The sequence below is a fragment of the Chelon labrosus genome, assembly GCF_963514085.1.
Source record: "Chelon labrosus genome assembly, chromosome: 14".
Classification (NCBI taxonomy): Eukaryota; Metazoa; Chordata; class Actinopteri; order Mugiliformes; family Mugilidae; genus Chelon; species Chelon labrosus.
In genome coordinates, this window is record NC_140347.1 from 9,955,561 (window position 1) to 10,072,044 (window position 116,484).

The 116,484-nt window shown below is 44.2% G+C and overlaps 1 protein-coding gene across 1 annotated transcript; it reads right to left on the reverse strand.

The window, feature by feature from the left end:
• Window positions 1-2,913: 2,913 nt before the first annotated feature.
• Window positions 2,914-92,417, reverse strand: bach2b (BTB and CNC homology 1, basic leucine zipper transcription factor 2b). Its single transcript, XM_084560386.1, has 5 exons — window positions 92,058-92,417; window positions 32,579-32,833; window positions 20,352-21,860; window positions 9,576-9,782; window positions 2,914-8,173 (listed from the first exon to the last, which is right to left on the reverse strand). Exons 2-5 carry the CDS (start codon window positions 32,819-32,821, stop codon window positions 7,664-7,666), a joined length of 2,469 nt encoding a protein of 822 aa, XP_084416512.1. The 5' UTR covers window positions 32,822-32,833; window positions 92,058-92,417; the 3' UTR covers window positions 2,914-7,663.
• Between the last annotated feature and the right edge of the window lie 24,067 nt (window positions 92,418-116,484).

Consider the following 116,484-nt stretch of genomic DNA (forward strand, 5'->3'; position numbering starts at 1 on the left):
TTGACTCTGTTTTGACCTGAGAACGTTGCCTTGATCTTCTCTGATTGGCTGGGTGAAAACCACATGCTCCTAAACCTCACTGAGAGGCACGGGGGCGCAATTTAAATATGTGCGGAAGTTACCAAATATGGTTCCTCGCCCCGTAAAGGGTTAAGAAAATCTAGATGTGTGCAACGAGCCAATTGACCAGTGGATCTCCGGATGCTAATGGGCCCAAATTGTTGAAAGCATGTGGAACATCCAGAACATGAGACGCTACCCTGTAATCCAGCGTCCATGCTTTTATATACAGTCTATGGTTTATCATTATGAATGAGCTGGAGGGGGAAAGGGCTCTTGAAATTCAACCTTTTATTTTGACTGAGAGTAGTCTAATGTTGTTTCTTAAGATATCTGACAAATGGAAGCAGTGATGTTTGTCTTGTTGTCGTTTTTTTTTTCTATTAAAGACTTTCCCTCGTCAGCAGGACTGAGCTGTCATGTCTGAGTGGTACAGGATGACTTTACAAATCACAACAGCATCTCTGTAGTGTTTTGACCAGCCCAGTGACCATTTATGTCATTACACGGCTGTCACGTTTCTCCTTTGGCTTGAATTTTTAAAATACAATAACAGAGCACAACAGAAAACAACTAAATTAGTGGGCAACATTCACCAAAAATCTCAACAGATTGCTCCTCCACTCCTCCCCTCTCTTCTCTGCTTGTGTCTCTGCTGCCCGACCTCAAGCAGCATAGGTCGCCCAAGTTCTTTCTCGCCACCGGCTCTGGGTTCGGTAAAATGTCTTGAGACTATTCGGACTGTTATGAATGGACGAACTGAATTAAAATTGAGGGCGGCACATTGGCGTTGTGGTTAGCACTGATGCCTCACGGCAAGAAGGTTCTGGGTTCTAATCCATGGGCCGACTGGGGCGTGGGTTCTCTCCAGGTACTCCAACCTCCTCCCACCGTCCAAAGACATGCTGGTTAGGTTCATTGGTGATTCTAAGTTGGCCGTAGGTGTGAGTGTGAATGGTTGTCTGTCTCTCTGTGTTATCCCTGTGATAGACTGAGGACCTGTCCAGGGTGTATATACTGTACATCCAGCCCAGTCAGTTCATCTATGGACCTTGTTTTGCACCTGTTCTTTGAGCCTCGTACTCCTGTCTTTTGACTCCTCGGCTGTTTTTATACCCCAGTCACGTCCCGCATTCTGCCTAAGTTTCAGTATGACCACCTTATTTGTTCTATCTCGCATAAGCTTTGTTTTTTTTTCAAACTAAGTCGCAGGAGAGATCCAGCGGGAAGCGACTGGGAAAGCAGACAGAGGTGAAAGTAACGAGGACGGAGCAGACTATTGTACAGACGGAAAGCAAACAAAGGCAAGACAAAGGGACAGACACAGTCGGTTAGGTGAAGAAAAAATCATACAATACATAGTTTAAACAGTTAAAAATGGTCAACATGGCCGTCATATGTTAGGCAGCTAAGAGTAAAAGAATACAGAATCTTTAGTTACGTCGCTGCAAAAACATCCACAATACACAGACCGTGATATGCATGTTTCTTTATTTCATAAAGAGAAATGGTGTCTAGACAAAAAAGTCATTTATATAACACTAGCAATTGAAATGAATGAAAATGGAGTTTGCACAATACTGTATTTACAATGGTTATTAAGTAATTTACTCAATTAGGGTCATGTCGCATTTAAAAATTAGGTAAGAACTCTTAGTAGAGAGTAAGCAAATAACAGCTATTTCAAACTGACAATATTAACACAAAACAGTCATCTAGAAAAATGAGAGAGAGAGAAAAAAAAACAACAACTTGACCTACAAGCTTAGGAGCTATTACATTAAAAATTATGCACCAAACTCTACTAATACAATTATCCATATAATCTGTGTAAAAAGCATGTAGAAAAAACACCTGATGCAGTTTGCTGATACAGTCATTGACCAGTTATGAGAGGTATGAAGGATTTCACAGGTAGATAAGTGTGAGAAAGTCCGCACTGGTGACTCAGGGATGGGGGCTCAGGCCCCTGCATACACTCACTTCACTTGAATGTGAACTATGGCCTCTGCAAGTTCTAAGGCAAATATCGGAGGTGCACTTGTATCCATGTAATGCTGACCCATCCCAAAAGTGGATTAAAGACAAGGTGAGGAAACTCATTCTTTGTCTCTTACACAACACCAAGAACCAGTCCAATTGAACCGAGCAATCTTTACATTGCAAAAATTGATCAAACATGACACGACACCTACTTGTAAACATATTCCGTTTTTATATTTTACTCAGTGATCGCAAGTCTGTGCATTCAACCAGGATATCAGATTTTTTTTTTCTTTTCTTCTTCAATAAAGTTGAGCAATCTGTGAGAAAAAGGCATGTTTTTGTTCATATTCTTTCGTAGAACAACCTTTGGAGTTGAAAAGCCAGTGTTTGTTTCAGATAAGCAGCGACAAAAAGTGTTTAACCGAACAAGCCAAATACACACCGAAAAAAAAAAAAAAATGTAAGAGCATTCAGTTACAGAGCTACAACAACAGCAAAGTTGTTCACATAAATCAAACCTCTGTAATGGCCATAAACAAAGAAGTGCACCAAGTAAAACGGAGGATTCATCACGAGATCAAAATATCCAAATTGGGCGTTTTCTAAGGTTAAAATAATTTTGAAGCTGCATTAATCGATACAATCAGTTGGATAACTGTGACGAAGACGCGATGAGTTGCTCGCAGTGAATCAGCAACGTTTGTTCGGCATAGCTTTTCAGCCTCTTTTAGCTCATTGTTTTGGTTTTACAACCTGGAAACGTACTTGCTTCCAGTAGCATCTGTTTTTAACGCTCCCCCTCCCCCGCACCTGTTTTTAACACTCCCCCTCCCCCGCATTCCCCTCCTCCGAGAAAGTACTGATAAACTCATTTATGCTACGTGCCCAGGCAGAAATGCTACATCAGCCACTAGATGGTGTAGTAGCATTTAGCAGCTAAAGAGCCTTGCATTATTAGCAGTTAGAGTTGGTGGAGACCAAAAACGAGGCTAAAAGAGAGTGAACACTGAACCTGTGTTCATCAGGTGGACACTAACACAACTTTGTTTGTTTTTTTTTCTGCCGGCAACACATTTGCCTTTCAGAAATATGAGATGATAATATGCCAACATTATTTGGACAGCTTGACCTTCTTCACCCTGGTGGCCAGCGAGAATCGACGAATGCTGCTTTAAATGATATAACAACTGCTTCTCAAGAAAGCACTGTTTAACTTTTGAACGGAGAATCAGAAAAAAATAAATAACTGAATGAAATAAAACATAGTCTGCTCTAGAGTGATATAAAGACCAAATTTAAATGTTTGGCACCCTGAGACACTAAAGGGATGGTTCAACCAAATGACAATAAAATCCGTTTTCTCACTATCACCGGTATTTGGCCAAGCAGATAGCTTTGGTTTTGACATGTTAGTGTTTCAGATTTTTTGCCACCACCCTAATACGGGGTTATATATATATCTTTTTGTAATAATATAAAAATCAAAATAAAATAAAGGGAAATATTCTTAAGTGATTATCCACAGAAATGGAGCGCTGTTTCAGAAAAAAAAATACTGAATGTTCTTTTTTTTTCATTTATGGGAGCGTCTCAAATTAACTTTCTTCATTAATTAGGTGTGATGGCATATATTTCAAGAGACACATGTCCTAAAACCTGCCCAGAATGAAACCAAAACTATCTGCATAGGCCAATACTGCAAGAAATCAGAGACTGTTTGTGAACTAGCTCCGTTAAAATAACCGTGGAGATGACAGTTTCCGTATTATGGTGTCATTAAGATGCTTAACTCATCTCACCATTGGCGCTGAGGATGCCTGTTGTTGTAATTTGACAACGGGGTCAAAGGAGCATTGCAACAAGACTCAAAGGGCATAGAGGTTTGGACTACAAACTTTCTGGACCTTCCTTTTTTGCTCAATGGGAATGTAGGAGGTACTTGAGATGAATTAGCAACGTACAGTAGGTAATACAGGAATTCCTAAATTCTTAAATCAGTTTAGTATTATTTGAGAACCTCAGGAGACACCCGGGGCCTTTTGTTAAGAAAAAAAGTTTGGATATAAAAGAAACTTAATGAGTTCATTCTTTCTGAACCAGAAAGAGTCTGTGCTCTCCAACGCAACATCAGGCGTCTTCAGTTTCGGGAAAAGCAAGTGAAAACGATTAGAAAAAGAGTTGCATAATGTTTGCAGAAAAGAAGCATGTTTTTGCGTGAATCGATCCACTCTGGTTTTCTGGCTTGAACCTGGTAGAATGTCAACATGGGTAAATACTGTTCTGCTTCAGTAAATATGTGTACATGAACGAAAAGAGCACAAATGGGGGGAAACCAAAAAAAACAACAAAAAAAAACAGGGCTCAACAAACACAAGAAACCACATCAGTCAACAAAGAATCACTACTGCTCCGCAATCAGGCTGTGCCAACATGTATGTACTGTGTATGTGCGTGTTATATGAATATACATGTATGTGTGTGTGTGTGTGCGCTTGTATGGGTCTCTGTACTCTACAAAATAGGGACCAGTCTTTTAATAATTTAAAGACGGGATCATGAAATACACAAGAGTTTCTTTGTCCACAGAAACAGTCTCACGCGTGAGACCACATTTTAAAACTACATCTAAAATTTACATCAGTAAAAGTCATGGGGGAAAAAAATAAAATTTAAAAAATTTAAAAAATGTCATCCGAACTTTAAAGCCCCAACCCTAGATTAATCTGTCCATAAAATGATCTCACTGATTGTTCAATGAATTAAATTTAATATATATATATTTTTTTCTCATATTGTCTTTGATATTCAATTCACGGTTTAGGGTAATAAATTAGCTAAACATACCCATCCTTCTCCCTGAAGATCAAGTTGATATACTCAAGTTGCTTAATTTTGAATTTGCAACTGTTTAAAACTGAACAACCAGCAAATATTCACAGTCACATTCACATGTGAGGAGCCGCTACCACGAGACTGCGGCCAGTTTTGCACTTAGCTTAGCAAATCAAGGGTTAACCTTAACCCTAATCCTACGGCCAATTTAGAATCACCAATGAACCTAACCAGCATGTCTTAGAACCCGGAACCTTCTTCCTCTCAGGAAGCTGATCGGTCTAATTGTACATACAGCTGGTAGAGGAGGCTAGCTAAGTGCTGCGCAGCTAAAGTGGCTACGGCTCCGGTGACGTAAAAGTAGCACGTCAGAGGGTATTCGAGATAAAGTAGAAACAAACAGAATATGATTCTGTGCTTGTTTAAACTTGAGGTAAGCAGTAGGTACGCCAGCAAAAAACAATATTCTGCTGTAGATACTTGTTTGTTTTCGAGAAGGACAGTAAATCTCACATGACGCAGCGTTAGCTTTAGCTCTATCGCGCTAACAGGGAGCGCCGTTTGGGATTGGGGCTTTAAAGAGCAGGGCACAACTTTACATTCCAGCTGAATTCAACCTTTCGTGCTAGAGCGCGGCCAGCTAGCACTTTTAAAAGCCTGCCCCTAGCTGAGGGTTGACTTTGTTTCAGCTTCTTAAAAAAAAACAAAAAAACGCATTTTGTGAAAGCAGACTCCTCCAGAGAGAAATTACAAGGCAAAACAAAAGCTAGACCAACTAACTAGGCTTATAGATATAGGCAGCATGCACATCACAAAGTAGGATGCTCAAACAAATGCAGGGCAAACATGGTACTATCTTATATGATTGTTACTCAATCATCTGGACGACACATACACTGCTTTCACATCAAATGAATTCTGAATTAGCTTATTCAATTCCTAAAGAAATACAAGGCGCGAACACTCATATATTAAAACATTAGCTTCCTTTTCCGTTCCGTTAAGGTTTCAGACTCTTCACAGACATTTATTTTTTTCTTGGATTACATATTCATATAATCTTTCCAACAAAATGTTTCCCGCTTAAGTGCCAATTTAAGTGCTCCACTCTCAGACTTTTAATGGGTCCGTAACGAAAAGTCAAAAACCCTCAAAGTGCTAAAATGCTCTGAGCGCCTGGGGCCGGAAACAAAGTGCCTGAATTGAGTTTCCTTTCTTTTCTTAAATTTTGTCAATTTTGTTTTATTCAGGATCAATTTGGAGAAAAAAATAAAAAAAGGGACAAATCTCTTTTCACCGCCTACGAACATCAAATGACGACGACACGAAGAAACCCAAAGCGTGTCCGCGAGTGTACGCGATTAGCATCGCTAAATAGAGAAATAATTTTAAATAAGAAGTAAACGAGGAAGAAATGTTGTTGTTTTTTTTCAAATTTAAAGAGGAGTCGAAGGTGTGTAGAGGGAGCTGGCCTGAGCCGCGCATTTAAAATCATCTAACTTTAATACATGCAAGGGGCTCAACGTTTTACAATGTGTGTGTCTGTATGTACTGTGTGTGTGTGTTTACGTGTGTGTCGAGCTGATTTCCTGAGTTTTAAGAACACCCACCATGATGGGAAGCATTCGTTAGGCAGGACAGGAAACAGCAAAGCAAAGATTTTTCCCTTAGCAAAAAGGTGCTTGATATAACCCCGGTGAAAAAGAAACATCTATGCCTCTACCTGTACAAAACCACTGTTACAGTCATCATGCTCCATACTAGGCTATATACACTTATGCCGAACAAGTACTTGAAAGTCACCGTTACAACATCCAAATACAATGGTATTGCTGATGTGTGAGAAAAAAAAAAAATAAAAAAAAAATAGCCTTTTAACTGCCCCGCGAAAAAGCCTTTTTTTTTTTTTTTTTTTTTTTCTTTTCGATTCAGTGTGGTGGAAGGCATAAGAGGAATGTTTTCGGTTACAGCCTGTACAAAATTCTCCTGTACAAGAAATACAAACGCGAGACGGCTTGAAGACATTTTTTTTTTCTTCTTTTTTTTTTTGCATATGAACATTTTACAGTCTCACTGCATCGTAACTTCCTTGTGTGACAGAAGCTGCTTTGTCATTTTGTCGTGAATTAGGTTTGAACATTCAGAAGATTTATTTATTTATTTATTCATGTTTTTTTTTTTTTTTTTTTTACTTCACTTCCTGAGTTTGAATTGCCGTGACGAAAAGGGCCACTGAGATATAACGAGAAAGGAGACGCACGGAGAGAGAAAAAACAAAAAAAAGAAAAGACGGAAAGCTGAGAGCGAGACAGAAAGAGGTAGAAGAGATTGATAGAGACAGAGTGGGAAAAGAGAAGAGGAAGTAGAAAGAGAAAGGCAAAGATACGGAGATACTGTTGGTATGCAGAAGGACAAAATGAGCTGCTGTTTAGGTCCGATGAGGTTTTACTTTGACTGATGTGAGACGCACGAAGAACAGAGTCTCCACTGTAGAGGTTGCTGCCGGGGGAAGTATAGCACCATTGTAAGGGTTTGGTGAGAAGTTCCCACTCTGTCATGGTAAGAGGAGAATACCTGGAGAACAGTATTGCTGCTGTTAAGACAACTTTAGTGTCAACTGTTCAAAAACAAGACAGCACAAAAAGACATAAATACAAACAAAAGCTTGTTTTTTCAGTGAACACTGGCAGAGGCTGACCATCTCAACAACCCCGAGAAAGGGTTTGTCAGAAGAGTAAAATTAAATAATAAAAAACATCCAAAACAATGACACAGAGATTAACCACTACTTAGTACAGTCCTTCCTTGGCTGCTCGTCAGTTGTACACTTGTCAGTCATTTCCTGGCAAAAATCCACCGTCACTGTCTGGCTGGAGTTCTCCATAGACAGCTCCGACTGTGCGTACGAGCTGGCGTCCCCGTCCTTGTCCGCCCCGTTTCTGACGGCCGAGTCGGGCTCGCTCTCCGACGGGCCGGGCGAGCCGTGGAAGCTGGGCTCCGGCGTGGGGGAGCTGGAGTGGGTGGTGAGGTCGATGCTGGTGGCGGCGGCGGTGGTGGCGGCGGAGGAGGCGCCGTGGGCTGGCTTGCCGCCGGGATTGTGGGCAGCGTTGTTGCTGGCAGTTGAGTTGGCCGGCCGCAGCACGGGGCAGTAGTGGTGTAAAGACTGGACCTGCTCGGGGCTGAGCTGGACGTCCCTGCACACCTCCTGCGACAGGCAGGAGAAGTTCTCCCACAGCTCGCCCATGCACGCCTTCAGCTGGTTTCTCTCCGTCAGCAGCTTCTCCTTCTCGCACACCTGCACAAACACACACATTTCAAAAAGTGCCGCTTGAATGGGCGCTACAGAAAAAGGCTTCCATTCAAATTAACCCAGCTTTTACACTTGCTTGACTCCCCTGCTCAAACCTACAACTGCAACCATAAAAGCAGGCCACTAGATGGCGCCTGAAGGCAACAAGTTAAACTTCAACAAATCCTCTAAACTAAACAAAAAAGTTGTTTAAAGGGGAACTACTGTTTTTTACAACCTGGACCCTATTCCTGGCATAAAATATGATCGCTTACTCACCCATATAACTTTTGTGTAATTTGTACTCTTTCGGGAGATATTTAGATCCATATAGTGGGAGTGAGTGGGGCACCGAAATGCAGCCTCTAAATAATGTATATCCAATAAAGGTTCAAAAAAGGCAACTGGACTTGTAGAGTTTTTATTTTTTTTTTGAGAAGACGTTTCACCACTCATCCGAGTAGTCTTCTCAAAAAAAACTCTACAAGTCCAGTTGCCTTTTTTGAACCTAATTTGCTACTGCTAGTTTTTTCGAACATGGCTGAATATTTTGGTGGTCTGAGGTTGTGGCCGAACCATAGCAGTAGAAAATTACAGGTAAACAAGCCGACCATCGCGGGTGTGCGCGGCGCTCAGAGATGACATCATCCAGGTCAGAAGATATCATCCGGGGTCTGTAGGTCAATCTACAGACCCCGGATGATGATAACAGGTAACTCCAGACTCGACGAGGAATAGCACTAGCGTATCATAACAAAATATTGGTGAAATGAACGAGTTTCGCGACAGATAATGCGTTATTTAGAGGCTGCGTTTCGGTGCCCCAGTCACTCCCACTATATCGATATACGCAGATCTAAATATCGAGTGAAGGACTACAAATTACACGACCCAGGTTATTTGGGTGAGTAAACAATCGTATTTTAAGCCAGAAATAAGGTCCAGGTTGTAAAAAACGGTAGTTCCACTTTAATTACTTTATTTTATTTTTTCCACCCAGAAATCTTTTTGGTCTGCTTATCACGAAGGACAGGAGCAAGGATTGAGGGTAGGTTAGATGTCATGCAACCTTATCCTCCCATTTGTGTGTTTGTACAGCACCATGTGGTCAAGTCGGTTCTTTTGGTGACATGTTAAATGTAGGGGGAAACAATCATCATATGTTCAGACAAAAATCTCTTTCTGGTTTTTAATTTTTACAGTTTTGAGTTGGTGGAATGGAAAATGACTGGTAACATGGCTGAATAACCACCTTCTGTTATCACAAATTGTCCTTCTTAAAATACTGCATGTTAGACAGAGATCAGCTATCATGTCGTGGTGTTCCGTAAGCCACAACACTGCCATGGATGAGCCCAGGTGTCTCGCAAACGGCTGGACGGCACGAACCTAAGAGCAGTCCACTCACCAGTTTCCTGATCTCGCACTCCAGGTTCAGGATGCAGTCGAGTTTCCTCTTTCGGCAGCGCTGCGCTGCGATGCGGTTCTTACTCCGCCTCCTCACGTCGTGGATGAACTCGAGCTGCTCCGAAGTCAGCTTGTGCATTTTCACCAACATCTGGAAGTCGTTCCGTGGAAGATTCGTGATTTGATCTACGGGGAAAGGAAGCTTCACCTGGAAAACCAACATAAACAGAGCACATTATACATCCACATTCAAAATGCAAATCTGAATAGATTAAATACTTGAATTGACCTGTTTAATTAGCTAATTGTAAAAAAAAAAAGAGAATTAAGTGTAATTAATAATAAATGTAGAAAAATACAGATCAGATTAAAAAGATTGTATTATTACATACAAATAATGATATTTTTACTATTTAATTTTCACTCAAAGTCTCCCCTCTCAGCCTTTTGCAGTTTAATTCAATCACATCTAGTCTGTTTATTAATATTAGCCCAAAATATAGCCTAGACCTAGAGTACACAGCTGTTATGTTTTATAAAAACACAAGACATCATCAGAGGTTAGTAGGTCAATCTACAGACCCCGGATGATGATAACAGATAACTCCGGACTCAACGGGGAATAGCACTAGCGTATCATAACAAAATATTGGCAAAATGAACGAGTTTGGTGGCGGATAATGCGTAATTTAGAGGCTGTGTCTCGGTGACCCAGTCACTCCCATTATACAGATATACGTAGATCTAATTACCTCCTGAACGAGTGCAAATGACACAAAAGTTATATGGGTGAGTAAACAATCGGATGTTATGCTAGAAATAAGGTCCAGGCTGTAAAAAACAGTAGTTCCCCTTTAATGTGAAGTCATTCTTTAATCAGTCAGAGTAGAGTTGTTGTTTTTCATTCATTCTTTCATGAGTGGATTAATATAAATCATGACCATTTCGAGACAAAAAATTTGAGCTTTTGCATCATTTATAATTTCATCATCATTTAACACAAGAGATTAATGAAGGATTACTGCCAAATTTACCAGGATACATGCAGGAGATTGTATTGCCCTCATTAGGCCTGCTTGCTGTAAGACCACATTTGACCACTAGATGGCGGAAGAAGACTGCTTTTCAGACCTTAGAGTGCAAGACTTTGTGAGCTCTCCACTCTCTCCACCTCATATTTAACATGTAGCACATTCTGAAGCAGAGGGGGTAAAAGGTGATCCATGAAAAAAAAAAAAAACTCCCCCCCCATCTGTCCCTTAGCACCTGGAAGTGTGCCAGTATGACAGATTGAGGGGGCAGCGACTTGTCAACACGATCCAAATCAGTGTCAGGTGATTTCTAGGGGCATGAATATTTCCACCGGCAACTAGCAGCGGCAGTCCTCTCATGCTGCAGAACAAAAGAATAAGCAGCAGTGATTTGGTGCAAGTGCAAGCCAAATTCAGAGTGAGAGGTATCACCCCCTCCCACCACCACCCCCACCCCACCCAATGTGACAAACATATCAAGGTAGTGCGTGTTTATTCTCTTTCTCTCAGTCTTGAGAGCAACAATAAGTCAGCCTGTCTCCCTTAGGGGATGGCAACCTTCATGATAAGCACATCATAGGCAGATCCACCCCAGCGGTATCTGCCTGCACCAGGGAGCTGTAGCTTTAGGCGGCGAGGGAAGCAGCGGAGGCATAACAAAGAGCCAGAGGAAGACAGCCGGAGAGCTTGGCAGAGATGAGAGGAGCTGCATCTCTCTCTTTCTCCTCTCTCCTTTCCTTTTTCCCCTTCCCACCCCGTGGCTGCCTAAGCGGGAGCGCAAGGAAGAACAAAGTCAAACAAAGGAGAAAGGGGAGCAGAGAGCGATGTGGCTGTACCTGGCTGCTCGAGCTCGGGCCCGATGCTCCCCGGAGACCCCTCGGCTGCTCAGATAACTGCAAGGGTGAGGCTGCAGCAGAGGCAGCTCGGCTCCGTTTCTCCGCCAGACGCTACTCGCGGCGTCACCTAGTGTAAACGCCGCACTCGAGGGGACGCAAGGTGCCTACTCATGACGGAATCGAAATTACTTCTCGCTGAAGAAAATCTAGATGTCAATCTATCCCTGAGAGGGAAAAAAAAAAGGCTTGAGTTTCCTCATTAGAAGTGCAGCTCTCTGAGCCGCCAGGAGCCCTATTTCTCATCTCAGCTCGACATCTGCATGCAGACACATGAATAAATAATGGCCCGAGCTTTCAAGGCCACAATCTCGCTTTCGCTACTTTGCCAGGGCATGACAACTCCAGCCTCCGAGAGAGAGAGAGAGAGAGGGCGCGGGGAGAGATATAAAACATCAGTAGAAGCTGCCAGCTTCACTTAAAGCAAAGGAAGGTGATGACTCTGTTTGCGTACCTCAATGCACAGCGGTTACTGAAGTGCGGGCCTTCCAATTACAGGATCTCTGGCCAAACCAGGCTAGTGAAGACAAGGGGAAGGAGACGCTGCGACCTTGTGATGGTTTCTACCCCCCCCCACTCATCCACCAGTCACTGGTACACAGGGGACGGCTAAATTTAACCGCTCCGCCACAAGAACCAGTTCAGCGGCACAGCTGGGATGACTGAGTACGCTTCAACTGTGGCCATAAATTCACACCCAACTGTTCTGGATTTACATTTCTCTCCCGGCTCCCTCCATCCCTCCTCGCCACCCTCAGTCACTCTCGTTCTCTGGGTCATTATGCTGCAAATGGGGTACAGAGCGAAAAGTAGGGCTCATCTGTTATCAGCACCAATGCTGCGCTGGGCCACAGCCTTGACACTGTTAAAAAAATAATGGATCTTCAAGTCTCATATCCAGGCTCAATATATATATATACATATATATATATATATATATATATATATTTTTTTTTTATTATGTAGGACAAGTGATAAACTCAGTCAATGCGGTGTTCAATGCTTGTGTCTTTTTTAGAAAATGTGCCAAAAACCCTGTTTGACTGCTTGTGTACTTGTTCCCCACATTTACATTTCTACCACCTACCCTGACAAGGGTACAAAATATAAAAAAAACAGTAATATTTTTTTTTTTAAATAATATTTTCTTTTTAAAGGGCCTGAATACAAAAAAAGAAAAGACAACAAAAAAAACTGAAGTCAACAAAAATTAAATCATGCATGTTTCTGTTTCTGACCCACAGCCCAATGTATATACACAGTATGTGCCTAATATAGAGAAGCTAGCTTGTTATTCAAAGTGCTCCTTTAAAGCAAAACCTTACTATATTGCTCAGTTCCTTTAGGGTAATCGCTCATTTGCTTTCTTCCTTAGAGTGACACACAAAGATCAGTATCAGTCTCATGTCAGCACCTTCAATACGGAAATAATAATAACGTGAATTGTGCAATAATTCATACAATAATTCTCATAACGCGCAATAATCTCATCTAATAGCTTCATATGTGCAAATGTGCAATAATTTCTCACAAACGAGTGCAATAATTTCATGTGACGTGCAATAACAGTGACTTCTTGTTATGTGTGAACGGGGTTGTTATGTCATGTTAGTGTTTATAGTTTTGTACATATTTTTTTTTCATTCTAGTTTTTTTACATCTCCTTTACTTTTTTATTGCAATACTTCTACGGCACCTAAGGTCACCTTCATTTCATTGTACCTGTACAATGACAATAAAGACTTTCTATTCTATTCTATTCAACTTTATTGTCATTACTCATATACAGGTACAGAGCAACAAAATGCAGTTTAGTATCTAACCAGAAGTGCAATAGGCAGTGAGTGCACGTGGCATAAATACTGTACAGCAGGAAACAGTTTAGTGTAAGGGCTAGAGGCTAACAAAGTTATGTTGACACTGAGAAAACCACATGGTTAAACTGGATGTATCTACTTTGTTTAACCCGTAGCCAAACAGTAAATGTAAAAATGTGAGAGAACGTTCTGTGCTGGAAACATAGCTGGAGGCGCTTTAACCACAATTTACACAATTGGTGTTTGTGTACGCATTAAACAGGTAAAACAAGATGTGCTAATCGTCATGATATAGTCATGATTTTTAGGACCAGGCCTTTCTGCTAGCTATCTCCAGTCTTTATGCTAAACTATATGTTAAAGGAGAATTACTGTAACGTTGGTGTCATTTGGAGATATTTAGATCCGCGTATATCCATATAGTAGGAGTGACTGGGGCACCGAAACGCAGCTTCTAAGTAAAGCATTATCTGCCGCGAAACTTGTTCATTTCACCAATATTTTGTTATGATACGCTAGTGCTATTCCCCGTTGAGTCCGTATACTCTGGCTCAAAACGGTAAGGACGTCCATCATAAACAAAGTCGTCGCCCAAATAAACAAGTCGTCATTGGTTAGTAGGTCAATCGACAGAACCCGGATAATGATAACAGCTAACTCCAGACTCAACGGGGAATAGCACTAGCATACCATAACAAAATATTGGTGAAATGAACGAGTTTCGCGGCAGATAATGCGTTATTTAGTGGCTGTGTTTCGGTGCCCCATTCACTCCCACTATATAGATATACGTGGATCAAAATATCGTCCGAACGACTCCAAATGACAGCAAAGTCATATGGGTGAGTAAACAATCGTATTTTATGCCATAAATAAGGTCCAGGTTGTAAAAAACAGTAGTTCCCTTTTAACCATGAGGCATAGTCTTGTCTTGCAGTGTTGTGTCACGTAATTAGCTGCTGCATGCCAATCTGACGCTAGTTCTTATCCAGTGATGAGCAGTATTTGTTTCTGCATGCGGGTTTTATGATGATCACAGTAACTAAGCCTGTCTCGTGCGCCTGTAAATGGGACTCTAAAGCAGCATTACACGTGAATGCACGTCCCGAGCGGTTTAGTAGTAACTGCACTGTCCCATGTGTTGCAAAGGTAATTAGCAAAATCTCATTTTGCTGCTCTCCTGCTGAGTGACTGTGAACGACATAACCCTGTACCAGGTTTATAAAACGCTTTATCTGAGTTATAAACATTGAGCATCACGTAGATGCTCTTGATTTTCATTCACTGGCAGTGGCGCTGTGGTTTGTTCACATTAAACACAAGAACAAACGAGCGGTCGGCTAGGAAATACGTGGCGAACTTCGTTATCATTCAACACTAAAAAAAAACCAAACAAACCTCGCAGTTCTGGGCACGCTGTCCGAAAGCCAAAGGTATTTCTGGGAATGTGAGTGCAAAAACCCCACATCACTGGCTACCCAGCTTCAGTGACATGGCCAAAATCAACATACCAAGAATTTTGCAGAGCACCACTGTAAGGTAGCTGGAAGCCAAACGTCTATACCGCGTAGCGGAAGGCCCCCGCAGAAAAAAAGTAAGTCATTCCTGTGCCCCAGCTGGCCCTGCAGGCCCGTGTACTGTACTGTGCAACTCAGACTGATCACAGTTTTTGCAGACAAAAAACTTGTCCTGCTCCGCTGAGCGCTCTGGAGCAACGCAGTGCATACTCCAGAGGCCTTTTAGGAATAACGAAGAATCACTGAATCTTATTATATTTTGTGCAAACTAGATAAATATAGTTGAGTTAAATTCTTTGGTAAACAGCAGTCTTCTTGCTCAGTTTGAAGTGTCCCTCTGTGTGCATGGTAACCTACATAATAACACTCCCTGCGTTAGCATAAGTAAATTTTTTAAACCTTGTTAAATATAGATTCATGGAGGTGGGAAATGAACGGGCAAACATCCCCCTAATGTTCAACTAACTGGGGTTATTCTCCTTCAGTGTGCAAACAAGTCCATCGCCATTGAAATCCATTTCTGTTCACAGTTCTAGTTTGTTTCTAACACCTCCAAAGAAACAATGACAAATGTTGTGATATTGTGCTTAAGTAAGTTAACAATAGTGCCTGGGCGCTGGAGGAATTCAAGACGTCCTTACACTGCTATCACAACCTAAACAGCCACACGTAGCTGACATCATGAATGGCACATCGGATCCAGACCACAGCCACATCATATCTAGACTAGAGTAAAGGCTCTCTAGCAGCCTGCAAGGGTAGTGGAAGTGATATTAACTTCCTGTCACACATTCTATTTTGTGTGCTGCTCGATTTAAAAAAGAAAACAGAACATGTGCCGGTGCATCGGGGGCCCAGCTTCCTCATTCCTCCCACACGCTCAGCGATCAATATTTTCACCGCTGCGGCCAGACTGCACAATAGAATGAGCTCAAACGACGCCCACGCCGCAAACCGGGAGCTAGAGCTCGAGACGGAACAGAAGAGACGGGCTGAGGCGCTGGTGTGGGGAACCAGATGCGCGATTCATCCCCGGCTCGAGTCCTCCTTCGCCGGCATCAACATGCAGGTGGGTTTTGTGACAGCCTGCGCAAAATAAGCCGTGGCCTGAGCAGTTCAGCGCTCTGATCTTCTCACCGGCTTGAGACCTGTCTTCTGGCTCAGCAGGGAATCCATTTCAAACAGAATCAAAGCCGCTAAAGCCAACCTGTTTCTAAAAGGCATACAGTTAATGGTAATATCTATTGAAGTAGTGGTCAAAGAGTGGACTGAATGTGTTTTATTGCTATTGGATTTACTTTTAATTAGGTAATTGCAGGAAACAGTGGACGCGATCGGCGCCACTGCATGCGCATGAACAACTCTCGAGATGTTCTGATCCCGGTTTAGTTCACATAATTGCTCCCTAGTGGACATTTTAGGTAGAGCTTATTTTTAGTTTTCCATCCTCCATCTTGTTCTCAGCTAAACAAAAAGCAACCTGCAGCAAAAGCAGGTCTGTCCTTTTACTGAGCTCTGGAATGGACATTTCTGTGCATTTTCTGTGCATCACATTGTTGTGTAAATGGGCTCATCTAACTCCAGACTCAACGGAGAATAGCACTAGCATGCCATAACAAAATATTAGTGAAATGAACGAGTTTCGCGTCAGATAATGTGTTATTTAGAGGCTGCGTTTCGGTGCCCCATTCACTCCCACTATATGGATATACGCTGATCTAATTATCTCCTGAACCAATACAAATTACACCAAAGTTATATGGGTGAGTAAACGATCGTATTTTATGCCAGAAATAAGGTCCAGGTTGTAAAAAACAGTAGTTCCCCTTTAATAATTACTGGATAAATAGAGGTTTGTAGGTCTGATGAATACTGGCACATTAGTAGGAGTGACATGTCAAAACGCAGCAATCTACCAGTCACAATAACCCAAATAAATAACTGATAACAACCAGTCCACATCTGCTTTCTGTGTTGTGAACAAAAAACACTGAGAATTATGTCCATGTGTAATGACAATCTACTAATTTCCATATTTTGGTCACATTCTATATATAGTTAGGAGAAAAAAACATACACAGTAATTTCACCACTTGCAAATATCCCGCTGTGAGACCGTGAAGAAGAAGAAGCCCAATGATAAACCGGATCAGGCTCGTGCTAACAGTAAAACGCGAAGGAGCTCAGAACTCAAACCTCAAGTGTGTCATGCAACCTGATTTCAAATAGCGCAACACGCACTGCAGGGCATTATTTAGAGCGCTGTGCCAAATTGAGGGGGGGGGGGGCACTGAATGCACCTCCTCCTGCATATGACAGGAAGGTGGATGCAAACAAATTGGAGACTGATTTGACTATATATATATATAACTTGGGTCGTGTTAACTGAATATTTTCCGTCAATGACTGTTTTTTTAAAACTGTGACAGAAAAATCTGAAGGCCATCTGTCATTTTGATAGATTGCAATTCACACCCCTGACCACTTGGTGGCGAGTGACGTTATTAATTGGCTCTTGTCTCTAATGCAGTTTGCATTCCAAACATCGTGCAACTTTTATCAGTGCACGATTTCCTGGTGCACCAATTACACTGATGCACACGTCAGAGCTTGGCTAACCATAGACATATATACAACATATATGTATATATGTCTATGTCTATGCGGCTAACGGCTACCAAAATGGAGGAATCGGATGAAAGCATGTTGCTAGGACTGATGGAAGGCAAATTTCATTTTAAAAAACTACCTGATGGAAGCCTTGATAAAAGCTGAGTTTTGTGCAAATTGTGAAAGAATAAAAGTTTGCATACCACCGAAGCACTTCAACCCTACGGTGCCATCTAAGAGCTGTTAGCGCTAGCAGTCTCGGCCCGAATACGGACAAGACGTGTCGGCAGCCCAAACTTTTTTTTTTTTCTTTACCATTTAAAGTCAGTACTGTTCTGAAAAAGTACTTTATTTTATTATACAACACTATTATGCTAGCTAACATTAGCCTCATGACTGAAATGCATACCGTTAAAGACAACACAGTTGCTTGTGAGTACCGGTACGGTCATCCTAAACTTTTTTATTTTATTTTTTTGTTGGAATATTATCTAAAAGTTTCCCTTTCTGCATAGGACTTTAACTGTGTTCATAAACATACTGCTGTAACATCAGCAGCCATTTACTTTAGCCGCAGCGTGACAGCACATGAATCAACTGAGACACACATGGGTCAACCTTCTAATTTGTACAAGAACAATGCGTTCACTTCTTTCCGCGTAAATGCCGATGGTTCTCTACTCAGAAGTGGCTCATATGAGAGCGACAGCCTGTGACCACAGGGCAGGAGCTGCCCAGAGACCTCAAATGATTCTTGGCCACCTTAAACGGCTACGCTTCAGTCAGACTGGCCTGCGCTTTAACAACTTCCTTCCTCATCGGGATTCATCGTGTCCAGTCCGCCGTCCAGGGCTGCGGCTATTTTTACCCAACCTGCCTCTTCCCTTCAGCTGTTTGCTGTGCAAACACAGCGAGGACAGCTTTATCGCCGTGTTTGTTTGGATGACCGAAATACATAGAAGGCCTGGTAAGAAAAAAAAAGCGCGTCTCAGAAAGCATGAGGGAGCATTTCTTCGCCACATGAAAGCCAAAGCGGAGTAACCCTAAACTGCGCTTAACTCTCTGCGATTTCCACTTTAAGCAACAATACGCACAACGTGCAGATCTGGGAAACATTCATTCATGAAAAGTCTTATCAGTATCCTATGACAATGAAGCCTGCAAATAACCCTGTGTGAGAGTCGAAGAGATTCGACGGAAGATATACTATCAGTAGCTGATGCATGCATTTATAAACAGAGTCATACCCACACAAAGAAATGACAAAGGGAATTGACTTGTGTCATGTCTTGTTTGTCATTTTTAGGGCGATAGCTCAGCGCTGTAAACCGGTCCCGGATAATTTACAGTGGCGCATTCAGCAAGCCCTTCGCGGGCACATAAATCTGACGGCGAGGGGTGTTGCGCGGCTGTGAAGGTAATAATTACACATTACTACTGAGCCTCTTTGTGATTTTTCTGTGGAAAGAATTCGGTTCCGTCGCCTCAGACAATCCTGTCATGTAGCTCCAACTCTTGCAACACACTGGGCTTGCTCTGTGAATCCGATCGCCATGGCAACACACCACTTTCTCTTTTTTTTTTTTTGCACTCAGAGCAGCCCTCCCCTCGCTCATCAAAAACGATTCTCTCTACACCTCAAGCGAGCATCACTGAATGCAATAACACAACACCGAGCCTCCTCGAGCCAAAGGGCTTTAAGTTCAAGCCGACGTATGATGTCACAGTTTGGAGAAGCATGCAAACCGCCACACTCATTGTGGAATAATTGCTAGGCAAAGCATGGAAGCGCAAATTACAGAAAGAAAAAAAAGAAATAAGAGTGCTCGTTTTAGCATTTACACCAGAGACATTCTGGGGATGCAAGTTCTGCACCTAAAGGCAAGAGCACGCCTCGGCGAAAGGCCGCGGACGTTGATGGACATTTTTACTACGGTCGTTAACCTGAACAAACGGCGCCGAAGGCAAGCGAAGCCGTTCTCCGCGAACCGATTTCATCGTCTTTCCCCTCACGTGGGAATATCAGCTCATTTTGAGATTATTACACCTGAGCTCCGCTACCATCTGAGAACCGAGAAGGTCCCTCACTGATCTTTACCCGGTAAACAACAACAGTCGTCTAGTCTGCAGCTTGGAGGACGTCTGCCCATGTGGATTAGTGGAGGATGATTAGAGGATTGCTATTTATCCTCGTCAGCACTGTCGAGCTGCGGTATGGTCTCATCACGGGACCAAACCGGAACTGCTCGTCCACTCAAGTGGAACTCACTGCATCCACTGCTCATTAAAACTGTACGTCCATAGCACGCCGCTACTACTCTAAGGTCTTGATTGTGATACCTTTGTGACATGCCGCATACACGGGGCCAGGGCGGCTACGCTGGGAATTAGCATTTGCATATTTATGGACACGGATGTATGTCAGTGTTTCTGCTGGGATTAAATAAATGAAGGCTAGTTGGCACTGGCAGGGGGACAAGGGGAATAACTTCAAAGGACCGTTCTACCCTCAGAGAATCCTGACTCTTCAATCGACCACGGTGCCTATCTCTCTCGCGCAAGCCATTCTCAACAAAGATGACCAACCGCAGCCGTGATAAACACATCCCAATCACCACGGCTTCCTTCCTTCATTTGGGCCGTTCTAGCGCATTTGGGCTCTCGTCTTCAGACTCATTACACAGATCTCCAGCAGTGCATAAAACAGATTAATGATATCAAAGCACATCTGTGCCCTTTGGCGGTGCTGTAAATCTTGTACTGAACACTCCTGCTTCAATTACATGATGATTTAATGACTGCTAATGCAGACCTGGAGAGCGGGCCACTGCGATATAATTAGCCATGGTGGAATTGCGTGTGATGGCGACATAGTGCGTTACGAGCGAAGGACAGTGTTTTACACTCACCTCTGGCCCTCGGTCCTGCACATTGCAAGACTCGCTGTCTCCCTCTGAGAAAGAGCCCGACTCGTCACTGGAGTTGGTGCCGTAGGACTGCTCACATTTGATCTTGGGCCGCACCTGGTTAAAAAGGGCGTCCCCTCCCACACTTTGCTCCTGCTGGTCCACATTGAGGCAGCGCGCCACGTTGGAGCATGGTGACGAGGAGAACTCAAACTGGGGCAAGCTGCACGGGGAGCCTCCGCTGCCGTCCTCCGCGTAGGAGTACGAGGAGCAGGAGCTGGAAGTCCTGGTGCGTGTCTCACAAGGCGGTGAGCGTGGGCATACTTTGATTGGCACTGGGCAGCTGGTGTTGGGCCGTGGGCGGCACAGGACTGAGGACTCGGAGGAAGTGGCGCTGGGAGAATAGGTCTGGGAGGTGGGGAGGGACTGGCTAGCTCCAGCCCAAAGGCTCTTTGTCATGTGATCGGAAAGCTCCATCTCCAAAGAGTTCCCACCGGGGTAGGAATGCGCTGGCGTTCCCAGACGGTCGCAGGCCCCTGAAGAAAATATGACACTACGCCGGTCTATCTCAGCTTCCTGTTTGCAGACTCCATCACAGGAAGCAGATTTGAGGGACAACCCTGCAGGGAAAGCGTCCACCTCCTTTGGGGATGTAACAGACGGGCCCAGCTCCCCAGTGAAAGGGCTGAAGTCTTTTTTATGATCTCCCTGAGAGTTTCCTTTGTCCTGGGGGCAGACAAGTCTGTTTGCGATTAGCTGCTGTGATGTGTTGGGCAGACTGGGGAGGTCCCCTTTCTTGAAGAAGGCTCGGAGACAGGAAGGGGACTTGGTTCTCTTGGTTCTCTCCACAGATATGGGGTTATCCATTTCCATGGCTGTCACACTGTCCTTATCCTTGACATCCTGCTCATCCCCTGACAGGCACAATGAAATGGCCTCTTCGTCTGCCTGCGGTTCAACTTTGATCTGTGCCAAAGGCAGCCTGCCCTGACCTGGCACTGCCCCACTACTGACGCTCTCCTTTAATGTGCTTGGAAAACCTGAGGTACTGGTATTTGAGGAGGTGTCATTATTGTGCTTGTTGCAAGCCCACTGGTATTTCCTGTACTTGGGGCATCGTGGCAGGTCTGACGCTCCGTGCCGGTCAAAGTCGAGCCGGCCATCCGCGAAGTTGCTGGGCATCGCCATTGCTAGCCGATCGTCGTCAGGGCACCGAAAGGAGTTGAAGGCATCTGCACAATGCCGTGCCCTCGGGGAGGAAGGCCTCTCTACCTCTGACTGCATGCTCTCATCCTCTGAGTTGTTTGCCTCTGTCACCACCTTGTGGCAGAGCAGCCCGTTGTCCTCCTCACTGCGCAGCTGAGCTTCCAGGAAGCGAAAGCACGAGTCCTCAAGGTTGTGCATGCGCAGGAATTCGGCACAGCGGATGACCTCCTGGATGTTTTCTCTGCTGAGTAACAGCTTAGCAGTGTAGGCAAACTGCAACAATGGGGCGAATCCCCTGGCAGTGACCTGCAGAAAAACAGGGAAATTGCCAGCATTACCATCAGCACAGGCATTGTTCAGAGCACTTGGAGTGTGGCAAGACAAGTCAACAGTTCCAACGACCATAAATAAACACTGTAAAGTACCGGTTAATCTTTTTATCAGGTCAGTCCTGACCATTTTATACGGCAGTACATAAGAACTAGTGCTCTGGGGATGCAGTCTGCCCTGACTCGTGTTCATAACAGCAACCTGCGAGGCATCCCGGCAGTGCACCACTGTCTGCTCTGTGGTCATATAAGTGGTATACCCTGTCTTGTCACTGCTCTGTGTTGCAAAACCCCCTATTTACTTGAGGTAAAATGTTTAACTGCAGGCGTAAACAATGTTTATTACATTTTATGCCCAGGGCTTGCTTCTTGTGAGTTGAAAAGTCTTCAAAATCTGAGAAATGGTGAATTGAATCTGGAACTGTTTGCTTAAAGAACAGGTAAACAAGATTAGGAACTGGACCGCACATATAATTCCAGCTTTTGGCACTTGATGGTCAACTGCAAGCTGCTTCTGTGAACAAAATATTCATGTTTGAGACCCAGATCCTGAAAAACTTCTGTCGAGCTTCTGTCAAAAAAAAAAAACAGTGCTTACCCACAAACATGTATTGGCTCTGATTGGGGCATAGCTATGCACCCTCACTTTCTGTGTCAGTGCTCTGCAACCTCGGGTCAAGTGCTTGTAAGCCTAATGGTTTGTAAGACTGCGGCTTATCCCCGTTGTGGCCATGTGGCGCGGGATGATAGAGGGAAGCCTTCCATTTAGACTTAATGCCAGATAATTAGGTAAACTCCTGAGCCTGCAGAAGTCGAGGCTGCCCTCTGCTGCTGTTGTCGCCGAGCACACTGACACAAAGAAAAGAATCTGAGGAGCTGACTTTAATAGTTCGGGGATCAGCATGACGTTCGCGCCAGTCTGCGTTCGTCACCTTGCTCGGGCTCTAGCGACCAGCCCCTGCAGCTTTATCCTCGTTGTCTCTGGTGACAAACATATTACCGCGTTAAGCACCTGGGGAACGCGATCAAACTGCACACAGAGCGCGCTCACGGATGCAATTACAATGGATTCACTTTGGAAGTGGCATTGTTTGTCTACAAAGCACCTTTTCAGAGGCTGAATGATGTAAAGCCTTCCTTACAAGACTTAACAGAGGCTCGCAGATGTAGGGGAAGAGCTGCGAGATGAGGTTTTAATGAGCCCACTGTTTACAGATTGCGCCGCCGCCACCGCCTTTGTACAGGGAAACGAGATAAATTACCCTAAATATAAACCGTTTGAGCGCCGCAGCAAACGTCCAAAGGTCCGGCAGTATCCGACAGACGCACAGTGAAGCGGGGATTTTCCCTCCTGAGGTGATCAGGCTTCCAAAACCACAGCATTTGCTCTGTGGATTTTTTCCGCCTGGACAAACAACTAAGCAGTTAGCATGTGGAAACGCAAATATGTCGGTGAAAAAGAAAAATAGCTTGAGGTCATCTGAGTGAGTCTAAGAATGTATTAAAGCAGCAGACCATGTGGATTTTCTGGGACATGAATCCACGGACATTAGTTTGCTTCTACACAACAGACCAAATATTGGATAGAATTTGGATACTATCAACTGCTGACTCTAACCATACTGTTCTTGTTTACTGATGCAAAGATAACCTCTAAATAGTCAGCATTCTGATCTCTCCTTTCCCCACAATTCTGTTATTTTTTATATTCTTTCAGTTAAATTAGGCGTTTAGGCATGCTTTGTGTGAATATTACTTCCAGACACTGTCAAAGACATTCGGACCTAGGGTTAGGGTTAGGGTTACATGCTAAACTCCAGCTCTACCTACAAGCATTTTCTTTCCGATGGATCCAACTGCTGCATTCATCATTTAATTAATAGGTCTAAAAGTAATCAATGAAGGCTTTTATGACTTAGGGTTTAGGGTTAGGGTTAGATGTTCTTCTCTTGCTCTACCTACAAGCATTTTCTTTCTGTTTAGTCCCACTGCTGAAGTCATTGTTTAATTTATAGGGCTAAAAGTAACCGATCAAGCCTTTTATGACTTAGGTTTAGGGTTAGGGTTAGATGTTCTTCTCTAGCTCTGCCTACAAGCATTTTCTTTCTGTTTAGTCCCACTGCAGCAGTCATTATTTAATTTATAGGTCTTTTTATAGGTCTAAAAGTAATCGATCAAGCCTTTTATGACTTAGGCTTAGGTTTAGGTTTAGGGTTAGATGTTCTTCTCTAGCTCTACCTACAAGGCTACAAGCATTTTCTTTCTGTTTATTCCCAATGCTGAAATCATTACTTTATAGGTCTAAAAGTGATCGATCAAGCCTTTTATGACCTAGGTTTAGGTTTAGGGTTAGATGTTCTTGTCTAGCTTTACCTACAAGCATTTTCTTTCCGTTTAGTCCCACTGCAGCAGTCATTATTTAATTTATAATGCTAAAAGTAATCGATCAAGCCTTTTATGACTTAGGGTCAGGGTTAGGTTTAGGTTTAGGGTTAGATGTTGTACTCCAGCTCTACCTACAACCATTTTCTTTCCGTTAAGTCCAACTGCTGCATTCATTATTTAATTTATAGGTCTTTTTATCGGTCTAAAAGTAATCGATCAAGCCTTTTATGACTTAGGGTTAGGGTTAGACTCTAAACTCCAGCTCTACCTCGAAGCATTTTCTTTCCGTTGACTCCCACTGCTGCATTCATCACTTAATTTATAAGTCTAGAAGTAATCGATCAAGCCTTTTATGACTTGCTTGCATGCTAGACGATACCGAAAATGTTACTACAACCCCCAAGTTCCCTGGAAAAAAAAAAGGAGGAGACCGATATTAGGTCAAGTTAATTGAAGACTGCATGCTAACGGTTCGTATTTGCTAACTGTGGCTACATTATAGGAGAGATTTCCATCAGAAAGTCCTTTGCACGTTTTTCCCCTAACGCCAATCTGCAAATCTGCAACTTATAAATTCCTCCAACCGCCCTGCTTTCTCCTCAATTCAAAGCCACGTCAAAGCTGTGAATAAATGTGTGTTTCTTGCATCATACCGTAGTTGTTTATTTATGAAGTGAGGCGCTTTTTCTCAAAAGCTACAGGCATCAAATCCTTTAATATTTATTTTAGATGGCCCGTGACATGCTTGGCACCTGCAACTCAGTACTCACAGCCCTATCGCCTACATTTCCCACGCTGAGGTTACCGAATGCTGTAAATGGCAAAGTAGAGTTCCGTGAGGCTGATTTTTTTGTCTTAATAAATCTTAATTCTGACGTTAATTTCAATCATACGTGTGCTGAGTTTCTCTGTTTATGTACTGACGATGTGCGCCGTCTCATCTCCGTCCTCCGGTGTGAAGCACCTTGCAGCATGCTCTGACTAACAGACCAGCAGCATCGCACACATCAGTCATTGTTAGGAGGAAGCTGCTGACTCCATATCTGTGAGGGGGGATGGTGTGTGTGTGTGTGTGTGCCTGTGCTATAGAGTGAGCATGTCTGAGTGTGACAGATTGGGGAGGGGGGGCATAGGCTTTGACTAGACTATCTGCTTTAGTGATGAGCGCAGCACATCCACTACACTACTGATGCAGCACTGATCGCACAAATACGGACGTGTGCACACAAACGTCTGTACCGCAGACTGGACTGCAGACTGATCTTTAATCCTCCCAGTCGCAACGCTGAGTTAAAGATGGCAGCATTCATGTTTCTGCACGGAAGGTGTGACGCTGTGATTTGCTATGACAAACCCATAAAGTTGGGGGATTTCTAAGAAGCAAAAGAAAAGGTACAGCAGAAGGCGGGATATCCTGACTTCTGTAGTGTCTCTTTAATATTGCATTCTTCTACAAAAGATCTAAAAGCCGTGCAAGCACAAAACATGCAAGAGCTTTCTTTTAGGTGTTTGTGCATAACCTGAACATGTGGCTTCATCGTATCATATTCCGGCAATAGTTAAAAGGAGGGGGGTCTTAGCTGTCTCATAAACACACACCTAGAAAACACGCTTTTTTTTAAATTGTTGTTGTTATAAGCAGATTTAGGATTTAAAGATGAGGTACAAACTGCGTGATGTCTCATTTCCTTCTATCTGCTCCTTGTTTTAGCAGTTGTCGGCGATCCAGTGCATTGCTACATGCACTCTCAACACACCGACTGTTACGGTGCGGCGGTGGCGGCTTAAATGTGGCCGGGCGGCCCCGGACTCGTCGCTTCCAGAGCTGCTGATAAACAGCAAAGCCGCTGCAGGAAAAAGTGCTGAGCGTACCAGGGATCTATTTTCAGCTAGTATCAGCAGCTGCTGCCTGCGGGAGCGCATCTTTATGTGTGCCCTGCACCATATGTGATTACTCCACTGTTACAACCAGCGCAGCAGCCCTAATGAAGGAAAGCCTAAAGGGAGCGGCACAGGATGAACGGAGGGAGGGAGGGACGGGGGGGTAAATAATGGAGGAGGATGGACGGAGCACGGAGGAGAATGAGAGGAAGGGTGATGGCCGCGGGAAGCTAAATGTTAAAGGAAGAAGAGGAGGCCAGGGAGGATACACAGGCTGCTTCCTGGTCATTAAGCTAACTGCCACGGCGTTTGAAACATCTCGGCTGTTAGCAACACTTATTGTGTGAGTTAAGACAAAGAGACAAATTCATCAGCGTGACAGATTGGGGCCATATTAGGCTAACAGTCCTGCTCAGTGTCTGCAGCGGACGGCCAGCACCATGACTGGGAAGATACAGAAGGCAGCGACACGTGGACAATACGCATGACACTTGAATGAAGCCTGCCAAATATTCTTTCATAAACAAGCTGAGCAATGCCACACCGCTCTCCCTCTGCCCCCACTAAGTGCTATTCTCTTACACTGGCCTTTCGTCTTCACAGAGGAGACGGCTAATTTATGCAAATGTACTCCAGTGAATTCCTGCATGTAATGCATGCTAATAACGCCGTGGCACGGCATGACAACGAAGTGTTTCCTTCTCCAGGAAAAAAAAAAAAAATAGAAAAACTCCATCTCCACTGGAGACAGCAGCTGATGCTTTAACATCAGATCTGCTGAGTAACCTGACATTAACCTCCATGTGCATGGACAAACAATAAGGAGCATGAGTCACAGCTCTGATAGAAATGAAACAGCCACTGTACCGAGCGCTTGTCAGGATGCCGTTGTGGTTTAAGCTGTTTTTCTGCAGGAGATGACAGGAAATGTGCAGCAGGGACAGAGGCCACAGTGGGGTAAGGCTCGAGGAAGAAAGGAAAGTGTTTTACAGCTGAAGAAGTAATAGCAATAGAGCAGCTTACTAAGCCATCACACAGAGTGATATTATACGTATCTGAGCGCAGCCTGCATTAGAGACGTATTACACTAAGGATGGCACGCGCTACAAATCTTTTCGACATCATTTTAGACATTTTACATTTCCGTTTACAATGTTTGTCACAGTTTTTCATCAATTTAGGATATCTTTCCGCTCATTTCTGTGGGAAGGGGAACTACTGTTTTTTACAACCTGGACCTTATTTCTGGCATAAAATACGATTGTTTACTCACCCATATAACTTTTGTGTAATTTGCACTCGTTTAGGAGATAATTAGATCAACATATATCCATATAGTGGGAGTGACTGGGGCACCGAGACGCAGCCTCTAAATAAAGCATTATCTGCAGTGAAACTCGTTCCTTTCACCAATATTTTGTTATGATACGCTAGTGCTATTCCCCGTTGAGTCTGGAGTTACCTGTTATCATGTCTTCTGACCTGGACGATGTCATCTCTGAGCAGCGCGCGAACCCGCGGCAGTCGGCTCGTTTACCTGTAATTTGCTACTGCTATGGTTCGTCCACAACCTCAGAATCGGAAAAATATTCAGCCATGTTGCAAAAAACTAGCAGTAGCAAATTACAGGTTAACAAGCCGACCATCGCGGGTGCGCACGGCACTCAGAGATGACATCATCCAGGTCAGAAGACATCATCCGGGGTCTGTAGGTCAATCCGGACTCAACGGGGAATAGCACGAGTGTATCATAACAAAATATTGGTGAAATGAACGAGTTTTGCAGCAGATAATGCGTTATTTAGAGGCTGCGTCTCGGTGCCCCATTCACTCCCACTATACGGATATACGTTGATCTAATTATTTCCTAAATCAGTGCAAATTACACAAAAGTTATATGGGTGAGTAAACAACCGTATTTTATGCAATAAGGTCCAGGTTGTAAAAAACAGTAGTTCCCCTTTAAGAAGTGTTTAATTGTTTGTTACCAAACTGCTGTGTGTAGCTCTAGCACATATAAAATCAGACAAACTGTTGAATTTAATAGGTTTATCCCAGCTGTCATCGGAACAGCGATTCACACTCACACCTACGGCCAATTTAGAATCACCAGTGAACCTAACCAGCATGTCTTTGGATGGTGGGAGGAAGCTAGAGAACCTGGAGAGAACCCACGCAGACACAGGGAGAACATGCAAACTCCACACACAAAGGTCCCATTCAAACCCAGAACCTTCTTACTGTGATAAAGGATAAAACAAAGATGACAAAGCCTTTTGACAGACATAGCGTCTCCAAAAAGTTTCAAATTTGCGCCAGCTTTAGCGCAAAGTGACAAGAAACAGTCAGCGCAGGGTCACAGATTTTGCTCGTGATTCTGGGAGAACTGTGAATGCACGGAAAGCGACGCCCTCAGTGACAGCAGAAGCTCGAGACTCTCCTGGTCCTGAGCTGTGGGTAAGTAAACCTCCTCCTGACACTGGATTAAATCAGATAGTGTATGTCTAATCCTCTGCCAGCGGAGCTCACAGTGCAGACCAGACACTGGGGAGGACATGACCTCATCACTGAACTGTTTAAGACACGACATGATTGTGTTTGGGCTGCTTGCTTTTGCCCAAACAAATGATGAAATTAATGAATTTCTCAGGGCGTTTTAACACGCCAGGCAGAGCAGACACTCAGGTAAGGGCATGAAATGTGGTGAGACAACCCGGTGTATTCCTTTCATGTCGTATTTTTGTCGGAGTTCGATACAAAGAAGGATCACATTGCTGGCTGTCACCTTGTAGGCTGAGCGCTCAAGGTGCTCCACTAGCTTGCCGTGCAAACGCAGACAAAGACCCAGCACCATGTCAGTTTACCAGAGGAGAGGTGTCCTTGTCTTGGCAGGAAAAAAAAGAAAAAAGAAAAGAGACCCCCTGCTGGAACAAGAGGCTTGGATATAGCTCATCACTCCTCCCTCCGAGCTTTCCTCTTCATACCCTACCGAGCAGCCCCCATCTTTAAGAAAGGCAGCGCTCTTTCTCTGGCTCTTGACGACCACCATCTGTCTGACAGGCTGTATCTGTGTGACTGTTCATGCGGGGCACTTGCTATGGGGTTCAGTCTGAAAGCCCCTTCTAACACCACACCCTTTAAATCCTGGCCCTTGCGCCAGTAACCATCAGGTTCAGCTCCTTTTTAGGCTTCTAAGGACGCCCACCAGATTTTTAGTTCCGTTATAATCAACCAAAAGGAAATCCTTCGACGCTGCTGGTGGATACACCCGTCTTTTTAAAAATCAGAGAGTCACCAGTCATAATATTCCCACATGCTGCTCACTAGCACCTAGACTGTATTGCCAAAAGTATTTGCTCATCCGCCTTTACACGCATATGAACTTAAGTGACATCCCATTCTTGATCCATAGGGTTTAATATGATGTTGGCCCACCCTTTGCAGCTGTAACAGCTTCAACTCTTCTGGGAAGACTTTCTACAAGGTTTAGGAATGTGTTTATGGACATTTTTGCATTTGTGAGGTTGGACACTGATGCTGGACAAGAAGGTCTAGCTTGCAGTCTTCGCCCCAAAGGTGTTCTACCAGGCCAGTCAAGTTCTTCCACACCAAACTCACTCATCCATGTCTTTATGGACCTTGCTTTGTGCACTGGTGCTCAGTCATGTTGGAACAGGAAGGGGCCGTCCCCAAACTGTTCCCACAAAGTTGGGAGCATGGAGTTGTCCAAAATCTCTTGGTATGCTGAAGCATTCAGAGTTCCTTTCACTGGAACTAAGGGGTCAAGCCCAGCTCCTGGAAAACAACCCCACACCATAATCCCCCCTTCCACCAAACTTCACACTTGGCACAATGCAGTCAGACAAGTACCATTCTCCTGGCAACCACCAAACCCTGATTGGTCCATCAGATTGCCAGATGGAGAAGCGTGATTCATCACTTCAGAGAACGCGTCTCCACTGCTCTAGAGTCCAGTGGCGGCGTGCTTTCCACCACTGCATCCAACGCTTTGCATTGCACTTGATGATGTATGGCTTGGATGCAGCTGCTCAGCCATGGAAACCCATTCCATGAAGCTCTCTACGCACTGTTCTTGAGCTAATCTGAAGGCCACATGAAGTTTGGAGGCCTGTAGAGGTCGACTCTGCAGAAAGTTGGAGACCTGAGTTGCTGTCGTTCCCAATCTTTTCCACTTTGTTATTTGTTATAATACCACTGACAGTTGACTGTGGATTATTTAATAGTGAGGAAATTTCACGACTGGACTTGTTGCACAGGTGGCATCCTATCACAGTATCACGCTGGAGCTCCTGACAGCGACCCATTCTTCCACAAATAGTGTATCTGACAGTAGTCTGCTGTGATCACACTAGTGAGGAGTCACATCTTCCACTGTGAGGAGATTATTTCCAGTCACAGTGTTAACCGCTCCTCTCCAGTGGAGGGCTCTCTTTGAAAACCCTACCCCTTACTGCACTCTGAATCTTATGAATTAGCCCTTGTTGTTTCCACACTCCTGAAAGATGATGTAGAGAAACAACACGGACATCGTAATCTTTCCCCCTGCTGGCAGGCAGAGAAGACAGCATTGCACAGATCAAGCGGGATTGTTTTGCTCCCTTGATGTGACGTCCAAAAAAAGCCCCTTGATGAAACCGGCTGGCCCTGTGCAAGACCACAATCACATTAGATACAGATGATGTCACTCAGCCCCGCCAACCCGGACTACTCCGGGGGGGGGGGGGGGGGGCATGGGAGGCGGGTGAAGAAGGTGGTGGGGGAGGTGGTCTTTGTTTCACATTTCATCTGTACTAACCTCCCCCCTCTTTTCTCTCAGCGGCCACGAGTCCCTTCTTACTTGCCCTTTGTTACACATAGGTGCCGGCCCGCAGTAGCAGGGATTCTCGTCCACGGCCAGACAGGGGAGGGTCGGCGGAGCGTTGCTAACGCTACGTACATGAAGCTGAGCAAAAGGCTGAGCAGCCGTGCCCCAGGCGTCAGGGGGGGGAAGTCAGACTGGAGGCGGGGATGTGTCAGCTGAGTTTGGTCACTGACCGGAAAGCAAAAGGGTGACGGGGGACCGTAAGGAACGTGACGAGCACCGTCAGTGGAATCTGTCCCTGGGATTAGTCTCAACAGTCAGAGATTACATTGTTGGTATGTTTAGTAATTAAACATAATCTAAAGACATGCAGACAGTAATAAAGGTGGAAATGAACTGCCACTGCACTGCATCATTAGATTTCCTGCTACTGTCTATTGTGACTGCATAAAGCTGATGTATTCATTATATGTTGGGGTGCCGCCTAAATAAAATGCTAAAAGAAATGTTGTCAAATCGAACAACGTTGGACAAAGGGAAGACGGCTCAATGGGAGTAACTGTCTCTTTCTGGCACATTAAAGAAAGAGTAATTGAAAGATGTTACTTTCCACACTCTCATCTCACACCTGAAACACACAACAGCTTATGCATTATTCATAGACGCAGCCGGTGAATGAGAGGGATGATGCTTTGAGTGCTGAGATAAGAAAAGAAAAAAAAAAAACATGCTCATTTTACCTATCTGATGGTGACTGAGTGCGGCAACAGTCGCTTGACAGGCGTTACTTTATTAATGCGCGCCGGCCCCGGCGCCACAGCACATGTGGGATGTGGCCCAGTTTTTCGCAGCGGCGCGCGTATGTAGCGAGACGCGACATCAATACGTCGGAGGGGGCGCTTTCATCGCGCTCTGAAGGGGATCCGTTTAAAGTGACAGAGCGAGAGCTGAGGCGAGCAAAGAGTGAGGAGTGTTGCTCAGTCCCGACGAGCGCCGAGCCCGAGGTGGCGTTAATCTCACCGCAAAAGTGTGCCGCCGACACTGGCGGCAGCGCCGGCTGACAGGTGCTAATTGGCAATCACAGCCCCGCAGGCATAATAATTCACTCTGTCGCACCTTTTACTGTGACTTTATCCGGCGACGGGCGAGCAAATTAAAACGCTCTATCGCTGCTACCGACTCTCGTGACGTCGTATTCTCTAAATCGGATAAATAGCGAGCGAGCTCCGAACACTGAAGGGTAAACAAAGGTAATCTACTAGTCCTGCATGTTTCTGCACATACATGCACACTTGTACATTGTTGCACACATCAACACATGCAAGATCCGCCCTTTCTTGGCGCCATTTGTCACCACAACTATGACGTTATCTGCTGTTATCTGCCTTTGTTGTGTTGTGACGTTCTCTTTTATCGCCAACTCATGTGGCAGCAATTTGTTAAAATGCTGATTCACTTTCATTGATAAAAGTAACTAAGCCTGATTTTGCTTGAAGGTGGGGTGCATAGAAGGCCTTCGTCCAAAGTACCGTGAGTTTTTATTATTTGTGCGTGTGTGAGGAAAGTGTAACAGGGTTAGGGTTAAACAACACGTTGGATGGACGTACCTCTTCGGGAAGGCTAACGACCAAGCCATTCTCTGCCTGGCCCACCAGCGCCTGGAGGAAATACTCGCTGCAGGCAGCCAGCACGGCCCGGTGCCCTCGGAACTCCTTGCCCTCCACCAGGACAGTCACATCGCACAGGATATCCTGCTTCCGCTGGTCGTTGAGGCAGAGTAGGATATTGGTACAATGAACCGTCGACTCATACACATACATGGGGGCTTCAGGCTTCTCATCCACGGACATTCCGCTCACGCCCTGGAAATAGAAACACAACAGAGGGGAGAGAGGGGGGTCAGCTTACAGCCGAGCCCAGTGAGCACATACCGCAGGGCTGACATCAGCCCCAGCAGCCCGCCGCAGCCAACCTCATGATTCAACACTTCCATGCCTGACGGACTGGACCGCTTCACGTGCTCGCTGCCTCTTTAACATTTAAAAGCCAGCAACATGTTACCCCCGTACGCCCTAATCCCCCGCTCATCCCATGCGCACGAAGCAGAGGAAATAAAAGACAGTTACATTTCATTAAAAGAACGAAAAGAGTGAGCCCAAGCGCGCTGTACTTTCTGCTCAATAGGCTGACATGTGTTTGTAATCCAAGAAGAACTCAGTGTTAAGGTACGCCGAGCAGCATGAGAATATCAGGGTATGACTATGAGGGGAGCAGCTTCTTTGCTCGCTGGAAGGGAACCTGCACGACAGCACGGAGGCTGACTCTCAGGAGGAGTCGAGATGAAAACAACAGCAGAAATGTCAAATACGTGCTTCTGAAGAAAAAAACTGACAAAGTGGAAAACTTGAGCTCATAAATAAAGGCACAATCTCAGCATTAACCCACTAGGGGTCCCCGGTTGACCCCCCTGTCTTATACTCCAGTTCAGCGGCTGTTTAACTAACACATGCACGCACCAACTGAAACACTAAATAATAAAAAACTGCAATACAACAGTGTATATTACAGACAAACGTATTACCAAATCATGTCAATCTGCGAGCTTTGCAGGTGTGTAGCTCTTTATGCTAAGCTAGGCTAACCATAGATCTTATGTCACTTTCAAAAACACTGAGAATCTCTGAGCAGTTACCCTCTGCAATTACCTACATTTACCTACATTTACATCAGTAATGAATAAATAAAATGTGCCAGCTTTGCCGTCTGGATGGAGTTACAGTAAGTCAGTGTAACGCCACACTAAAACCCCCTGAAGCTCAGCTCTGGGAACGTAACATCACGTGCGCCTTTCGGAGCAGTTTTCCTGCCAAACGTTTCCATTCTGCTCACCCGGCCCTGATGACGGACGCAAGGCTATCTGCACTCACACGCTCACACCTAAAACCACGCAAACATGAATCGCGACTCGCTCAAAGAGCCTCTGTATTAGATGACAACCTGAGCCAAGGAATCTCCCTCTGCTGAATGTTTCAAAAACAGAAATACATTTTTGTCATCTGCTGACTGATACACCGGACAGTTTGAAGCCTTTCCGGCAAAATATGCGAAGGAGTTAAGGTAGGCTCGACAGATTTAAGGTAGATTTCTCCTTTTGAGTGGATGTGTGCCGTTTAACTGAATGAGATCAAAATGAACGCCGCGGCACGAGGTGACTTTGTCCTTTTGTCCTAGTTTTACACGGCGCTCCAAATTAGATTTCGCCAGAAAAGTTCCCGTCAGTGTGTTTTTTTTTTGTTTTTTTTTTTAGTTGGCATGAGCTATCAGACAAATGGAGGGGTCGTGATGAAGTGATTACACAGAGAAATGCCCTCATTCTGCACGGAACTGTTCTGATTAAATCTACCCCAACTCCGAGCAGCATTTAACTTACATTTCATGTGATTCTTATATAAAAAAACTGCTTGTTGTTTTTTTGTACTTAAAAAGGGGGAAATACAACTTCTTAGAGTACATAATCACCATATAACTAGGTAAACCAAAGGAAGCCTCGTTGACTTATACTTTTATGTTTAAAAAATGTTCTGCAGGAGAAAGCGCAGCTAACATCTTCCCTCAGTAATGACTGCCTTCACACAGACGTCGTGCAGGGAACGTGTGATGCTCTCCATCATCCAGGTTTCGCAGGGCCAGTGGGTCTCATATCCCCAATCATTAGGAGGCGAGAAAGTGTGGCATGGTGTGAGAATGGTGAGAGCTGTTACTAGTCCAAGCATGAGAGCGGAGACTTGATCCCAGCTCGTGAAAGCGGTAGTCGCTCACTGTGTAAATGGAAAAGGACAGGGCAGAAAATGCAGCGACAGAGAGCCCTCTGGACCGCGACCGATCTGCTCGGACTTTTAACATCGGCAGATTTTATCCAAAAAGTGTTTAAAAAAGGCAGCAGGACTTGTAGAGGTTTTTTGAGAAGACGTTTCACCACTCGTCCGAGTAGCTTCTTGAAGAATCTACTCGGATGAGTGGTGAAACATCTACTCAAAAAACTCTACAAGACCAGTTGCATTTTGTAAATGATTTTTGGATATACTATGATGACTGAGAATTTTCACCTTCACCTGAGAAGAAGCAGCTACTTGGATGAGTGGTGAAAAGTCTTCTCAAAAAACTCTACAAGTCCAGTTGCCTCAGATGAGTGAAGGGGAAGGTTCTCAGCCATCCAGGTCATAGTATATCCAAAAAGAGTTTACAAAAGGTGACGCATGAGTGGTGAAACAACTTCTCAAAAAACTCTACAAGTCTAGTAGCTTCTCCAAGAAGCTACTCGGATGAGTGGTGAAACGTCTTCTCAAAAAACTCTACAAGTCCTGTTGCCTCGGATGAGTGGTGAAATGAAATGTCTTCTCAGGTGAATGTGAAGGTTCTCAGTCATCCAGGTCTTACTATATCCAAAAAGCGTTTTAAAAAAGGCAACTCATGAGTGGTGAAACGACTTCTCAAAAACCTCTATAAGTCCAGTTGCCTTTTTTAAACAATTTTTGGATATACCATGACCTGGATGACTGAGAACCTTCACCTTCACCTGAGAAGACATTTCACCACTCATCCAAGAAGCTTCTTGAAGAAGTAGCTTCTTCAAGAAGCTACTTGGAAGATTTTCCATCTAAACATGGCGTAAACCTTAAGTAAAGTTTGGGAAATTTGTCAAAAATATAGATCATTCAACACCCATTGTCATCTACTACTGTTGCGCAACGTGGAGTTATTTTGCTGACATAAAACACTAGCGGTGGAGGTGGAGGCATTCATGCTTTTGGAAAGCTTCCTCATTTCTCTGCACAGACTGGCTGTGTAAATCTATTTTGTTTTTCCAGTGAAAGGGAAGCTTCAGAAGCCAACATTTTATGCACGTCATCATGCATCCACTGAATATTGCTGCCTTTTGTTTTTAATGATAACATCTCCGCCTCAGCTCGGCCAAGTGTTGCGAAATTTGACCAATTTTGCAACAAAACCTTCGAGAGTAAAAACAGAATCACAACAGAATCACGCCTACTGGCTGTTGTTAGACAATCGAATGGTAACCGGTTCAGCTTGCAATAGCCTCCGAGTGGTAAATTACACATAAGAAAACACCTCATCCAATATAGGTTTTGATCAAATAGATTAAGTGCATTAAAATGTTTTGACAGGATAAAGTGGAAGGGGAACAGGAGTAGTGCAATTCAACAGCACTTGTTTGAAATGGTTCCTCTTGAGACGCAACAATCAGAAAAATTGAAGAAAGCAGCTTTTGCCTCCAAGGGGAACATCTCCGCTCTAACTCAAATAGAAGTAAATATTCTAAAGTGAAAAGGCTCCATGTAGATGCAGGGAGTGATCGCCGGAAGACCAGAAGCTGAACAACGTTGGAAATATATGGCTTCCCTTACTCTACTCTAAATAATCGCGTACCATACAGAAACTACGGAAACTAAATATTAAACGTACAAAATGAACACAAGAAAAAACAAATAGTAACAGTATAGCAATATTTTTATGTTACCGGACCTCGGAGCGCCCCCTAGCGATCAACTGTCAGCTACAAAAATGGGGTGACAAAGGAATTGCTTTATACAGTATTCAGTATGTTGACTGGGATGAAAAGTGGACATGTTTTCATCCCTTGGACATGTTTGACACGGAATTTGTCTACAATCTAATACAATAACTCTGCTTCTGCCTCGAGGTAATCATGTACTACAAATCATGTACCACAAATCATGTACTATGAATCATGTACTACAAATCATGTACCACAAGTCATGTACTATGAATCATGTACTACAAATCATGTGCCACAAATCATGTACTATGAATCATGTACCACGAATCATGTACCACAAATCACGCGCCACAAATCATGTGCCACAAATCATGTAATGCGAATCATGTACCACAAATCATCATGTACCATGAATCATGTACTACAAATCATGTACCACAAATCATCATGTACCACGAATCATGTACTACAAATCATGTACCACAAATCATGTACTACGAATCATGTACCATGAATCATGTACCACGAATCAAGTGCCACAAATCATGTACCACAAATCATGTACCACAAATCATCATGTACCACGAATCATGTACTACAAATCATGTACCACGAATCATGTACTACAAATCATGTAACGCAAATCATGTACTACGAAGCATGTATCACGGTACATGATTAGTTAATTATAAATTAATTGTCAGACAAATAAATTAATCATAACCCGGCTGAGACAAGTCTAGAAAAACAGTTTCTCCAGTCCTGCAAAAGCTTAAATTTGCAAAGTTCTTACCATTGGAAAAAACAGAAAAATCATTGGCGCTGAGTTTAGTGGGGAGTCAGAACTGTTTTAGCTGAGGATGTAGCTTGTCATCTTCAAAAAGCATCTATCAGCACCTTCTCCAAGCCGTCAGGTAGAGGAGATAAAATATCCTAAAGACCCGTTTTTGACCTCAGCTTTGAATCATTAAGAAAATCAGAACTATCAGCCCTGCGACCTGTACTTTCGTCCAATCAGGCGGCAGAAGCAATCACCTCAGGAAGGGAGCGCGCTTGTCAATCGTGCCCTCATCTACTAGAAATGACGTCTGACACAAGCAAATTCTTACTGAGCACAAACCACAGTGAGGGAAGTGAAAGCTGTGACCTGGCTCTGCGAGAATACTTTGCGTTTAAGTCCTATGTAGACTCAGTTGTTTACATGTGACAGAGCAGAGCAGTCTACAGCTCCAACACAGGGCGAGGTGAAGAGGCTGCTGTTGAGCGATCGCATCAGTCCAGACTGCGGCTCTGGCTGGTCCAGCTGTTGTACAGTTTGCTTATATCCACTAAACATTTCTCTGTCGGTTTCCCAAGATAATGACCTGCCTTCCAAGAATAATGTTTCCAGATGCGGTCGTGAGGTTCGGAGCAAATCTAAACGTGCTATTTCTACCCCCGGAATGAACGTTTGCTTCATTTGAACATCAGATGGTTTGTTGCAGTGGGAGAAAAGTGCAAGGATGACACAAATGCAAGGCACACACGCAGGCTTGCGCATTCTCAGACGCGCACACGCACACCGCAAAATAGCAGGTTGTGGCAAAATTCTGATTAGAAGTGCTGATGGATGCAACTTCCTTCATTTTTTCTTTTTTACTCGCATGGTCAGTTGTCGAGAGCGGCTCCTTCCACCGCGCTAGTAATAGTCTCCGGCCAGGTTCTAGCGTTCTGGCGGCGACTGCAGACCAAATGCGCGGCGTGATGCATCAGCAGCGTGTCGCGGAGGGCCGATCCTGGAGGGAGCCCGCAGATCTGTGGGAGGCTGATGAAGCTGATAGCCTTTAGCGCTGCTTTCCCATTACGGCAATTACAGCTTGCGTGCACAGCGGCAAAGGAAGAGGAGAAGAAGAAGCTGCAGGTAACATCCTGTACTCAGCAGTGCTTCTATTACGTTCAGTGCTGACTGTACCTGCAGCCTCCTAACCTTCTACCTGGGTAGCCTCTAGCTTACTGTAAATGTATAAGTTGTACCTGTACCATCTATTCAAATGTGGTGCAGTATGAAAACATGAAAGGAAACACCCTTTCTATCTCAACGTGGAGCTACAGTCCCTTATATTTGAGAAGCTGGAAGAAAGTCAGTTCACTTTTTTGTCTAGGGCTGCTCTCGCATCATTTCCTCACACCACATCCTTTCCCCTTCTTTCTCCGGACAGCAGGTCAAAGGTATGGCTGATTGTTGCCGTGGCAACGCAGCCAGGAAAGACCTCGGGGCCCGGGTGAGACTCATTTAGCCCCCCCTTTTCCGTCAGACGTTCCGCGCATTCCGTGTCGTAGGACGCGGTTCTGCCGTGGAGACTTTAAGTGGGAGGGGTGGGCGGTGAGGGTTGGGTGGTGAAGTGTAACAGTGTGCCATAACGTGCTCTGTGATGTGTGTCCTCTCTCTCTCTCTCTCTCTCTCTCTCTCGTCTGAATACTGTGCAGGGTGTGTGGAAGGAAGAGGTGGGGCTGCGTCATGACGGAATGAAATATATAAAGGAGCCCCCAGCGGCAGAGGCGTGATTATTTATGCCATAAAAAAAAAACAGAATCCAAAAACTTTCATTGCTTCAATACGGAACTGCAGAAGACGGTTCCAAAGACTTCAGTCCAGACTGGACTGGAGGGACAACAGTGATGCTGTGGACAAGAAGTTCCTGAGTAGACTCTACTTCCTGAGGAAGCTCAGGTCATCCAACGTATGCAGCAAAGTTCTGGAGATGTTCTACCAGTCTGTACTTTGCTGTGGTTTGATGGGGGAGCAGCACCAGCAAGAAGGACATAAGTAGGATCGTGGGCAGTGAGTTGGAGACGTTTGTCTCAGTGAGGGACAGGAGGACACTGGACAAACTGCTCTCCATCATGGACAATCCATCTCATCCACTACACCAGACTATAGAGGGACAGTGGAGCTCATTCTCCAACAGACTGATCCAGCTCCACTCCCACAGTGAACGCTACAGGACGTCATTCACACCATTCTCAGTCCAGTTGGACAACAACTCACTTTTCTATAACAGATAACTCCATGTTATTCACATTAATGGACACTATTGCACCATACTATCATTCCTATCTGTATAATACATATTCGTCCGTCTCTATTTCTTGGAGATTTGTTCATAAGAGTGTTTTTTTATGTGCAACTAAGCTTCTGCGACTGAGCAATTTCCCTTGTGGATCAATAAAGTTTATCAGAGTCGTTGTACTGACGCACTGCTCAGATGTTGGCTTCGGGATACACTAGAAGAACCGTTTCAAAGCACTGTCTGGGCGCTTTCAGGGACAGCCTCGAAATATCAAAGCAGGAAGAAAATGGTCAGAACAACCTTGGAGTCTATGGATAAAAGGCGCCGTCTGTTCCCGTGGCCAGGCCAGTGTGTAGAAGCAGCTTCATTACACTATAGAGTGTACAAATGTCTAAGAAAGGCTATGGTGTAAATGTACGACTTGCTGTCAGCCTGACTTTAAGCTGCACTCTGTTCATCAGTCATTGAAATGATACTAGAGCGCAACGAGAACATCCCCTTGAATTACTGGAATGACTTTTTTTTATTGGGACGTAACATCTGCACCGCATGATTGTGACAAAACGCATAATGCACACTGTGGGTTTCTTGCAATAAACAAGATTAGGCTCAACCGCTGGTGCTACGGTCAAAGTAATAACATCATCCGCGGAGGAACTAACGTGAACACTGTGCCACTGTGTACAATAAGGGGAGAGCTCCAGCCAGATGACTGTAATTACGCCGAGGATGAGCAGGGCTTTAATTGGAGTGATCAAATTAGGCCAGACGAATGCCCTAGGAGCCGCACGGAGCTGCAAATGTAAACACGGATGATGATGACGACGCCGATGATTGCGACGATGGCGGTAAATGGGCCGCCATGAAAAGCTCAAATGAAAATCACCCCCCAGTTCTGGTGTAAGGCCGTGTTCCTAATCGAAAGACAAGCAAAACACATGCTCTGACTCACCATCTAATGTTTTTGAATACAATATACAGGTTACTTTTTATGGGCCGAGGTTTCACTTCCTCAAACGAAACTACTTCCCCACAGCGTCAGATTTCCGTTTGTGTGTGTGATAGCACATCGGCCTATCTGCCTTTTAATACTTTCAGCCAAATCAAGACACACTGCTGTAAAATCGGACACAGGGAGCGGCTTTGATCGCCCCTTTGTACCCGGGCAAGACGGACGTAGGGTCCTCAAACGCTCAAAAAGCCGGCCTCCTAAGTGCAGAGATCATCAGAAATGTGCCAGTGTTTCATTACAAACATCAAACGAGGTGGCGGGTTTGATTAAACAGGGATCTGCCCGCACTGCAATAAAATCGGGATAGCTTGTTTCAAACGTCTCCCTGGCTATTGTGCAATTACAGCCCAGAATCTGTTGTTGGTTGGGTGTGCGGTTGGGTATGCGTTGACACAACTCGCTGACCTCTGTGGCTTTGCAAAACCCAACGCAACCATTGAATGTGCACCGTCATCAAGACTAAAAACAAGCCTGTTTTTGTTTTATTTTTTTGCGAACTTCCTAAAAAGATATTTCTAATTGCTCAACATGTTTTCCGTCTGCAGCTGTTGGTGTCGAAGATAAAGCACGTCGCTCTGTTAGACGCTGCACGCAGAACGCTACGAAAGGCCCACCTTACCTTACAGCACTGAGCCATTACTGTTAAATCAGGAGAGGTTATTCATAGTATGAGGAAGGAAGGTTGGCGTATCTTAGGCATTGCACCAAGCAAACAGTAACTTAGGAAGTAACTGAGCAATAAATTCCAAATCTGAAGTTCCTTCACGCCTCAAAGAAAGAGCGTTGAATTCATTTCAATATAAACTGCTTCTCTGTTTTGCACCTGTGCAGCTAACGGAGCATCATCCCGGAGGTAAATTCCTCCCTTTAAGACGAAGACGAAATCAAAGCCAAGCAGTTTTTGGGGGGGATTTCCACTCAGACTACAGAAAGTTCACGAACATCCACTGCTAAGGCTCCTCATTCTACGCCATATCAATAAGAAGTCAAACGGCTTTTTTTATTAATTTTTTTTCTTCAGAAGGTCACCGGGTTGCAGATATCGATCCCGAGATAATATATGCAGGACAGGCGCGTCGGAGGCGAGACGTGGTGATGCTCACCAGATCCTGCTGACTACGCACTGAAGGATTGCGGAAGCGTGGTCACATGATGATTTTCAGCAAGTCTTTATCACATTGACTCATATCTTCCAAATTTGCTTTCTGCAATTCAAAAGCAGATCCCCTCCCCCCCGATACTCTGCAAAAACAAAACCAAAAGACTGACCCATCAAAATTTGACAGGTAAACTCGGCATGGAATACGCAGAGAGATCTCAGGACATGGCTGGACTCGTTACGCTCAAGTCCATCTACAAATAGATTGAGTGCTTTTTGCTCCAGATAGAAATCAATACTGTCTCCCTGTGCTTCTGTCGGGGGACCTGAGGCAACAGAGCAGCAACGCCAGAGCAAGAAGGCTTAGCAAAGACAAGATATTTATGCATCATCTAGGCTGCAGGAATGCCGTCCATGGGCTTAAGTTAGATGCCCGATTCTTGGAGGAAGCTATCCTGGAATCCCTTCATGTGACGTCTCCGGCAATAGCCTAGGCCTTGCGAGATCAGCAGCTCAGCACCCCTGGTTGGGGTGAGCCGCCTGGCTACGAACAATCTCGAGGTGCTACCGCTAGTTACATTGACAAACGTGACTGGCGTCTATCTGCAGTTGGCCTAATTAACACCGGAGCTACTACGACGCACAACTGCCGGAAAGGTCCATGCGGTGACCTCAACCGCACGAATCAATACCCCAACCAACGACAAGGTTTACCTTTCAAAGGAAACAATTAGCGCGGAGATCAAGCTGCACGGAGACCATCAAAGACAGCTGGATTACACGCTAAGAAACTCATTACCAGCGCAGGCAGCATTTGCATTAAACACAAACTGAGGCCGTCCAAGGACGCCCCAAAACCCCACATCATGAAAACTTCAAAAAAAGAAACTTGTAGGAAAGTCTTTCACTGTTGCAGCGATGAAAAAGACTTGTTAGCTTTCATAACCTCGTGCTTTGGGGGCTGCTGTCTAAAACTGGTTTTCAGAACCTGGCTGACATTGCGGTGTCATATCACACAACACTCAAGGAGCTATTTATGGATGTATCTTGCTGACTAATCGCCACTGAAGAACCTGCTCACTCTGAGGAACAAAATAAAGACAAACAACAAAGAGCACCCCGCCGTCGAGGAATTATTACAGAAAATGCAGCCACTTTCACCGCTTGGTTTTCACTGTAGAAGCACTGTTTGTTTTTTCCTTCTTTGTAAAAATCACCTTTGCATGAAAGGAAGGAAAGAAAGCCACAGAAATAGAAGACTGCGAAACGGTAGCTGGCATTACCTCAGAAAGGCATCAACGCTGATCCAGTCATCGTGTTATTCCAGTCTTTGCCTCTGACAACTTTCTAATGCCTCGCACTGTACGTTACAGACAGCATCTGAGCCTATCAGTGTCTGTGGGTGGTGAGTATGACTGAGCAAGTGAGGTATGTGTTTGTGTGTGTGATAACTGTGTGTGTGTGTGTGTTTGTGTGATGGCATGCCAGAGTATTTTTGGGTCCTGCCTGCTCAAATGCAGCTTGCATGAATCATGACTTCCCACATAGTAGGTCAGTGAGGAGGGTGAGTCATATTGCCGTCTTATATGGTAACACGCTGCACATGTGATAGAAACACTGGGGTTATCTATAGACCGGGCTCTCTGCTTCAAATGTCTGAGGCACGGCTTCTTTGTCTCGGCTCCGTCCTGGTCTTCACGTGATGCCGAGCCTCGTTTGTCCTTGTTTACGCATCTGAATTTGGTTTTCAAACCGCCTGCCCCTACGTTTTCGCCACGACCATACTATGACTCAGACCCATTCTGGTTTTCCCTCTGACAGAGCCTCAGCTTTAAACTGCACAATGAGTACAGCAGTCGCCGCAAAGAGCAAACATGTCTACGGCAGAATCTAGAAAGAACACTGACTGCTTATTGCGTTTCCTACCGCATGCCTGATATTCGCACCGACAATGACAAAGTACACCTGCAAACACAACAATCTGTTTGCCTTAACCTCTTCCTGTGTGACTGGCTGAATCAACAAGAAAACAAGTTTGCAGACAACTCAATTTGCAACTACAGACAAAAGACAAGCGCCTCGACGTGGAATGGAGCGAGAGGGAGAGCGGCCTTTGAGGGATCGGAGTAGGTTAGGTTTTCTAGCGGCAGCTTGAGAAGAAGCAGATCTTGCGCTAATTAGGCCAGTGATTGGCAGGAGCGTGAGTGTGCCCAGGACTGGATTACGTGCTGCATTATTAATGGGGGCCCAGTGGAAGCGGATGGAGCGCAGATTTGAGGTGTAGTAGGGGGGTTGTGGCGGAAGGTTTCATTTGAAACAATAAATTCGGTGCCTGCATGAGACAAAAGACACAACCGTCAATTTCAAAAAGGGCTCAGAGCCCTCATGGAAAGAAAGACAAGTGGAAAGTCTCCCCACAGGAAAGAGTTGATACAGAGGCATCGCCCACGACAAAACCTTCAAAAGCCACGTCTGTACGCATGTACGTGTGTGCGGGGGCGTGTGTGTGTGCGCATGTGTGATCGTGTGTGTGTGTATGTGTGAGTGGGCGGGAGGGTACAAGTCTGTTGATATGGCAAAAAAAAAAAAAAAGAAGCATTCACACGTTGCTCTTTTTTCGCATGTGACATCTCAAGTTATAAGAATACACATCGAGTGTTTTGTTGTTTTGTTGGCGGAGTGAAGCTGAAGAATATCTAACTTGGGTTCCAGGTCATATGACCCGCAGAGGTTATGCAGAGTAAGGGAGGCTAATTTGGGGATAGTGATGTTAGGGTGAAAATATATGCGTATACGCACAAACACGCACACACGCACACACAAACGCGCACACGGCAAGATCTTACTTTTTAAATAACACGAGCACTGACGTGCAATGTGTTTGCTGTGTGAATAAGTGGCTAGTGCAGGCTAGCAGCGCGGGTTCGGGTCGAGGTTTGGAAATTGAAGCGCCACATGTATTAATTGTCAATATGCAATAAAACTGATTTATCAGTGCAAAAGTGTTCAAAAGTCTGCTAAACCACCACCACTGTCAGTTCTTCTGTAATATTTGCTCCTGGGTAACTCAAAACACTCAGGTACGTGAAGGTTGTTCTGAACCAAATGTTATTTCTATTATTAATATATTACAACACATGGTGCAAAAGAGTCATATAAATGTTTTTGAACTGAAAGGAGAATTTGCACGTTGAGTGCACTGTGCAAGTGAACGCTTGATCAGATGTGGCGTGGTGGTTAGCACTGATGCCTCACAGCAAGAAGGTTCCGGGTTCAAGAAGGTTCCACGGGCCTACTGGGGTCTTTCTGTGTGGAGTTTGCATGTTCTCCCTGTGTCTGCGTGGGTTCTCCCTCTGGGTACTCCTGCTTCCTCCCTCCATCCAAAGACACGCTCATTAGGTTTATTGGTGATTCTTAGGGATGCACAGAAAAATTTCGGCCGAAAATGCACTTTCGGGCCATTTGTGGCCAAAAATTTGCTGTGGTTGTTGCTTGCACGTGTTGTTTCGGCGATAAAAGTCAGAAAATTTTTGGCCGCAAAAAATTTCTGACTTTTATCACCGAAACAACACGTGCAAGCAACAACTGCAGCAATTTTTGAATGTGGTGTGAATGTGAATAGTTGTCTGTCTCTCTGTGTTAGCCCTGAGATAGACTGGAGACCTGTCCAGGGTGTACCCCACCCTTCTCGCCCCGATGACAGCTGGGATAGTTGACCCTTCACAGGACAAGCGGTTACAGAAGATTCCAAGAAACTCATTCTTGGAAAGGACGCCCAAACCCCTCATCCTAATATAGGTGCAGGCATTGCTTAGAAAAGACCTTTTTTTTTTTTTTTTTTTAAATCAAAATCTCTCTTACTAGTTATTCTCCTGGTTCTCCTTTTAAAGACGTCATAATCCCTTGTATGAACTGAACCGTATCTATGACAACGGAAGCAACTCCATCTGCCCGGAGAGACGGCGCGACGCGGTTAAAAAGCTCAACGAAAAAAGCAAGCCGGGTGAACCTTTTTCTCCTCCTCTGAGATTTATTGTTTGTGCGAGTCACTGAAAACGATCCCACTGAATAAACAACGTTGCCAATATCACAGTCAGACAGCTGAGATTAATAAGTGTACGGCATGTGTGTGTGTGAGTCGCAAAGAGTGTAAAGGGTTCTTTGTGGCAACAGGTTGCTCTCCCAAAATAACACGGCGTGACGCCGATGCCAGGGCACTGAGTGGTGACATATTGTGATATTTGACACAACCACTGCATCTGCTTCGACTTCTCTCTGTGTAATCTCTCTGTAGTCTGAAAGTACATTTTTCTCACTCTTCATACACTGCATGTATCTGTGGTTTCTGAAACCACCGCGCTCATTTCACAGTATTTGGCGAAGCCAGCTGTCTGAATCATCTGCAAGAGTTTGCAGGTTTCATACAAAGCAACCATTAGTCAGCTGATTTCACTGATTTGAACACAGGTACCTCCGAACGCGACGGCGGACCGGAGCCGCTGCTGCAGAATCAGCCAGAAAGGACAGCAACAGAATTATATCCACTGCCCTCACTCAATGTGTGCTTCTCAAATAACATGCAGACGAGTGTAAAAACCCCACCGGCGAACGCCATTCGCACAACGCATAAATGATATCTCGTGTAAAACACCAGCAAATCCACGGAGGATGTATCATAGGTCAATCAACGCTGTCAAAGTACATCAACACGGGTCCTGACTGCCTCACAACAAGTGCGAGGGCACACAATGAAAGGTTACAGTTTCAAGTGTGCGTAGATGTGACACAGAGTGCGGTTTAGTGGCTTTTGGGCAACAGTCTCGATGACTCAACCCGAGAAGAGAAAGCAGTGCTTAATGATTAGACCCCATCGCACATCTGAACATCACAAGTCACAGTGGAAATATTTGCAGGGAGGAGGAACTGTATCACCGTCCAACGCGTCAGATGTTTGAGGCATTGCTTGGCTTTCATCACTCCCTTTCAGCCGTAAACATAACAAGATATTGGCAAGACTGGGTCATAAGTAGATATGGAAAGATGTACGGATGGCGACTGAGCTGTCATGTCTTTGATCGTGTCAGATTCTACTCTCACGCTGAGAGAATACACAAACAAACATGACGTAAAAATCATTTGAATTTAAGCTTTCATCCACATATAATAGGAATTAATCTGCTACAGTGATTTAAGTGTAATTATTTGCGGAAATTAAAGTTATCCATGTACATGAGGAGACAGGCTGCCCTCATTTGTGACTTGTTTACTGATAGAGAACTTCTTCACATGGCGCAAACCAGTCATCTGAAGTTCCATATCAGCCAAACCTTGCTCTGGTTCTTGTGCAGGGAAATGAAGAAGGTGGACTGAAATATTCTTGAAATCTTCTTGACTCACGGGGAAGAATGAGCTATGCAAGGGTTAATCCAACAGCATAATCCTCGATTCCAGATTTTATTATTTTAGGAAGCCCCTCCATGAGACCTGCGGCTCTGCTGCGTCATAAAAGGTTGCCAGGTTTGAACCGTAGTCTTTATAACGATGGATGGGACTTGGGGTGGGATAAACTAAAACATTAAAGGGTAACTACTGTTTTGTACAGCCTGGACCTTATTTCTGGCATAAAATACGATCGTTTACTCACCCATATAACTTTTGTGTCATTTGGAGTCCTTTGGGAGATATTTAGATCCGCGTATATCCACATAGTGGGAGTGAATGGGGCACCGAAACGCAGCCTCTAAATAACGCATTATCTGCCGCAAAACTCATGCATTTCACCAATATTTTGTTATGATACACTAGTGCTATTTCCCGTTGAGTCCAGACTTGTTGTTGTTGTCCAAGAGAGAGTTTCGGTGCCCCAGTCACTCCCACTGCATAGACACGCGAATTACACAAATTACACAAACAGTAGTTCCCCTTTAAATTACACGCCAATTACACGTTTTCAATGATTTTTTTCTGTCATTTTAGGTAGTTGATATAACGCTGACGCATATCCAAGCGTGCATCTTTCTGTTTCAGTCTAGTTATTTGAAGCTACAGAAACAGGATGTGACATCGCGATCACTACAAGTTGCCATGCCAACCGACTCCACGTGGCTCCACTCTCGGATCGTACTAATCAAACTCTGGCTCTGAACTCGCAACACTTGCGCCGTATCCCTGGAAAAATCAGTCAGTTTGGCCGACGCAAGGAAGTGGGGATGCATTGTCCATATTTATATACAGTCTATGCTTTGAACGCATTGCACTTGCGTCACAGAGTCATCTCTCAAAAACCGAACGTAACTTCTCAATATTTTAAAAGAGCCTGGTTTGAAGCATTTAATGAAGATTCATCTGTCTGAAGTGTCGTCTTAAATGGGCGTCACTCAAACAGGTCTCAAGAGTACGGTATGTGGCTGTTTAGGAGCCTGCAGGTCAAATAACTCTCGGCTCCGAAGAGATCAATATTTATCTCCGGGTTTATTGATTTCCTGCTTAATTAAAATACCAAAATCTAACGAGAAGAATAAGACGCCAGGTCAAAAGTGAGCAGGTGTTTTTGTCGCTCAGTGAGAAACCTGAGCTGGCGCTGACGGGGCACAACCTGAAAACAGCGCACCACTGACGCCGATGGTACACCGTCACTGCAGTTGTTTTGAAAAATGTGCGATTGATTTTTCCATCACGGCTGGAAATGACTAATCCAATAATCAGATCAAATCAAAGCACTGAATCTATAGGCGACACGCAGCGAAACCAGGCTATGTGTTCTCACGTATTGTCTGATCTTCCGGTGTGATATATATCGTACCTTTACATGCATCGTACTGTATTTACATACATTTTTTGCCTACTTTCATATGCAGAGTAAGCAGTGACTTTGCAGTTTATGTGAGCAGATAAGCCTGCACCGCCATATGTTAGAGTCATTCTGGCAGAGAGCTGCAATGCCAACCTGAACAATCATATCTCCACCTGTCAGCACCTCCGTTTGAAGATAAACACATACAGTAAAAAGGAGGACGTCTTGACATGACAAAAGAAGCCGTTCGGTATTCAGCCGCTTCTCTGCGCGTGAAATTCCCATTTTAAGAGAAGACACGAAAACGGCGGCTGAGGGAAATTTTTGTTGCTCTTTCGCATTCACCCGCCAATCAAGGGGGAATTATTGTTGCTCATATGCAAATGGTTTATTCTAAGTGTAAGTGGGTCAAGATTTGGAACCAAATGCTCATCTTTCTGTCTCATCAAACGGAGAAACGAGCTGGTGGAGGCCAAAATCAGAGCAAATAGCGGAGTGGATGTAAGGTAGAACAGGCTAGCACATCTCAGAAAGTTATATTTCGACTCATTCCGCCGCCTCGAACCCTTATGATGCTGTTTTTACAGTGAAATTCCCCACAAGTTTCCATTTCATTTCTTCTTCGGTTAGCAGCAAAACGAATTTCTTGTTCCTTCTTAAACTCACTCCATAGTCAGTTTTTTACGTACGTAGGCTTCATCACTGTTGATTTGCATTTTTTTTTGCCACATCAGATCCGAAAATTTACATTTTTATCTGCGATTTTCAGACTTTCTGACTCTCTCGCTCTCCCTGAAACCAGGGAAACGTTGACTCGCGGAGGAGGCCAGCCTTCCCCAGCCCTGCGAAACCTCTGGGGAAAAAAATTTAAAAAAAAAAGACGCAGACGCAAGCTGCAGCTATTTCAGGACGAGAGGTGGCACCGAACTGAACTGACACGCTGGACGATGGTCTGCGGTAGGACGTTGGCTTTTTTCTAGTGGCTTTTCCAGTTCTTGGAAGGCATGATTGATGCACATCTCCGCTCAAGCGTCTTAATCGTTTTAGCTCGTCTGTGGCCGTGCAGCTGCCGCATAGTGGACACGGTCTGCAGGAAGGCCCGGCCTTAAGCTCTAAACAGGGCTAAATGACCCTTTTTTTTTTATCGTGCCGCCGTTTCCTGACCCGGGTCAGCCGCTCTGCACACCACAAATTACTCCCTGAAATGCTGGCAGACACTGCTGTGGAGAAATTGCCATTTGTTTGTTTATGGTTTCAGACTGTGCACTAAGTCCCCTATCGTAAGAGGCTATTTTTAGCTGCCTAATCCTTCAATGGATTTATAATAGCCCAGACTGGCCGGACGACAAAAATAAACACATAAAGCTTCATGTATACTGGGTTTATGTCTGATCTGTCATTATTTTTACCCTTCACATTTCCACTATGAAAGCTTCATGCAGTTTTGGCTGCATCTCAGCCTTGTTGTGGAACATTAGAGCATTTCTGGGACTCGTTATTGACGAATCGCTAGCGGAGGGATTTCGGCGGCAAGTGTGAAAAACAACAGGTTTGTCATAAAGAGAGTCTCAGTGAATTCTTTCATATGCGGAAAGAATGCCTCACACAAGCCCCGGACATGCTGCCCCAGCTAATCTGCTGACGTGGGTGGGGACAAGCGTGCTTTTATCCAGAACAAACTCTTCTGACCGTCTAGGATCCAGCAGACATTAACGTTCAGAGGGTAGGCCGGGCCTCGACCTCTCGCCCCTTTAATAGCTTTAAAGCGCCACACCGGGACCAGGGACCTGTTTTCATATCATTACGCCTCATTCCATCTTGCTTTGGCTGGGTGCCCCGCCGCAGGCCAGTGCGCACTACACAGCAAAAAAACATGTGCTACGTGTTGTTTACTACGTGTTTACACAAGGGGAACGGCACAAACACTTAACACTTACACGCTACACCTTCAAACCGCATGCATTTCTAATCCAAGACCTGGTTCGGAAAGCAGAGTGACCCAGAACAATGTGCACGACACTGCTTTATGTGTCGGGGCTTGCGCTCGGGGAAAGCTATCGGAGAGAGTGGCAGTGGGAGGAGAAGGAAATTCACTTTTACATTTTTGTTTGCCATCAGTCTGGAAATACAGGTTTTCAGGTTTTTATTACTCGAGTCAATCCCAAAGTTAATTACAGCCGCTTTTATGAGTCCTATCACTTTTAATGACATCACCAGTCGGCGGTTAAAATGGGATTACATACATCAGTCCATTTCGTAATTCAAACTACAAGCGAATGCATCTGTAATCCCGTGAGCACGCCGTTACCAGCGTGGAAGCCAGCCCCGACTTCCGCCGAGCCTCTAAATCTTTGCAGCAGAACGTTATGGAGCTGCTCCTCAGGGATCTACTCCGGCAAAGATCTGCCAGGCATATCAAATCGCTTGGTTGGGTTTCAGACGACTACAAGACTAACAGCGACGCAGTCCGAGCACTGTGGCATCGGTTGGGATTGGTTGTAGGATTGTGCAATTGCGTGCAGAGGCATTATTTGTTTTGTCTTTGCATTGGTTGAAACCTGCCCTATACTGAAATCCAAACTCATACTGGCAACACCGCACTACTCAATTACAGAAACTGCTATGAGTCAAATTTGACATTTCGGATCTTTGAGAGGCTGCCAAGTACTGAGATGTTAGTTAACGGCGACAGCAGTATTAGTACTAATAATTACTAATAAGAAGGATGAAGAAAAACCGTAATAGGACTTAGCCTTATTACACCAGAACAGCCCTTTAATGGATAAAGATATAGATTTTTATTTTTTTTTTTTGGAATGGCATGTCAAGGCAAGCAAGATACATACCTATTGGTGCTCTATATGCTTCATAGTCACAATGTCACATTTGACAGCTCATTTAAACACCAGCGTCCATATGCCGTGTAATCGAACCACTAACCCTCTTGGTGGTGGAGCCACAGCCACCTGCTTAGCTATGCTTTTCTGAATTGACTGTATCCAAACCTAATGATATATGAATATATTTGAATGTCTATGAATGAAGAACCCATTTTCAGACTTTCAGATCTCTGACGTTAATTAGCATACACTGAGTATGATTCAAAGGGGAACTACTGTTTTTTTACAACCTGAACCTAATTTCTGGCATAAAATACAACCGTTTACTCACCCATATAACTTTGGTGTTATTTGGAGTCGTTCGGACAATATTTAGATCAGCGTATATCCATATAGTGGGAGTGAATGGGGCACCGACACGAAGCCTCTAAATAACGCATTATCTACCGCAAAACCCATTAATTTCACCAATATTTTGTTATGATATGCTAGTGCTATTCCCTGTTGAGTCCAGAGTTGTTGTTGTTGTTGTTGTTGTCCAGAGAATGCGTTATTTACAGACTGCGTTTCGGTGCCTCAGTCACTCTCACTATATGGACACGCGAAGTACACAAATTACACAAACAGTAGTTCCCCTTTAAATTACACGCCAATTACACGTTTTCAATGATTGTTTCTGTCATTTTAGGTAGTTGATATAACGCTGATGCATATCCAAGTGTGCATCTTTCTGTTTCAGTTTAGCTATTTGACGCTACAGAAGCAGGATGTGACATCGTGATCACTACAAGTTGCCATGCCAACCGACTCCACGTGGCTCCACTCTCGGATCGTACTAATCAAACTGTGTTATTTAGAGGCTGCGTTTCGGTGCCCCATTCACTCCCACTATATGGATATACGTGGATCTAAATATCGTCCGAACGACTCCAAATGACACCAAAGTTATATGGGTGAGTAAATGACCGTATTTTATGCCAGAAATAAGGTCCAGGTTGTAAAAACAACGGTAGTTCCCCTTTAACCTCTACACTGTGATGCGACACACAACGGTTGCTTCTACCCACTCACAGGAACAACATGTGGATGCACAACCATCAGACTAAATTCAATGTAATAGTCCAAATATTCAGCAACTTAGCTACAAATGGGAGTAGTTTCAATTCAATTTAGGATAATTGATTATCTTTTTGGGTTCTTTTGAGTCGCTGGTTGCGTTACAGCCCTCTGGAGGATAGAACTATTAACAATGACAAGCGTGTATTATGCGTCTGGCTCTCTTTTCTTAATGAATTTCCTCACTTTTGGAGTTTCAGTAAGGGCTTTTATAATAAACACAAATGCAAATCGATGCAGCCCACGTCAACCGGTCGTCTCTCCCCTATATTTAACCCTAACCGGCTGACCCCCTCCGCCCTCCATGCATGCAAACTCCTACTCATGTCCCATTTTCCCAATGCATGGATCCAGTTCCCTGCTCAGTACGTTTTAATGTAAAGCCAAGGCATCGACCCACAGCCCGAATGAGCTCAATAACCCTGTGGATGCACACGCCTGCCCCGGCCACTGTATAGATGTCATCGAGTTTAACCCCATCCAGTAGACAGAGTCATTCTTCTGTCTCTCAACGCGCCCGGAGCATTGATCGGGATGCATGTGGCTTAAAGGTATGCAAGCGTTTCAGTTTCGTCACCTGATCAGAAACACACGTTGTACATGGACGTGGTCCAGAGGCTTTTAACGACTAATTAGTCAAGTTGTTCGCAATAATTTCATGAGCTGAAAGCTAGGACTGCTGTATGTTCTACAAATTCATCGATAATGACGCGTGAAAACTATTTTGTTTCTCACTTCTGCACAAAATATAAAGGCGAGTGGGCGAGCCTGTTTAAAAAGAAAGTGAGCAGGATTAGGGTTGTTTTGCTTTTCTTTTTCTCTCTGTCTAGTGAAACTGGGTGTAGCTACGTTACATAAGCTTCAGGTCCAACTGCGTTTTCTTGACTGTGTTTCAACATAGCCTGTTTAACGGTATATCCCAAAACATACTGTGTCGTTTTTCTGTGAACTAAAACTGAAATTGTTCAAAGTCAAAGCCGCAAATTAGCCCACATACACAAATTCATTGCGATACCACGTCAAGTATAACTGTCACGCAAACGCCTATGAAAGCTGTTTCAGTCGTACCCCCTGAGCTTCTGTGACAGCTTCACATTCCTTAGGTGAGGTTTGAGGTGGTATCTAAGGTATTTGAGTACCTGCCACACATGCTTCGGCACGAGCACGGTTTACTAGCTGCTGGCTCAGCAGGGCACTGGTCTTCACATGCCTCATTTGGTGAACTCTTTGCATCACGCAGGACTTGTAAAAACCCAAACTTCACCTGTCAGGGCAACGCATTGACTCACGGTCTACTCGACAGACTCTACCGAGAGAAGGTTATTTGAGGGAAGACTCAAAAGTACTCAAAAGTACTCAAAAGTGCGTATTCTTTTCACCTTTTTCACTTTTCTTTTCAATGCAAACACGACCAAGAACAAATATCGCTTAATGGTATTTTACGAGCTGACTTATTCTGAACCCTTTCACATCCTGTATGACTGTCACAATCTCGTTTCAAACAGTCGCTGAGGCTCGTCACAACAAACGCTGCGCCGAGGTGATGGGAGGAGGCGGGAGCGGCGAGGGGGTGGAAAGGGGGGCCACAGAGGGGCCTCGTAAACAGCTCACAAAAGCGCCAGGGTTGCTGCAGGACACGCATCCCCTTCCATTCTTACACCAACAAAAAAAAAAAAGCACACAAACACCGCAGTGATGGGTGTCGGAGGCTTAAGAGTGGGAGGTGTTGAGGGGGAGGTGGGTGAGGAGGAGGAGGAGGGGGGAGGCGGGGGTTTGGACTCTATTTCACTTCCCCATTCCCACCGAAATAGAGCGTTGCAGGGCCACACACGTTTATGCACCCGCGCAAGACGTCCACAGCGCAGCAAGTAGGGCGCTTGGCATTAAAGAGACCTTTTAGATGTGTTTTTCGAAATTAAGCATTTCTCTGTTAAGTCTTTACCCTTAAACAAGTTAGAAAATCCGTCCATGCGTCGTTTTAAAACACAAATCAGCTGGTTTCAAGAACCTGAACGAGGGTCCACAAACCAGAATATCACAAACGTCGGAAATAACGGAGTTTATCAATCGATTTATTGCTGTAGGTGCCGTAGAGTAGCTGCTCTTTCCCCGGAGAATTATTTGTGTACCTTGGAAGTACAGCGGACCACAAATAAAACAACAAATCTTGGTAAATGTTGACAAAGGTTCAAGTAGAACCCTAAAAGGCGTCCACGCCTTGTGGGTTGGGGGTTGATTAATACTTCCATTAACGTGTGACGTGGCTCGAATCCATAAACAAGTTCATATTTCATGACTTGTATTTCCAAACGCTCAGATGAATAATTCACTAAATAAACCACATCTGCAGCAGTTTCTTGGAACAGCCACCTGCTAGGCTATCGGCAAACGATCCGGCTGCAGCAGAGCGCTTGAACTAGTTTTGACAAAATAAATGCCTCAGCCCTTTACCTAAGCCCTAACAGAATTTCCTCACCGTCATGACTCTGAACTGAAATTTGTCCACACAAATATAGGAACACAGACTCACACTGAGAAAAAAAAAATAAAAAAAAGACTCTTTTTTTTTTCACCCTGTGCCTCTGAGTCATAATATGAAGGAGGAAGCCAGGAATGAGTCAGAAAATGTTCCACAAGCATAATAGTACATCTCAGGGCTGCATGAATGACTTTCAGGGACTGTTTGTCTCTTGAAACAATAAATGACTCCCGTCTGGCATTTCTTTCTTGCAATAAAACCGCTCCGGACAAACACAGAGACAAATAAAAAGCGGTCTTATTTCCCTGCCTGCGCGACCACCTCCGATGACGGCGCAATTCCTTCGAGCAGAAACTTCAGATGCACAGTGGAGGGCTTTGTCTGGCCGTAACGCCACACCGCTCTCCGGTGAAAAATCTGAAAAATATACGCGGCCCCCTCCCCTCTCTCTCGCTCTGCTCTGTGTGTGCGCCGTCGCCCTTTGAAATCCTACTCCACAACGCCACAAATTAATTGGCTTTGCAGATGAAAGAAACGTGCATTGTTAAGTGCTAAGTGCTGAATTGAGAGGCTTAGCGGAGCGGCGTCACTTCAAAGCTCCGCCAATTACGCCGGGCATCCCCGCTCTCCGCTGAGAGGGGCAAGGCGTGTGGTGATTGGGGGTTGGGTGGGTAGGGGGGATGGAAGGAAGAGTGGAGGATCCTGGGTAGTTATTAATTCAGGCTTTGACTCAGGTCTGTCAGTGTAACTGCTCCACCTTACACATGAGGATTCCGTTTGTCTTGAACAACATGCGGTTTTATGAGTCACTTACACCCCTACTAATGACTTCAGCTCCACACCAGGACAATATTCAGTCATTGTGTCAGCACAGTGTGGCTCTATTTCACAGGTCTTGCTTTACCAGCGGGATGGACCCCAGTGGAATCTGGTCATGAATTCAAACCGGGCAGGAACACATCACGTGCATTGACAGTGTTCGAAAAGGTGTCCATTTTCACGGGGCGGCTGTGGCTCAGTAGGTAGAGCGGGTTGTCCACGAACCAGAGGGTTAGCAGTTCGATCCCCGGAATGTGCCACATGCCGAAGTGTCCTTGAGCAAGACACTGAACCCCCAGAATGTGTGAGTGCTTGTGTGAGCGAATGGGTATTGGCCATTTACCATTTACCATTGCGGTTAAGACTAGCGGCCAGTTCAGACCTTGCATTAACATCAGATCTGGTCCATCCGATCGTACGTGACCAGCTTTAGGTACGTGTGTTCACACGTGGCATTAACATGCGTCTCCAGATGTGACTCAGGTTTAGGGTTAGGGTAAGGGAATGCAGCCACATGCGACCCAGACCACCTACCAATGTGGTCAGAGATCGGACCTCTCGAATCTCAATGGGGGCGTTCACACCTGTCTTTTGCGTGATCAGTTCACCCAGATCGGACCTTAACGCAAGGTCTGAACAGGCCCTAGAAGACTTGGTTTCTCCTTGTGTCTGCATGGGTTCTCTCCAGCTTCCTCCCACCGTCCAAAGACATGCCGGTTAGGTTCATTGGTGGTTCTAAACTGGCCGTAGGTGTGAGTGTGAATGGTTGTCTGTCTCTCTGTGTTAGTCCTGCAGACCGCCTTCAGGTCTGTCTTAATAAAGAGCTCTAAATCTTGCCGAGAGTGCTGAATCATTTATTTTTTTCTGTAAATAAAAAGCCTTTCACATTTAATTCCCTCTTGTGACCTGAAGGACGCTATGCCGAAGTGGGAACGCCAAATGAAATTCCAATCGTCCAGTTTGCTTCGGGCACAAATGTAAAAGAAAAGTTTCGTAAAAGATTTATACATTTAAAGATCATTTTGTCTAAACTGGCCTTGCCAGTCTTGGAAACAGCAGTTTGATGTCATCTAAAAGTCCACACGCGAGCTTTTTCCAGAGCTTTGCACCACAAGCCAATTAATACTTATTTTTGGATGATCTTTTACATTCATTCTTTCATCTTCTGAAAGGTTGTGGGGAGGCTGGAGCCTATCCCAGCTGCCACTGGGCAAGAGGTGGGGTACACCCTGGACAGGTCTCCAGTCTATCACAGGGCTTCAAACCCGGAACCTTCTTGCTGTGAGGCGTCAGTGCTAACCACTCCACCACTGTGCCGCCACTGATCTTTTACAATGAACTGTTAAATGTATTTTTTTTTCTTTGCATTGGTTGAAACGCGCCACATTAAGTTGTTAATCATGCGGTGTCTTGACACACCCATTTAAGATAATCCTCAAATGTGTGAAATCATTACTAGAGTACTAAGGGTCAAAGCACTAAATTACCCTGTTTTACTACAAAACATATATACGTTTGAGAAAAGATCATGATGCTTAAGATTTACGCTATGCCGTAATCTTACAACCATAATTCATAGTGACAGGTATTCTGTTTTCTGTTATCAGATGACACATAATAAATTGCCACATCACAGCTGTCTTAAAGGGGAACTACTGTTTTTTACAACCTGGACCTTATTTCTGGCATAAAATACAATCGTTTACTCACCCATATAACTTTGGTGTCATTTAAAGTCGTTCAGATATTTAGCTCTGCATATATAAATATAGTGGGAGTGAATGGGGCACCGAAACGCAGTCCCTAAATAACGCATTATCTGCCGTGAAACTCGTTCATTTCACCAATATTTTGTTATGATACGCTAGTGCTATTCCCCGTTTACTCTAGAGTTACCTGTTATCATCATCCAGGGTCTGTAGATTGACCTATGTGTTATTTAGAGGCTGTGTTTCGGTGCCCCAATCACTCCCACTATATGGCTATATGTTCATCTAAAATCTAAATATCTCCCGAACGACTACAAATAACACAAAAGTTATATGGGTGAGTAAATGATCGTATTTTATGCCAGAAATAAGGTCCAGGTTGTTCCCCTTTAATAAACAGGGACTTGAGGGAATGTCCTCAACACAACACCTTCAGAGATTTCTTCCTCTCCTCTTAACACCTGAGGGGAAGCAGTTCGAAGAAGCATCCACTGCTCAATAGTTCACCGAAAGGGACGTCCAGCAAGAAAACCTCCTAGCTCACTCCATGTGAAGACACAGACGAGAATTCCTATCATTTCTACGTCCTCTGCTGTTGCATGAACGTTGAGGGAAATACGGCCATTCATCAAACTGCTGGGCAGCTCCTGGAGGAGCCCCGCTGTTTGTAGCAGCGCCAACTTAGTCAGGCTGTTCAGGAGTGTGCAGCAATGCATGGGGAAAAACAATCATCCTGGTTTCATGATCAGGAATTTTACAACAGCTATTGAAAATTAGAAATCAGTTTTCATTAGATATCAGCCACAATATTATGACCACTGTCAGGATAAGTAAATAACATCGACCATCTTGTGACAATTCAGTGTTCTGCTGGGAAACTTTTGGACCTGGCATTCATTCGTGTGGGTGTTACTTAGACATGTAGCACCCACCTACACCAGACCAGGTCCCCCGACCCCATAACAATGACACAGGCATACACACAAAAACATTTTAGGAACAAATAAAAAAAAACATGAAGAACAGCACAAGGTGTTGACCTGGCCTCCAAATTCACTAGATCCCAAACTGATCAAGCATCTGTGGAATGATCCACAGAGGCCCCTCCCCTCAAAGGCCCCCACTAACAACATTCTGTTGCCAGACACCAAAGGACACCCTCAGAAGGCCCATGTCCATTCTCTGATGAGTCACCACAAGGGAGACCTACACAACATCAGGAAGGTGGTCATATTGTTATGCCTCATCATGGTTGTGTTTCTCTGCTCAGACTTCTCCGACTGTAAAACCAGATGGGTTGGGGTTCTCTGGATTCTGCTGCAGAGAAATGTTCACACACATATTACTTTATGTCGTAATATCGAAATAATTTCGCTTCGAAAGAACGCACAACATTACACATCACTACTAACAAGAATACAGTATTTTCAAGAAGAATTTACAGCCGTGCCAGCAGCTCCGTCACTGTGTACTCGATTAGGGTTGACCTGATTGTGAATACCAGCGGGTTATCAGTTGTATTACTCGCGGTAATAAGACTGATAATGTTCACCACAACTGCAATGGTAGATAAGAGTAGCAGCGAGCTAATACTGGCAAATTAGCAGCTTCAGATGCAGACATGTCGTGTTCAAGACGTTTATTGTCACATCAGTTTGGATCATGCTGCTTACTTTTCACGTGACCCTTACATAAAAAGAAAACTATGAATCCAATAGACTGAAACGAGGAAACGTTAATGAGTCAGTTAATCAGAATGAGTGACGCCTTTTGGTCTTGTCACCCTTTTTTGCATATGTGACATTTTGAAACCACACCCTCACACTCTTAACCGGTGGGGGAAACGAAAGCTAGTGTGGAAACATCACAGTGAAGATCTAACCTTCCACACGGGAGACCGTCCTGAAAAAATGCCACACATTTATTTCGCGGTCCGATAACAACGAAGGAGGCAAGAGTGAAGCGTCACGTTTACTGCCCATAGACCAGGTCTCTTCACCCTCAGCTGATCAGCAGGTAGGTCTCCTTCGTGAAGAACTGCTTCTATAGGGGAGGTCCAACAATGCACAGAGGTGCAAGGCCAAAGGGAGCCATCAATGAGTTTCTTTTTGTCCGCCGAGCCGCTGTTTACTCAGCACAGGGCCGGCTGGAGAGCAGCACAATGGGCCACTGCGCCTAATATTGATGTCATACTACTCATCTCCACATTATCCCTGCTATTGATTAGTCTGATCTCAGCCTGCAGTGCCGGGAGAAGCAACAACAAACAGAGCTCTTTTTTTTTTTCTCCTTCCCGTCTCATTCCACAGACTCCCACATACTCTGAATCCACAGCACGATCCGTTCACGGTTTATCGATCGGCGCCGCGTCAATACCGCCCAGAATCTAAAGTCCCGAAATGTGCAATCGCGCGGAACGAGCCGAGGCTTTTCATCCCTCGCGGCTAAATTGGTTTTGTTGCAAAAACAGTCGTTAAGGAGACGCAGTTTGATGCTCAGAAGGTAGCTGCTCTCGGCCTGCGTCGTATAGCTTTCTCTGACACGACTCAGCCAGACTATCGCCGCGTCGCCGAACGATAACATCTGCACTGATTCAAAATGTGTCAGACGTGATGCGTTGACTTGGTGATGCAGGTTTGTGCAGAAAAACAAAAAGCCTGAAGATGCTCTCAAATCATGCTAACAGCTAGCTAATTACTCACAGAACCCTGAGCTGCCAGGAGATTTACAGTAAGTGGAAAATGTGAATCGGCTGCAAGTGACGCTTCAACCCCCAAAAAAAAATAAAAAATCAGTGGAAATGTAGGCAGTGCCTTCTACCCCTCATTGTTTCCACATAGGAAAATGTACAGGGGTTTTAACGTATTCATAAAATCAGACTGTATCATATCCCTCCCTGACTGCAGGATATCTGCATCTGCTGAGGAGGGAAGTGGGCAGAGAGCCGTTTTTACATGCGTGGTGACGAACTGTGTGGCATTTAGCCTCTTTATGATGCGTTACAAGATCTTGTTTTGTTTTTTTGCCCTGTAATGCAAAAACAAATTCTTTGCACATTCAATTTAATCTGATTTATTGTTGGAGTTATTTATGTAGTCCTGTGAAGAATATTCTCTTAAAGTAACTATAATGCACCGCTGGAAACTAAGAGCAAATTATGCATGGCAGAATGAGGAAATTTCTAACTAGAGCTGTAATAATAGTAAAATATTTCTATCTGAAGTTCTAAAGTTAGGGGAGCAATATAAAAATCTATAAAAAAAACTTGTCTGCCGACGTAAACAACACTGGTCTTTTATGATTTTATCAATCCTGAAATGCTCGTGTGATGTTTTGAGTGCAGGACTTTTTTTTTTATTTTTTACATTTTTACAGTATTATTGCTACTTATGCCACCGTGTGTAAATAAACTTAAAAAAGTTCATTTACACCCATTAGCCACAACATTATGACCACTGTCAGGAGAAGTAAATGACATCGACCATCTTTTGACAATTCGTATCATAGCATATCATAACAAAATATTGGTTAAATGAACAAGTTTCGCAGCAGATAATGTGCTATTTAGAGGCTGTGTTTCGGTGCCCCATTCACTCCCACTATATGGATCATCAGGATAAGTAAATAACATTGACCATCTTTTGACAATTCAGTGTTCTGCTGGGAAACTTTTGGACCTGGCATTCGCTGGTGTGGATGTTACTTAGACATGTAGCACCCACCTAGACCAGACCAGGCACCCCCACCCCATAGCAATGACACTCCTTGATGGCAGCAGCCATCCCCAGCAGGATGCAGCATGACTCAAAAACGTTTTAGGAACAACTCAAAAAAACATGAAGAACAGCACAAGGTGTTGACCGGGCCTCCAAATTCACTGGATCCCAAACTGATCAAGTATCTGTTGGATGATCCACAGAGGCCCCTCCCCTCAAAGACCCCCCACTAACAACATTCTGTAGCCAGACACCACAGGACACCCTCAGAAGGCCCATGTCCATTCTCTGATGAGTCACAACTGTTTTGGAGGCATAAGGGAGACCTACACAATATTAGGAAGGTGGTCATAATGTTATTCCTGATAGGCGTAAATGCACTGATTGTCAAAAGCATTCAAAAACTCAGGTGTCTCACTCACTCAGCATTGGTGGTAGCGCGTGCATTTGATTGTGACCAGCTTAGAAAACATTTGTCAAATCACAAGTCGTCCCTTAACGGCGTCCAACTCCATACGGACAGAGCTGGCCCTCCGCCTGGACTCCCTCGCTCGTGTTGCCTTTCAGCGCGGCCTCTGACATCAGCGCGGGACGAGGGGGGGGGGGGGGGGGGGGGGGTCACCATCTAACCGCGGCTCAGCCTTTCTAGGGTTTCACGTGAGGCAAGGTGTAGTAGCAGGAGGATAATTGGACCTCTGATGTCTGGCGGGTCACAGTATCTCCCGGCACTAAAAATACGCCTCTCGTGTGTTCGTCTTCACATGTGCGCGAAGGGAAGCCCGCGGGTTTGCAGGCTGCTGGAAAACCAAATTGGAGCCGTCTAACCCCAAGACGTGATCGTGTAGATGATTTATAAGTCCAGAAGACGTTTTATTTTTAATTTTGCTCTGCCATTATTCATGGCAGGATGTGATCGTTCACAATGAGCAGATGTACTCCAAGCATACAGTGTTGGCTCGTCTCCTTAAATATACACCTGGTTAATTATTCACAGCCCCGAGGGTCTGCAGTCTAGCAGAGTAGCTGCCTGCGTAAGAACCCGTCTTTCCTGATTTTATCTCTGAAGAGTTTGTTATTCTAGGCACAGAGTCAACGCCGGGCGCGTCATTCGAATGTTTTTGGTTTCTAGGAAGGGAGGGGAGGAAAGGGGTCACAGAGCAGTTAAACCGACAAACCTCGCCCGGCGGAGCTGCTGCTGCTGCTGCTGCTGCTAGGTGCGCGAGGCCGCTCCAGCGTCAGAGGCGGAGCAGGGGCAGGGGCAGGGCCCGGGGGCCCGCGAGGCTCACTGGAAACAGATGTCAAACAGGAACTGGTGTGTTTAACGTCTCTCCTGCGACGAGCTTCCTGGAGACACAATCTGCCTCGACGACGGGGGCCGGCCTGCTGCAAACTGCTGCCTCATAGTTTACCCCGGCCAGCCCGTGACCTACTTTCTGCCGGGGACGCAGTGAGTCAAAACAAAAGTGGAAAGAACAAACTCGCTAGTTGGTTGGTTTGGAAAATGTCTTGAGGGCATTGTCTGCATTTTGTGTTATTTGTCCACGGGCAAGAATACATGAATGCCAAGTAAAGGAAATATACCCAGCGACAAGAAGTAGCATGCTAGCTAAAGAGACTGTAACTAGTCTTGTATGTTATTAGCCTCCTTGCTAACCAGGCAGGCCTCATGAGTGCATGACACTGACGCTCTCGATTCTTGTCCCACACAGAACATTTTGTCTCATATGAGGACTTGTTGTTTCTTATAATTCAGGATCAAACTTGATCTTTGTGCAGCCGTCAGAGAATCAGGACAAAGGTGCGTCCCCCCCCGTCGGCTCGGCTGCTCGGCTGTGACCGATAGCCTGCCCCGAGCAAAGGCAAAGGCAAGGTTAGCCGCACCACAGCTGGCCCGGGCGAAGCGCCAGGTTCTCTGCGGCGTTAAAACATCTGGCCTCACCTGGACACGTCTTCTGCAGAACTGAACTAACAACATCTCCTGATTTATGAAAGACAAATACTTCAGTGAACAAAGAGCAGCAACCTTTCGATATAGGACGTTTACTGCAGAGGACAGGCAGAGAAGCTTGTTCAGTGACACCACAGACGGGTTGAAGAGGTTGTTTGTCCCTCAAAACAGACCATGAAGCTTCACCAATAACTACGTTTGCATATAAAGCCTACGACATATAATGTTTGTCCGCATTTCTCACTTCATATGCAGATAAATCATGAAACACTCGCTCATTGCTTGCTTTATTAATTTGATCCATCCTGCCAACTCGCGGACAAACAAACACGATGAAGACAGACACGGTGTGCATGTACAGCAAGCGTACAGAAGCTCTACGCTGCTACAGTACGTGTCAGCCGGTGGCACAGATCAGTCCAGCAGCCAGGACGAAGGTGATAAAGTGAGCAGGGATGGCGCCCCGCAGAACACATTCGCACTGGCTGCTGCTGACGTGAGAACAGCTTGTTCCTCCCCGCCCGCCTTCCGCGGCTGCTCATTCGGCATCCGTACACGGAGATCGCGCTCGAGCCCCTCGTTTCCAGCCCGAGAGACAACGATCCTGTCTTTTAAGCAACTTTGATATTTCTTAATCCGATTTTCCCCCAGTAGTATATTGATACGGAGAGTATCGCTGACAAGACGAGACAGGACAAGACACCGGATTCCCACGGAGTCAGGGATTATCGTTCTCCCATCAGATCAGCAGTCAAAGACAAAGGCTGAGAGAACAGTTGCGCCTCCTCTCCCTGGCTGAAGGCACACTGACTCAGACGCTGTATATTAGTGCTACATCTCTTTGTCACATCAGGGCTGTTAAATCGGGCAGGCCGCGGCTCAGCAGGCAACGCCAGAGGGTTAGCAGTTCGATCTCCTGTAACCTGCACCACTGAAGTTGCTCTGCTGGTGTGTGAATGCGTTTAATCATGTTACAATACACACAATGAAGCAAAGCAGACTTTCATTTCAGCATTTTACTGTAAACTCATTCTGGAAACAGAAAGGAAAGATAGAAACCGAGGCCATTACCGCACGACACATGCTTCTTTTAACCTTTTATTTTCGGGTCGCAGTCTTTTTAATAACGACAGCGGCGCTATGTCCAGATCTGGAAATGTTTCCAAGACGTGCAGAGACAGACAAAGCCCAGCCGCGACGTCCAACCCAGCTGCTGCTCGCCGGCCTGAAGCCTCTGCGAGTCTATGAAGTGTCGCGTGAAGCGTGTTTCGCCTTCCTTTGTGAAAAACGAAGTGAAACCCAGGGGGGTCTGCATGCTCCGTCCAGGCTCAGCAGTAAACGAGCGTCTTGCTGCTGCTGTTTCAGCCAAAGTTAAAGGATCTTCAATTTGTCGGCGCACGAGTGCACCTTGGTACGTCATCCTGAATCTCCCTTTGCATAATTTCCGACACTCTCTTGTGACGGTGTTTGTTAACTGTTTTTTTTTTTTAATTGATTTAAAATGGGGAGACACCCGCCCTGCCCATCTGTGCGTGCAGCAACGGATTACCTGTACAACGTCTGACTAATCACATGACGCAGTTTACTCTGTAACCTGTGCACTGATTCATAGTGTCTGTTTTAAGTCAGCGTACGGTAAATCCCCATGCATTGGGGGGGGGGGGGTTAACACACCAGTACACATCATCTAATCTGATGGAAACTGAACACGTCAGCCACACACATAAGTCACCTGGACAGTTAGTTTTCTGGTAAAAGCGGTAACTTGTACATGGCCCTGTATATATAAAGTACTTTTGTACCTATGTGAACAATGCCCAGACCTAGGAGCACAAACCCTAACCCTTGGCTCAAGAAAAACTATGGCGCACAGTCCATCAACTGACCGCCAATCCTCTAGTTCACTACTTCAGATCTGATGGAAATTGTCAGCCACACACATAAGTCACCTGGTCAGTTTTCTGGTAAAAGCAGTAAATTGTACATGGCCTTGTATTTATAAAGTACTTTTCTACCTATATAAACCATGCCCAGACCTAAGAGCACCAACCTTAACCCTTGGCTCAACAAAAACTATGACGCACAGTCCATCAACTGACCGCCAATCCTCTAGTTCACTACTTCAGATCTGATGGAAATTGAACACGTCAGCCACACACATAAGTCACCTGGACAATTTTCTGGTAAAAGCGGTATAAATTCTACATGGCCTTGTATTTATAAAGTACTTTTCTACCTATGTGAACAATCCCCAGACCTAGGAGCACCAACCCTAACCCTTGGCTCAACAAAAACTATGGCGCACAGTCCCATCAACTGACCGCCAATCCTCTAGTTCACTACTTCAGATCTGATGGAAATTGTCAGCCACACACATAAGTCACCTGGTCAGTTTTCTGGTAAAAGCAGTAAATTGTACATGGCCTTGTATTTATAAAGTACTTTTCTACCTATGTGAACAATGCCCAGACCTAGGAGCAGCGACCCTAACCCTTGGCTCAAGAAAAACTATGGCGCACAGTTCCGTCAACTGACCGCCAATCCTCTAGTTCACACACAACCTGCTCTACCTACTGAGCTCCTGCACTGCAAGCAGTCACGCCGCAGCAGGCGGCGTACACATGAGATCACGACGGAGCTCTGATCCGATCCAGGACACCGCTGGGAAAGAGGCACTAACCGAATGAGAAGATGAAGAGGTGCCAGGAAGGCGCTCCTCGTCTACCGTCAAAACACACAGCAGCTCTCATATTTCCTGTAACGTTTGTGGCAGGTCTGAATAAAACTGTCAGGAATTCACCCCGTGTCGCTTGATTTCTTTATTACAGCAAGCGAGAACCTCCAAAGGGTTCGCACGCATGCTTTCCACTGCGACAGCAAGAGGATGAGTGTTTGACACACTCATCGTATACCCTCCTCTTTTATATATGAGAAGACATGTGCAGCAGGTTGGCCTGTTTGAAGGTGCTTGGAAGGAGGGGGAGCAGAGTCAGATTCACTCGACAAACAAGTGAGTGTTCATTACTAAGGTACTTCCTGTACTCGGCACACTGCAGCTTGACTCACATTCCCGCTGACATTTGCTTTATTACTCATCGTGGGCTTCTGACCTCAATGTTTGTAGCTCGAGGGAGCGCAACAGGGTGATAGGGGTCAGGTGGGTGGGGGTGGAGGGGGGGGATTAGGTCGCTCGCAGCACGGGCTAAGACGCCGGCCAATGAGGAGGCCAAAAAAGAGTGGCTGTCAATAAGGGGAGGGGAGGGGCGAGCAAATGAGGAGCATTAGGGTAGGTTAAAGAACAAAACAGAGGGGAAAGTGGGAGGGAGGGGTGGGACAGGGGTGGAAGTGGCTGAGTCAGGCGGGGTTCACCGAGTTCAGCTAGTAAATAAGTGACTGAGTCCTCTGAGCGCATTCCAAGGCTCCACCTCACCCTCCGGCCCAGCGTCTTCTCGGGGGGATTCCTGGGGTTTCTAGGGCCGCTCTGCGCGCCGTGTGTCAACATTTCCAGACCCCGCTGCCAGCGGTGAATATAGGGGTGAGAGGGGGGCTGCTGCTGCTGCACAGCTTATTCACGTTTAGCGTGTCGATCCTGAGGGTCGCCATCAAATTAGTCAGTTCTCCGGGAAACCCCACGCAACGGTAGTGCAACACGGCCAAATATTCGCCGCCGCTAGACGCGGGTGTCAGTTGTATATGCAGATTAATACACCCCTGAAGCAATGCAGAGGCCGGCCGTGGCACCATCTGCCTCAGCTTTTGCTAATCACCTCAGCCAGATGGGTGAGCAGATCTTTAGGAAGCCTGTGTTTTCCCCGCACAACAAAAAATGTGCCGTATCGGGCTGCGACGAGACGGAAACCGCAGCTGCTTTTTATTTCATTAAAAAAATAATAATAAATTAACATCTCAGAGCGACGCCACGTACTAGAACACAATCGCTGAGCATTTCAGGTTTGAGAGCTTTCATACCCCGCCAGCAGAATACTGCAGGGAAATGCGCGCGAAAGGAAAAAAGTAATATCGCCAGGCAGCTCGGCGGACATTCTGAATCAGCACGCCGCTTTTTTTTCGGAGAAATCTGAGGCTCAGCACCTCTGCTCCGTGTGAAGTCTTCATCTTATTTGGAGTTTTGCCAAATCAGGAAAAACGGCGCACGGTCATTTAGCTGTGCGGCGCAAATCTTTTCATTTCTCTGATTAAAGTGGATATGGGCTGCTATTGCCCCTATGAGTCAATGAAATGAATCTTTCTAATTATGATTTCTTCTGAGTCAAGTCATTGGGTTGTTTTCGACGTTCCCCGCGCGGAGACGGGCCCGTGGGTTGAACATTCCTGAGCTGAGGCCCTGAAAATCCCGAGAAGTAAAAACTACCTCCGGGGACAAAGGCGAGAGGTTGAAGGTGAGGAGGGCGGGCGGGGGGGGGGGCCTTCGCTTTCGCGGCCCGAGAATATATTCCAAGGAGGTTTTCTAAAGTGCTCCGCCGCCAATTGCCCCACATAATGGTCTCCATGGCGACGAGCCCTCCAGAGCCAGGGCCCGCCGTTCAGAAATGAACCGCAAGAACAATGACCCCCCCACCCCCTCCCACCCAACTTCCACCACGTTACAGAACATTTTTCACCGGGCTCCTGTTTTTTTTCTCCTTCTTCTATGTCAGAAGGTAAAGTAAACTTGGATTTACGGAAAAAGAAAATCTGCTTTTGTCCGCGTTCCACTTCCGTCTCTGCTCTTCCCATTATTCCCACGCCTACAGCCCGAAATCTACTAAAGCTTTTTCCTTTTTTTTCCCCCCTTTCAGAGGCGTCCTTTCAGCCTATGGTCTTGACAACACAGTTGGAATTTGCATGCATCAATAGTTTGGAAGAAAACAACATCCTTAAACCGACTGCCCGAGTCTGGAGAACCATTTTGAAACTTTACGTTACTTGAAGCGGCGTTCTGCACAGTCCCTAATGTCTCATGAGCTATTTATGAAGAGTTCCAATTAATTATATTTGCACAAACTTCAACAAAAGCAAAGATTCTCAACAGACTCTCAACCTTTTGGGGAAAAAAAAAAGCTATACGATGCTGGAGGAAGGCGGCTCCGGCAACATGGATTACCCTCAGAGTGCCAAACTGGTCAGACGCATAGCTTGGCAAGCCCCAACCGCCCATGATGCCTTCTTTGGTTGAAAGCTATGTGAACATTGCTGACAGCTGGGGGTGACATCCCGCTCACAGAACCCCCCTCCCTCCCCCCGTCTGCCGGTCACAAGGTACAAAGGGTGCGCTGCACAACACCAAACACTGCGAGGTGGGTTTGCTCGTCATGGGTCGCGCTTCTCATCTTGCGGGAGACGTTGTGTAATGACTTCTGGTAAATAACCTTGGTGATGTAACAGCGTGATGTTTTCAGGTTTTTCCGGGCCTGTGCGAGCATGAATGACATAACTGTTTGCCAGCCGGAGATGGTCTGAAGGTAGGACCTACGGAGCGTTACCTGAACCTTTTCATTTTTTGAGAAACTTGCTGAGCGAAGGTGCTTGGCTCTGAAATCAACACATGCACCAGATAAAGAATACACCGTACAGTCTCTTGACGGCTATAACGAGATTAAGACAACAGTTTATACTGGAATCTAGCTAAAGCTTGTGTAGGGTTCATTAAGAGCTCGGTCATTAACTCTCCTCTTGTGTCACCTTCATCACTCTAGGTGGTCTGGATACGTTGCGGTGCGCGGCCTTGTTTCCCAACAGACCATCCCCGAAGACAAACTGCCGCTGATTTACGTCCTGTGAGGCTGTCGCAGCTTTTTATAGGCTATAAAAAATGATTAACCCACTGAACGTCCTCTAAACACTGATTCCACAACGGAAAATATCTGGTTCCCGTAACGGGTGGTTGGTAAAAACGCCGAAATTCATTTTCTCGTCTTGGAGTTTTCACTACCGAGCTGTGACTGTAACTATGTATCACTGGCACTGGCCGCCAGCCACCAAGTCAACACCGAACCTGATAGTAGCATCCCATGCTGATCCAACTCCAAAATTAGCCTCCATTCAATTATTTATTGATGCCAGGTAGGTGACGCTTTCCCTCTCTGTCTTTAGTTGCATAACAGGACTGAGCCGAGGCGCTGACGCCACTTCTAGAAGACGCAGTGGGCGCTTTGAGTTCACGTTTCCAATCCTTCTGGTTTAGCGAGTGAGTTCTGAAGTTGCACAGCTCAGACTCACAAGAGCAGTGTTTGTTTTGCATGCTACGTATTTGAGAGAAAAGTCAAGAGAGCAATCGCGGCGATTAGAATACGTCATGAGACACCAGTGACACAGCCAAAACCAAAACGGGGAAAAGGGACATTTGACACCGGCACAACAAATCCACCCATGACGATGGGTAATCTAGCCACATTACAAAGTGTAGGAACAGAAAACCACTAGGATGATCCACAAACGATCGCTTTTCAAACCACAACTGTTGAACATTTGCAGGTTCAAGCTTCCTAAATATGAAGATTTGACTGAAAAATAATCTGTGCATTATTACATTTTGTCGTTAATTGCCGTATGATTGACTGTAATCCTCTTTTGCGAATCTCATTAATAATAATAAACCAAATTAAAGATGCGATGCACAGATGTATTCTTCCAGGTGTGAATCCACGGCAGCCGCTTTAAAGAGGCAACAGCTCCTCCCGTATTGCCGCCATGCTAAATACCAGACTGACATGCCAAATCCAGACCTCTCCGCGATGAAGTCAAAACATGCATCTGTCAGCGCCGCCGTAGAGGCAACGAGGGCACGCGGCATTCAAGGGGAAGGGGACGGAAAAACAATCTGATCATGCAGATCAAAAGGTCAGACTTGCCTCTTGTGTGTTTTTTTTTTATAATCGCCCGGGGTGGGATTTGTGTACTAAAAAGTCCCGTCTTGTCCGAGGTGTGTGTGACAATGCTCCTGTCCTGGGATGAGCTGGCGGGCTTCGACATCCCTCCCTCCCCCCCCAACTGGCCGAGCCCGGCGGTGTATTAAAATAAATCTGTGCGCACGTCCCACCCCGGCGCGCTCGCTAGACATTACCTTATACAAGGCTATCACCGGCATGTTCTGCTGTCTGCCGGCCTGTGAGCAGATTTTAGCTCCCCTGCTGCCCCTGCCCTCACGTCCACCCGCCTCATTTCCCCCCCCCCCGGCAGCCTACTCCGCCTTCAGCCCCCGCCTCCCCTCCCCCACTCCACCACCTCTTCTGGATTTCTGTGTACATGATCTCACATGACTCAACAAAACCCCGGGCCTGAAGCAGGGCTGTCCGGAGCTTCTTTTTTTTTTTTTTTTTCCCAAGAGGGAAGATCGACTTTGTGGAAGGGACCTGGAGAGCTGCCCTAAACTTGTCAAGACTGATGGATTTTGGCTAAAAATAAAGGCAAAAAAGGGGGCCCTTGAGAGGTAGATGAATGAACATAGCAAGCGCTCCTCCCCGCTAAACCGAGCAGCCGCATCGGGGCCAGCGTCCCCGACTCTTGAAAAACAAGGATGATGTACACGGCCCGGAGAGAGGAGAGCTTCACAAACAAAACTTCCCCATTTCCATGTGTGGTGGCGGAGGGAGGGGGGAGGGGGAGAGGGAGCGGAGGGTGAAGGAGTGCAGCAAATGCAAGATGAGCCAAGTGAGTGGGAATTCCTGCGCTCCCTCCTCCCGTCTTGTTACCCTGCCCGGCGCACATTCCCCCGCCACATTCGTAGCAACAAAAAAAAAAAAAAGAAAAAGATTTGAGCAAAACAGAGCAGCGGGGGCAGACTGCATGAGAGGATCACAGCAAAAGTGTTGTCATGATCTCTCGCTATTAGACTTCTGAAAGCGGCGCTAGTCGAATGCCTGCTCGTGTCGTATGGCGCGTCTTTTGGAGACTTTTTAGGCGTTGAACCCTTTAAACCTTTATTCATTGACTTAACCCTAGCACTTTGCGGAATTTGTCGCTTAAAAGTTGAGCCATGCACAAATTTCATCAGTAGGGGCACCACATGTGATGGGAAAGGCGAATCTGCACCATGGAAAGCAAGAATTTGTCAAAGTGCGTGAGATCCCGGCGCTTTGTGCAATCTCTTGCAATTAATCAAAAGAGTACATCTTCAGGGTTGATTCGAAGTGCACCCCTAACCACTTCTTCTTCACTGCGTGACCCCGGTGCGCTGCCCCTTTAAATATTCCTTTACCGTCGGCCATATGCGAAGCTCGTACGAGGGCTGCATGGGTGTTCCAGACTGCCATCTGGATCCTGTCAGGGACCGCAAATACAGACGCAGTGAAAGCGCTTGGTCGCAGCGCCGGGGCGGCCCGGGCTAATGAATGGGAAGAGCGCGCCTTCCGAACCCCCCGCGGCAGCTCGGGCGGGCAGGCGCGGGCGCAAGGCTTCACCTCACCAGTGAGGCGCAGGGAGCGATCAATTGTCAGGGGAGGTGGTTCCGCCTCACCTCGCCTCCCACGCCATCCGAGAGCGTCCCGAAATATCCGCCTCCCTCCCCGCCGAACAAAAGAACAAAATGGCAAGAGGCGATACGTGATACGGCAGGGGTTAAAAATAGCCTCACCGCTTACGGATAGGGCAGTGTTTCATGACTTCTGCGTAGGTTTACACCCTGAGCGGCTGCGGCGGAGACTCCTCGGACTCCTTTTCTGCATCACTTGTAAGATGTGGAAACAGAATCGGGGGAGCCTTATTTTCATTAGGATCTTACGATACTTGAGAACGGGGACAATCAAAGGTTCTCACGCGTGTCACGGCGCAGAACGTCCTGTTTTTTGGGGGATTCGGAGGGTCTCGTGTCACGTGAGGCGCAAACGATCCGCCTGAGAAGACGGAGAAGTCCACCTTTCCGAGGGGAGGGCACTTCTTTTGTTTTTAGTGTCACCGCACACGGCACAGTGCGCCGAGGACCATCAAAACATTACATCACGCCGGAAAAATCCGCGAGGGAAGCTGCGAGCTCCTCCGACTGTGGTTTTGCTGAGTATCAATCAAAGAAGAAGAGAAAAGGAGGGAAGTGAAGGGAGCAAAGTCCTGAAAGCCACACATTCAGGCAATTAGACATCTGAACCGGGCTATGGAGGTGGTCTTTGTGCAAGATCGGGCTAAAAATAAAATAAAAAAATGTCTCAATGAGTTGTTAGATTAGCATAAAACAAGCTTTTGTAACAAGTAAACAAGCATGCTCGTAACTGGAGAGCTTTCCGCCAAAGAGCGCCACTTATTCACACAGAATTGATTGATTCAAAGACATTCCGGGAGCATAATGGGAATTATTTCTCCCACTCCGTATCATAAGTGCGTGCAACATGCCTCAGAGTGACGGGAACAATGGCCTCTTTCAGTGCCTGCACCAGGCTGGAGATGGGGAGGTGCATCATGGGAAGCAGACAGACTCGTACAGTGGAGAGCGGGGGGGATACTTCACAGGGGCCTTGCTCAAACCCTTGGCAACAAGCACTTCAGTTTAGAGACTCGCAGGCTACGTGTGAATTATCTGCCGGGGATTACTTTTGCTTTTGTGGAGCGCAAACTGTTGCACAAACTCTCCCTCCGAGTAGAGCAGAAAGCCTGCAACGGTGCAACTTCTAAATCTACGTACGTGTGACACGCTGACACAGTCATTCCTGATCGACAGTTGCTCAGGTGAACACAGCATTTTAAAAGAATATTTTCCTTTCAAAGAACTAAACTAAATGAACCTCGGGTCAAGGCCATATTGAATAAAAAACCTTAATATCTCTATTCTGTTGCACACTCAAAAACCACTAAAGAGACACACAAAACCGTTCCGCCTCTTGCAGGAGAACTGTAGCAGTTTTAGATATTTTAAAGGTGATTTTTTTACGCGTGCGACCTCCGGCAGCCACGTGCTTGAGGTGCACGTAGCATCCGTTGCTACCATGGTGACAATTCCTGCAGCAAAGAAGCTTCTTACGGAAGTTTTTGCCTTGGAAGCATTTGTTTAACAATGTGAAACGGTCTATTTTAAGTATTTTAGGAGAGACAAATTATTTAGTTGCCTGGTAATAATTAGGTTTTATGCAACTGCTGAGCCAGAGTTAAGTTGCCAGACACTGTAGGAAAGAGCTTCAGCTGTCGAATTATTATCCATCCAGAGACGTACAGTAGCCCGGCACTTGTGCTGCGTTCCAGAAAGCTGGGATTTATCCGACTTGGAGCGAACTAGATGCGATCCAAGAGAACGAATGTGAACGTAAACAACAAACATGGCCGACCGCGACAAGCTAATATTTGTGCAATGATCGAAATTGAGGTCTCCGAAAGTTTTTCCACCACCTCTCTTAGCTCAAAGCTAACGGTAGACGCTCAACAAACCTCCTCTCTTTTTGTCAGATCATTTAACGTTGGGCTACACTTCATCTAATAACTTGCAGAGAGATTATAGCGACATATCCTCACGCAAAAGTCGTGTTGTGTAATATGATGATCTAGTATGACCAAAAACAAAAACAGATAAATGCATGTTTTAGTCTAGTAAATGACGCTTTAACATTGACAGTGTGCATCTCCATTGGCGCCGCCATTATTCTGTGACGTCAGGCTGCTGCATCTCAGCGAAGTCGGGGCAGATCGATTAGCCCCGACTTTGCTAGCAGGACCTCCGGCTTCAAGTGGCTCCAGCTTCCAGAGCACTTTTCCAAGGAGGAGGTCAGAAATTTCAGACCTCCCAGTTTTCTGGTACACAGAATCAGTCTACAGCAGTGGACTCAAACTGGCCGACTCATTTACACACAACAACAACGACCTAGCTTAGCATCCATGACTCCATCCCAAATGCAGAAAGACACGTTTCCTGTATGTGTAAATAAGTAACCAGATGGCACTAGAAAGTGTTCTGCATCCTGTATGGCCTCTCATTCACCAATTCACTCACGATGCTGGCGGCGAGCGAACGCACAAGGTGCTGGTCGGACCCTTGGGAGCAATTTAGGGTTCAATAGTTGCCGCAAGGATACGCACCATGCGTATTTTTGGTATTTATTACGCCATCCAAGTCAAAACAGTTACCAAGCACATAGACAGTACACAGTGTAGTGATTTCAGCTGGAACCGCAGGTAATCCTGTTCTACAACGGGAGGTCCAGGGTACACGCAGGGCCACAGCAGCACGCCGCAGCCGCCAAAAGTAAAAGTAGCCGCACTGAGGGTGTGACACACACACCGACAGTGGCACTCCACGTGGTCTGTGCTAAACACTCATGTACTCCCACCACAGCGCTTTTAGCTCCACTACTTACACTAAGCCACAAACTTTGACTATGACACTAAGAGCGCCCAGACAAAGGAAGCCTTTATGTTTGCTTGAAGACTATTACGAAAAGCTGGGGATAAGAGCCCTGACTTTATATACATGCGCAAAAGCACGTGAGGGCTGCCATAGAGAGCTCTGTGAGCAACATACTTTTATGGTTTCCCTTTCAAAAAAGCCCATATTCCGTCTGGCCTGAATCTATTTTTACACATAAAGGGTTAAAACGTATATTTCTTTTATTTGCTTTGCGCGTGAGACACACGAGTTGTTAGCAGAAACTTGCAAAAGGAGACAGACACGGACAAAGCTGGATTAATTACCATCGAATATTTAGCGTTCTACAGGCACTACTCTAGCACCTGCAAAGGAAGTCAGAGAAGGAAGCTTTATTTCCTTTGCAACACTTAGTTATAAATGGAAACGCGAACATTGTCAACAATTTATTAGTTTCGGACAGCGTGGACAGTTTGTTTTAGAACATACAAGCGATATTGCCAATTTTCCAGAGCACCTGAATGATCTGATTTGATATTTGATATTAAAGAAGAAGAAAAAAAAAAGTTTCACAACTTAAAGAAATTCATAAATTGTTTAAGAGCAAGATTTTGTAGCTGCTGGGATTATAATATATCTGTTTAAATATCAGCAACGAAGGTAAAGACTTCGACAATACAGCCGTCTGAGTTTTTATTTGTGTGTACCACTATGACAAATGTTTGCCTCGGCTTCACACAGCTTAACCACAACAGGAAAAAACAGCCTTCCTGCCAACAGAAAATAATGTTTTGAGATGTAGAAAAACCAAGCGCGCCATTGCGTTCGGCGTCTGCTTTACTCACAGATTTGTCCTTCATCTCGTCGGGGCGACTGGTGGTAAATATATCCACGAGCAGCGTTCGGGACGCATCTACATCACTATCAGTCAGAAAGATGCGAGGTCAGATCGATTATTGGCAGACGGGTTGAAGGCGCAGAGAGGGCGTCTCTGCAGCGCGAAGGCAGACCCTCCTATCATCCACAATTGCTCATCCTTTCTCACAGGAAAGCTATGCAAACGTGCGCATCGTCGTCAAGTCGCACTTCGTGTGAAGTGGAAAGAATCCAAACTGTTTTTTCTTTTGGCGGAGACTATTACTGTAAAATACAGTCTGTGAAATGACGGCGTTTTAGTCATTTATTTCAAAATGACTAATTCCTCAGGGTTCTTATTTGAAGAGAAGACGTGGGGGGAAAAAAGCTTTTCTACAAAAAAAAGCATCTAAGTACAAGATCAAAAAGTCATCATTTGATTTATGCTTTAAAAAGCATGACTGATTATTGTAAACCAGTAGACATGTGCTTGTAACTTTTGCTTTCCCCAGAAGTTTATTTGTTTCAGGAGTTTTCTAAAGAACAAGAACAAGTAGTTACAGGAAAAAAAGTTAGACTGATAAATAAAAATGTTCCTGTTCCTAACAGGTTAATTTGTTTTTAAAGAGGACAGAGAGCCTTTGTTGAACTGTTGAACTGATGAAGAAAACGGTGGAAACCCAATGAACGAAAAAACAATGGAACGGGTGGAATAGTTTAAGGAAGAAAAACGCTATGAAATCCATGGGGGGAAAAAAGCCAACGACGGGATCTTCAGTTAATTTTGCTTGTCAAATAAACAAATAAAATGTTTTTTTTTTTTTGAAAATTTTCTTTTTAAATATCCTAATAATATTTGTGACTCAGTTCAAGATGTCTTATTTATATATTTACTAGGGGCGGGACTTTAATTATGATTGATTCCGAACAACGCGGAACTTTTGTCAGTGCACGATTTTCTGGTACACCGATTACAGTGATGCACACGTCAGCACTCGGCTAACGGCAACCAAAATGGAGGAATCGTATGAAAGCACGTTGCTAGGACTGATGGAAGACAAATTTTATTTTTAAAAAAAACTACCTGATAGAAGCCTTGATAAAAGCGGGGTTTTGTGCAAATTGTGCAAAAAAAAAAACAACAAAACAAAAAAGTTAGCATACCACCGAAGCACTTCAACCCTACGGTGCCATCTCAATGCAAAGCATGTTGTGGAGCTGTTAGCACTAGCAGCTAGCAGTCTCGGTCCGAGTACGGACAAGACGTGTCGGCAGCCCAAATTTTTTTTTTTCATTATTTTTTTTTTTAACCATTTAAACCATTTACTGTTCTTAATATGACACTTTAACTTTAGGTCTGATTAACCGAGATTAATTAATTACAAAGCCTCTAATTAATTAGATAAATTTTTTTAATCGAGTCCAACCCCTAATATTTAAATCTTCAAATTATATATTTTTTTCTCAATTCCCAGATTTACAATGCACGACTGTACCTCACAGTTGTGTAAGCTCTTTAATAAATAATAAAAAAATTTGTGTCTGCAATTTTAAGAAAATTTTCTTAAATATTTCTTATTATATCAGTCTATAATTTTTTTTTTAACATAATTTGCTATTTTGCTCCATTTCATGTCCAAAAAATTAATACAAATGTGATTTGCAGAGTTAAGCGTTGGCCATTTGTCATTATATTGAAATAGTGGACATTTTATAGACTAAATTATAAATTATAAACAGAAAACTATGCCAGTAGATTTTTTTTATGCTCAGTGCTTTTTTTTTATTTCCAAATGTACTTTTCTAAAAACATATGAAATCTAACCAACTCAAAGGAATGACTAAATAAAAAGCAGCAAAATATAGTGGAAGTCAATGGGACCTAATGGGAAATTCCTCACTTTCACATTCTGATCAACTGTGAAAACCTTCTGCCACTGAAGACAACTGTTAACAATCAGACAGTTGGACCTGAATGTGTCCTGTACAACTACGTATTTGAGAAACTCATATCGTGATGGTTAGCGCCATGCGCTGATGAATTTCATTGAGGAAAAGCCCAACACAGAATGATGGAACATTGACATGCACTAAATATCGACTTAAGAAAAACAAAATTCCTAAAAATATTCCCAATAGAAAAGAGCTGTTAGCGCTAGCAGTCCCGGTCTGAGTAAGGACAAGACGTGTCGGCAAACCAAATTTTTATTTTGTTAACCATTTAAAGTCAATACTGTTCTAAAAAGTAAGTTAAATCTACTGTTTTGAACTGAAATGCAATTAAAAGCATTTTTCCAGACATTAAAAGAGCTTGAGTTTACAATATTCATGTCTGTGTCTATTATTTGATTCACTAAAATCCATTTAAATTACAAAATTTTACTTTTTGGGGCAAATATTGCTATGCGATTAAAATGTGATAAATCGAGATTAATGACAAAGCCTCTAATTAATTAGATTATTTTTTTAATTGAGTCACACCCCTAATATGTAAAATAATATTCTAATATCATTTTAGTTTACAGTCGTGCATACTCCGATTAAGATATTTCAGCGTAATGAAGCCTAATGTGGAATATGCTGTTTACATGAACCATATCAAATTCAGAATTCGCCATATTGGGAACGCTAGTGGAATGTAAACACATGGACAATAGTTGGCTTCAAGCGCCGGAAATGAATTCTCCTCTTGTACGGTATGTGAAGAAATACACCCTGGTGTTCAAACACACCCGGCTATTGGAATCAGACTGAGCAATGCTTGCTAAACACGACGAGAACCAATTTGATTCCTTCCCCTCCAGACACAATCTGTGAGTGAGATGAAAGGGAAGCTCTGCTACTGTAATCCATCTAAATGGCTGGCTGTCACAGCCTTTCGTGCAGCCACCACAGCCGATCTCCACTCTCACTGACTCTCGCCCATTTCCCTTTGTCTCTCAACATTTCCTCTTCTGTGCCTTTCTCATAGCAAAGCCTCCAAACGACACCTTCCAGAGAGCTGAAATTTTTTGGTGGTGATGCAGTTGTAGCTTCCCCGGGTCCCTGCCTCTAAGCTAAGTCGGTCTAACCATGTGGTTACTGGTCACTGCTGCTAGCTGCTTTAATTCAATCTATATTATTATTTACTACTGACAGTAACAACAATGGAAATACACATCAATCAAGGATTCTAAAACAAATAGTTTGTTTAAATACATAATAATTGTATTGTTAATTTGTACAAAACTAAAATGTCATTAAATGGCATCAAATCTTAGCACCTGATATTTCAGGATATAATTTTGCACAATCTATTTTGTTAGTTCACGCGATCTGCGACACAATATTAAATCAATACGATGCAGATTATAATAATGAAGCCATTTATCCATCAAGCTACCAATTATTTACTTCATCCATCTTGAAATGACAGAAAACGGTGAAAAACATCACACCATTTTTTTTAAAAAAAATAAAAAATTCTTGATTGGCAAGCTGTACATTTAAGAAGTTGAAAATGTTTGGCTTCTTCACCGGAAAAATCAAACAATTAATTTATCGGTTTATTGCAAATAAATGACGCGTTGCTCAATTAAATGTTGTAAACACGAGTACAATTACAGAATAGATTTATTTTTGTCCACAATCTGCAAGTCTCTGTAAACTCAATACATGTAAATAAAGAAAAGGCTTTATAGTCGTTATTATTTCAATGTACCATGTGACAAAGTTACGTTTTAGCAGCATTAACAGTGCAGGATCAGGAGATATGTATTATATTTACACAAAGAAACTAATCTGGACCCTGAATGGTTGACAATAGCTGCTCCTCACACTGATCTGTGTGATACTGAACTAATAGTAAAACTGGATGCATACACCCTTTGAAAAGCAAACGTACACTCTCACACAAAGAGCTGTCCACGAACAGAGGGTTAGTGGTTTGATGCGGAAGTCTCTGAACCCCCAGTTGCTCCCATTTTGCACTGCTGGTGAATGGGCAGATGAGACTGTAAAGTGCTTTGAGTACCAACAGATAAATAAAACCTTTGCCATTTACATCCTCCACAACTACAAGGAGCTGATCAAGACGTGGGGAACAGCGTTACGGACAGGTAGCCGGCTGTAAGCCACCCTCTGTGTTGTTTTGACACGCTTCGCTGACGCAAATCTCGTGACTCAGTATCACTAGCGGACCATCCACGTCTCTGCCTGGTTGACCTTTCACCATCTGTCCTTAATGACACCGCCTGACCAGCGGGGCTGCTCGGGAGAGCATGTGATCGCCGCAGGTACACAACGGGAATGTGCTTACTCACCGCAGACGAGCGGGAGACGCAAGCGGACGCCCGCTGAACTGGCTGCGAACTCGGGGTCACGTCTACCGGTCATTCAGACTGACGCTGCCTGTAAAATTAACCAGGCCTCAGACTGATTTATCTGCTCTGAACGCCACACTGCTTATATTTTTTTTCTTGAGGTTTTGCAAGAATGAGGAACTGCGGGGCTATCGCATGTCAACATCTGTCTTCTTACACCCATAAACATAGCGCTTGGAGGTCATCTCCTGCTGGATTGCATGGTCACTCCGAACCAGGAGCTCATCCGGGTGATGGGCAGATGAACTGTAATCATTGCTTGAAGCAGTGCAGATTTGAGTAAATCAGAAACTAGTCTGTGGAGCCAGTTAAACGCAGTTAGCACAGAGGAACCCTGAACTACACAAACTGTGTCTGTTGTCCATTCCTGAGAGACATTTGGTTCTTATAGGCGTATTCAGTGGAAATTACTGGAAGAAATTTAGCAGAAACCTGGCCGACAACTGTCCACGCACAGATCACTCCCCCACAGGAAGGGCTTTACTCGTGGATACAACCCAACACTTTTATGTTTTACACATGTGTCTGCAACAAATGGAAACCCCATCGCACCAAGCGTCATGCTCTCAGTTTTATGCATTTAGCTCATAGCTTTTCCTTCCTGTAGGATTAATTTCCCCCTTTTTTATTCACTTTTCAGTGCCGTAGTTAGAATTAAAAAAAAGAAAAAATCATCGTAAGGAAGTGCGAGGCACAGGATCTCCACCTATGGCAGCCCGCTGTGAAATGGCAAAAAGCCACCGGCAGCAAATCCTGCTGATCTCGTTGAAAGCTTACGGGTTTTACAGGGCAGCCAGCGCGGGGGCCTCGGTGCAGGAAGTGGGCACACTGCTGCTGCTGCACTTCCACGCCCACAACCTCCCCGTTCCCCTCCCATCACCACACCAAACCCCCGCTCCCCTCCCCCTCCCTCCTCCCCCTCCACAACCACCTGTGCTCGTCTCACAGGATGCCCCCCCACCAACACCAACGCCACCACCACCAACCCGACACCCTCCTCTCCTCCTCCTCCTCCTCCGGCACGAGCTCCTTTACAGCTGCACTTCTTTGCCAAACCACACACGGCACACGCTTTGTTATTTTACACTCCAATGCTTCAACAACATCAATGAAGGTAGAAAATTGGGTTTACCGTAAACTGCCTGCGAATGCGTGCAGATGTCGAAGCCCCTCCCCGCCCCTTGAAGACATTTTATCTGTCTTCACCCACGTTACGATAAGAATTACTTTCAACAGAAGAAGATGGGGTCTTTGAATTACTCATAATAACACATATACTGGTGCTACTACTCAAAACTATTCTACATCTACTCACTTATGGAGTTACTTTTGATAACAAATTCAATTATTTGTACATGACACAAATCAGTTTTAGCTGCTTATGACATTACTCATGCTTAAGAGTTACTTTTAGCTCGCAGACTCTATTCCTGTCCAGGCTCGTATAATATTTGCAGTGACGGCTTTCAAGGCATTTAATAAAATATTCCCATTAAAACAGTTTTCGCTGTTGTATTGCCGTGGCGAGTCATTTCCAATGAGGAACATCTTCACTTTTCACAAAGAGCTTTGTAGCGCACAGCGCAACCGATCGCCTAGGTATCAATATTAGATATTCCATTCATGAGAATGGCTCGGATGAATGGGCAACCTGAAAACATGATGCCTCTGGCCAAAAATCCTAATAATAGCATCACCGTTTCATTTTTGTCAGTTTTTAGCTACGAGAGCTTGAGAAACAAAGGACATTTCACCTCGTTAAATTTGGTATTCTGCATATGACGCTATTCTATGATTGGAAATTTGCCTTTTGCAAAAAGTTTAAAATAGCGGTATAGTATTTGTTCATTTATTTACAGCTACGATTACTTATTAAAGGGGAACTACCGTTTTTTTTACAGACTGGACCTTATTTCTGGCATAAAATACGATCGTTTACTCGCCCATATAAGTTAAGTGTCATTTGGAGTCATTCGAACAATATTTAGATCCGCGTATATCCATATAGTGGGAGTGAATGGGGCACCAAAACGCAGCCTCTAAATAATGCTTTTTCTGCCGTGAAACTCGTGCATTTCACCAATTTTTTGTTATCATACGCTAGTGCTATTCCCTGTTGAGTCCGGAGTTACCTGTTATCATCATCCAGGGTCTGTAAATTGATCTACTAAGTTCTGACCTGGATGATGTCATCTCTGAGCGCCGTGTGCACCCACGACGGTCGACTTGTTTACCTGTAATTTGCTACTGCTAGTTTTTTGCAACATGGCTGAATATTTTTCCAATTCTGAAGTTGTGGACGACGACTTTGTTTATGATGGACGTCCTTACCGTTTTGAGCAAGAGTATACGGGTGAGGAGCTCATTGAAAGGAGGATGCAGAGGCAGAGAGAGGAACAGCTGGCCAAACAACAACAAACCGCTGCACGTCTGCGAATCAATAACAGGTAACTACGGACTCAACCGGGAATAGCACTAGCGTATCACAACAAAATATTGGTGAAATGCACGAGTTTCGCGGCAGATAATGCGTTATTTAGAGGCTGCGTTTCGGTGCCCCATTCATTCCCACTATATGGATGTACGCAGACCTAAATATCGTCGGAAGGACTCCAAATGAAACCAAAGTTATATGGGTGAGTAAACAACTGTATTCTATGCCAGAATTAAGGTCCAGGTTGTAAAAAACAGTAGTTCCCCTTTAAGTCAAACTGGTAAATCTCAGCTTTTATCATTAACATCCGTTTGACAGCTAGCCACTAACAAGTGACACAGTTTAGAGAAGGACTGACTGGTCTTTTATGTGATGATCAAATCATTTTGATTTGCATTTACCACATTTTGCAACAAGTTAGGTTTAATTGCTCGATTGTATGCATTCAAACTGCAATTCTGACAAACACGCAATCAGACATTTAATTGCAGGTTTGTTGTGTTGACAGAAACCGCAGAGACAGATAAAACCAGAGACATCTGCGTGACTAGACAGAATTTGGCTCCAGTGAAGGATATTTTTGGGTGTGAACTGTCCCAGATCAATATCGAGCAGCTGAGTTCGTGATCTTTTGTAATTGTCAAGCTGAAGATGTGACGCAGCCGTAACGCTGACATGGATGCTGTCATCTCTAATATGTCAGCTGACAAAACAAGCAGGGGCTGAAATTGCTGTGTATCCCGAATCTTCAATGGATCCTCTCACGCTCAGAGGAGCTTGCCTATTATTATTTTCTATTTATACCCCGGTTCATCGGCGGCGGATGTTAGAGCTCGATGTTAACACGCCTAACGTACAGAAAGGGCCTGTCTCTGATGGGCAGAACAAATGAATCCGAATACTGGATATACTGAACTACTCCTGCAGACGCGCAGCAACATCCCCGCCGCCTGGGTCATCCCCTGCACACTCCCTCCCCCCTCTCGCCGAAACAATGATCTCACTCCATGCACCAAGAATCCGCTGATTGTTTGAAATACCTTCCACTAGGCTCTTCCACTTCTTTTTTCCCATCGACCTGCAGGACGCAGAGGGAGGTGGTTAGGTGGCGGGGGACGGGGGGGAGGGCAAAATGACCTTGGCAGGAAACATCCAGCCCTCCAGCAAGAGGGGGAACTGGCTTCATTTGGCCCCATACAACAGCGGTTTAAATTTCAGCAGCGACTACAAAGCCTCTGTAACTCAGTAAGACAGATCGGAAAACACAGAGGATGAGCCTTGGCAGTGAAGGTGAGGAATCTGAGACTGATGCTGAAAGTAAGATCCGCCGATGCTGGATTTTGAAGCCGATGTTCACACTTGAGAGGGATAAAAAACAACGTATTTTTTTGTTCTTCACTGACTTTTTTATTCCATGCTCGCTTAAATATTAAACCAGAGTGTGTGGAGACCTTGAGTATAGATAATTTCGTTGACTATAAACTTCACCTGGGAAAATATGCAAAAATAGAGCAATTTCTTTGTTTTTTCTTTTTTTAATTATTATTTCTGATTATTTTTTTATCTTTATCTCTAATTTATAATTCTGTGTGCCCTCCAGTAACTATTCATCCACTTACCAGCTAACAAGGCACTAGCTTCTACAAAAAAAAACAACAAAAAAAACAACAACAACAAAGCATTGATGACATATCACGCCATTGCTGACTCTCCACCTGACTGCCAGGAGCTATAAATAAGCAACTGTCGGTGACATTGCTGCCGCATCCACACCGAGTAACGAGCTTTTACTCCGATAACTCAGCAGAGAAAGTGGACGAGTGCAGCAACGCTCGCCGCTGCAGCCATCGCATGTCGGGGTTGTCGGTGAGCAGAACAAAAGGGTGTCACACAGAAGGATGTGACCTCAGACTTCAGAGGAAGGAGCACACAGCGGCATTCTTCTGCCCGAGCGAGCAGGAGCGCGGGGGGAGAGGGGGGAGCAACCGCGCAACAAAACAAACGCATTTCACTTTAAAATCTTTTCGCGTGGACGTCTTTATAATTAGAAACGCAGATTTGCGCGACCGCGTCTGTTCTGTCAGATATGGTGGCGTATGCCTAGAAGTAGAGGAAGCCTTCTGACAGGTTTAAGAGTCTATTTACAGTACGTCTTATTCCATGTGTGGATTCATTCAGTTTTAAGTATCTATAGAAGCAAACTTCATTTTAATAGGATTTTTTAGGTTTAGAGGTAATATTTCAATGGAAGTTGGTGAAATATTTAATGATACTGTATAGTGTACAGAATTGTAAGTCTTCCAAGATTTTATCACATGTTTTTCGTCTGCTCTTAACTTCTTGACTACCAGTAGTTAAAATTTGTCCTCTGCGAAGGACATCCGTCAACCTGATTGTCTCCCATCCACTGCATACTACTGAATTAAATCCTTTTGCTATCTACAGAGGACATTTAGGACTTTTCAATGATACCAAATGTGAAGGGGTGGGGCTTTGGTACGTTTCTCTTTCTCATTGAGGAAAATGTCGTTCATCAGTTGTACGATATCTTAAAAATAAGAACTTTTTTTCCAAAAACGAAAATAAATTTCAGTATTCTAATTACCTTACAAAGATTGGAGAATTTTTCTTAAAAAAATGTGATTTAAGCCTCATGCTGGCTTAAAAATTGACTTTTAAAGCACATTCTTCAAATAACCTCCATCTGGTAATGAAGATCATGTGACATAACCAAAGATCAGCTACCGCACATTTCACCACGGGGTGAAATCCGTCCCATCGACCGGAAACACAGCTCGCAGAGGTGACATTGCGATTTGATTGTTTACGCCTCCTAGATCCCGCGCAACTCACATCCTAATGAGCCGGAAGATTGACGGCAAAGACTGCAGCCCGCATGCGTGATTATAATTTTAAGTGCCAGCGCCTGGTTCTCCGCCTGGTCAGGAGCTTCCATTTTATACGTGACTCAGCAGCTGAGGAGGCAGAGGAAGAGCTGAAGACCACTGCCCCGTGCTTCAGCGTTCCCCAGGAGGGCTGAGAGGAGGCCGGACCCCGGAGACACGCTCTGTTTACACCGCCTCGTTTTCACAGTGAACCGCTCCGATTTGATATGGTACGCACATCATTTCTAGGGTGGCAGCAGAGGGTGGGCTCTGAAGACCACACAGACAACTACTATGAATAACCTAAGCAAGCGCAAGAAAATCCAGTATATGGAGGAAGACGACATGCTAGAGGCCCGTGATAATGGCTCCATTGCTGTTACCAAGGTGAATAACTAGACACTATGAAAGCACTTGATGAAGATCTTTGGCCACGATTTTCCCAGTGGGAAAAAAAAAGCCTGAAACTCACATGTCATTCACATTTCGTGACGCTCGGAAAAAAATAAAAGCACATCCGCGCACAAGTCAACGGAAATTAGGAAGATTACGGAAAAGCTTCGTCAAAGCTTTTAAATATATATTTGTAAAAAAAAAAAAAAATCAATAAGAAGAGTATTCTGAATGACGTTCTAAATCTGGAGCAAACATAATGAATTTGAGAACTGAGATTAAAGGGAAACTACTGTTTTTTTACAACCTGGACTTTATTTCTGGCATAAAATACGGTCGTTTACTCACCCATATAACTTTTGTGTAATTCGTATTCCTTCAGGAGATAATTAGATCAGCGTATATCCATATAGTGAGAGTGGCTGGGGCACCGAAATGCAGCCTCTAAATAACACATTATCTGCTGCGAAACTCAATCTACAGACCCCGGATGATGATAACAGGTAACTCCGGACTCAACGGGGAACAGCATTAGCGTACGATAACAAAATATTGGTGAAATGAACGAGTTTCGCGGCAGATAATCCGTTATTTAGAAGCTGCGTTTCGGTGCCCCAGTCACTCCCACTACATGTATTTACGCTGATCTAATTATCTCCTGAAGGAATATGAATTACACAAAATTTATATGGGTGAGTAAATTACCGTATTTTATGCAAGAAATAAGGTCCAGGTTGTAAAAAATAGTAGTTCCCCTTTAAAGTCAATTTCAAAATAAAATGTCTGAATCCAAATATTAATATTTCTCGCACAGATCAACAAGATTTCTCTCAGAATAATCCATAGCGTATGTCTGTGTAGAATTCTGAAATTAAACATAGCGATCGTGACCAGAAAATTCAAATTTTTAGCTTGATTTGATCATTTCGAAACGAATACTGTAATTTCCAAGAAGTGCGTGTTAAACACAAAGTTGAGGATCTCAAGAAAACACAGCAAATTCAAATTAAAATTGAATTATATAATTATTGTTGCAAACGAATTCACCATTTATTGACTTATAAACGGGATTTCTTCTTTTTTTTCAGTGGACGCAGCGGTGAAATCAATAAGACTTGAACTTGAATTTAAATATAAATATAACTTAAGAATTTAAGAATTAGATGTTAAGTTAATTCTCAAAAAAATTATTTTCTCTTTAGATTCTGGGGGGGTTATATTTTGTTAAACTACACAGGAAGATTTATTTTCATTTATGCATCAGGTGAGAAAACTTAAATTAAATCGCTTCTCAGCCCTCTGTAGATGACATACAGTGGAAGTTACTTTTTAAAATGCATTTAATTTCAGAATTCAGAGATTTAAATCAGAATAATCACAGTTCTGAAGAATTTTTACACAAAATACATTTTTTTTTTTTTTTAGCGTAAAACTAAATTGAGTCTCGCAATCAGTTCCCAATGAATTCCTTAGGTCGTGCATTAAAGTTCTTGCTGCAGTCGTGACTACTTCAAACGTTGCAGACTGTTCCCAGTTCTGCAGCTTTTGATGGAGGAGATAAAACTGTGCCGCTGTTCAGCAGAATGAAAGAAAACCAAATTAAGCGGCCCCCCTGCAGGACAGCTCCCCAGCCAGATGGGTGCACGTTCAAACAGACTTTGGCAGGACTCTCCAGTCCCGTCACCAGCAGGAGTAGAAGAAGCGATGCCCTCCAATTCAAACAAGTCTTTACAGTGTTGATAATGTTTTCTCTTCATTCATGAAAGGCACTCCACTTGTCTAACGGCTCCTAAACCTCCGTCCCTTCCAGTGTTTTCATTTCAGAGCTATTACAACCAGATGTACGGTGTTTAGGTGTGAAGCTCGGCACAGTAAAGAACTTCTGGATGACCACGGGATGATTTACTAAAGAGCTTTAACCGAGAGTTCAGAAGGTGAAGCTTTCCGCTCAAGGCAGTAGGACGAGCCTGTGAGATCATCCAGCGGGCTTGACGCAACTATCGGGATGATTTACGTTTCTTGATAATGTCTCGCAGGCACACACACAAAAACAAGAAAGAAAAAAAAAAGAAAAGAAAAAACACACACCCAATCAAAACAAAACAATCAGAGATCTGCCTGTGGTGTTTTCGATTTGATAGCTTCTTGGCAAGTGTCTGAGCAGAGAGCAGCAAACACACACACAGACAAGACATTGACTCTGCAACCGCAGACTGATGGGAGCTCAGCTGAATCTGCCCGGGATAATGCAATCTGATTTCACACAAAGAGTGATAACGCCAGTGCACATCGCCGCCGTGAACAGCGGGGAGAAGAAGAACGAGCAGCCACGAGGTGACGTAGGGAAAAAAGGGGGTAGCAACAGACGGAAAGGCACGGGGGGGGGGACCACAATGGCTCTTGGTGTAAAGTGCAGGATCTGAGATTTCTCCCAGCAGTGCTGTTCCAGCTATGCCTCACACTGGAAGCATCCCAGTCAAACATGCCTTTGTGCTGACGTGGAAGAGCTATGGGAACATGTTTTTTTTCTCCTTCTTTCTGCAAGCCAAGGCACTGACTTTAGATGTCGAGCTGAGCTGGTGGGGGTTACTCAAATATTCTCAGTGATGCAAACACTTCTTGCAGAGAGAAGAAAATCTACCACAGAGACTTGGCTGTCTAACCTTTTGTTTATTTCTTTTTTTTTTATTAACTACACTCCTTCCTTCTCTTTTATCAAATTCCAAAAGGATGCGCGTCAAAAGGCGGCTGAGATTACCTTGAGGAGAAATTCATCAGCGGTCACAGCGAGAGGTGACGCCATCGCACCCTGCTCTAATTTCATGTATCGTTAACCCATACGTGCTTGATTACTTCTGAACACAAGCAGCTCCTTCTGCCATAAGCGCTTTAATTGGCTTGTAAGGACGTGCGGCAACATAAAGCATGATCACACCGGGCTCAGGGGGAAACTCGGAGGAGCTAGAGTCCAGAATGGAGAGCATGAACGAGGGGGTATAGGGCATGGGGAAGGGGGGGCCGGCAAGGTCACATCGAGGGATCCTGTTGCCGTGTGGGATTTCAGCTGTGGCTGGAGACTACCCTGGGGGAATCGTTATGTTAAGATCCCCCAAACGGCCTGGCTCAAAGATGTTCTGGGAGATCTTCCCAGGCATTTTTTTTCCCACCCAAGAATTTGGAGGTTTTAGGAAAATAGTTCAATTGTTCAAATGAATGCCTACCACGGCGGCGACCCAACAGGATCGCTCAAGTATATCTAGGAATCAATGTGTGATTAAATAGAGAAAAAAAACAATTACATAGTATAACATTAGTTAAAAGATACTGATGTCACTGCACATGTAAACAGATTCACAGATTGTTCAAGTGAACGCCTACCACGGCGACGACCTAACAGGATCGCTCAAGTATTTCCAGGAATCAATGTGTGATTAAATAGAGAAAAAAACAATAACATAGTGCAACATTCGTGAAAAGATATTGATCTCACTGCACGTGTAAACAGATTCACAGATTGTTCAAGTGAACGCCTACCACGGCGACTACCTAACAGGATCGCTCAAGTATTTCCAGGAATCAACGTGTGATTAAATAGAGAAAAAAACAATTACATAGTATAACATTAGTGAAAAGATATTGATCTCACTGCACGTGTAAAGAGATTCACAGATAATGGGTGCCTTGGCTAGCAGAAAAGTACGAAAAATACTAGGAATGCACCAAAATTTTTTGTCTGAAAACCAAAAATGCACTTTTGGGCTGTTTTCGGCTGAAAGTTTATCGCCAAAACAACATGGCCGAAACAACACGGCCGAAACAGGAGTGTTGTGACGATGCAAGCAACAACCGCAGCAATTTTCGAAAATGTACCCAAAAGTGCATTTTCGGTTTTCGGCCAAAAATTTTCTGTGCATCCCTAAGAAATACACCTAGCTTGAGTCCCATATCACGAGACGGCGCAGGAGCAACCCACCCTGTCATGTTGTGCGGCGCCGCTACACATTTTGTTTTTCTTTTGCATGTCTCATCAACGCACACGCGTACAGTACATCTAAAGCAGCGGTTGGTCATTTCACTACATGACGTCAGAATATCTATATTTGCCGTATTATCTGTTCCCTGTCGGAGGTGAATACAGCGCTCTTTGTTAGGACGGGGGAGAGGGGTGCACGGGAGAGCCACAGCCGGGCCGGCGCGTGACGCAACGGCTGCATACGATATGTGATGCAATCGCTGAGAAACAGTTCAGCGTTACGGTTTGCTGTTGTTCACTGGAGCCATGTTGTGCTCCTACGGTTCAGATTTTGACGAGTTCCATACATTTGACACGCGTTGCTGTGAACACATCACAAACACGCACTTGGGATTTTGCTTTCAGGAGTCATCCCTCATAGTGTGAATGCACTGTACTGCTACACTGAGTCTTTATGTACACCTAGTTTAAGAAATGCCATAGGACTGAAAGGATTCTTCTTTTATTCTGCTGCGTAACAGCATAAACAATGCAGGACTAGTTATTCCATGTTCTGATTGTGCAGTAATTTAGGAATTACAGTATGCCTCATCACTGAGCGTCTCGCTGGCTGTGTTTATGTTAAAATACGGTGTGATTCGGTGTCTAATAATAGCCTGTTTGTTCGTTTAATTCACGCTGAAGGACAAAGAAACCAGGCGACGGCGTGATGCGAGCCGCAGAACTGAAGCGTTATTGGGCAGATTGGATGAAGTGGCATTTAAGCCTGACTGAGTCACTGTGGGGTTTATAGTTTTGGACCCCCCCCCTCCCACTCCCCCTCTCCCTCCTCCCCTCCTCACAACAAACAAGGGATTGCTACGCATGGGAAAAAAGAAAGGCAGCAGCGGGGCTACTGTACAGAACAAAAGGCTCCATGCGTAAAACTGCGCATGAGTGCTGCCGCCGTGCACGTGTTGCGAGAGCACGCCGATGTCAACGAAAACGCGTTCAGATGCTTTGTTTTTTTTTTTATTATTATTTTGTGTATTGATTACACATAGATCCCATTTCTACACCTGCGCCTCCGCTCCTCGTCGCGCAGCTCAAACCCATCCGCAGCGCCGGTGTACAGATTTTACTTTATTCATTATTAACCTTTCAAAGGAATCGTGGCAGGAAAAAGCGACACACACACCGTGACAGAAGGAGGAAGGGGGGGTTAGGAGGGCGATGCTGCTATCCACCCCCACCGCTTGCATTGCATCAGCCCCAACAGACAAAGGGGCTGGGATGCCGTGGATGTCACTGCCCCTCAAAATGCTGTATCACCGCATTAATGGCAGCATCACTCCGCTCCATTACAAATAGTGCCCTACTGCGCGCACACGCACTTATTTTTTTTTTTTTGAAATTCCACGCCAGGTGGAACAAAGCAAACGTGCCAAAAACATATCCTACCCTCTCTGTAGTCCAAAACACACACAAGCTACGCTCAGTGTGCAATAAATATATATAAAACCAAACCGCGCGGCAGTAAGCTGGCTATTTTAAAGGTTTTAACAGACATTTGACGCTTAAAAAGGCAAATTTCCGGATTATATATAGATATTTTTCCACCTGCGAGACAGCACAGATCACCACTACATCATTGCCTCCCACATAATACGACTGACGGGGACTGACTAAGCCACTGCTGCAGCATCTATTCACATGACAATGCAGGACCGCGCGCAAAGGCGCAGCTTCAAAAAAAATCAAAAAAAATCAAAAAAAATCGGCCACCGTCTTTGAAATGTAAGGGATTTAAACCTAGCTGTTTTGTTTTCGGCTATATATTATAGGAGTCGAGGCTTGCTCCCTCAAAGCAAAGGGTTAATGACAATGAAAATATGGGTTCTTAAGCTGCGGCGTCGAGCGAGGGATTGAGATGATTCCATTGGCTGTCGGAGCAAATAAGGCTCGTCCTTACACAGCAAAAAAAAATGGAGATGTTTTTTTTTGTGTGTGTGTGTGTGTGGATTAATGAGAAGTTGTACTCATTTCAGCCCGAGGACGGGCACAGAAGACATTCTCGAACAGAAACAATAACAGTCATGATGTTGACAATAATAGTAAATACCGAATGAGTGAGTGGGTGGTGGGTAGTGGTGGTGTGTGGTGGTGGTGGGGGGGTATTTAATGAGGCTGCAAGTGGCAGCTTCTGTTTCTGGAGCGTTTAGCTGGTGTTATCAGCGGCATGCCTGACCCTCCTCGGGGATCACCAACGCATCTACTCTGCAAAAGAAAGAAATAAATACACACACAAAAAAAAAAAAGAGAGAGAGAAAGAGAGAAGGGGAGCGCACACGGCGTATTGACTCAAAGCATAACAGGATGTGGTACAAGAGTTGTGTTTCACTCCTGAACCCGCGTTCACACCCCAGCACAATTCAATATTTGCACCACGCGCCGAGCTTTCAAGATTCCTGCATGCGGTTATTTTTTTCCCTGCTCTTTTCCATACGTGACTTTTTTTTTTGTATTTTTTTTTTTTTTTTTGTTGTGTGTCCGTATAATCCCAGCGAGGACCGTGTTGTGCTGTGCTGTGCTGTGCTGTGCTGTGCAGCCACCGCCACCGCTGCGCCACTTGAGCAAGTTTGCAACTCGGTTACGACAACGTCAACAATAGACTGAGATTCTGACAAACGCGCAGTTAACAGAAAGAACACAAGCAAGAGAGGCGAGGATAAGGGGGGGGTCGGAGGCGGGAGGGAAGGAGGGGAGGGGAAGGTGGGGAGAGAAAGGACACCAAGCACGCCAGCTCACCTTTTACTTTCTATTCCGCTCGTATTCCAGCCCGTTTTTTTTCCCCACATAAGTTCTTTCACATGATGACTGGCTTTGTCGTTTCCTCAAAGCCTCCCCGGCTGCTGCAGATGGTGACTTCTTCTTCTTCTTCTTCTTCTTCTTCTTCTTCTCGCGTCGCGACTCGGGCTGTTTCTCACTTGTGCTACACACACACACACACAAAAAAAAACGGCTATTTAAAAATAAAACAACAACGTCCGCGACTCTCGTTTACGTGCGCGCACGCGCCTGTGTGCGTGTAAATATATATATATATATATAAATATATATATATTTATATGTGTGTGCGTGGTGATCCAGCGCGGCGTGCCGCTCCGTCTCCGCTGTTTGTTACACTCGACTGGAACGCCTACTCTCAGTCGCTACATTGTTGACATTCGGCCGCTGACGTCACTCCATCCCCTCATTCACAACATCGTTAGCTCCGCGTTGCCTTTTGCGTTGGGGCCGGCGGGAAGCGCGCGCGTACGCCCTCGAACGTGCGCAGAGGAGCTTGGAGAATCGCACTATCCCGCTGCCTGCCCCCAAACCCCTCCCCCTCCCCCTCCCGCTCGCTGGTTCGGCGGCCCATCCAACCCCCCCCCCTCCTCCCCTCACTATCCCACCCCCTCCACCCCCTACCCCCCCCACTGCCTCCTCCTCGCACTGGGAATATGACGGTGAAAGATGACACAAGGCATTTTTTTGTTCACAAGCTGCACGGCCGCGCGCGATAGTCGCTGTTCACTGTTTGACATAGTAATATCACGTGTGAAATCACGTCATATATTTTTTTTATTATCCTTTGTGTTTGTTTATTTTTTATTGTTTAAATCTAGATAAACTTTATTGATCCACAAGGGAAATTGCTCGGTCACAGTAGCTTAGTTGCACATTAAACAACATTCTTAAGAACCACAAGTAAAAGAAAGATTAAATAAAATAAAAGTAAAATTAGTAAAACAAAATAAAAATAGTATAAGCAAAAAATACAGAATTAGCATATGAACAAATGTACAAGAAATAGAGACGGAAGAATATATATGTATACATAGGAATGATAGTAAGGTGCAATAGTGGCCATTAACATGAATAACATGGAGTTATCTTGTTGTTGTCCAGCTGGACTGACGATGGTATGAAAGAAGTCTTGTAGTGTTCACTGTGGGAGTGGAGCTGGATCAAGAATGAGCTCCACTGTCCCACTATAGTCTGGTGTAGTGGATGAGATGGATTGTCCATGACGGAGAGCAGTTTGTCCAGTGTCCTCCTGTCCCTCAAGGGAGACCAACATCTCCAACTCACTGCCAATAACATGTCCGGCCTTTCGGGTCAACTTGTCGATCCTACTTATGTCCTTCTTGCTGGTGCTGCTCCCCCATCAAACCACAGCAAAGTACAGACTGGTAGAACATCTCCAGAACTTGCTGCAGACATTAAAAGGCCTGAGCTTCCTCAGGAAGTAGAGTCTACTCAGGTCCTTCTTGTCCACAGCATCACTGTTGTCCCTCTAGTCTAGTCTGCTGTTCACGTGGACTCCCAGGTACTTATAGTGGTCCACTACTTCCACCTCCAGACCCTGGATGGTGACTTCCTCTTGAAGTCAATGACCGGCTCCTTGGTCTTGTCCACATTCAGGAGTACATGGTTTGCCTGGGACCACTCTACAAAGTCACCGATCAGTGTCCTGTACTCCACCTCATGTCCATCTCTAATACACCCAACAACTGTCATCAGAGAACTTCTGCAGTTGGAAGGACCCAGAACTGGACTGGAAATCACAGGTGTAAAGAGTGAACAGAAAAGGAGACAGGACAGCCTTGTGATTGCCGGTAGTGATGTGTCATGTGCAAAAGAGCCGACTCTAAGAGCCGATGCTTGGTAGTGAATCAGAAGAGCCGATTCCCATTGAGCGGCCTTTTACTCATTCATCTCTACTGGCGTGATGCTGTGTGGTTGAAATTTAAAGACAACCAACCTCCACAAGGACGTTTATACCGTTTGTTTACTGAGTTTGGTTGTGTTTTCGCTTGTGTGGATTCGATTGCAGTGTTTTGCTCGTTTGTTTGCACAATCAAAGTTTTAAACAAAAGTAAGAATGCTTTTGTAAGAGCACCAAGAGGCTACTCATAAAAACATTGAATCCAAAAGGGCTTATCAACACACAAACCATGTGTATTTGCTGTGTTGAGCTAAAATATCAGGCTATAAACTATACTAAACAAAGAGACGTTTGGGAGCTGAAAGAGCACTCTTCTCCGGGAGCCATGGCAAAAGAGCCGTCTCTCAGAAGAGACCTGAACTGCCCATCACTAGTTGCGGATGCAGGGTGACAAAAAAACAATTAATTAAATTTACATTGGTTTGAGGCTCAACATAAAGCCGGTGTCAAACCAAAACCTTTTTGTCCTTCTATTTATATCATGATTGTTTTGTCTTCTTTTGAGTTGGAGATACTACACCAGTGGTTTCCTGGCAACCAAATAGAATTGCAGAAATGATTTCCAGCTTTCTTTGGGAAAATGTACAGGGCAATAAAAAATACTGATGACAGGTATATGTATATATCACTATTTGGTTTGGATATATCAGATTAATGGTGAGCAGAGGCAGATTGCTAAGTGCTAAGTGGCTAGGCCTCTGCTTTGCCTGGTTGCAGACGACTCCTCAGCGTATACAATGCATACGACAAACACTATAACAAATCCTTATTGTTGTATCATCATCTGAAGGTGATGGTAAGGTTATTTTAGTTCACGCCTTAAGCTCCAAGTACAATCAAAGGCAATACACAAATATTGTATTGACATAATACTGGAAGATGCACGGTCGGGCACAATGACTGTACTTAGTAAGAACACTTTTGTGGGGGTATCGGTTTCAGTTTCCAGAGTTGAAAATGGACCAAAGCAAACAAACAGAAATGCAAATGCGAGATGCTAAATGAGCAGAGCGAAGAAGAGTGGGAGGGAGGGAAAGCTGGAGCGCCGGCGTTCAGCTTTAAAAACACCAGCCATGTGAGGGAGGCAGGGCTTTTGTTCTGGAAGGAGCTCACATCCTATTTGGACAAGCAAACACTCACTGGAGATGTTTTAATTTCTAACGTAAGGAACCGCCCCAGGGGAGTTTGCATGTGATTATGAATTATCGGAGTGCAGCAGACCTCCCCTTCTCCGTGGCGGCGCTCGCTTTTCTGTTGGTATTCCGCGAGGGAACAGCTCCCTGTGCTGCTGCTCACGTTAAACCGACAACTTTAGACGCGCCTGCCACTGACAGCAAAAACACCACCAGCGGGCATTTTGGTACTGACACGGAGAAAGCATCAAAGTGAGTGAGATTCAGGAAAAAAAAAGACATGGTGTGCTTTCATGTCAAAGAGAAGGGTGACAATGACATTTTATGATGGTGACTAGCCGTATGTATCATATACAACAAACACTATGTCATTATACACTGCCTGGCCACCTGGATTTAACTAAGCAAATAGGTACGAGCCTCCTATTGGATAAGTGGATGATTATCTTTCAGCTGGAAACAAGTTATTTAACCCCAACTGATGCAATGAGTAGCTTCTCATTTCTTAAACAACCATGTCTAAAGACACATACAAAAGATGTTGGTCTGTTTGAGAAGGGTCAAATCATTGGCATGCATCAAGCAGAAAAAACATCTAAGGAGATTGAAGAAACTACTAAAACTGGGTTAAGAACTGTCCAACGCATTATTAAAAACTGGAAGGATAGTGGAGAACCATGGCATCAGGGTAAGAAGAGAGGCAGATGAAGTGATGCACCCATCATGCCTAGTGTCTACTGTACAAGCCTGTGGGGGCAGTGCTATGATCTGGGGTTGCTGCAGTTGCTCAGGTCTAGGTTCAGCAACATTATGTTGCCCAAAGAATGAAGTCAGCTGACAACCTGAATATACTGAATGACCAGGTTATTCCATCAATGGATCTTTTTTTCTTCCCTGATGTTCACGGGCACATTCCAAGATGACAATGTCAGGATTCATGGGGCTCAGATTGTGAAAGAGTGGTTCAGGGAGCACGAGACATCATTGTCACACATGGATTGGCCACCACAGAGTCCAGACCTTAACCCCATTGAGAATCTTTGGGATGTGCTGGAGAAGGCTTTGCTCAGTGGTCAGACTCTCCCATCATCAATACAAGATCTTTGTGAAAAATGAATGCAACACTGGATGGAAATAAATCTGGTGACATTGCAGAAGCTTATGGAAACAATGCCGCAGTGAATGTAATCAAAGCTAAAGGAGGTCCAACGAAATATTAGAGTGTGTGACCTTTTTTTTTTTTTTTTTGGTCAGGCAGTGTAATTGAATTCATAAACTGGAATTCTTGACTAAATAAGAACCCATGACCATAAATCAGCTTCCTGTAGACTTTTAACAGGCAACTAAGGAAACACGGCAGCCACATAGTATGTATTTAAAAGTTTTAATTTACAGTAGTGTTTATGAACAAATCATGATCATATGTTACTCTGAAGTGATATCGATCCCTATTCAGCACAGATGTATTAGTTCATTTTGGTTCTGTAATGTAATTGGCATGTTATTCGTGTTAGTGAGCAGTCCGTTGTATTTCTGTAATCTACAGTAGTCCATGAGCACTCTGAATGTAACTCCTTATCCATGGACTAGTTGTGGTCCCTCATGCTTCATCTGTATCCCTTTGATCGGACTGTGTAGGATATTAGTCCGTGCACTCCTGCTACTCCATACACCACCTTGTACGCTGCTCTGCGATTCACATCATGCAGCAAAACCTTTGAGATTTGACAAAAACAACGCTGAATGCGCAGCAGCTGCCACTGATTCAGCATCTGCTGAAATGGCACAAATTAAAAGTTACTAGTCGTTTCTTTCTTGTCGAAATCACTCCTGGTGTACGGTCTGCAAATTTAACAGCACACTGGGTACCCCTGAATGTTGAAAAGGATGTTTCTGACTTGGGTTCCAGTTTTATATATATGTACATTGGGTATAACTGCATGCAGACACGTTCAAGTTTTCTCAATCAATCAATCACTGGCCAAGTGCAGTACATTTTCCACAGTGATTGCAAAAGATCAACACAAATATATATGGCAAAGGGTTTATGCTCTTGCTTAAAAAGGGAAAAGTGATAAAAAATTCACGTCGCAGCTGGACTTTAAACATTCTGCTTCTCGGCAGGCTCCGTAAACACGTTTTACGAGAGACAGTGAAGCCATTTGCTTAATCCAAACAGTTCTTTTTTCACGTGCAAAGTCAGCTCACTTCAAGGGAGTCAGATGACAGGCACAGATTCCATTGACGCCTGCACGTACTGCAACTTTGAAATGAATATGCATTACTCATAAATTTAAAAGTCTAATGTGACGGAGGGTAAATCGGAAGGGCCCTGAAATAAGGAGCTAAATGCCAAATAACTGCACTAAAGGAGAATTGCAGCCTGTCAGAGGGGTGATTTGTTGGGGGGGTCCAGAGACACAGTTTGACAATCCGGCGGCTCATCCCTCAGATTAGTGAAGATATTCATATTCATATTCATCTGAGAAATCTTAAAGGGGAACTACCGTTTTTTACAACCTGGACCTTACTTCTAGCATAAAATACGATCGTTTACTCACCCATATAACTTTTGTGTCATTTGCACACGTTCTGGAGATAATTAGATCAGCATATATCCATATAGTGGGAGTGACTGGGGCACCGAAACGCAGGATCTAAATAACGCATCATCTGCCGTGAAACTCGTTCAATTCGCGAATATTTTGTTACGGTATGCTAATGTTATTCCCCGTTGAGTCCGGAGTAACCTGTTATCATCATCCGGATGATGTCTTCTGACCTGGATGATGTCATCTCTGAGCGCCACGAGCCCCCGCGAAGGTCGGCTTGTTTACCTGTAATTTGCTACTGCTATTTGGTTGATGATAACAGGTAACTCCGGACTCAACGGGGAATAGCACTAGCGTATCATAACAAAATATTGGTGAAATGAACAAGTTTCACGGCAGATAACGCGTTATTTAGAGGCTGTGTTTCGGTGCCCCAGTCACTCCCACTATATGGATATACGCGGATCTAAATATCGTCCGTACGACTCCAAATGACACAAAAGTTATATGGGTGAGTAAATGATCATATTTTATGCCAGAAATAAGGTCCAGGTTGTAAAAAACGGTAGTTCCCCTTTAGAGACATCTGAAGCTTTTAAATTCTGAAGCCTAAAGCTGCACAGTACCTTTCACAGTCAACATTTTGCTTATGCTTCCAATGAACTAAATGCACGAGGAGACACCCACCACACACACAACACACAGGGACATTCCTGCACTCAATGACCTTTCCTCCAGGCCCCTCTGAGATAGGTGAATAACTGAAGTTGGGTGGCGTAAAAAAAGAGGGGGGAAGGCGCAGGGGGTGAATGGGCGATGTCAGCGGACTCGTTTTCACGCCCAGTGCCCACAGTGTGGACAAACATTGTGTTCTCATTTCAGTAAGTCTAATTAGACTTAATAAGAGCAGCATGTGAAAAGTCTGCAGCCGCCTCCATGACAGAAAAGAGGAAGCTCCATGTGGGGAGGGGGGGGGGGGGGGGGGGGGGGGGGGGGAGCTGTGGAAAGTCTGAAACCCTCATCTCGAGAACGTGGTTGTGCAACAGTGGAATGTTATTGTTCGCTTGATAGGTGTCAGTGTCGTGCACGCCCAGAAAGCTGCAATAAAGGGTACATATTAAATGGTATCACACAAATCGCTTGCGGCCATGCAGGTACACGCTGCTTATTGCATAGGACAAAATGAAGATTTCTAATTCAGTTTCTAATGGCTGTTCAAGCATTACACGGATGATAGTCCAGACAGTCTGCAGAACAAATCCTATGACGGACCCTCAGGCTTTTCATCTCAATTCAACAACAGTGACATGGATTAGATGCACGCAACAACAAAAAAAAAATGTTATAAAACTGTTCATCCTCTGAGCTTGATAGGTTGGCCTCTTGAAGCCCCTGTTATGAATGGTGGTTAGCCGGGTCCCCGAGGGCCCGTCAGACTTGCAGTAATTGATGTAATCAAAGACATTTGGCTTAGGTTCACATACCGGCTCTCTGGCTGACAACAGCGCAGCATTTATGCCTTTGTGCCTCTGCCTGGACTTGCCGCCCTCCTTAGCCAGCAAATTTGTGGAAGTTCTTCTTGGCTGGCGGTCCCATACGGGTGACCGCAAAGCCCAATGACTCATTTGGAAATGAGTCACTGCAGCTCTCGAAGTAATGACTCTTTGACCGACGTGTCTTTCATTGTGTCGTTCTGAGCGCGGCTTTTTTTCTCTTTCTCTTTTTCTTTTTCTTTTGGATTTGCTTTGAAACACTTTTCTTATGAGTCATCCCTTCTGAGCGCATGCAGGACCGTACATGCGCCTGCTCTTCTCACAGTGCAAACTCACCGATTCGTCAACCGCGCGCCGCCGTTACTGGACGGAGAACCTCACGAAACCTTCGCTCGTTGCGCAACGAAGACACTCGTCATGCATTCTAGTTACACAATGCGGCTGTCATGGGCACTTTAATAATGACACTGTGCAAACAGGCCCCTGAAGAAGTTTAATGCCAGCGCATTATCACAAAACTAATGTTTACAGAGATCAAGTTTGGTTTAATTCTTCCTGAAAAGCAGCCTATTTGCTTTCTCTGCCCGGAATACTGTACATATAGACTAGAATTACTTAAAATGATTGATAATGTTATTTGATTTGACAACTCCCCTACAATTTGGAGGAAGCAGGTAAGAGCTTCCTTGGCAGCCAGTCCTGGCCGTTCATTCATCTATCTGAGTGACTAATGACCTCAGCAATGCTAATACATAAACCATTACCGCTTTAAAGTTTAGTTACATGTAATAATGAGAAGAACATATATTAGGAAACACACTTTATGCAGATGATGTGTTCATTATCAGCAAGAAAAATTTGGAGTATTTAAGTTAGAACCACGCACAGATACAAGGATTGACAACATATGTGAGGCATAGGAATATGATGTAAATGTAAATGTACTTTATTTACATAGCACCTTATAGCATGATGTCCTGCTATAAATATTAATGGTTTCTTAGATCCCAAATCCACACCCAGTTATTAATGTTTCGTCTCGCTTTTATACAATCTTTAAAGAAATTACCACTGACCGAATAGATCGCTTCGTTCTCAAAGTGCAGGCTTACTTGTGGTTCCTGCAGTTTCAGACAGTAGAACGTGAGGTAGAGCCTTCAGCTATCGGGCTCCTCTCCTTTGGAACCAGCTCCCAGTTTGGGTTTGGGAGCCAGACACCCTCTCTACCTTTAAGGTTAGGCTTAAAACTTTCTTGGCTCAGGTGACTGGAACCATCCCATATAGTTTTGCTGCTATAGGCCTAGGCTGCTGGGATACTTCCCTCAATGCGTGCCCAGTGTGCATTGATTGTAGTTATCCATTCTTACCTAAATGTCATGCATAATTCTCAACTCTCAAACACTGCGCCACACCTGATCTGTAATATAAGGTAATCAACTTTGTTAATACCGTGAATGCTGGCTCTACGCATTTTTTTTCCCCCCCATGTAAAATACGTATACTTCGTACCTACACTTTACCCAGGTGCATACATGAATTTATCCGGTCACTTCTCCTTCTCTTTTTCTGTCTCTACCCGGCCGGCCTCAGGCAGACGGGTCCCTCCACATGAGCTTAAGGTTCTGCTCAAGGTTACTTTCTGATAAAAGGGAGTTTTTCCTTGCCACCGGCGCCTTACTTTGCTCTAGGAGTGTACGTTCTTTAAGACATCTTGAGACAACAGACAACAGTGTGTGACATACAGTGTTCCCTCATTTATTGCGGGGTAAACGTTACAATCCACAAATTCGCGACCACATATTTATTTTATTTTATACTGTTTTATATGTATTTTAAACCTTTATGAACCCTTCCCACTCTTATTAACCTTTTCCATGCTCTTATAAACACTTTCTATGCTCTTAAACACTTTCTACATTCTTTCTTAAATAATAATAATTTTAACAACAACAGAAGCATCGCAGGGCCTTAAATTAATTAACTGCAACACGTGTTACCGAAAGTTCACACAACACCGCACAGAAACACTAGATCACGAGGTGAAGTGGACAAGGCGAGATGCTGAACGCGTGGCGCGATACAGCGAACTTTCCGTGACGTAAAATTAGATATGCATGAATTAAAAACCCGTGAAGTGGCGAGGGACGACTGTGTATTTAAATTCAGGTCAATTCAATTTTATTCATACGGCGTCAACAACAACCCAAACTGTCGCCGGGCGCTTTACAAAACCCGGCCTGAAACCTCCAGAGCAAGCATGAGGGCGGCGGTGGCGAGGAAGAACTCCCTTTTAACGGGAAGAAACCTTGAGCAGAACCTTAAGCTCATATGGAGGGAACCATCTGCTTGAGGCCGACAAGGTAGAGACAGAAAAGAGAGAAGAGCGGTTTGAGAATATAAGAGGAATCATAGGCAGGTTGATGAGACCACGACAACAGATGTAGTATGGAGCTCCACAGGTCAGAAACACACAACTCCAGGCCAGAGACCCTCATGAGAAGATGGAGGACCATTCAATTTAAAATCATGCTTACATGAGATCAAACTCCTATTTGATGATTATTAATTAAAACACTGATTTAACAGTACAGCAGCTGTAACTTGATGCACTGACAAACTCGCACTGCAATGCATTACTTAATCTGATATCATTTTCAGAGCAAAGTGATTTGATTTAAGACGTAGCTTTCAATCGTCCGTTTGCATGGAAACGTGTAGGGAAGGCTGAAAACGATTCTGTATGAGGAGGGAGGATGAAGAGAGAGACACTTCTCTTACGTATCGTGTTAAGAATCAACATTTACGTGACGTCAAAGCTTTCCAAAGTACTGTATACTCAAGACTCATCTTTTCACGGCCGCATTACCCCCAGAACCAACCCTGAAATCTTGTTATGTTTGGAAGTCTGCGCGGCATGACTTTGCGTGACTGATTCAGCGGTGACGGGGTCAGGTTGAAGGTCGATGAGCAGACTTGTTGGAATGTTGCACAAGAATGCAGGTGCAGAAGCCCACCTTCCAGAGGGTGTTTTCCAAGGAACTACACTGTTTGTTGCTCGAGTGGAAATAAGTGCAGGGTCAAACCCTCTGACAGGCGGAGGGAGTTTGCAGCTCTCCATATCCGAGAGATTAAAAGGCAAAAGCCTGAACCTCCACAAATGACAGGTTGTCATTGTGTGTTTGTCATGTGCGTACAAGCGTGCACAGCCTGCATGTATGTGGGTGGAAAGCTGTAGAGTTCAGATGGGCAGGAAGCCAGGTTCAAGCCACAAAAACACAACCGTCATATTTTTCCACAAGCACAAAAAAAAAAATGGCTCGCAAACCAGAGGGACAACCGTCCAGGGAGGAGGGATCTATCTGTCGGCCAGCCACCGTCCCGGAGGTTTGTGCAAGCGCTCGCCGGTCCGTGAGCGTCAAAGGGAAAGAATGCAAATCTAACGAGCTCAACTGGAGATATTAAAGCTACGACTTATCAGATGTTGTTCTCCTGAAGTTTCTTGGCAACGGCGTCTAGGTTCACACCACACCTGCTGAATACCGGCTCGTGTACACATATCCTGCTAAAACCGCAGAGTTTTGTATCGCAACCAGCGACAAGTGACAGCACAGCTTTTCAAAACCATATTGCGAATTTCTGTTTCTGTCAAGTAACGGCGGCTGGCAGCGCCGCGCTCGTGAGCGCGTCGGAATGAAAAGTGAAAAGTTTTAGTCAAAGAGACAAACACAGCTCACTTACCTGCTCTGCTTTTCCAAAACGAGCTGCAGCAGGGGGGGCAAATAGCAAATTGCGCAATAAATACAATGCAATATCTTGTTTGCATGTCAAGTTTTACGTATATCTTATTGTATATATCGCCTTATTGCGCACAGATATTATAATTAATACAGTATTTCTGATTCAGATTCAGATTGCGGCTGCTCTGGAGTTGGCGGAGACCAAAACCAGAGCTAAAAGAGAATCATTGAGAGCTATTAAATGCTTTGCTTAAGGTATAAATAAATACGGTGACACAAAATGAATCTACTTGGACATAAAAATAGAGAACAAGCAAATTTTCTTTGTAGGGAATCCTAAAAATGAGTCGTCTACGGTGCATGCTAAAATTAGCATGACGACTCATTTTTCCACATTGCGCTACTCACAATACCAAATTAACTGTATTGTCACAGGTCTTTATTGATGCCATATGATGTTCACACTGAGCGAAAAAATACTTATTTCAGCTAATAGCTTACAGTATAAATGGTGGATGCTAATAGCTTACAGTGCAAATGCTAACAGCTTGTATACATACAAGCTGTTAGCATCATATACACTACAAATGGTAGATGCTAATAGCTTCTATATATACACAAGCTATTAGCATCTACCATGCTAATGCTAATCTACCATTTGTACTGTATATGAACAATCCTCGAGTTGCCTTGTGTCTGATGCCAATTACTGCGTAAGTATTTACTTCAACAGCTTTATATTTTACACTAAAAAAAAAATTTTTTGTAGGGAATCCTAAAAATGAGTCGTCTACGGTGCATGCTAAAATTAACATGCACCATAGACGGCTCATTTTTCCACATTGCGCTACTCACAATACCAAATTAACTGTATTGTCACAGGTCTTCATTTGTGCTGTATGATGTTCATATTGAGCGAAAAAATACTAATTTCCCTACATGTACCAGTCCATTAAACACATACTATAATCTAAAAGGCAAACTGTCTGGCAGTCTAATCTCCTGGATTGTAGTTAGTAAATTTAGACCTGTGTCTGACTCTCCTTCTCACTCCAGTAAACAGAAGCTTACAGTCTGCCGCTCTGGAGGCTGTTTACATGGGAAGTGGACCTGGATCTAACTAAGCCGCTTGTCCTGAAGCCTAAACAGGTGAAATCCTTTAAGACGGCCCAATCACCGGGCGACAGTCCCCTGTCTGTCAGCGCTCGGGCTCAGGGCTGCAGATGAGTGAGCGAGTGAGCGAGCGAGGAGTAAACAAACAAGAGTGAATGGGGCGTGAGGGATGAGTCATCACTTCTGGGCCGGCTGTGCCTCTCTGTTCACTCTGCATGCCTCAGTCTGCTCAACATCCGCTCCCCTGAAGGCCCACATCACCGCAGGCATACTTCAGCAATTACCTTCTCGCCCACACGCTGTCAGTCACATGGGCTGTAATAACAGCCTGTCGCACTGTCCCACTCCAAAACTCGCTCACCGGCAGTCCCCAATTCAGCCTCACACACACAATTATATATACATACGTGTATGAATATCCTCTGAGCACCAATAGGTAGAAAAGTGCTATATATATATATATAGGATTGCTCATATACAGGATTGTTCATATACAGTACAAATGGTACTCTATACAAATATAAGCTATTACCAGTACAAATGGTAGATGCTAATAGCTTGTATACATACAAACCCACCACCATCCCAGTGTAAATCTTCTGGTCGTTGTATATACAGTGTCTATATATTTTTTATTTTTTTGTATATTTGAGAACCGAGTTTCCAAATTTTATTTTATTTTATTTGTTTACACATAATGGGTGCAACAACACCAAAACAAATGATAATAGCTTACAGTAAAAAATTCTAGATGCTAATAGCTAGTATATATACACGCTATTAGCATCATATACACTACAAATTGTAGATGCTAATAGCTTACACTAGAAATGCTAGATGCTAACAGCTTACAGTACAAATGTTAGATGCTAACAGCTAGCATATATACAAGCTATTAGCATCATATATAGTACAAATTGTAGATGCTAATAGCTTACAGTACAAATGGTGGATGCTAATAGCTTACAGAACAAATTCTAGATGCTAATAGCGAGTATATATACAAGCTATTAGCATCATATACAGTACAAATTGTAGATGCTAATAGCTTACACTAGAAATGGTAGATGCTAAACAGCTTACAGTACAAATGGTGGATGCTAATAGCTTACAGTACAAATGCTAGATGCTAATAGCTTACAGTACAAATGCTAGATGCTAATAGCTAGTATATATACACAAGCTATTAGCATCATATACAGTACAAATTGTAGATGCTAATAGCTTACACTAGAAATGGTAGATGCTAATAGCTTACAGTACAAATGGTGGATGCTAATAGCTTACAGAACAAATGGTAGATGCTAATAGCTAGTATATATACAAGCTATTAGCATCATATACAGTACAAATTGTAGATGCTAATAGCTTACACTAGAAATGGTAGATGCTAAACAGCTTACAGTACAAATGGTGGATGCTAATAGCTTACAGTACAAATGCTAGATGCTAATAGCTTACAGTACAAATGCTAGATGCTAATAGCTAGTATATATACACAAGCTATTAGCATCATATACAGTACAAATTGTAGATGCTAATAGCTTACACTAGAAATGCTAGATGCTAATAGCTTACAGTACAAATGGTGGACGCTAATAGCTTACAGTACAAATGCTAGATGCTAATAGCTTACAGTACAAATGGTAGATGCTAATAGCTAATATACATACAAGCTATTAGCATCATATACAGTACAAATTGTAGATGCTAATAGCTTACACTAGAAATGGTAGATGCTAATAGCTAATATACATACAAGCTATTAGCATCATATACAGTACAAATTGTAGATGCTAATATCTTACACTAGAAATGGTAGATGCTAATAGCTTACAGTACAAATGTTAGATGCTAATAGCTATATACAAGCTATTAGCATCATATCCAGTTCAAATTGTAGATGCTAATAGCTTACACTAGAAATGGTAGATGCTAATAGCTTACAGTACAAATGGTGGATGCTAACAACTTACAGTACAAATGTTAGATGCTAATAGCTATATACAAGCTATTAGCATCATATCCAGTTCAAATTGTAGATGCTAATAGCTTACACTAGAAATGGTACATGCTAATAGCTTACAGCACAAATGGTGGATGCTAACAGCTTACACTAGAAATGGTACATGCTAATAGCTTACAGTACAAATGGTGGATGCTGATAGCTTACAGTACAAGTGGTGGATGCTAATAGCTTACAGTACAAATGGTAGACGCTAATAGCGAGTATATATACAATTGTATATATACAGTACAAATTGTAGATGCTGATAGCTTACACTAGAAATGGTGGATGCTAATAGCTTACAGTACAAATGCTAGATGCTAATAGCTTACATTGCATATACACTACAAATGGTAGATGCTAATAGCTTCTATATATACAAGCTACTAGCATCTACCATGCTAATGCTAATCTACCATTTGTACTGTATATGAACAATCCTAGAGTTGCCTTGTGTCTGATGCTAATTACTGCGTAAGTATTTACTTCAACAGCTTTATATTTTGCACAAAAAAAAAGATTTATTGCAGTTTTAAGTCTTAGGTCAGACGTCTTGGTGAACCTAGTTTATTGTTAAGTTATTGTTTTGGTGTTTCTGGTTTCCTTACCCCTGCTGTCTTCACATAGTGGAAGTGATTTACTCAAAGATTTACTGTTCACACGCTACACTGGAGTCAAAGCATTTTTTTTTTTCTGCAAGTCTATCACTTTTTTTTTTTTTTTTCAGACCGACATGTGAACTTTGGATTTGGGTCAAGTTCACGTGGGATCCTAAATCAGAATTCGCTTTAAGATGACATCCGTTTTAAGCTGCAAACCAAATGCAACACCCCAGCCTGCAGGTGTCGGGCCAAACCTGCCGGTAAATGAAGCTGTCCTGACATTCGACTGTTTGTTTGGGTTTTAGAGACGTTGCTTGTGGGATAACACGTTGCAGGTTGATACAGTCGCTGTGGACACACGCCAAGAAACTTGCGTCTTGTTGTCGGTTTGAATTCCACAGCCTGCCTCCCACAGTCAGTTTCACTTGCTGTGAAAAAACAACAAAAAAAAAAAAACTCTAGTAATGACATGAGGACAGGCGTCACTGGAGAAAGTAAGTAATATGGGAGCATCAATATCAGACTCTGCTCTTGCACATATTTCTCACACATAATCATAGTCACACCGGGGGTGCAGGACTTGCTGATGCTGTACAACAGGCATTTTATATTCTTTCATAGCCCTGCTCTTATCACTTCCTGCTCACGTATTTTTCCCTGATGAACCCGAGGGCGTTGGGGAGCAAGATGCTCATCTTACCGTAACACACAGATGCCTCACCTCTTACTCATGCACGGTGACTGCTGTTAAACATTCAACACATTACAGGCACATGTTACACCCGCCATATTGATAATATATGTGCATACTCACACAACTCAGCCAGGGGTGTTGCATCCTAAGTAAACAGCCTATGCGCACCCTTACTCTCCTTTCCCTTTCGAAACTTTGCAGTTTACATCGTTCAGTTTTGCTCGCAGTGGTGGTGGTGCTGGTGGTGTGCATTGTGCTTATTACGCACATGTACTCCAGCCATTTAACTGCACCCTCTCTGCTGTAAAAGAGGGCACACGGCATCGTCAAGGACCGCACCCACACACAGCACACACACACACACTGTTCACACGTCTGGCAGACGCTACAGGGGTGTGAGAGCAAGGACGGCCAGACTAAAAAAAAAACTGTTTCTATCCACAGGCCGTCGGACGACTGAATCACTGGATCACTGACTGACTGCAAGTTTTAGACTTTTTAAAACATCTAATTGCTTCATCTGCGCGTATCGACGACAACGTGACATTTTGCACACATCCTTTGCACATCTGAAGAACAACCTAAACAATATTTGCACATTCGTGTATTTTATTTATTTATTTAATTTTCTACGCTTAGAGTACATTTATTTTGTTGAGGAAAAATGACAATTCGCAGTGTTGACTGAATTAACGTCATACTGTATGTATGAGGTTTAATCATGTAACCAAACTGTAGTTAGATAGTAGGGGTTGAACGACGTCGGACTTTTTAAAGTCGACTAATATGTGGTGAAAGTCGACGTCGACGTCACACATTATTTTTTATTTTTTTTTAAAAACAGTACAAAGTAATGCTTTGCAACAATGAAATATATATTCTTTACCTGAACACATATTGTAACAAGACACTACGGAAACTTTTCTGCAAGGTAATTGAAGCCTGAACACGGGCTATGTCAACACCATAAACACTGTGACATACGCTTCTAATATGACCAATAGAGCTTCGGGCGTCACGTGACGTTTTTATTTTTTTGTGGTTGACGTCAATATAGGGAGGGAAACTCCGAGGAAAAAAAAATGCATGATATATATGAACAGTACAGGGCAAAACTCAACAGATAATATATCACGGACCCTTATCATGCCCCAGGTGTGCTGCTTTTTTCGAGCATTGAAACAGACAATGTTCCTGACCTGCAGGATCCGGATATAACTACCTCATTAACTTTCCTTCGTCCTACTCTGGAGTCACTGAAAGCATACAAAAGTCTGGAAGGGTACGAATGGACGTAGTCAGGCTACACGATGCACATCCAGCTGTGTCGTCAACACTGGAAGGGTAGGCTACGTGTCTCTTCGTCACAGATAGTTACATTATGCTGCCGTGATGACGTAGCGTAGTCACTGTGCTAAATGACTTACATTGAAGACTTTTTCTGAGGAGGATCACGACACCAACGCAACCACAACAACAAGTGTTTAATCCCGAATTTCTTTCTCATTGTGAGTAGTGCTGAATGAGCAAACCCCCTTTGTAAACCACGTTATAAACATTAACCTAACTTGCCTTTATGAAAAGAAATCTGTTGGACGTCGTGTTAAAAAAAATAAACAAGACATTACACTTGGAAAACGCTGGATTCTGTACCTGATATGAAGCGAAATCTATTTCTTGAAGGATCCCACCGCTCCGTTTGTTTTCTCGCGCCTGCTTCTCGCGCGTTTTATTGCAATCCACATCTGCCGTCGTTGCGGGATCTATTCCGACGTCCTGGGGCACAACCTAGTATGTCAATGGGCACAACGGGTGTCGACCATTTTTGGATGTAACGCTTTCCTGCCAATATGGCGGTGTCGTGATTGCCGGTGCGGGTTACGTCAGCTACGGGAGCTCTATAGCGTCTAATAGTACGTCACAGGGTGTCGTAAAATAGAATAGTGTAGCCTGGATTAAAAAAAAAAAAGAAAAAAAAAAGCAGTAAATCTCCGAATCCATTTCCTTGTATAGCATCTAAAGGTCTAATAACTTTTGACTTTGACATTCACCCGCGAATTGTGCAACTTCCTCCTCTCAGTTACCGCAGGTAAAGCTGTTAATTTACTGATGTCCAGAGGATTAGGACCGTTCCTAGACGGTAGCATGGGATTAATCTTTAGTGAAGTATTTCCACACACTTAATGAACCCCTGATAGTTTGCTGCAACGGCCAACTGGGCTCCTCACCCGTCTTCTAGGAGGCGTACCTGTTCCTAGGTATAGTCACGTGATCTGCAACTAGGGTTGCCAACCGTCCCTTGAAAAACGGAATCGTCCCGAATTTAGAAACAAAAGTACGCGTCCCGTATTGAGCTGTAACGGGACGCACTTTGTCCCGTAATACCGTAAGAATCAAAAATAGTGTGTAAAATGTCAATGGAATTAATGAACAACGGGGCGCTTTATAACAAAATTTACGGTAAAGTTATTCCCAGGCCGTCTCTGTGACCAATGAGCTGACAGCGGGAATCCCGCTCATCTCATTGGTCGAGGAACTGTCGCTTGGGAACAATATACCGGAAGACAATCTTATTGCACTACTACAAGAGGAATGTTCTGCTTTCTATTGTTTTATATTAATTTATACAGTTTTAAGTGAAGCAGGACAGGTTTCTGTTTAAGAAAGATATTTATTTTATTATGTTAATTTTGTTATTTTGTATTAAAATAAATTGTTGAATAATAATTTGTTTTTATATCACTCAAAAATATGCATCCAATTCAATTCAGGTTCAAGTCAAATAGTTAAAAAATCGTTTCACACACACAAAAAAGGGCTAAAAAAATTCACCACAACGGGAAGGGTGAAGGCAATCGGGTCGGCCAGCCCTGCCAATGAGGTGTCCCTAATTTATTTTTCAGGGAGTTGGCAACCCTATCTGCAACTAATTGACTCTTCGTTTAAAGCGTCATGGTGGCACTGCAGTAAAGTCGACTAGTCGGTACAGACTCTATTATAAAAAGGGCACAGCCATATGACCGATATATGACCCGCAGGAAACTGCGCACGCAGGAAGCACCCACTACAGGCAGCATACAGAGGACTGGACTGGCTCTTATCAGACCATATATGGATATGGAGATATGACTAATGTTAACTCAGCAGATAAGGGAAAGAAAGGCCTCCGGTCAGATCATGAATGGATGTATGGTACTGCTAGGTGTTTTTTTTTTTTTTCAAAGCCACAAGGAAGATGAAGTGAAAACAACTGCGGCACATGAAGGATGTAGATAGTAAGAAAGAAGACCCAATATGGCATGAAAAGACATGGGTATTTCCAAGAGAGAAAAGGGGCTGTGCCCAGCTTCTGTATGTTAATGAAGCACAAAGGTATGAAAACAGGTGCACAACACCACAAGATCAGTCAGACTTGGCACGGTATCCTGAACTGACTTGGGTTTGTTTCTTTTAGTCGACATGTTGAATTAAAGATGTATAGGCTAATATCTAGCCCTACCCCGTACCTAAATTTTTAATTTTTTCGACAATTTCTTTCATTTTGGTTTAGTATAGTTGTTCAAAGTAAGAATTTCATTGCTCAGTGTAACCTTTGCTGTGTATATGACTCAATAAACTTCTTGAATCTTGCTGTACTGTTCATTACATTTGTAAACTAGCAGTGTACCGTAGCTGGTAGCTTCATACGCCGCCCATTGATTGCTCGGAAGACTCCAGTTCTTTTTAGATTAGATTAGATTAGATTCAACTTTATTGTCATTACACATGTACATGTACAGAGCAACGAAATGCAGTTTAGCATCTAACCAGAAGTGCAATAGGCAGTAAGTGCACGTGGCATAAATATTATGGTAAATAAGTATGGTACAGGTTGTTTTTTACAGCATATGGACAATATTTACAGATTAGAACCTATGTACAGATGAGACCATATATACAGGTTAATGAGCAAGATATACATAACGATTGAGTGAGGTACTATGAACATATTATACAGATGTTTATTACGCTTACGCCGTAGAAGAGAAGTGACAGACAAGGTAAAAGACAACATTAGCTTTGCAAGGGTTACAGAAATAGCAATCAATGGCACTCAGGCAATACTAACCACTTTGTCCTGCTTCACTGCAATCAACGGCGGTTTTCTGTCAAAAATGGTAAAAACTAAAATTTCAAAGAACTGCTGCATCTTTCAGTGCTTCCCCCACAGCCACTCCTTATCATCAATGCGGTGATGGCATTTCAGCCCACCATGATATCAGTGAGTGTATGGTGATGTCACAGGGGCAGTGGACTTGGTGATTCCCCTACAGTTGTATTAGGGAGAGCCCCACTCAGCCACCTTGAAGGTCATTCATTCATTCATCTTCCTGTGAAGGGTCACGGTGTGACTGGAGCCTATCCCAGCTGTCATCGGGGCGAGAGGCGGGGTACACCCTGGACAGGTCTCCAGTCTACCACGGGGCTAACACAGAGAGACAGACAACCATTCACACTCACACATGCAAACTCCCATTGAAGGTCAATTTTATTTTATTAAATTTAATTTTCTATATAGTGCCAGATCACAGCAGAAGTAATTTGAGGTTACCTTTCCTACAGAACAGGTCTATACCTTGTTCTTCTATTAAACATACTGAATAGCCTAATGTTATTTGTCTTATTTGCACAACGTCATGACATATGTCAGCTCGTTCAGTTGTTTTATTGACTGCTGTCATTAAGAGACAGACATGAACACCATGATTCCTTTAAGTGTTTGTGATGATGTCAATCTACATCATACCCGCCCTCCCCAAACCCCGCCCCCTCTAAAGCCGTAAACCTGGGAGAAACACTGAGACTCCTTCCAAAGCATACGTGTCAAACATACGGCCCGGGGGCCAAAACCAGCCCGCCACAGGGTCTAATCTGGCCCGCAGGATGAATTTGCGAATTGCAAAAATTACATTGAAGACATTAACTGCAATTTTGTAATTGCTATTCCTAGGGTTCACACAGATTTACTAAGAGTTGTGGACATAACACAATACTAAGACCTAGAACTAAACAGAAATTGCATTACTTTTTCTTAAGAAATGTCCAGTCATAAAATGTAAACATTTTCACAATGTTCTTCTTTGCACTAAAACAAAGGGAAACATTTGGAGTTGTCGTTATTTATAGGTAAATACACTATCGTGTTATCAAACTGGGCTGTATGTGGCCCCTGAACTAAAATGAGTTTGACACCCTAGTTCTAAAGAGTCTGTAAAACACTGTCTTTCTGTCTTGATGTTAAATTACCCTTTAAATGTTATCTTCAGCTTCACAAATTGATAAAAAGTTTGAGACATTTTAAGCAGTTTTCAAATTTCAAGATGTGGACAGGGGACAGTGAACTCAGCCACTGAGCCATAACTCGTGTCTTGTAGTGAGTTACACTACAGAGATTTGCTCTTTCCGTTCTCACCCTCTATAATTTCTCAAAGCGTTTGCTCCCAATTTTGCATCCGAAAAGAATGATAATGAAATCATAAATGGGGAAGGACGGAGTTGAGTGCTGTTCCAAACAGCAAACGAATTCAAAATCTCAATTTGCATGCTTTTTGCCGTTTCTGTATCTAAACTGCGATGTGTAATTACATAATGCATGAGGAGGAGTAAACAAAGACGTAGGGGTGAGAACACGAGGCCGTTGCCTCCCCTAACGACTGGAAGGAGTCCTTAAATAATCGCCTGCAGCCGCTTTGAAGACCGACCGGGGACCCATGCAGATTAATGGAATCCTAAGTGGCACACGACGCAATTTATAGATCCAACATGCAAGATATTATGACCCAAATTCCGTCCATTATTAAAAACTGCAACATCTCTCTTCCACTGCTAGCCTATTTATGTCATCCAGTTTCCATGGCTACCATGCCATAGATAAAATCTAAAGCACACACACACACACACACACACACAGTTTTCAAGTGCAGCATCAACTTTCCCTCGCGGAGAGGGAAGCGGCGTTGCTGCCTACGTTTATTAATGCACTTGAACAAAAGTCAGGATTGCACGTTGAGCCATCATTGGCATGGAGACCGAAATAGAAAATGTGTATTTGTGGAGATTTAAGAAAGGAGTCAACGCATAGGTACGCTTTTCACATCTAGCACACCTTGCCAAATGGTCTTTGATCACACAGCTCCACGCGCCCGCTTTTAAATTAACATTTAACACGGAGAACTTTTGTCTTCCTAAACGGAATATTGAAAACTGTGGAGTACCCAGACACCGACAATAGGTCCTTTGTCAACAGACTATATGGAACAACAACAGAATAACTCCATGGTATACATACATTGATTTATTCACATGCGCAACATCTGCAAAATCTGAGGTAGAAAACGATCAAAGTGTTACTTGTGCACATAAATCAATGCAAGTATGTGCAATATCTGGGCTAAAATAGCTGTGTTTTGCGTCGGTGAAGGTTGGAGGTACCCGGTTCTTGGTGGGACTTGGGTCGCCTTGGCGCTCTTTGCCTCCTAGAGCTTCCGTCCTTCGCCAGCTCGCCCCAGTTCATTAGCACCCCTAGTCCCGACGTCACCTTTCTCAGCGCCCCAGAGTGAAGAAGGCAACGCTGGTCTGATCGCTGTGGGCCGGTGAGACATTGGCAACCTGGTGCACGTGCTAAATGACATAAGCCTCCATGAGAACTTCCTGGAGTTGTGTGGTTCTGACTTGTGGATCCACTGGATGGATTTAACATCCAACAACCTGGGCTTCTGCACGGAAATCTGAAAATACACACTAGCGCAGGTTTGAAAAGTGACACTTCTGGGTTTTTGTGCGTCCTTGTGAAAATAAAAGATCACGTAGCGACGCACAATCAAACCACCGCACACAAGCCCCGCGGACGGTAGCCTTCCTTCCTCGGCCGCGCACACAAACGGACCGTCGACCTGGATTTCCTAACAGACAAACACTACATATCCCTCTGAGAACAAAAGAGCCCAAGACAAAGCTGGCAACAACACGCTGTCTTCCTTATTTCCACCAGTTCAAGGAGGGCGAGTCACACACACACACACACACACACACACAATATCTGGCAGGAGAAGGAAGATGACATCATTTCTCCACAATGAAATGACTCACTGTTACCCATTTAGCTGTCAACTTCAAGCACAGACAGTGTGAACAAAAAAAAAAAAAAATAGAAGGAATCTGAAGCCTTCGTCAGCAGAATGCTCAGAGAATTTCGAGCTGACATACGATCCAGAAGCCGGGGCTTTATTTTTTTACTGCAAACACACTAAGGGGGTCACATTCAGGGTGCTCACCGTCAAAGACCAGACACACCTTTTGAAAGTGAATCTGTTCCCGTTGTGGATAAATCAGCTCTAACAATCGATAAAGTAGGTCGGGCCGAGCCTGGGTAGCATGACATAATAAGGACTCACTTTGATCCCAGCCATTGGTGTACTGAACATGTATGGTTCTTTGTCTGTGGAGGAACAAGCTCCATGCTCCATGGCTCCATGACAATACTGGATGGTTAGCACCACCTGGTGGCTGAATGGAGGCTACTACGGCAGGAACACTGGTCCGCTGTGCCGTCTGAGGTACAGTAGAGTGCACATCATTCAGTGTGTCAGCATGAAGGGATCTGTTTAACCTAGTCATGAAATGAAATGCAACAGGACTACCGTACATGTATTCATGTTAAGATATCGTGTTTGTTTGTAGCAAGGGAGTTTTGCAGTGCAGAATGGTTTATATATAGTATAATTCTCTTGGCTTTTGAGTCCTTTGTGTTGACAATAGGTATTAGTTGAATGTATTTATGTTTTTTTGTGACTTTATTCGTAGATTGGAACCTCAAAATACAGTTTGTTTCCAAATCGTCCAATTTTTTTTCCCTGTTTCAATGCAACAACACACAATGCTGAGATTGTAAAACCTCCCTCAGGGAAGTCAACATCCCCCCCCCCCGTTTCCCTTCACTTTCACGACGGGATTAGACACCGTGACAATGTACAACACGTCCTGTGTGACATTCTCTCGCATGAAGAACAGACGCAGCGGCCACATTTTTAGTTCCTGACCATCTTGCATCTCTTAGCCGTCACTGTGCTGAGTGGCTAAACTAGCAACGATGGGAGTTGTTGCTCTTTGAAGGGATCATATTTCTTTGTCCGTGTTCCTCCATTCCATTAATTTTTTTGGGTGGGTGTAATTAAAATTTAGACACACCTCTCGAGTTAAAAACCATTTACATCCCACCCATCCCCCGTCTCCTCTGGTGTTCCCCAAGGCTCTGTTCTTGGGCCCCCCTTTATTCATCATCCACCTCATCCCCCTTGGCCAGATATTTCATAGGTACAATATTCATTTCCACTGTTATGCAGATGACACCCAGCTCTATCTGTCCACCAAATCCAATTCCACACTCCCACCCACATACCTCTCTGACTGTCTACAGAAAATCAGAACCTGGTTCCTCAGCTTCCTCAAACTTAAACAGTAGCAAAATGGAAATTCTTCTCATTGGCACCAAATCCACCCTATCTAAAATAAACAGCTTCTCCATTCAGATTGCCAATTCACCCCCCCCCCCCCCCCCCGCCAGCCTTATGCCACTGTCAACACAGAACAAAATACTACATGTCTATGTAGTTTTTGCACTTCAGTTTTCTACATTTCTGCATAAAAATCACTCCAAACATCAGCAGATTTTCACATAAATCCTGAAAGTAGAGAAAGAAAATCCAATTAAAGAAATGCAACATATCTGTGAGCAAAAGCACGTGAGCCCAGTACCTGCTGTGACCCCCTTGGGCAACAACAACAGCAACTAAGCTGTTTCCAGTAACTGCTGATCAGTGATCTACAGCAACTTGGAGGAACTAACAAAACTTTGCAGTTTTGTAGTTGCTTACTAGTTACCATGGGTTCCCTTTTGCTTTTGGAGTGATCTAACAGCTATCATTTGTTCGCAATCTGCCTGACTGTGGCTTCCAAACTCATCTCTAAAGAGGTCCTCTTGTTTTGAGGTCCTTAGAAAGCTCCGTCTCTTTGTCTACTTTCAAGACTTGTGTGAAAATATGCCGACGCTTGGAGTCACTATTAAAGGGGAATTATCGTTTTTTACAACCTGGA

Bases quoted from the DNA above. Each gene is read 5' to 3' on its own strand.
- bach2b (XM_084560386.1), bottom strand. From the start codon at position 32,821: ATGTCCGTGGATGAGAAGCCTGAAGCCCCCATGTATGTGTATGAGTCG. The intron at 9,783-20,351 runs GTGAGTGTAAAA...TTGGTTTTCCAG, and splicing joins TGCAGGACCGAGGGCCAGAG to GTGAAGCTTCCTTTCCCCGT. The intron at 8,174-9,575 runs GTGAGTGGACTG...GTGTTTGTGCAG, and splicing joins AGTGCGAGATCAGGAAACTG to GTGTGCGAGAAGGAGAAGCT.